Below are 142,943 nucleotides of genomic sequence, written 5' to 3'. Positions count from 1 at the left end.
CACAATGAGACTGTCTTAATTTTTTTTTTCTTTCTTCTGATCTGGCAACTGGGAACAGAGAGACAAGGCCAGCACGGCTGCACCATGGTCCTAACTGTGGCAGTGGACGCCTCTGCACACATATCTGCTAAGGTGAATTTCATCCTTGGAAACAGACTCATTCTTTGCCAGAGCACCTGCTTTATGTAATAGAACAAGTCTCTCACTCACGAGATCAAAGCCATTTAAGTTAAAAAAAAAAAAAAATGTTTTTCTTGTCCCTACCCCATTTTGTATTTGCCAAATTTTTATAAGACATGATTTAACACGTGGAAACAAGCAAACATACTGTAGCATATGGAAACAACCAGGAATGTTTGCAGTAAAAACAGAACCCTCTTCCCAGCTAACTTTCAAAGAGAAAATGTATTTATAAAGAAGTATTTTTCCCAGGATCACCTACAATATGCCAATTCAAATGTTATTAATAAAAATTAAAATATACACACAAAATAAAGAAAAGAAAAAAATTAAGATATTAGGGAAAGCCCTCCCACCATGCCTAAATTTCATATAGAGCTATCTATTTTGTCTCTGGAAAAGTCAGCCCTTTTTGAGCAGACTTAAGTTCTAGGTGGCGGGCAGGGCAATGCCAGGCTGACCTTGACCTCCACCAGTCCCCTCTGGCCCGGATCTCTCCAGCCTCCTTGGCACAGACCCTGGTTGTCTCATTACCCTCCTGCAGCTGCCCAGCCTCGCTGGCAGAGCCCTGGGGCCCCCTGTGGAGTTATTTGGACCTCTGGACAGTTTCACAGTCCTCCTAGGGGTACTTAGGCTGTTTCAAAGCTCTGTTTATCCAACAAGCATCCTGCTTGGGTTTTGATATTGTATATAGATCAGAAAAGTAATGTTTTTTTGGGGGGGAGAACCCAACTTTTTAAAGGGTTGGCGGAAGGGGGCTCACTGGTATGACTGCCATAAGATGCGCCTGTCCCTTAGCCTCTGTGTCCAGCCGTGTCCCTGGAAACCGCCCTCCGACTCTCTTGTCACCTAGGGCCTGTGGTATGTGCCCTGTCTCCTGGAATTACTTTCTGAGACTTCCCTCACCCTGGCTTCTCTTCTCCGCTGCTTCCTGGGCATGCACGCGCAAGGAGGTACAAGCTGAGTGAGGTGGGAGTGGCTGGTCCAAGCTTTCCCATACCTCCGGGGGACAGCTCCAGCCAGATCCAAATTGACCCCCAGGGTCCTTCTACTGATAGCCATCATCTTCTTTATTTCTTTATTATTTGTTTATTTATTTATTTAATGACAGGGTTTCTCTGTGTAACAATCCTGACTGTCCTGGAACTTACTCTTCAGACCAAGCTGGCCTTGAACTCACAGAGATCTGCCTCCCAAGTGCTGGGACCACCACCACCACCCAGCTGAGAACCATCTTTTTGTATGATCTGTTCTACATTCCTGGGTGCTAGGATGGGAACTTGGGCCCTCTGGCACAGCAGCTCATGCTCTTAATCATTAAACCATCTCCTCAGACTATTTTATTTTTTGAGTCTCAAGGATCTAAATTGGCCTCTGACTCACTATGTGGCTGGGGATGACTTTAAACTCTGGATCCTCATGTGTCTACCTCTCTCGTTCCAGGATTAAAGGGATGTGCTACTGTCTAGTTTAGGCTTTGCTGGAGATCAAAGCCAGGGCTTTGTGCGTGCTAGGCAAGCACTCTCCCAGTTGAGCTATATCCCCAGCTCTTTGTTTGTTTGTTTGTTTGGTTTTTGTTTTTGTTTTTTTGTTTTTTGTTTTTTGAGACAGGGTTTCTCTGTATAGCTTTGGCTGTCCTGGAACTCACTTTGTGGACAGGCTGGCCTCGAACTCACAGAGATCGGCCTGGCTCTGCCTCCCGAGTGCTGGGATTAAAGGCAGCTGTCACCACCGGCTTTTCTTTCTTTTTTTTAAGTAGAGTCTCCTGAGGCTTCCCAGGCTGGCCTCAAACTTAAGATTCCCTCCCTCAGCCTCTGAGCCCTGGGGTAGTCACACCCAACACTTTTTACCCTTTTGTTTTATAACAGGAGACAATGTTGTCCTAAGTCCAGTCTCTGACTTGCTGTCGCTGTTAGATCTTGGGGAATCTCTTTAGGCTGTTTCCTTATCTACAAAATGAGGATAATACTTGTATTTCCCATACAGGACTCCTGTGAGGAGCCAGTGTGATATTACTGGCAAAAAGCCTTGCCAACAGTCTAGTGCAACGCACGTCAATATTCCTCGATGCTGTGGTGAGTTCACTTTTCGGGGTGTCCACATTGAAGATTTATTCCTTACCAGAGGTTCCCAGAAAAGGAATTGCTGGATGAAAGGGTCCGGATTCTTTCCAGGTTCTGGCCAGAAGAGACAGAATCCTGGCTTTTGGTGTCACTGTGGTTTCTGGGGTAGGACCTTGAGTCTTGTTACTCATAGCTTCAATGGGTATGAGTTCTGGAAACTTCCTTCTTAGAACAAGACCATTATGATAAGGCCTCTTAGCATCTTCTAGGGCCTCCTGGAATAACCCCAAGGCATCAGTTTCCCTCTGTAAAACTGGAACAAGGATCTTGCCCAAGGTGTGATAAGGAGAAATCAATAGCTAATGGCTGGAGCTGACTTTTGTCCTCTTCATCATAAAAGACCTTTGAATTGCTTGGCCACTTCTGAATTTCTGAGGAAAATGATAACATGAGGCCAAAGTTTATACCGGTTGGCCAGGCTCCTTCTCTCTAGTGCCTGTGAGCTGGAGGGCGGGAGGGAGTGACCAGTCCCATGTGTATAAGAACAGGTTCACTGAAATTGGGGTGACCAGGGGAGAAGCCATTTCCCCACTGGTCTTTCCACACATCCCACCACAGAAATGCCCCATGAATTGTTTATCTGTGATTTGTTTATCTACCAATTGTTCATCTAGTGACATGGGTGAGATTTGGCACACAGTGAACAAGAAGGCCCAGGTACAGTGAGGGGATCCTTGGCCAGCTATGACGTGAAAGACAGAGATCCAAAACAGGAGTTGCCCTCAGTGGTCACTATCCAGCCTCCCAAGAGCACTTTCCCAGAATGGCTGACTCAAAATTCTTTGTCCCCGAGTCTGGATGTCTGCACTGTGTCCTCAGAAGATTGTATCATCTAGCAAATTAACTGAAGGAACACAGGGAACTACATACCAAGTATTATCTGCTCGGCTTTCTGCTGTGTTCCAAAACAGTCCCCACAGCTCTGCCCTGCAGAGGGAAGCCTGAGCTCCTAGTGTGGTGTTCAGGCCTCAGCTTACCTTCACAGACCCTGCCACCCCCACCCCGCCAGCTTTCCCCCACTTACAGCCCACAGAAGCCACTCAGGGGAGGCCCTGGTGCCTGAACAGTCTAGAGGACACTTTTAATCCCACTGTGTGGGAAGCAGAGACAGGTAGATCTCTGAGTTCGAGGCCAGCCTGGTCTACTGACTGAGTTCCACAACAGGCCAAACTACACAGAGAAGCCCTGTCGCAAAAAACAAAAGCAAAAAAAAACAACAGAGAATGTGTGTTGTGCTCTCCTTTTGTTAATTGGTACTCTGTTAATTGGTATAATTGACAGTTTTGAAGTCTCTCTAGAGCACAGCATCCTTCAAGAGTCCTGTTTCCTTGTTGCTTTTCTGTGCTCATACAACTTTACTTCTGAAACTTTACCCATGAAGTAGCAAGCAAATGCCTCCTTTGAAAGCTGATGTCACTGTCATGAAGAGGCGAGCTTTGGAGGCCTATCTACTCCGTTTGACCAGGTCACAAGTTTAATCCCTGGGTCTGTGTGTGTACAAGCACACCTATGCACATATATGGAGGGGCCAGAGGGCAACCTCAGTGCTCAGGCAATGCCCACTCCCTTCCACTTTTGGGGGCCAAAATCTCTCAGTGGCCTGCACATGTGAGTCACATGGGTTCGTTAAGAAATCAGGCTGGACAAACAAGGACAAAGCAGTGAGCAGCAGGTCCTTCACAGCCTCTGCTTCAGTCCTTGACTCCAGGTTCCTGGTTTGAGTTCCTGTCCTGACTTCCCTCAACGATGAACTATAATGATGAATGGAAATAAACCCTTCCCTCCCCCCACACCCCCGCCCTGAGATGTTCTTGGTCATGGTATTGTAGTCACAGCAACAGATGCCAAACTAGGACTTCCACGGAGCCATCTCCCCAGCCATCCAAAAAATTTTTTTTTTCCGAGACAGGGTTTCTCTGTGTAGCTTTGCGCCTATCGTGGAGCTCGCTCTGTAGACCAGGCTAGCCTCGAACTCACAGAGATGGGCCTGGCTCTGCCTCCTGAGTGCTGGGATTAAAGGTGTGCACCACCACCGCCACCACCCGGCTCAGCTGTCCAAATTTAATCCTTTTCACGTATGAATGGATGCCCCGCGCTCCTGATGGCTCCGTGCCTGCGCGTCTTGGGTACATAACTCTTTAGAGGGGTTCTGGATGAGGCAACCCCACTCCCATTCAACCAAACCAGTGTCAACCCCACCCCCATTTTTTTGGGGGGGGGCAGAGCTGCTGCTCTGTGTAGCCCAGGTTAGCCTTCAGTTGGCAGTCTCTCTGCTTCCACTGCTCAAGTGCTGGAGTTACAGGTGGCCCCCACACATTCAAGGTAATCCTCAACTTTATATTAAGTTTGAGGCCAGCCTGGTTTACATAGAGAGTGTTAGTCCAGCCGAGACAACTCAGACTGTCTCAAAAAATAAAAATAAATAAATAATAAATAATAAAAAATGTCAACCATATTCTGGTTTAAACAGAAACACACTTGCTCATTACCTCTCGGTGGTGAATGGAGGGAGTTGCCCTTCGATTATTCACACTTTATACTTCCCTTTCATCCGCATCTATTGCTTGTGAAAGGATGTGAGATGCTGGATGATGTTGAACTGAGCTTAACTAGATCTGACCAGTTGCTGAAGAGACCAAGCGAGAGCTCAAGCAACATTGTCAAGGTCAAGCCGAGCCTGAGTGGCACATTGATTTATGGCCGGTTCCATGACTTCTCCACTTGACCAGGAGAAAGCACCTCCCTGGCAGTGTGTTGAGTGCCTCTGAGAGAGCACCAGAGGTCTGCAAGGCTGGGCCCTGCTGTCAGCCCCTGTCTTCTCCCTCACTCCCTTTGGCTGTTTACACAAGACAGCTGAAGAAGAGTTCTGGCCCTCCTCTGCCATTTCAAAGGATACTCACTCATCAGGCTTCTTTTGCACCTGAGGTCCTACCATGACCCTGGGGCTGCTCTAGGCAGAGAATTTTCTCAGCAGAATGGGCAGTGAAACCTCCTGCGGATTGAGCCGGTATAATCTGTGACTCACATGTGCAGATAACAATTTTCATAAAGGTGTCTGTTGTGTGATAAGAGCACATAGAGGCGGAGACAGACACAGGAAGAGGTGTCAAATAACAACCGAGGACAGAAAGGGCCTTTAGAGATCACCTGATTGGTGCCGGATGACCTGGGAAACTGAGGCATGTGTTAGCCAGCCAGGGCTGGAAACCAGGGGGCTTTCATTTCTTAAGAATTCCTTCATTTTTTTTGCTGGGCGGTGGTGGTGCACGCCTATAATCCCAGCACTCGGGAGGCAAAGGCAGGTGGAGCTCTGTGAGTTTGAGGCCAGCCTGGTCTACAGAGTGAGTTCCAGGACAGCCTCCAAAGCTACAGAGAAACCCTGTCTTGAAAAAACCAAAAACCAAAAACCAGCCAACCAAACAAAAAGCCTTCATTCTTCTCTTTTCTGCTTCTCCTTCTTCCTGCTCAGGACCATGGGGTACCACACATCCCTAGCTGATCTTTTCAATCTATGGTGTGTTATGCCAGCCCCTTGAGGCATCCTGAGGACTCTGGACTTTAATAAGAGCCCATGAGGCCCCTGAGAGAATGTTGAGGTAGGGGCATATGGAGAAGGAGCTGGATTTCATGTGGCAACTGCAACCTTCTGGCTGCTGCATGCACAGGGAACCAGAGGCAGTTAGTGCAGCCTCAAGAAGACCACTGAGAAGACTGTCGTGTCTGTTCAAGCAGGAAGAGACAGTGGGCCTGGACAGAGACAGTAACAACAGACATGGAGGTCATCAGTGGTAGTCTCCATGACTTCCTTGAGTCACATCCATCTTCTCCTTTGCCACCTATATAATGCCTAGCTTAGGCTTGCATTTGGTAGGATTCTTTTAGGTATGCTTGTAGAGGGACCCAACTCAAACCAGCTCATGCTCAGCTCTGCTGTGTAGTGCCAGGCATGCAGCAGGTGTTCGGTGAATGAATGAATGACTCTTCATTTCTGGACCATTGTTCTTTCTACTGCACATCATACTGGCTTTATGCCTAAGTTCCATAACCCTGAATGTTTTCAAAGGCCATCTATTTTCATTTGTGCCCAATACAGGAATCTTCTATACAACATACTTGGCAAATACCCATTCAGATTGTCTTTGGAATTCTCCTGAGACAGGAGAATTGCCTCAAAGAGGAATTCAGAGCTGATGAAATGGTTCATCAGGTGAAGGTACTTGCTACCAAGACTGACAACCTGAGTTCCAGCCTTAAGATCCACGTACAGAAGGAGAGAACCAACTCCTGAAAGTTGTTTTCTGACCTCCACAAGTGTACCCAAGCCACCTATATCTGCAAAATAAATAGATGTAATAAAAAATTAAAAAGCAATTCATCTACAAAGACAAAACAGCAAACATGTACTATATGTACTTTAAACATTAGTTTCGCTGAAGTTCAATTTGCATCCAATAAGATACATCTGTTTGATTGCACTGGTGTTTGACTAGAGTGAACAGTCATTCTCCTCACACAATGCAGTTTTAGAATATTTCCATCATAGAAAGGATTCCCTGTGCTACTTTGCAGCCAATCTGCTCTTTATTTTTCATTACGAGAACGATGCTTTTTCTAAAAGTTCATTTAAATAGAATTATACACCATATAGTCCTCTGAGTGTGGCATGTTGCACTTAGTGTCCTATATTTGAGATGCATCTGTGCTGCTGCATGTGTGTTGTTGGTGTGTTATTCTGTTATTGCAGGATAGTATTTAATTGAATGGACATGCCACAGTTTGTTTACTCATTCATCCGCTGAAAAACTAGTTTCCAGTTCTTGATTATTGTTAACAGAGCAGCTGTGAAAATTCGCACACACATGTCTTTATGTAGACATTGTTTTAGTTGGCTTCCATAAATAACTAGCATGGGATTTCTGTGTCATATAGAAGATCTATATTTAATTTTATTAGAAGCTGCCAAATTATTTTCCAAAATGTTTACCGCATATTTCATTCCTACAAATGTTGCATGAGAGTTCAAGTTGCTGCATAATATCATAAACAATTGGTATTGCCGGTTTATAATTGTATTCACCACAGTACACAGCATCATACTGTGCTTTTTCAAGTGTCCTAACGATTTTCCCATGTATTTATCTGCTACTCATATGCTATGTACTGTAGTGATGCATACATGTGTGCATGTGTGTTTGGAGGTCTGGGAGTGAAAAACAGGGCCCCACCCATGCATACCAGACCAGTGTTCTGCCACTGAGTTGTACTCCCAGCCCTAAGTAGAGTTATAAAACAAAGTAGTACCTTTTTCTGTCCCAAATGTCTACACTCAGCTAGTCACAGTGTAATCCCAACACTTGGGAGGTGGGGACAGGGGTCAACCTTGGCTTCATAGTAAGTTTGAAGTCAGCCTAGGCTACCTGAGACACTTCCTCAAAACAAAGGGAGGGAGGGAGGGAGGGAGAAAATCTTCAAACTCTATCTGGGCATACAGATATGCTTACCATAATCCCAGCACTTAGAGGCCAGCCTGGGCTGCATGAGACGCTGTCTGAAAAATAAATAAATAGGCCAATGAGATGGATGGCTCAGCAAGTAGAGGTTTTGCCACTCAGGGCTTAGGACCCGAATTCCATCACTAGAAAAAATAAAAAGGGAGGGGAGAACCAGCTTCTCATGGCTGTCGTCTGGTTTCCACATGTGCAGCATGGCAATACTCCCCCCGTCTACCTCTACACTGCCACTGCTTATAATAACAATAAATAACATTCAGAGATAGGTAAGTAAACGAACAAACAACAAGAGGAAATCTCTAAGCTCTGTCTGTTGGCCTGTTTCAGCCGACCTGTGTTTACAGACTACTTCCTCTGTCCCACAGGTCCTGTACTAGATGAGAAGTTTGGATGCCAACAATGCTATTCTTGTTCTTTTCAATTCCTGGTGGGGAATGGATACTGTGTAAGTCATCTCTCAGGGGGCTGGAGCGACAGCTCAGTGGTGAAGAGCACTGACTGCTCTTCCAGAGGACCTGGGTCCAATGCTGAACACCCACGTGGTGGCTCCCAACTGTCTGTAACTCTAGTTCCAGGGGACTCAAAACCCATGGCAAAACATTAATGCACATAAAATAAAAATTACAAAAAACAAGTTTTCTCTCAGTGTCTCTGGACATAGGAAGTTAGCCCAGATGAAGAGGAAAATGGTGGCCCTCCATGATCTATACAAATATCACTACTAGAAGTGACACATTTACTTCCCTTCTTTGTGACAAATAGATTTTTGTTTTAAATTTTAAATCTACTTATTGAATTGCCAAGATTAATTAATTAAGCTCTATCTTAATTAATTAATTAAACTCTATCTTAGCTGGGTGGTGGTGGCTCATGCCTTTAATCCCAGCACTTGGGAGGCAGAGCCAGGCAGATCTCTGTGAGTTCAAGGCCAGCCTGGTCTACAGATCGAGATCCAGGAAAGGCACAAAGCTACACAGAGAAACCCTATCTCTATCTTAATTCATTAATTAAGCTTTATCTCCCCCCTCCCTCCATCCCTCCCTTGTTTTGAGGAAGTGTCTCATGTAGCCTAGGCTGGCTTCAAACTTACTATGAAGCCAAGGGGTTACACTGTGACTAGCTGAGCGTAGACAAATTCAGACAGAAAAAGGTACTACTTTTTTATAACTCTACTTAGGGCTGAGAGTACAGCTCAGTGGCAAGAATGGCCTAGATAGGTTTCTGTTGCTTGTAAATATTATATAATTTCACATAGACACTTCACTGTGGTTTTTAAATTAAATATACATTTATCCAGCTCTTTCAGAAGGTTACCTCATTTGAGCTGTATGATCGATGAGAGAGGTCAGGATTATTACCGTCCAATCTGAGAGCCAGGGAGCTAAGATCTGGCCCAAAGGCCCCAAAAGGTCTGAATCTAATCTTGGGCTTTTAAGCTCAACTACTACATTGAGTTGTCAAAGTATGACTGGTATATTTTTAGTACAATTTTAGGATTAAAGTACTAAGCCCAACCAGTTAAAATTAAGGTCCAAGGGATTATGGTTTGGATTATTACCCAGGCTTTTCTAGAAACCAACAGAATTCCTGCGCTGGCCTAGCAGTATGCCTGGGGGTTCATTCAGTGGGAAAAGCACAGCGTGAGTCAGAGCCCACGCTGAGGCTTCCTGATAGACTGGGGCTGTGAGAGAGGTGTCTCTCGGCGCATTTCAATTGTTCGATCAATCCCCGTTTATTTATTGAGTTCACAAGCTTCGGGAGCAGTGTGTACTGCTCCAGGACAACCTGTCAAGGGCACAGATCTCAGCTCTGTCACTAACAATCTCCCAAGTCTCAGTTTCCCCACCTGTCTGTCAAGTGGGGAACGGCAACCTCACCAAAGCATTGTAGAACGAAGCCACAAGCACTGACGGATGTCTGGAAAGCTGTCCCCTGGAGCTGTGCGCTTCACTATTTATGAAATTATGAAGAAATACAAGCTCTTAGTTCCCTGTTGACTCTTCAGTATCAGTGGACAAATTGCCAAAGGGCTGTTTTTTCTATTTAGTAATTTCACTAAATAGAAGAGTTTTTATAATGAAGATCAAATTAAAGGAAATTTTAGCAGAGAACATTATTTCTAAAATCTAATCTCAAATTCTCCATTCTTTTTTTTTTAATTCGAAAGTTCACCCTCACTTGGGAATCTCATTAAAATCATTTATTATTAAGAAGTTGACGGGTTGTGGATTTAGCTCAGTGGTAGAGCGCTTGCCTAGCAAGTGCAAGGCCCTGGGTTCGATCCTCAGCTCAAAAAAAGAAAAAAAAAAAAAAGTTGACAACAATAAAAGTACAATGAGGTGGTTATTTTGTTATTTTTTCTTTTTTTTTTTTTTTTTTAACAAGATCTCACTCTGTAGCTCTAGCTGTCCTGGCTGGCCTTGAACTCACAGAGATCAGCTTGCCTCTGCTTCCAGAATGCTGAGACTAGAGGGGTGTGCCACCAAGCCTGAGAGATTACATTTTATACAATCCACAAAACCAGTAAAGGTTTGCTGTGTAAACTGAATACCACCACAGTCCTATAAAGTGCTACAGTCACCTCACTTGACAGATGAAGCCCGAAACTCAGCTTCTACCAACCCCTTGCCGACATCTACACAGTCGGCGCTCCTGACGTCTATCACTTTATTTAAAATATTGCCCCCAGGAAAGCTGTTACCACAAACACACGGGAACTTGAGTTTGAATCCCCAGAACCCATGTAAACCTGGACATGGTAATCCCAGGGCTCCTACAGGTGGGAGAAAGAGACAAGAGAACTTCCAAAGGCTGGTTGGGCAGCTGGCTTGGGGGTCACAGTGGTGAACGAAGACCCTGTCTCAAATAAGGTGGGCATGCAAGGTTGTCCTCTGACTTACACCTGTACACCTTGGCAGACATGTGCTCACACTCACAATCACACACACGACACACGAATATGTGTGTACACGTATATATACAACTTGCTTCCAAATTAAGTGGCTTAAAAGCCATAAGGACGGAAAGATATAGTTTAGTGGGAAAGCTTGCTTAGCATGCCTGGGAGCCTGAGTTTGACCCCAGCACTAATAATAAATAAATGAATGAATGAATGAATAAATATTATTTTTAAAAGCCACGGTAACCACTTACTTGTTCACCTCTACTCAAGAGCTCTGTACTTTGGAGCTGGTCTCTATGGCACTGTGTAGCACGCTGACAGGGTGGCAGGCTTGTGGCTGGAGAACCCAGAATGGGCTCAAGCAGATGCCTGTGCCTCAGCAGAAGAAGCAGAAATGTGCATTTCTTGTCTTCCGAGTGGTCTTTCCATGGTGGCTGGCTGCCCAAAGAGCAAAATCACACGTAGCCCGGGAATGAACGGAACACGTCTTCTGTTGCATTCTCTTGCTCAAAGCAAGTCATAAGGCCTGCTCAGAATTATAGAGGCGAGAAACAGATTCCCACCTTCGATACCTAGAGGAACAGCACACTCTTGGCTGGGTGGGATGGTGCTGTTCCACACACCTGTTCAACCTAGGCATGCTTTGCCTGGAAAGCCTTTTCTCTCACTCACACTTTTAGGGTAGACTCCTGAGAGCAGAAACAAGGGTTCACAGGACAGCCCCCCCTCCCCCCCCCCCCACCTTTTCCTTTCTCTTTGCAAAGGAGGCTCAGGTTTAATTTCGTTCACTCTCGTTATCTCTGATGATTTAGTAGGGGAGATCTCAGCTGTGCAGGGGAGAACCTGCTCCGGACTTCTGGGTAAATAATAAAGTCAACCGAGTCACACTGGCCAGCAGCAGCAGCAGGGACACATGGAGGAAAGCAATCTGCTGCACCCAACTTTTCACAGGACTTAGATGACAAGATCTCAGTGTTGAGTGTTCCCTCTAACATGCAGCCTGTCTTTCCTTGCTTATACCTACTGTTCCATGTCCGGTCCAGCTTAGTATTGTCCAGAGCACAGATCCAAATTTGGAGCATGCTCTAAGTTTATGATCACTCTCCTTGACACTTGGGCGAGTCATTTTTCTTTGTGGCGCTTCCTCATCAGAAACAAGAGCTTTCTACTTACATTACCGACACGTGGTTCCCTGTTCATTCGGCATCCTCTTCCCCATCGCAGGCCCGGGCTGCACCCCGAGAGAGACTATGGGGAACACAGCAAGTGACACCTGCTCCCACTACGTGGCTTGTCACATGAATAAACCAACAAGACCGTTTCAGAGACTGAATTTCTATCAGACAGTCAGGGCAGGTATCTGAGGGGATGAGCTGTGAGCAGAGGAGGAAGGATATCAACAGGCTACGAGGGAAGAACATTCCAGGCCAAGGAAACATGGAGCACAAAGGCTACAAGACAGGAGACAGTTTAATGCTGGACACTGAATGGTGCCCATGGGTAAGGCCGTATTCTACGCTGTAGAATCTACAGACTGAAGAGTCTTTATAATAAGTACCCTACAAGTGGTCATGAAAATATTCTCATATCCTTTATCATAAATGATCCTCAAAATAACTGCAGAAAGGTTGGGGACATGTTATATGTATAATATTAATCTTGTTTTATGAACCAGAAATCTTATGAACTGTCTTTGCATATTTTCCCAAATGGTCACACTCTTCCTTCAATGCTTAAATTCAGGTGGGTGTATCTCCATTATCCTTTATTGTTTTTGGTGACTGAAATCTTTTGGGAATCAATGACATCTTTATACATATCTTTCTATAGTGATATTTAGTTCCTGTTAATTTTTCAGGTGTACTGATTTTCATATAGACATTGGTTTAGACTTATCTTGTTATGTCTTTGTCTTGTTTTGATAGCAGAGTAAGGTGGCCTCAGAATGAGACAGGAAGTGTCTTGCTTCTCTGGAGGAGGTCATGAAGAATTGCTGCTAATACTTTACACAATTGATAGAGTTCACCAGTGAAGCTATGTGGATCCGGGCTTTTTTCATTGCATAGATTTTTTTATTTTGAGGGGATCAGAAGGCTGTGTGCATGCTACAAGTGTTATACGATAAGCTACACCCCAGTCCTTGTGTTTTGAGTGTGGGGGAGTTGGCTTTTTTTTTTTTGAGACAAGGTCTGGCTGTGTAGGTCAGACTGGCCTTGAGCTTGTGACGCCCTCCCCCCTTTGTCTTCTCCTCTTGAGAGGTAGGATTACAAGGATGTCCCACCATGCCCAGAGCTTTGTGGGCCGCTTTTCTTTTCCTTTATTACCAGTTGAAGTTCTTGTTTCAGGCCTATGAGAAGGCTCCTTTCCTCTGGAGTCAGTTTCAGTGGGTTGTGCTTTTGCAGGAATTCCTCTACTTTATTTGTTTCTCATTGCTATGATCTTCTTAATCTCAGTTAAATGCGTGGTCATGTCCCCGTCACACTTCTTGTTCAGTAACAGGAGTCACTTTATTTTTCTTGATCAATCGAAAGCAGTGGTTCTCAGCCTGTGGGTCCTAACCCCTTTGGGGATCACATATCAGATATCCTGCCTAGCAGATATTTACATTATAATTCACAACAGTAGAAAAACTATAATTGTGAAGTAGAAATGAAATGATTTTATGGCTGGGGGTCCCCATAACATGAGGGGCTATTAAAGAGTTGCAGCATTCGGAAGGTCGAGAAGCACTGGTCTAAAGTTCTGTTAATTTTTTTGGTCCTTTCAAAGCATCGGTATTTGATTTTGGTGAACTTGTTCCCTCTGTCCTCATTTTCACTAATGTCTGCTCAATTTTCAATTATCTCTACCCCTCTCTTCTAATTTGTGCTTCTTTTTCTATTGTCTTAAGGTAGCCAGATCATCAATTGGGACATCATTTCCCTTTTTTTCTGTTTTTAATTAATTTTTTTCATACAATGTATTTTGATCTTTTTATCCCTCCTTCCCACCCCAACTCTTCCGAGATTCTCTTCATATCTCTATCCGGGCAATGATAGAAATTATGTTTCTCTATCTAATTAGTAGTCTGTCTTAGTCTTAATTGGGTTTTCTAATTGCTGTGAAGAAACACTATGACCACGGCAACTGTTACAAAGGAAAACATTTAATTGTGGTGCCTCGCTTACAGTTCAGAGGTTTAGTCCATTATTGCCATGGCGGGAAGCAAGGCGGCATGCACGCAGACATGGTCCTGGAGATGGAGCTGAGAGTTCTTACATAGTGGTCTATGACACTGGGTGTGGCTTGAATATATATATATCCTCAAAGCCCACCTCCACTCCCTTGGGGGGTGCATTTTCTTTCAAAGAACCACATAGTTTTTGTTCACAAACCCTGGTTTGGGTAATTTGTATAAACCCTCTCAACTCCGGGATTAAGAAGGCATGTAACTTAATTCTGGCCAATCAGAGCAGGGATTGGCTAAGCAATGGGCTTTTGCCCCAGACTGACATAATCAGTGAACTTGGATTTGTTGGAGGACAGCCCAGAGTAGGGGGACAGCCCAGAGTGGGGGGAACAGCCCAGAGTAGGGGGATAGCACAGAGGGCTCAGGATTGGACCTAGACCAAAGCACCTGGACATCCACAATAGAGACCACAGAGGAGAACAGAGCTGAGGAGTAAGCATCCACTCTCCCTGTTTTGCCTTTGGTGTGCTGGTTATGCTGGCCTGTAAGTTATCCATGGATGCCTGTTTGCAAAGGGTTTTCTGCTCTCTGCCACGGAAGCAGTTATGGCTAATATTGTCCCACTAAACGTAGCAGAGTGCCCAGCGTAAAGTAGGCTGTTTACAACGGGATGATTATGGTGATATATTGTATCCCCCAATATATTGTGCACACTAATAAAGCTAATTTGAGGATCAGAGGAAAAAGCCAGCCACTATAGTAAACATAGAAGTCAGGCAATGGTAGCACATGCCTTTAATGCCAGCATTCGGGAGGCACAGAATCATCTGGATCTCTGTGAGTTCAAGGCCACACTGGGGAAGAGAGCCAGGCATGGTGACACACACCTTTAATTCCAGCACTAACCATAGAGATCTGGAGGTCTGTACAGACAGACAGGAAGTGATGTAGGCAGAGAGAGGAAGTGAGATGCAGAACAGAAAGGCATATAGGTGTGGGTATACAGAAAATAGGTCTCTTTGGCTGAGAATTGGTAAGAATGTGGCTGTCTTCTTTCTGTTTTTCTGATCTCTCAGTTTTTACCCCAATATCTCTGGGTTTTGGGTTTTTTTTTTTTTAATTAATAAGACCATTTAGCAATTTGTCTTACAGATAACGAATGAATCCCAAATAATCCAACATGGCTAATTCTCACTAGACTCCTCTATGCAGATCTGGCTTGAGTGTATCAGAAGACAGAGGTTCAGTGCAAGTGTCTCCCAGGCCTTCGAAGGTTTAACAAGTAAAGGAACTCATCCGCTCTCACTATTTTCTTAACCAACTTTATATAGTCTTTAGTACTATGGCTGGGACTAAATTGCCATGCAGAGAAAACGAATCTAGTATCACAAGGGACCCAGGGTTACAAAGCAAGTTGATGACACATTAACATGGAGCATGTGAGTGTCACAGCCCTGCTGTGTAGGTCACAGGAAAACTTGCGGAAGTGAGTTCTCTCTTTCCACCATGTAGGTTCTGGGGATTAGGTGTAATTTAAAATAGTTTACAATTTAAAAGTAAAGCAATGAGGGGTTGGGGATTTACCTCAGTGGTAGAGCGCTTGCCTAGCAAGCACAAAGCCCTGGGTTCGATCCTCAGCTCAAAAAAAGAAAAGAAAAGAAAAAGAAAAAGAAAAAGAAAAAAAGAAGTAAAGCAATGAAATAATGGTGGATGCCCCCTTTCAACTTGTCCCCCCTCCCTCACCACCCCAAATTGTCTGTGGGATTCTTCTTGAGGAAGCTGGAGAGAGATGCCAGTATTCAAGATACTCTGCTGCACTGAGGATCTACTATGCTTTGTTCCTCATGAAGGTGTGTCTTGCCTGGAGGCTATGATCTCCCTCTGGATCCTGTAGTCCTCTTGGCTGCTCTAGAGCTAAGGAGATTCCTTTGCATATAAAACACTCCTGGCGTGACCTACTGACCTGGATTCTCCTCTCAGCATCCTGACCCCAGCTGCCTTTGCTGGCAAACTATGCACGGCCCAAACGACTTCTTCCACAAACAGGAGTTAGAACGTCTCACTGGGGCTGAGGCCTTGGAGAGATGCCTGAGGCTGACCCAGTTCAAGACCATCCTTGTGCAGAGTGAGAACTGAGTCTCCAAGGAGAAAAGAGATTTCTCTTAAGTGGTCCTCAGCCCTTCCAGCTTTCAGAGAAGAATCCATTATTTTTCCTGACTTGTCTGGCGACTCCTCACCCCTGCAAACTGTGGAACCCAGAGATACCTGACAGCAAGAGCTGAGTGTGGCCACCATTTGTGGGCCTACAGTGTGGTGCTGAGCACCTAGCAGGATATACAAATGTCGTTGAATCAAAGTATATATAAACATCTTGCTGTAGTTTTCCCATCTTTTGAATCAAACTTAAATTCTCCTAAAGGAGCATTGTTAATTAGTTAGAGCCATAAGTATTGAGTTTAAAATCTTCTCTAACATGAACTCGATCCACACAAAACTCTAGGACAAGTTGGAGACATAATCTTCGAGGAGTGGTTTCCCCAAGACCCCCAAGTCAGCAAATGACAGAGCATTCTGATATCCTTTTGGTCTGGTACTTATATACACATATTAAACTGAATGTAAGCTCTGTTGCCTTTTAATGATTTATTTATTTTTATTTAATTATTTATTTTTATGTGCCTTGGTGTTTTGCTTACGTGTATTTATGTGTGAGGGTGTCAGGTCCCCTGGAGCTGGGGTTTTAGATAGTTGTGAGCTGCCACATGGGTGCTGGGAATTGAACCCGGGTCCTCTGGAAGAGCAACCAGTGCTCTTAACCACTGAACCATCTCTCCAGCCCCACTATGTTACCTGTTGATTGAGTCCTATCTCTTTAAATGTTACTATTCTGATATATACATATATCATTTTAATATTTATATAAATATAGATATTATATATGTATGTATTTGGGTTTTTTGTTTATTTGTTGTTGTTTGGTTTTTTGATATAGGTTTTCTCTATGTAACAGTCTTGGCTGTCCTGGAACTCACTTTATAGGCCAGGCTGGCCTCAAACTCACAGAGATCCATTTGCCTTTGCCTCCCAAGTGCTGGGATCAAAGGTGTGTGCCAACATGCCTGGCTGTTTTTTGTTTTTTTTTTTTTGTTTTTTGAAACAAGGTCTCTCTATGTAGCCCTGCCTATTCTGGAGTCTGCTATTTAGACTAGGTTAGCCTTTAACTCAAAGAGATCTTCCTGTCTCTGCCTCCTGAGTGCTGGGATTAAAGGTGTGTGCCACCATGCCCTGCTGGTATAGAGTACATCCTGAATAATAACCTAGGAAAGGCACAACATTTTTTGGGCCTCTGTTTCTTCACCTATGAAATGGTTATGAGAAAAATCCCCTTCAAGCCTTTTGTTCTGTAAACAGAAAAGAGAAAGCAAGTTTCTACCTCTTCCAAATTTCTCTACCCCCATGTTTTGTTTTATTTGTTTGTTTGTTTGTTTGTTTGTTAATGGAGGGCAGCCCTTGCAAAGCCAAGAAGCAGTAAGAAGCACAAGAGCGGCTCAGCGCGGCTCACCTGCTGATTCTGAGGCCCTTTAGTCATTTGTAGCACATGAAAGGACATGAACTGATGATATTCCTTCAAATGCACCCATGAAGCCACGGAGTACCACTGCCGGGAGACAAGGGTATCATCAAACACAAGATGTGCCTTGTTCACCTTGGGCCTTCAAGTAAGTGGCAGACGCTCCCATCCTCAACCCTAAGACCTTCAAATGAAATCATCTAGGTGATTTCTAGAACCCTGGCTTCTAGTCCTGTATCTGCCACAAAGGGCTTGGTGATCCAGGTGACATCCTTGACCCAGCTACAGTTCTGAAGTTCTTCTTCACTCAGTGGAAGACAGAGGTGACAGTTCCTGTCCTGGCGTCTTTAAATGAGGGACTATAATGTACAAGTGTAAGAGAATAAACCCTCTCCTCTCCTACTTGCTTTTGATCATGGAAGTGATACAAACCCTAACTAAAACAGAAATTGGTACCAGGAGTGGGGTACTTTTGTGCTAGATCTGACCATGTTTTTGGGAGGATTGTGGAAGGATTTTGGAACTTTGGGCTAGAAAAGCCATTGAGTGTTTGGTGAGAGCTCAGTGAGCTGTTTTGTTGGAGCTTTGAAGATAAGAATGTTGAAGGTTGGCCAGGTGTCGGTGGCACGCGTCTTTAATCCCAGCACTCGGGAGGCAGAGCCAGGCAGAACTCTGAGTTTGGAGGCTAGCCTGGTCTATAGAGCAAGATCCAGGACAGGCACCAAAACTACACAGAGAAACCCTGTCTTGAAAAATCTAAAAAAAAAAAAAAAAAGAATGTTGAAGACAGTACAGAGATTGCAGGCCTGGCTTGTGAGGTTTCAGAGGGAAGTCTGGGATTCTCTTAATGACTCTTTCAGGACTTTTTGCTATTTTGAGTTAATAATCTGTGGTTCTGGTTATCTGGGGCTGAAGAATCTGCTGTGATTAACAAGATACCAGAACCACTGAAGTAAAACTTTTGCTTTACTGGGACAATTGATGCTGGTCAGCTGGAGCTGAGAAATCAGTGGTGATTAAGAAGAGACTGGCAACATTGAGGTAAAATCATCTGGGAAGTGTTTCCTCAGAGTCTGCACACACACAGTGTTCAAAGGTGGCCAAGGCTGTACCTTGTGTTGGCAGCCAAATCTGGTCATGTGTACGAGCCTCCCAGGTGGTACTGGTGTTGGAGGCATGAAAGGGTCATCAAGAACAGCTGAGGCCGGCCCAGTGAGAGGCCAGGAGAGACCATTGGTGAAGGCGTAGCTAGAGTAGTAGAATTGAGGGGGTTATGGAGAAAAGAGAAAACCATGGGTGCAGCAGGAATCTTAAAAGGTCTTATTAATAAAAACAACCCCGGAGCCAGGCATTGGGGTGAACACTGAAAGATCAGAGAAACAGAACAAGCCACAGCTTCCTCCCCACCTAGCCAGTTCCTCAGCTGATCCCGTTTCTTCAGACTGGAAGCCTCTGAGTCCTCATCCAGAATGAATCTCAGCTGAACTGCTGCTAGAAGCCTAAAAGCTTAACCAGGCTCTAGCTCCTGGTCCTCAGTGCCTTATAAACCGTTCTGCTTTCTGCTGTCACTTCCTGGGACTAAAGGCGTGTGTCACCATGCCTGGCTATTTCCATTGTGGCCTTGAACTCATAGAGATCCGGATGGATCTCTGCCTCCAGAAGGCTAGGATTAAAGGTGTGTGTGCCACCATTTTCTGGCCTCTATGTCTAGTGGCTGTTCTGTTCTCCAACCCCAGATAAGTTTATTAGGGTGCGTGCACTATATTTTGGGAACACAATATCACCACAATGGGTGCTATCTTCACGGGCACTATGAAGAGAACCCAGGAGAGGTTATTGGTGAAAGTGTAGCCCAGTTGTTGTAGGAGCCCTCCATGACCTCTGCTCCTGCCTCTAGCTTCCTGACCTTTTTGAGTTCTTGTCCTGGAGTTCTTTAATGATGAACTACAATGTGGAAGTATAAGCCAAATAAACCCTTTCCTGCCCATCTTGCTTATAGTCATTGTGTTTCGAAACCCTAACTAAGACAGGGACTTTTAGGATGAGCTGTACAAAGGTTCTGTTTTTAAAAAGTTCCTGCCTGAGTTCCTGCCTTGGGGACAGAAGCTGGGAAACAGAGCAGCATGTGGCTATGTGGCACCCTAGATTCTGTCACAGGCTTACAGAGTTGTGGTGGCTGGCAGGAAACCTCCCTGCCTGTGAAGACCTATGTCCTCCCACCCTCCCTGAACAGTAGCTTAACAGTTGTGTGGGCCAGTATGTGGGCAGGGATGGCAGATGTTCTATGTGCACTAGCTTATGTGTACACCAACTGCAGTAGCTGGTACCTAGCAGGTGCTCCTTAAACATCTGTTGAATGATGGGCAGCAGAATCACCTCGGGGAAACTGTTCAACCTGGGCCCATTTCAGATCTCCTGAATGGAAATCTCTGGTGACAGAGCCCAGGTGACTGTCATGTCCTCAAGAGTCTGGGAAGCACAGCTGCAGTGTCTGAAGAGATCTTTCTCCTATTATCAGAAGAAGAAATCTGATGTTTCCACTTTGAGCATTGGCGGGTAGAGACTAAAATATTCAAGTCCAATCCTGTAGGTTTCTTTTACTCAAGTCATTTCCAAAGAGCCTGGAGTGCTCTTGACTTTGGGCTGGGCTAGACGTGCACCACACTAACTTTCACTACTTTCAAGGAAGGCAAGGCCAATCAAAGGGCAGAGGAGGTAGAAGTGGGGCTGCGTGAAATCCAACTCTGGCAGTATTATTGCCCTTCCCTTGAAAGTCATAAACTAAGAAATGTGCTACCATTCTGGCTTCCTCCAGGTGGCCAGCTACTGGGAGCTGTTGCTTATTCTCTTCTAGGAGGTTGTAGCTGGTACCTACCTAGGCTTGGCCTCAGCTGAACCTTTAGCTGCTGGATCTGGAGCTAATCGCCCCTTTTGCAGTGAATACTGTGGATTCAGCCTAGGACCTGGAGTGTGCTAGGCAAACGGTCCACCACTGAGCGAGAGCCCCAGCTTTAACATCTTTTAAGCTTTCATTTCCCTGGGGATATAATGGATAAATTCATTTCATTGAAGGTTGTGGGCAGGATTAGAGATGACACAGCTCAGATGCACAGGAAAGCTGGGAGGTTTGGCCTGAGACCTAGAAGCTAACAGTACATTTGGGTCAGGGACTCTGCACAGCTTCATCCAGTGGCTCTTTCCTCAGCCAGGGAGAAGACCAGCAAACAACATGAGATGTTCTGCTGCCTTGGGTTTCTTGAGGACTTTTCTTTCCTTCTCTTTTTTGAGCAGTCTCACTATGCAACCCAGGGTGGCCCCAGATTTCCTCTGGAGTCCTCCGGCTTCCGCCTCCTGAGTGCCCGGGTTACAGGTGTGAATTGTTGTTACACAGTATGCTTGATAGCTTTCTCAAGGAAGAACTCCACACCCCTGCAAGGAGGCAAGAGGGTGATGGGGCCGAGACTGTGAGTTGCCTCTGAGGAAAGAACTCCTGAAAAGCAAGCTAAGCTTCTCAGGTGAAGGCTCACCCTAAATGTCTTGGCAGCCACAACCTAATCAGAGGATGCATAGATCAGTGATAAAGTCTTTAAGGCTGGGCAAATGGTAGTATTTCTAACAACAATGCCAGAGTTTTAAAAACAAACAAAGCTTCTGAATGAATTAGTCTCTAGCAAGGCACTGAACAGTGTGTGGTCAAGCTGCACGGCCATGGCCGGAGATGGCTGGCTGGGGAGGGGATCCAATGTATTCCTCGGGCTATAAAAGGCACAGCACTAAAGGGTCAGGCTGAACGGGGACAGTTCTGGAAACCATTTCATAGGACTCCTACTTGGTCCAGCTGCCGCAGCAGCAGCCCTAGGAGCATTCACGTTGTCGTAGTGATAACGAGGATGATAATGACAGTGGTGGGTACTTCCTATCTGCCAGACCAGGGCCAGGCAATTTATTTTACCCACATTGTCTCACTTGACCCTTCCAAGGGCCTATGTGGAATAGCACCATTGCTGTCCCAATTTGTAGACGAGGGAACTGAGGCTCAGAGAGGTCAAACCTGTGACTCATTTATTTATTTATTTATTTATTTATTTATTTATCTATCTATCTATCTATTTATTTATTGTTTTGATTTTGTAAGACAGGGTTTCATATAGCCCAGGCTGGCCTCAAACTTGCCATGCAGTCAAAGATGACATGAATATCTGATCCTTCTGTATCTATCTCCCCAGTGCTGGGATTATAATATATTCCACAATACCCAGTTTTATCTGGTTCTATTGGACCCGGAACTTCATGAGTGATAGGCAAAACGTTCTATCAAGTGAATTTGTTCCCAGCCCTTGTTTCATTTATTTTGAGGCTGCATCTCCTGTAGTCCAGGTTGGCCTTGAACTCCTGAACACGCCCCCCCCCCCCACTCTCCCCCTCCACTTCCCACAGTTAGGATTATAGGCATGCATCACCATGCCTGACTCTCCTTTTACTTTTAGGGAACAGTAGCACAGATAGTTAGTTGGCACCAGGATCCAGACCTGAATGGAGTACGGGGTCTGTTTAAGTGTTGGAGGGAAGGTAAGTCATAATGGCCAGTGCCTGTAAGGGTATTTTCTCCCAGCCAGCTTAGCACTCCCCCTGAGGTCAGGCCCTGTGCCAAGCGCTTTACATATTTTATCTCTTTATCTTCATAACATCACTATGAGTAAGTGATTTTACTATCCCCATTTGTATAGATGAGAGACCAAGGCCTGAGATCAGATGACTTTGCTGGGGTTCAAAACCAGGCAGCGACACTGACTGAGTGGCCCAGCACTGGAACAAGAGACCGTATGGGCTGAACCAGGACCCAGGACTCCTCTGAGGCTAGCTGTACGTTCTTCTTGGCAGCACCGTTCCTTAAAAGCGTGCTGGCCGTGAGCCCAAAGAGTGAAATCACACCCTGCGGTTCTGGGAACCTCAGACTGGAGAAGGAAGCTGTTGCTGTGTGGCTCAAGTCTGAGCAGGTGTGCAGGGCTCCTTCCTCCTCCTGCTGGAAGGAGCCTGCTGGCCCTGCAGGGTGGGGCAGCCCTTGTCAGTACCTCGTGGAAGCAGGGCGGGAGGAAGCAGGGCGGGAGGCAGGTGTGCCCAATAAACAGCTCCGAGTCTTCCTGCCTTCCAGCCTTTATTCAGTCCCAGCACACACACACCCACACACCCACACCCCTCCCTCGCGCACACACCTAGATGCCTGCTTGCCAAGCATGGAAGCATTGAGAGTTCAAGGTTGAAGTCAGAAGGTTTGCTTCCTGGCTCTGGTTCAGAACTCTCCTGGTGTGCAGTCCTGGCCTACAGTTCCCTCTGTGGTGATGGCGGTGGGGCAGGGGAGGCAAAGCCCTCCAGCCTTTTCTTTCCTTTTTTTTTTTTTTTAAATTTTATTTTTTTTAGGTTTTTCCAGACGGTGTTTCTCTGTGTAAACACTGTGGCTGTCCTGGAACTCGAACTCACCAGGCTGGCCTCGAACTCACGGAGATCCACCTGCCTCTGCCTCTCAAGAGCTGGGATTAAAGGAATGCGCCACCACTGCCTGATAAGCCTTTTCAATTATCACTTTATTTATTAAATACCTTGGCTACCCAGAGTAATAACCAAAGCAAGATTTAAGCCTGGTTTCATGTGTCTTAGACTCTAGCAAGGGCAGATTGACTCAGATCAACTCTTCACCGGAGCCAAGGTACAAAGGCCGCTGAGATACCTCCAAGGGAAAGGGTCACATAGGCTTCGGGTTGGAAAGCAATGCCGTAAAGATGCCATTATTCGGTGAATGGCAGATCCGCATAGAGGCTCCTTTCCAGAAGGTTCATACTAAGAAGGGAGAAGGCCAATGGGCCTGGGAGACTGGCAGAAGCCTAGTCAGTTCAAGACTCTGTGGGCTGTGGTAAAAGACATGACTGAATTTTTTTTTTTTTTTTTTTAAACAAGGGAGGTTGTTGGGTGGCGCTGGGGGAGAAAGATGGTTAGGCTTAACAGGAAATGGGTTTTTAAAAAAATTCCTCAAAGAAAACATACGAATGCCACCCTCTCCGAGAAGCCTTCTCTGATTTCTCCGCCTTTGACCTGTCTGTGCCTGCCTCCCTCCCTCTCTGGCCTTGCACTCTGGATAGAGAACTAAGGCCCCCGAAGCTTTCTCTTTTGCTGTCGAAACACACTGCGGCTTCAAACGCGCTTCTGAACCTCCCTCCCGGAGCCTCAGTTTCCCCAGCTGTGCAGAAGCAGGTTGTCAGGCAAGGGCCCGCCCAGCGCTAACGCAACGTGATTCGCTCTAGCAGTAAGGAGGGGGTGCCCGCATTGCTGCGCAGGCACCGGGCGGCTGGCTCGGGCACCGCCACCTGGCTACTGGCGCGTTTTTCCCCGCGGGGGGCTGCGAGACCTGGTCGCCGCGACAGACTCTGAGCAGGGAAAGTGGGGGTGCGACCCCAGGCTCACGCGGCCCCGCCCCCGCAGCCGGCCGGCCTGCCGCAGCCGGGGGCCCGAGCTCCGCCCTCCACCCGCCCGCCCGGCTGCCTCCTCCCTCCTCCTCGCTCGCTCCCTCCCCCGGGCGGGCTCGGCGCTGACTCCGCCGCACGCTGCAGCCGCGGCTGGAAGATGGCGGGGAACGACTGCAGCGCGCTGCTGGATGAAGAGCTCTCGTCCTTCTTCCTCAACTATCTCTCCGACACGCAGGTACGGCCAGCTGGGAGCGCAGGCCGGGGACCCCGGTGCAGAGGCGCGGGGCTGCAGCCGCAGCTGCGGAGGCAGGAGCGCAGCGGTGGGCGCACCGGGGCGATCGGGGGGTTCAGGCTGCAGAGCCCCCCTTCCACGTGCCTTGCGCTGCGCTCCGTTACAGGCGTAGCGAGCTGCAGGTCGCCGGCGCGTGCTGTAGCATTGGGGGGGACACAGTCATCCGGGAGGGTCTGGCCAGGGCTACCTGGAGTCTACGGTTCCCCCACCGGCAAAGTTGAGGGGGTACGGCGATTCCTTGGGCAGGTAGAATCTAGCCAGGGTCGGAGGGACCCCTAAGACTGGCTCTGGGTGCTGTAGGCGCGTCCTCGGCGCCCAGCACTTGCTGCCGTACTTTCACGTGCACTTGTGGCGGGGGTTAGGGAGGCGGCCCGCAGCCCTGGAGTCCCCTCGTTCTCCAGCATCGGGTACCCCAAGTGCTGCCGCTGGTTTTCCCGCAGCCCCCCACCTGCTCCCACAGCGCAGAGTTTCCTGTCACTTGCCGGTTAGGGGAACTAGGGGGTCTGCGGGGCACGTGGACATGCGGGCGGAGATAGTGTCTGTCAGCTTTCGTTATCCGGAGGAGACCCTCTAGGGCAGAGCAAGGCTGGATCCGGGCGGAAGGACTATCTCGGGGGTGCCTGGGTCCCCCTGCGGCGCGCGGCCCCGGCGCGCGCTCCACGATGCAGGGGGAAGGGAAGGTGAGGCGGCGTCCCGGGCTTCTGGCTGAGCCTGGGAGCCTCACCGGCTACACCCGCGTGACAGGAGTGTGTTTTGGTGTTCAGGAGGGAGGACGAGAGATCTGCTGGCTTGGAGACCAAGATGGGGTTTGCTGCTGGGACAAACAGTTGCGGGGGGAAATGTGTGCACGCCGCGCGCGCGCCCCCACCTCCTCCGTTTGCCCCCGGCCCATGCCTGTTGCAAACCTAAAGTTTGGTTCCCGAGTTCGGGCTTTTGCTCCCGGCTCCTCGCTGCGTGTCCCCGAGAGGTTGGGGATGCGGCGGAGCCTAGGAGGAGACCCCGGATGCGGGGACACGCCTGGGTACGGAGCGGGGCTGTCGTACGGAAACCCGCGGGACTGGCGGGGACAGACTGAGTACCTGGAGTGGAAGCGTTTGTACCGGCCGGTTTTGCATAACACTGGGAGGGAGGGGAAGGCGGAGAGGGGGGGGGCCCGGGAGGTGGGAGGAGAGAGGGAAACTTTGCTTCTGGTTAGAATCTACCAGTCTTTGGGCGGTAGCAGCTGTCATGGGACCGGGTGGGCGGGGAGAGGCTTGCAAGCTGACTCCTTGCGGTGAGACGCGACTCCGAGGGGACGCAGCGGCCGAGATGTTCTGCTCCGGGAAGATTCCCGGTGGCGACTTCAGGCTGGCGACTAGGACGGGCGGCGAGGCGAGGTGTCGCCTAGAGGAAGCCCGCCACGCGCGGGAGACGGCGGGCGGTAGCCCTCTGCAAACGCCGCGGCGTCCCGGAGCTGCGGGGCCGCGTGGTGTGTGTGGCTGGCGCGCTCGGGTGGGTTTGCAGCAGAGGCCCAGGGGGTCGGTGGCGAGGGATGGCTCTACCTCAGGTCGGGAGGGGGTGTTAATGAGCGGGCTGTGCGCGGGTGTGTGTGTATGTGTGTCTGTGTCCCCTGTGCGTGTGCACACGCCGCGCGCGCCGGGCGCGTACCTTTACCTCTGACGAAACTGCGGTGGAGCTCCCGGCAGCGTCGCCGGGCTCGGTCACACGCCCGGTGTTTGTGTCTGCCGAAGTCGGGCCCTAGTCTCAGCACCCTAGGAGTGGATAGCCTGGGACCAGGACTGGAGGTGGTGGGGGTTTGGTGGCCCCCCCAAAAGACCTGCACCCCAGATCCCTATTGCCAGGAGTCGTCTCCTTATCTCTACACTTAAGAACCTAGTAGAAGAGACCAGAAATAGCCAGTGAGACTCCTTCACCCATACCAAGGTTGTCCACTCTGAACATGACTCTAGCCTTTAACTCTGTCTAGCTTTGGTGTTTGGCTCGCCAATAATTAATTGTTTTTGCCCATTTAGCCGCCAACCTAGCTTACTTAGTAGGGCTGCTTCACCAAGGAAGAAACTAGGGAAAAAAAAAATGAGTAATCAGGTGTCAGCAGAAGCAGTGCAGTGAAAGTTAATTTGGGATGTGTGTCCCCCCCCCCCTCCTTTAACTTAACCACGTGACAGGCCGAAGATCTCCCGGTGATCTTTGCCGGGCCAACTTGGGAAATGTAATTGATACCAGGAGCTTTGCAGCCGCCCCTAGAAGGCTCAGAACTGAGCGGGAATGGGCGGGGCAGCCCGCCGCCTCATTTTACAGTTGGGGAAGAGGCTGTGAGGGGTGAGCCGCTTGTCCACGACCACTCAGCCAGGGGGTGACAGAGCCACCCAGGGCTCCTGACTCCAGGTCCTGTGTGTTACCTCGAAATAGCACTGGACTTGGAGTCAGAAGGCCTGAGTGGAGTCGCCTTCCCCGCTCTCTGGCTGGGTGATCCTGGAGCAAGCCATTTTAACTCTCCAGCCGGGTTCCTCCATCTGTCCAATGGGGCCGGTGGTGCTGCCGGAGAAGCCAGAGGCCTGCTGGTGGGGTGAGCCTTGTTTGCATGTGAGATGTCTGGCTGGCTGTCCCTGCTGCTGCTTCCCCAAGGCCCTTTCTGGACCCTCCCCTCCCCTCAGCTCTCCTAGGGAGGGTTGGGGAAAGTGGATCGTCTTTGTCCCCAAAAGATTTCTTGTTGTCTTTGGTGGCTAGCCTAGGCTTAGATTAAAGAGAACTTGTGTTTCAGAGACTTAACTTTTATCCGTTGTTGCCAAAGTAGACGTTTATCAGAACCAGGATGGTGGAAGCCTCTTGGAAATGTTTGAAGAATGGGTCCCAAAGAACTCTGGGCTGGTTTTAACTTTGCTTACTTAGCCTGTACCCTTTGCCTGGTGTGCCCTTGCCCACTACCCCGCACGGCTTTCTCCCTTAGTGGGCCTTCCTGCCAGCTTGCCCTGCTCTCTCTCCTGTCTTCAATAGTTATAAAACCAAGCACTTCGTGTTTGGGCCTATCCAGTAGGCTCTAGGTTGTGCCTTTTATCTCTTTGTGCCCTCATGGCACCTGCCAGCATGCTGAGCAATGTCCCTTTGCCCAGTTCTTGATGAGGTTCATGGATTACAAATAGGGGTACAGTTGAGCCTTGCCAAACAGAAGCTCCTGAGCTGACAGGGGGAGACAGCTGGGCAGTGAATATGGGAGAGAGGAATGTCCAGGGTCACAGCTGCTAGCAAAAGCCTTGACTCCAAAGGCCACAGGAAAGCTCAGTAAATAAAGGGGTTATGTGAAATCACTTGAGTGCTTGGAGTAACAGTCATAGTGTTAGAGATGAAAGGACATTATAAATCATCTAGTCCAACCCTTATTTAACAGTGTTGGAAAACACCGCCAAGGTTCATGAAAAAAAGGAGACAGATCTAATATTTCAAAAGTGTTTAATTTTTTTTTTTTTTTTGTGTGTGTGTGTGTGTTTGCATGTGTGTGCTATGGCATGTGTGTGGAGGTCAGAGGACAACATTGCAGAAATTCTCCACCACCAAGTGGGACTTGGAGATTGAACCCAGGTCATCAGCCTTTATTTACCTGCTGAACCATCTCACCAGTCCAGAAACATGTAATATTATCCAAAGGTAGCTACTCTAAAGTCATATGTATATCTCAAGATGTTTTTCTTTCCTATTCATATAGCTCACTTATTTGGAAAAAAAAAAAAAACCCAAGAAAACAAATGGAGTTATTCTGTTACACTAATTTGTAAACTGGAAGAGCGCTGTTTTGTAACTTGCTTTCTTCTCCTCCTCTCAATATGCTGTGAACATCTTTCCTCATCAATAAATATTGTGCTTCATATCTTGATGGTTGTATAGTATTTCATGGTGGGTTGAGCCAACATGCATCAGTCAGTCCTTTGTGGTGTCTCAGCTGTTTGCATGTAGCCTGTTGTAAGCGTGCTGAAACGAGTGTCTTTGTGTGCGCGTGTTCTTTCCTTCATTTAAATTCCTAGAAGTAAAATTGCTCCATCAAAGGAACCATGCAGGCATTTGGTAAACACATATCTAAATTGTCTTCTAGAGAGATTGTATTCATTTACACACTCGTCAGCATCGTGTGGGAATGCCTGATTGGCCACACCCCAGTTATTCATACTATTTTCATTTTTACCAGTTCGGTCAATAATACATTGTTACTCTTGCTGTTTACTGTGCATTTCTTTGGTAACTTGTGATGTTCAGCTGCTCCCCCCTTGCATGGCTCTAGGGACTCGACCTCACTAGGGCAGTGAGGGAGTAAAGACAAGACGGACGGAAACACAGAAATCACTGGGATGGGGTGGACTGGGCTCTCTGATGGAGAAACCCTCAGATGCTCAGAATGTTTATTCTACACAGTTGAACAGGGAGGCGGGGTTATTGCCTACAGCTGAATCAAGGAGACAGGGTTATTCCATACAGACAAAGGATTTAGGTACTGCTGGACAAGGAGTTAAGTTTAGCTAACTTAGGTAGGAGCCGTCTCATAGGGGAATAGTCTTCAGACTGTAATCATCCAGGGGAAGAAAACTATGGTGGACATTTTCTGCACTCATTGTTAACATTGTGACACATGGACGCCAGGAAGGCTTTGCTATCCCTCTGAGCCTCATTTTGGTGGTGGGAGTGGGGTAGGACTCTTTGCCATGTTCCTATAGGTCTAAAGCCATGCCCATGCCAACAATGCCCACTCACTGCGAACTTCATTCCCTCAGAGCTTTCTCTGCTCCCCATGCTCAACCACTTCCCGTAGAGAATCACTTGCAGCTGGTTCCGTATGGCACCATGGTTGTGGACTTGTCCCATTTTACAGTTGGACCTTTGTTTCCTTGTCACCATTAAGCTGGAACTGAGCACACAGAAGGGGCCCTGGGCACACGGAGAACTGGAGAAATGTAGTCTTAGTGCCCCTTGAGAGGTCTGGGATGGTGCTGTGCCCTTGAAGCCAGGGCCAGCTGCTAGCCAAGTCAGAATTGCAGCTCTGTCCAGCAGGTGCTTTGGCCCACCTTTGGCCTGCATGAGACTGCGGGCAGCGTCACTCTTTCATATGAGTACATCTGGGGACATAGTCCCCAGAGGCCTGAGCTCCACTTTCTCTGGCCTCTCTGGCTGATGCTGCTGGTGAGCGTGGCTATGATGCCCAGGAAAGGCACCAGCCTAGCAGTTGGGCCCCTGGGGCTCATGTTTCCCCCTGGCCTGGGGGGGCCTCCGCTCCCCGACTGGTGCAGATGAGCCAGGAACTATGCTGTACTCTGAGTCACCCTTTTCCTTCCCTCTCATTTAGAAGCAGCGCTGGCTTGAGTCAAATGGGGCCTCGGGCTTGGAAGTGAGGTCATGACAAGAGCATTGCCGAGCTAACAGCTGCCTTCCCTTCCCAGGCAGCAGCGGCAGCGGTGGCGGCAGTGGCGGCATTTATAGCACATCCCCAGGTCACATGTTCTTTGCTGAGCCTCTGTTGGCACGGTTCCATTTCTTCCTCCCAAAGATCTGTACAATCTAGGTAGTGTTTTACAGTTTTAAAGATTCCGTGGTCCCTAAGAACTCACTGACTCGCTACTCCACTTACACCGCCTTGGAGCAAGGGAAGAGGTGAGGGACAGTAGTAGTGACGTTGCCCATACAACCCGACTCTTAATGCTGCCTGGAGATGGACCGAGCACTCTCTACTCATGGTTTGTTTCTCTGGCACCTCACACAAATGATGACACACGGAGAGAGAGAGGACAGAGTCTAAAGTTCTTCCGTTGGTGTTGGGCCTCAGTTTCTCAACCTGTGAAATGGGGATAACAAGCCCTGTCAGGAATGAAATATTGGACTGTAAAGTGAGCATTGACCTGCTGCCTAGACAAACTTGGACAGTTTTCTCACTGAAGCGCTTTTATGGGGCAGGATTAAATTTAGAGCTAGTTCTCTGCACGCAATCTTTTGTTTGGTTTGCAGTACTAAGGACTGCACTCAGGACCTCGTGAAGGCTAGACAAGCATTCTACCACCGAGCTCCACCCCAGCCCTCTTTTTATTTTCTCATTTTTCAAGACAAGGTCTCTCTGTGTAGCCCTGGCTGTGCTCTGTAGCCCAGGCTGGCCTTGAACTCACAGAGATCCGCCTGCCTCTGCCTCCTGAGTGCTGGAATCAAATTCGTGTGCCACCACTGCCTGGCTTACTTTTTTTTTTTTTTTTTTTTTTGTGGAGCTGAGGATCGAACTCAGGGCCTTGCGCTTGCTAGGCAAGCATGCTACTACCACTGAGCTAAATCCCCAATCCCATGGCTTACTTTTTATTTTGAAATGGGATCTCATCAAGTTATTCCAGCTGGCCTTGAGTTGTGATCCTCCTGCCTCAGCCTCCAGAGTAGCCAGGATTATAGGCCTGGCTTGCAATCATTCTGTTTTTGGTTTGTTTTTTTTTTTAATTTATTTTTTTATTTTTGGTTTTTCAAGACAGGGTTTCTCTGTGTAGCCCTGGCTGTCCTAGAACTCATTCTGTAGACCAGGCTGGCCTTGAATTCACAGAGATTTGCCTGCCTCTGGCTCCTGAGGGCTGGGATTAAAGGTGTGTGCCTCCACCAGCCATCTGTGAACATGTTAAAAAAGAAGAATCATTTGAACTCTGTGAAAGGGACAAGATTGTGCACACCCAGTTTCCCCCAGTCCCTTCCAAGGCTGTGGAGCAGCACATTCCCACCTCTAGGATGCAGAGTTCTTTGTGCTGGGTTGACTGTTGTGTTCTCTCTCCCCTCTTGCCAAGGTCCTTGTCCCATCCTCATCTAGATTTTCATAACTGCTGCCAGTCTTCGCCACACTAGACATGGCCTTCTCTTGTTTGTCCTTGGTCAAAAGATTGAGAGGAAGGTACGGACATTTTCCCATATAAGCCTGCCCCCCCATCCCCCATGCACAGCCTCCCTGATTATCAGTGCTCCTTGGCAGAAATCCACTATGACAGCTGAGGACACCCCCCCACACACACACACACACTCCTCAGGATTGCCCAGAGGCCACCCCTCCATCCCTGGTTCATAGCATGGCTCACTCCTAGAACTGAGCATTCTGGGACAAGTATGGAGTAACAGTGTGTTATAGCATTGCATGGACTGTCCCGTGGCCTAAGAGCTCTCTGCTCTGTCTTTCCATCTTTTCCCTCTTGCTGCTGTCAATCACTGGCATTTTTACTGTGTTCATAGGTTTGCCTTGTTCTGAGTATCATGGAGCTACGATCATGTAGTATGTAGCACGTGTGGATGGGCTTACTTCAGGTAGTAAGGAGACTTAAGATTTCTTCATGTCTTTTCATAGTTTGATGGCTCAGCTCCCTACTACTTTTAACCCTCAAAGTTTGATGTGCGAGGGCATCGGGGTGCTTGAAGTTGGAGTATAGACCCCAGGATTTATCCTGAGTCGCTTACTTTTCCCAAGTTTTAAATCGGGTTTTACAAGATCCATGACCTTGGGTAAATGTCTTAATGTCCCCTGACCTCAGTTGGTTCCTTTATAAAATTGAGGATAACAGTGTATTCTTCTGAGGCTCATCCCAGAATGAGCTATGAAGTCCCCCCCATCCCCCACCTAGGTTCATGCCACCTGGTGCTGTCTCCTCATGGCTGTTCTTACCTTCCTGTTTCCCACAGCTCTCCTAGCTGGGCTGTGCCTGGACTTTCCCATCTCTAGACCCAGTGGCTCCAGCCAGGCTTCACAGAGTGCTGGGCCTGCAGAGCTCTGGAATTACCGCCACTGGATTTGAATCCTGGTCTGCAGTTCGTCTGCTGGGAAACCTCCCCCAACCACTGGAGGTCCCAGCCACACAAAGCTTCCTTCCATTCCTTTTTATTACTTTTCTTTTTCATACAATATATTTTGATTGTGTTTTTCTCCCTCCCTATCTCCTCCCAGATTACCTCCCTACCTGCCCACTTTTGTTCTCTCTCTCTCAAAAAAGCGTCCACCCCCATAAAAAATCAAAACAAAAACCAACCAAGACAAAAAAAAAATGCCAAAACAAAACAAAAATGAAACAAAAACCCCACATATGCGCCGGGTGGTGGTGGTGGTGGCGGCGGCGGCGGCGGCGGCGGCGGCGGCGGCGGCGCACACCTGTAATCCCAGCACTTGGGAGGCAGAGGCGGGTGGATCTCTGTGAGTTCGAGGCCAGCCTGGTCTATAAAGCGAGTTCCAGGAAAGGTGCAAAGCTACAAAGAAACCCTGTCTTGAAAAACCAAAAAAAACAAACAAAAAAACCCCACATATGCAGAAAAGAAAATGGAATTCGTTTTGTGCTGGACAACTACTCCTGGCCATGGGTCCTCCTCTGGAGTGTGGACACTCTATTGGAGAGAATTGATTTGTCCCTTTGCTAGCAGGTATTGATTGTGAATAGCTTCTTGTTTAGGGGTGAGAGTGTCGTTCTCCCTGTCTGTACTGGGACCCCATCTAGCTTGTGTGTGCGACCACAACCTCTGTGAGCTCATATGTTCATCAATCCTGTGTGTCCGGAAGACACTGTTTCCTTGGCGTCATCCGTCACTTCTGGCCCTGTTTACACTCCATCTCCTCTTCCACGTAGACCCCTGAACTTTGAAGGGAGGAGTTTGATGAAAACATCCCGTTTAGGACTGAGAGCTCCAATGTCTCTCCTGCTCAGCACATTTGTCCAGGGATGGCTCTCTGTGTTAATTCACTATGTCATTATTGAATACAGAGAAGGTGATCTGGTGCCCAACTAGAAGCTTCAGCACTACTGACCAGTCAGTATTCATGGTGCTGGAATGTACACTACACACTACTGGAGGAGAAAGGTAATCATCAATATCACGCAGCTGCAGACCCTGCAGCCTACAACAGCAATCTGCCCAAAAGATATACTGGTGCAGTAGTGGCCCAGATGTCATGGGAGTAACCAACCACTTTCTGATTGGATTTAAGGCCCACTGCCTGACATAGAATCTGTACTGGACACTGCCAAAGTGTCCAAGAACCCGAGTCTAGGTAATTCATAGGCCTTGTGGAGGGGGAAATCTACTACTATTATTCCTTTTAACAAAACAAAATATAGACGTACGATGGCTCCTAATGACATATATTATGCCATACCTTTAGAGCAGTGTCCTCATCAGACAGCTTCCATTTTTGTAAAGAGTAGATACAAATCGCATGACAGCATGATGAGTTTCTAGCACTTGCTTGTCTGGGGGACCAGTGCTAAAACATCCCCTAGAGACGTCACAGGCACTGTTCTTTGGAAATTGCTCCTGGATCATCAGTGCCTAGGATAGAACTTTGTTGCTGACACCCTTTTCTTCCTGAGAGAAGGGGCAAAGGTTAGTGCCCCTGTGAGTGTATATGCTCTCCCGGAGCAGAGCACTACTGGTTTTCACTGTGTCTTAGAGTTCCCAAGAAAGGCTGCTGTTCTTGCTGTTATCTTAATGTCTTTATAGCCAGCCTGAGATTTAAGCCCCTGTTTGGGAAGCCATTGAAGCCTCTTCCACTCAGGCAGAATTTGCCTCCGAATTCCTCCTTGCTGCTTCACTGAGGGTTCTGGGAGGGTAGGAAAGAAATAACTCCCAGGTCACCAATGTGGTTGTCCATGATGATGGCTCATTGAGGCAGTACCTATAAAGTATTTAGTGGTCCCACCCCCCCAACCCCTCAGCCCACGCTTGCTCCGTTATCAGCAATATCAGGGTATCCTTTCATACCCTGCATACCACGTCTTTTATTCCAGTGTTTCCGTATCTGAACAGATGGTCATGACCATGGATGGGCTTCCTGTAGTGATGCTGGAGGTTGGTCGTGTATTCTCCATTTGGTGAATTCTGAAATGGAGGCATAGAAAGGTTGGGTCAGTCTTACAGCTAGCCCAGGTGCTGGCCCACAATTTGAACTTTGAGCCGCTTTCTTTCCTCCGGGCTCTGAGAGGGCCCTAAGAGAGCATCATATCTAGCCTGCATTTCACAGAAGAGGAGGGCCTGGGGTGCCTAGAGGTTCAGACTCTTCCTCTCCAGCTGGGTCTTGCCCAGCTCTAGGACTTGGTTGGGGGGAGGGGGTATCTTGGCTCAGAGGGAGCTCAGGGCAGGAAGTTTTCTCAGGAATACTACTGCCTGGACTGCTGGCCATAGGGTGTCTGTTCTTCCTGTCCTCACATTCCTAAATCCCCAGGATCACACATGTGCACTGTTTGCAGTTGACCCCCATAGGTCCTCTCACCAGCTACTCCCTTTAGTGAGGGAGATGGAGAGGGCATGAAGAGGTGTCGTTGTCAGCAGCCTGGTTCACAGAGCTCCCAGAGATGGGTCCGGTCTTAAGGTCTGGTCTACAGGCTATAGGTGGCAGCTGGGCTCCTGGAATCCAGCTCTGCTCTTTCCTAGGGCACAGAGTGGCCACCTGATCTAGAGAGACTTACAAATGGGAAGGTACAGTCCACTGGCTAGTTAGCTCCATAATCCCTCCATTGGTGCAGTATTTAAAACAGGGCAGCCAGGGGCTGGATAGATGGCTCAGTGGTTAAGAGCACTAACTGCTCTTCCAGGACCCAGGTTCAATTCCCAGTACCCACATGGCAGCTCACAACTCCAAGATCTGACACCCTCACATAGATATACACCAATGCAAATCAAATAAAATTATAAAAAACAAACAAAAACAACAGGCCAGTAAATTTTTGCCCTGATTGTTCTAGAAGTGATGGGGTTATAGTTCTGGGATTGGACTCTGTGGAGACTAGGCCCTATGGCCTGGGCAATGGATTTCTCTGTGTCTTAGTATTTTCATCTACAAAATGGGGATGGTTGTAGCATACTGTCATGCACTTAAGGTCTTGGTGCAAACAGCCTGAAGAGCAGTGTCTGTGAGGTGTGTAGAGATGTTTGATATATAGCCTCCTATGAAGAGACAGAACTTGGGGACTGCGCCCCAACACACACACACACACACACACACACACACACACACACACACACAGACACACACACACACTCTGTCCTTGGTGAGGTTATCCCATGGTGCCTTAGCAACTGTTACCATGCTGGCTTGCATATCTTTTAATCCCAGCACTCAGGAGGCAGAGGCAGGTGAATCTGAGTTCGAGGCCAGCTTGGTCTACAGAGTGAGTTCCAGGACAGCCAAGGCTACACAGAGAAACTCTGTCTCAAAAAACTAAAAGGAAAAACAAAGGGAGGGAGGGAGGGAGAGAGAGAGAGAGAGAGAGAGAGAGAGAGAGAGAGAGAGAGAGAGAGAGAGAGAGAAGAAAAGAGAAGAGAAGAGAAGGAGAAGGAGAAGAGAGAGGAAAAAACCCCCACTAAATCCAGTTAGATATCACTTGAAGAGAGATGAATGAAGGAACATTTGGTAATGGCTGAGAACTCTGGGCTTTGGAGTTTAACTGCATACATTTTAAGTCAGGGCTTTTCCACTTCTTAGCTTTGTGACCTCACGCCAGTGTTCCGATCTCTCTCAGCCTCATTGCTTCAGATGAGTGTCAGGGGATAATTGTTTGGCCTTCTTAGGAAAACATGACATAACTGCGTTGGACCCAGAAAGCTTGCCTCACTGACATAGTAAGTGCTTGATAAACAGTCGCCCCATCAATGATGGAGATGTGAATTATACAAATGTCATCTTGAGCTCTGGGGGGAGTCCGGAGTGCCTCGGGGATCACCTTGCTTAATTTTATTACCTCAGAGTGAGGGAACAGTCTCAGGACAGATGAGATGCCTCCGGGTCACACAGCAGGGACAGGATGGAACCCTGAACTGCTTGTCTTGCCATGGCTGGCTCTGATAACAGGGATTCCACTTTTTGGGACCCACTGCCTGGACACTTAGCTGGGTAAGCCCTCCTGCCTGGCTGAGATGGATGCTGCCAGACAGCCCTGCAGCCATGTTTTTTTTCCTTGTGCTTGCCTGGCAGAACATAGCCATTTAGAACCAGGCCCTGAGCAGTTGCAGCAGCCGGCCCACCAGTCTCTCCCTGATGTTGCCATGGCAAACAGCCTTGGCAACGTGGCTGCTGGAGCCTTTATTTCTGGTCTCAGGATCCTTGTGGGGGAATGTGGTACCCAGAACGGTGAGAAGGGCTCCTTGGCACTGAAGGTGACCCAGCCTTCATCCTGCTGGTGATCTCAGGTCATAGTATCTTCTGGTCAAAAACCTCTGCAGCTCTGTTATGTTTCTGTATGGCCTGTAGAAACAAGCCTCTGGATAGGACCTTCAAGGTCTCAAAGGCCCATCAACCTCCTCTCCACCTGTCAGTCAGCCTCTGCTTGTGTGACCTGCCATGATAAGCAGGAAAAGATGGTATTTGGAATGTGATCTCTGGCATTAGATACGTCTAGACTGGCGTCTTCAACCCTATCCTTCAACAGTAATGAGGAAGAGGGCAGGTAATGACTGCTGTCTGGCCCCTCCAAGAGACTGTTTGGCCATTGCTGGGTTTTACCCAATTAACCTCCAAGGAACCCCATTGGGTAGACTGAGGCAGACATAGAGTTGCCCTGGTGGTCTCTAATTCCCCCCTCAGGTTGCTTCTGAGAGAGTCTCAGGAGGGGTCTGATCCTCCTCACTGCCCTCTCTCCTCTTACACTCTCTAGCACCCGGCGCAGATGCTACCTGCTCTGGCCCCCACTCTCAGAAGTGTTCTTTCTGCTATGACCCCACAGTCTGTTAGACTTACATTCCTCGGGGTTTGCATAGTGTCCTGTCACCCTGAGGAGTTTTGGGGTTGTGTTTTGGTGCTAGAGATGGAACCCGGGGCCTCCTGCATGCTAAGTAGACACTAACATTGAGTTCCATCCCACCCCCACCTTCCACCTCAAACATCCCACATGAGAAGGCTGACTCACTAGGGAAGCTTTGACTGTCTGATCCATGTGAGAGGTCTAGCTGGGTGGGCCTTAAGAGTCAGCAAAGAGGTTCACTAGCATCGTTGTTATTATTATTAATATTAATAGCAGCCATGTAGACTGCTCGATATGCAGGAGTCCAAGCTGGGATCTTCAGGGGCATTATCTTTTCAATCCTCCAACAGTCAGTGAGATTGGCACTCTAATGTCTGAGAACGGAACTTAGGGAATTGTAACCACTTTCCCCAGATCACCTGGTCCCCGGCTCAGGTTGGCGGGGCTGGGAGAGGAAACTAGATGTGTCTGCTCCCAAACACTTGTTCCTGACAATTGCAGCGGGGCTAATGCAACTGGACACAGAAAGCATTAGAATGGGGTGGCTGGAGGCATCCGAGGAGGCAGTGGTGGGGCCGGGAAAATAGGCAAGAGGGGATTTGGCTTGAAGTGATTTGTATAGGAAGGAAGTTCTTCAGGGCCCACTGTGTACCGGGCTGTCTCCATCCACTCTTGACCTTGCCCAGAGCCTGGTTAAATGCAAAAAGGTGGCCACCACCAGCTACAGCCTTTACACTTGGAATTGTGCGGTGATAAATGGGTGAGACCTTCAGAGATATTGCAATAGCCCTTGCAAGGGGCTACTGCCCTTGTCACCCAAGATTTGCCTTGCACACAGAGGACTCAAAGACAAGCTCTGTGGAGCCCCTGGAACCATATCAGAACACACCTTCAGAGGGCAGGTCCTTGTGGAATGTTAAGGTCCGAGTAGGCATTCTTCCAGTTACAGGGCATGGCTGGGGTCCACCTGGGGACAAGCCCTGGGAACTCCCTGATCTTCATAACTCAGGGAAGTGTTCACACTCTCCAGACAACACTGTAAGTTTGAGGTCAGACTGGGCCTACAGGAGCCCCTGTCTCTCCCCGCAAATCCCCAGTGTATTATCCCCAAGGAAGGTGTATTTTGTCAGAGAAGCAAAGATGTGTAGTTCAATTTGATAAGGTCTTTGAAAATGGGAAGTCCAGCTGGGTAGTGTTGGCCATGCACGCCTTTAATCACGTTCAAGGCAGGCCTGGTCTACAGAGTGAGTTCCAGGACAGCTAGGGCTACACGGAGAAAACCCTGCCATAAAAAGACAGAGAGAGAAAATAGTCTATCCACACCAATCGAAAGTTTCAGGCTTCTTATTTGTAACTTCTCTTTTGTACACACCTGTAATTCTTCAGTGCTGCAGATGAGTAAGGACTGGATCAACTTATAGACCTTTTTTTGAGAATTCATGTAGTCTGAAAATGAGGTATTGTCTTGCAGCTTTCCAAGCCATCCCAAGGCTTCTGGGGATAGTACAAAGAACTGGGTGACAGGCAAACACTGACTGCCCTCAAGACGTGGTGTAAGTTTAGGGACTAAATGGGCCTGGGTTAGCCTTAGCTTTGTGCCTTTCAGTGGTGTAATCTAAAGCAGGTAGACAGCCACTCTGTGCTCCAGTTAGCAAGCTCCCACGTGAGGCTATAGATAGGACTTACCTTACAGGCTCGGGAGTCCATCATGGCTGTCAGCCAGTTACACACACACACACACACACACACACACACACACACACACACACACACGAACGAGCTATGCAGTGAAAACATCCTAATTACACATTGGCTACTGTGTGTGCCGGCCCCAAGCTTCTGTGTCTTTCATCCTTCCTGTGTGCTTATGTTTCTCTCTGTGTCTCTCCCCCTTTCTCTCTTCTGTGTCTTAAGAAGCTTCCACTGAGCCGGGTGGTGGTGGCGGTGGTGGCGGCGGCGGCGCACGCCTTTAATCCCAGCACCCGGAGGCAGAGCCAGGTGGATCTCTGTGAGTTCGAGGCCAGCCTGGGCTACAGAGAGAGATCCAGGAAAGGCGCAAAGCTACACAGAGAAACCCTGTCTCGAAAAACAAAAACAAAAAAACAAACAAGAAGAAGAAGCTTCCTCTGATGATATCCTTACTCTGGTCGTAAAAAGTCAGCTACTAATTGAAGAGTGTCTGGCCCTGACTTGGTGGGCTTTCTCTGGGCTCTGTCTTTCTTTTTCTGCTTGGAGCACAGGGTACCCAGCACTTCATTTACAAATGACTAAGGATTGATGGAGGACCCATTGCAGTATCTAGCTTAACTGGGTTGGTTTACCTGGTAGGATTTCTCCTTACTTTTCACACACATTCTGTTTTATGGATAGGGGAAATAGAGGCTGGGTGCCGGAAGACGGCTTGATGGAATGCTGCAGTTTAACAGGTTTCAACACTTGCCTTCTGGGGCTAGAGAGGTGGCTCAGTGGTTAAGAGCACTGCCTGCTCTTCCAGAGGTGCTAGGTTCAGTTCCCAGCACCCACACTATTCATAATTCCAGTTCCAGGAGATTGGAAACACTTAGGACCCCCACGGGCACCAGACACAAACAGTGTGTAGGTACATAGATATACATGTAGGTAAAATACACACATAAAATAAGTCTAAAAGAAAGTTGAACCCCAAATACCCCACATCTGCTTTCCTCCATCCTCAGGCACACACCCACATATGGGGCAACTCATAGAAGGTAGGGTTATTTTAAGAGGTGAGTGGGTTGGAAAGGAAGAAGCCAGAGGAAATGCATGCTGCCTGCAGACCCTCTGCCTGGGGCTTCCATGGTCAAAACCCTTAAAGATTAGAGGATGCTGGTCATGGTCCCAGCTGTACAGGAGTTGAGGGGAACAAGGGACCAGAGTCCACATCTGATGCCCAGTGCACAATCTTCCCAGCTCCCATATGCCGCTTTTGCCATTGGGCATGATGGGGCCCAAGTTAGGGCTGAGTTGTGGGGCCTTTGTGCCCACTGTTCCCTCTCCCTGAATGGTCTTCCCTCAAGTCTTCCTTGTCCCCAGGCCCCCAGATACCTTCTCAGACTCAACTCTTATCCCCATTATTTTACCTTAGGACCCAGCCTTTCCTTTCTTTTTCTTTCTTTCTTTCTTTCTTTCTTTCTTTCTTTCTTTCTTTCTTTCTTTCTTTCTTTCTTTCTCTCTCTCTCTCTCTCTCTCTCTCTCTCTCTCTCTTTCTCTTGTGTTTGTATTTGTTTTGTCGAGACAGGTTTTCTCTGTCTTTGCGCTTTTCCTGGAACTCACTTGGTAGCCCAGGCTGGCCTCGAACTCACAGAGATCCGCCTGGCTCTGCCTCCCGAGTGCTGGGATTAAATGCGTGCACCACCACCGCCTGGCTCATTCTGGCTTATTAATGTGTATTTTTTTAAAAAAACATTTTTTTTTCCTAATTGAGGACCGAACCCAGGGCCTTGTGCTTGCTAGGCAAGCGCTCTACCACTGAGCTAAATTCCCAACTTTTAAAAACAATTTTTTTAATCTCGGGTATATGGGTGTTTTGTTAGCATGTTTGGCTGTATGCCACAGGTGTGCCTGGTGCCCACAGAGTCCAGAAGAGGGTGTTGGGTCCCCTGGAACTGGAATTAGAAGGTGGTTATTTGTCACCATGTGGGCGCTGGGAATGCTGTTGTATTTTTTAGAATGGTGGGAAGGAGTCACACCATACAGCAGGGCCCATTTGGAGGTTTATTGAAGGGAGGGGAGAGAAGGGGGCAGAGACTGATCCCTGGGGACGAGGAAGAGAAAGAGAAAGGAGACAAGAGGTATACAAGGCCCTGCCTTTTGAAACCTAGCGAATGTGCACAGGGGCTGCTCTTCGTGGCTGCGACTAAGGTGTATCCTGTCAGGACCCTAAGGGCAGGCCAGTACAGATGCCTGAATGCTGACAAATACAACTTGGATCCTCTAGAAGAGCATCCAGTGCTCTTAACCACTGAGCCATTTCTCCAGCTCCAGGGTGTACTTTCCCACTTGCCTGATGATTCCCACCACTCTGGGCAATAGAAGGTACAGGGCTGATGTTGCCAGAGCTGTGCCTGTGGCATCCCTTGGACCTAGGCAAGAACGGTTTCTGTTCCCTCCCTCCCTCCGTCCCTCCCTCCCTTCCTTCTTTCTCTTTCTCTCCTCTTTATTCTTTATTTTTACTGTAGCAAAATACAGATACAATTTACTGTCTTAGCTACTTGTTCAGTGACATTAAACACGTTCATCATTTTTGTGCAACCAGTCTGTCCACCTCTGTAATTGTTTTCATCATGTGAAACTGAAACTTTGTACCCGCTAAGCAGCAAGCTGCCCTCCACTGCTCTTTCCTTCTCTGTCTCTAGGATTTGGTTACTGTAGGTTCATCAATGAAGCCGGTCAGATAGTATGGGTCCTTGGCGTTGGACCGATTGTTTCACTTGATACAATATCCTACTCTCAAAGTTTACCCACAGGTGTCTGAATTTATACTTTTTTTGAGCTGAGGATGGAACCCAGGGCCTTGCGCTTGCTAGGCAAGCGCTCTACCACTGAGCTAAATCCCCAACCCTGAATTTATCCTTTTTAAGGCAGAATACTACTCCGCTGTCTGCATGTGCCCACACTTTGCTCTCCATTCATCTGTCATGGATCTGTGGATTGCTTCCCTGCCGTGGCTGTGGGGCCCTGAGCAAGGCTACGAAGATAGCTACTTTGAGAATGTGCTTTCGGTTCTTTTGGGTATACACAGAAATGGAACTGCTGGATCCTGTGTCAATTCTATTTTTACGTTTTGAGTAACTGCCACACTTTTCCCAGCAGCTGCACCGTGTTCCATTCCCACTGACAGTGAGCAAGGGCTCCAGTTTTTTCACATGCTACCCCACCGGCTGTTTCTTAGGTTTCCATAGCAGTAGCCGTTCTAGATAGTATGCATCTCCTGGTGGTTTCCACTGTAATTCCCTCCTGATTCAGCATCTTTTCGTGTGCTGATTGGCTATTTGAATATCTTCTTTGGAGAAATAGTAGTATTCAGGTCTTCCTTTGTGGTTTATTTTTATTTTTATTCATCCATTTATCTATTTATCTATCCATCTATTTATTCATCCATTTATTTATTTGTTTGTTTGTTTATTTATTTATTTTGTGGAGCTGAGGATCGAACCCAGGGCCTTGTATTTGCTAGGCAAGCGCTCTACCACTGAGCTAAATCCCCCAACCCCCCTTTGTGTTTTTGAAGCAAGATCTCTTGTAGCCCAGGCTGGACTCAAACTCTCTACATAGCCATGGTTGACCTAGAACTTGGTTTGATCCTCCTGTTTCTCCCTCCCAGGCGTTATGATGATGAGTGCACATCCCAACACCCAGCTCTTTTCAGGTCCTTTGCAGGAGAGGGGTGGCGGGGGGTGGGGGTGGGGGGGGGTGGGGTGGGGGTGGGGGTGGTGGCGGCGGCGGCGGCGGCGGCGGCGGCGGCGGCGGCACTGTGTTTTAAGTTTATCGCTTTCATTTCAAAGTATTAATCCTGAGCTGGCCCTGATGGTGCAAGGCCTTAATCTCAACAGGATCTAGGAGTTCCAAGTCAGCCTGGTATTTATAGTGAGAACATCTCAAACCAGAACCCAAACCAAAACAAGACATCAGTCCCTTATCAGGTATACAGTTTGCAAATGTCTTCCTTTTTGCTCGATTGGAATTTTTATGAGATGCAGTTTGTCAGCCTCTTTTCTGCCTGTGGCACTGTGAAGAAGAAATCATGGTTACTCTAAATCCAGTGCCACAATGCTTTTGCCGTCTTTTCTCCTAAGCATTTTGAAGTATTAAGCCTTACCTTGAGGAAACTGATGCATCTTGAGTTAACGTCTTTATGCATGGGATTTGTTTGGGGGAATTCCTTCATCTTGTGAATGAGGGAAACCAAATGAATGAATCCTTCAAGCCACAATGGCCCCTGTGGCTCCAGACCTCATTCATTTCTTCCCAGAAGGCCTGGCAATAAATTCCTCAACTGTTTTTTTTCCCCCCCCCCCCCCCAGGAGGGCCTGAGCCTGAGGGTGAGTATCTCACTGAGATATATAGCTCCTTTGTTGATCAAGCCCTTGGGGCTCAGTGAGCAAGGGTGGCCAGCACTGTGCCCCAGTGCCCCAGTGACCTCAGGCCACCTTTTCCCTGGGGTTAGGCCACACCTCCCCCTAGCCTATGGGCGTGGCCCCTGTACCTGCCTTGGGCTTTTAGCCTTCTTTAGCTTTGCTCTTTGTCCCAGTGGCTGAAAGCTAGGCCACCTGGCTCCTGCTTCCTGGTCTATCCCTCAGCAGGAATGTGGCAATGCCCCCCTAGAGCTTGAGGCTCTGCCTCCTTGGGGTGTGTATGTGTGTGTGAGGTGATTGTGGGCCAGAGGTCCCTCCTCATAGAGTCAGAGAGTAGATTCCATATAGGCCTGTTCCACGCTCAGACTGGCCTCTGAAGCCTGGGGGTGGGGTGGGGGGTTGTCACTGTGGGTGTGCTGTTGTATAGGGTGAAGAGATAGTCAGGAGAAGGGGGTAGGGTAGAGAGGTGTCCATGACGGAAGACAGTTCTGCTAAGCTCAGGTGATCTGTTGGTGATTTTTTTTCAGTTTATTTATTTATTTATTTATTTATTAATTATTATTATTATTATTTTGAGACAGGGTTTCTCTGTGTAGTTTTGGTGCCTGTCCTGGATCTCACTCTGTAGAGCAGGCTGGCCTTGAACTCATAGAGATCCACCTGGCTGGGACTAAAGGCGGATCTGTTGGTAATTTTAACTGTGTAGGTTACCAGGTAGTCAGTCTAGCAAAGAACCAGTATAGGCAGGTTCCTGGGGAGGAACCCAGCCTGAAAGGCAGCCTGGAACTGATTAAAAGCAGGCCTGAGCCGGGTGAGTCCAGGATCTGCCACTTAGCAGACAATTCCCTTGGAGCATATTGCTGCTTCCGCCTGGGTTTCCTCACCTGTGGGATGTGGTAACATTATATATCTTCCCTGAATTGCTTCGCATGGTGTTCGAGTGTTGTTACTCACGAGGACATTTGCCAGTGACAGTTAGGTGAAAGGAACTAATAGAACTGTTGTGAAACTGTAGGCGATTATTTATTATCTCTTTCTCTGTCCGTGAGCTGTCATTCTCTTTGTATACTGCATGCAAACTGGGGTTACAGATTTGAGCAAGCAGTGCTCCTCCTTTGCTCTGGAAACAGGTACACCTACAGAAGGCTTCGAGAGCGCGGTTCATGGAGCTTTGGAAGTAGAGGGTTGAGGAAGGAGAAGGAGTTGACTGACATGGTGGGAGAGGCCTCTTAGGGCGGGAGCCTCCTGCACCAGTGTGACAGATACATGCATGCCCAGTGCAGAGGATGGCTCTGCAAATTCACCGCAGGCAGGACGAATGCCATGTCTACCCGAATCAGAAGTATCTGGAGGAAATGGCAAGATTTCCAGCAAGGACAACTAGCCTGCTCTGGAATAGAAAAGCCTTGGGAAGGTGATTTTGGATGACTCGGTTTTCCCAGGGCCACACAGCAGGCTGGAATGAGTGTTGCCCTCTGTGGTCTGCACAGCTCATCCCCAGGCCTGAGGCGTGGAGGAAGTACACAGATTTGCCGACAGGAAAGGCTGGGGTACAGTTCTCATCTTAATCCTGACTGGAGTGGAGGAGTAACCTCTCTCATGGTCTGGACCCACAAGCTACCTTCCCGATGAACAGGGAAGGTAGTTGCTTTGTGGAGGAAGCCCGCAATAAATTTAACAAGGATAATAGTTATTGCCATGATAGTTATTACCCCTCTTTTACTGTTAGGTCCTGTAGCATATTGCTGTGATAGTCCATCTCACATCCAGAATTCACATCCTTGTGAGCATCTTCATCACCACGTACAGGGGAGCCCGAGGTCTGGGGAGGTGGAACTGAATTGCCCAGTAAGGACACTGGTACGTGAGCTTGGCAGAAATATGTGACTTGGGACTCCCACCCCCAAATCTGCCTAATGAGAAAGGATGATGTCTGAAAGGGGCGGTTTCGTGTCTGGGCTTTGTCTAGACTGAGTTCCTGGATTGTCTTGAGTTCTCTTCTCCGGGATGGTTCCCGGTCTTTTTGAAGTTGCAACATCTACCTATTGTGTGATTTTGCAACGGTTGCAATGGAGAGCCTCCCCCAGAAAAGCCTAACCTCCATTGTTTTCTCTTCAGTTGGGAGACAGGCGAGGGGAAAACAAAGTTTTAGTGATTGTTGTTCCTGCTTGGCAGTTGGAGTGCTGTGGAGGGAACTGGTCTCTTGAGAGTCCGGAGGGGGGCCCCTTGGCTGTGTTAGTTTGACTCAATCTTGGCTCCTCTTGGGGCTGGTGTGCCCCAGTCTCTTTTTTCTCTACCAGCCTGTCTTATTATAGACTATCAATTGTGAGGGGTTTTCTTCTCTGGTGTATATATTAAATTCAGCTGGACCACCAAAATATTGGACAGAACCAGGGAAGGTCTTGGACACAGGTGGAGCTGGGGCACAGTCTTTTTTCAGGTGGGTGGTTTGTTTGTGTGTGTGTGTGTGTGTGTGTGTGTGTGTGTGTGTGTGTGTGTGCACATTCACTGGCAGAGCCATTTGCAGGTGCTTAAACCCCCCTCCCCCAGATTGTCTCCCTTCCCTGGGGACAGGGGCTGACTTCTCTTTGAATTGTAAGTTGGAAGAAATGTGTCACGGGATCGGGTGCCTTAAATGAGTGGGTTGGAAGGAGGAGAAGGAGGAGGAGGAACTTGAAGCTAGAGAATGCCTGTTCCCAACCTCCCCAGCGAATCATGGAACATTGGATAAGTCATTAATGGGGGTGGCAAGATTGGGTGAAAATTGGGAACTTTGGGTCAGATTGTTTTTTAAAAGAACAAATCATTAAAATCCTTTACTGACAGATGTGTTCTCTCTCTCTCTCTCTCTCTCTCTCTCTCTCTCTCTCTCTCTCACACACACACACACACACACACACACACACACACACTATTTTATCTATCTTGAATCATGGTTTGTTTTTTTTTCAAACCCACAAACAAATCACTTATAGCTTTGGTAATCGGTTTAACTAAAACGTGTTTTAATAAGAGAGGTAATGCAGGAGCGCTCCTGGATATCCTGGGGTCAGGAGACCTGATTCTGGGTGGTCTCTGCGTCTCAGCATAGTCATTCTTGGGTGTTGGCTTCTGGTGCCTCTCACAGAGTTGCAGCTGTTAACATGAGGTCTGTAATTATTTAAAGAAAGCTCACATCAAGTGGAAAAAGAGAGGCCAGAGCTACCACACCGCGGGGCCAGTAGGCAATTCAACACCAGAGTCACCCCGCTCCCCCTGAACCTCTTCAGCTGCCCGATCGGATAGTGCAGCCAGTGGATTAAGTGACCAAGGATGACAGACAGGACCAAGTGTGCACAGTGGGGGCAGCCCTTCAGCAGGGAAGACTGCATTTGCCTATGCCTAGGGAGACTCAGTCAATGCAAAGCCATCTTGTCAAGTAACAAGGGAGCTAAAGATCACAAAGTTCAGTGGAGAGCGTTATATTGCAGAAACTCAGACATTAGTTTAATGGGGCTGTGTGGTGTATCATTGGTTCTAAGATGTTTCGGAGAAGTCATGTCTTCCCTTAGATTTCCCCTAATTAATTAATTAATTAATTAATTAATTAGTTAGTTAAGAGATGGTCCTACAGTGTTACCTAGACTTGTGACACCATACTGCACTCCTTCTAAAATTTTATATTTTGATCGTCTTGCTTAACAAGTACTATATATATTTGAATTGCCATTTAAAGACATTTTAAAAGTTGTATTTAAAAGTTGTCAGCATTAAAGACTAAGCTGTCAGGAAAAAAAAAAAGAGGCTGGCTGTTGGTTCCCACGGCTTCTTCTCCTTGGTAGGGAGCTAGCTACTCTTAGTGGTTTGGTGTTTAAATGCCTCTCAGATGAATATGTGATTATCCTGTTTTTGTGTTAGGTTTGGTGTGTGTGTGTGTGTGTGTGTATACAAGGAATTGTACACTTGAAGCAAGTCTTTACCCTCTCCCACTAAGTTTTATATATATATATATATAAATATAATATAAATATAAAATATATATATATTATATATATATAAATAATTTTTGTTTTTGTTTTTGGTTTTTGAGACAGGGTTTCTCTGTGTAGCTTTGCGCCTTTCCTAGAACTCACTTGGTAGCCCAGGCTGGCCTCAAACTCACAGAGATCCGCCTGCCTCTGCCTCCTGAGTGCTGGGATTAAAAGTATGCACCACCACCACCCGGCGTTTTATATATATATATATATTGTTGTTGTTAAAAACGTAATAGGTGTGTGAGCTGTGTAATCCCGTACATGGGAGATAGAGGCAAGAGAATTGTGAGTTTGAGGCCAGCTTTGGAAAACACAGTGAGACTCAGCCTTGAAAATGCATGCATGCATGCATGCATACATACATACATACATACATAAAATAAAAGATGACATTTGTTAATTTATTGAGATGAAAATAGGCAAAAAGAGAATGACTCGTCACCTGCAGTACTTAAAGCATCCACATACTTAAAAACCCCATTGTTGGTTCCATGTTGGCCGAGCTTCCCTCCTTGGGCACACACACTTGACCTCACCTTCTAGGCTGCGTTTATGGGCTGACTTCTGCCTATGACCTTGAGAGGGAAAGTCATAGTTTTAACTGTAGCTTACCATGTGACTGCCTGAGCCTCTGTCTCCTCCTTTAATAAAGTGGGAACAGCTCTTCCCTGGCTAGGAACGTCTGTAGTGGGTTGAGAGCTCAGTCTTGGTCACCCTCTCACGGAGAAGTGAGCTGGACATGAGGCTCTGAGGCCAGTACACTTCACTGGCCTGCACACCCCTGTGCAGCTCCTGGAACCCCCTCCCCACATATTTTAACTCAGTGCTTGATCATCTCCAAGTATTTCTCAGGACCTCCAGCATTCTGTCAGGTTTTAGTCACCCCTAAGCTTTTGTTAATGTGTACAGAGCAGGGTAAACACCTTTGGCAGGAAAGACATTTACACCCAAGCTTCCTGACTTAGAATCTATTACTCAGTCAGGCTGTTGGAAGTGCTAAGTGATCCGTCTTGTGATTCAGGCTGCAACTGGAGCAGCCTCAAGGGGAAGCTGCTGGGAGGGTCAAGAGAAGCACCCCCCCTCCCCACTCCCACCTCACCCCACCCTACCCCATCCTCGCCCCATCCAGCTGCCTGGTGAGCTGAATTCCACACAGCTTTCATGATACATTGTGGTTCCATGAGGAAGAAACAAATGGACTTCCTGTGTGTGTGTGTGTGTGTGTGTGTGTGTGTGTGTGTGTGTGTGTGTGTGTTTAATGCAATAAAGGCCGTGGTTTAAAAATTATCAAAGTTATAAATGGAAGCTATTCTTTGTTCCTATTCTTGTGTTTGCGTCCCCGGAGCAATTCTGACCAATTTCTAATGTCCTTTTAGAAGGGAACAGACAGCAGCAGTAGATGGCCTGACTTCCTGCCTCTTGTTTCCCCTCTTCTTAGCATGAACAGTGCCAAGCTAAGAACACTGTTGTGCAACTTGCTCCCCCCACCCTCCTTAATAGTTTTTGAAAATCCTTTCATGTCAGTGTGCAAGGATCGACTTCATGTTTTGGCTTGACCAGAGCTTTAGATGTCTGTTGAGTATTTAGGGTATTCTTGATGTATGGTGGCTGGTTTGAATGTCTCTGCACAGCTGTCCATTCTGCACACGTGTGAGTATATGCACAGCGGAAATAACTTCTTTGAAGGGGAATTGCCCAGGATCAAGGGGTGTGCCCTTTAAGTTTGGGGGAATATTGACACTTTCATCTTCACTAAATTCTATCAGTTTGTCTGTACAGCAATGAATGAAAAGTCTTTTGTTTCCTCATACTTAACACCAATATGTGATGCTATTAAATTTTAAAAAATATTTATTTTTAATAACATTGTAATAGAATAATGTGTTTAGAATTAAGTAATCACATTTTATTTGGGGGTGTTTGTATGATATGTGAGCGTGAGCATGTGTACTTTGGCACACACTTAGAGGTCAGAGGTCAACTTGGGAGTCAGTTCTCTCCTTCTACTCTTACATAGGTTCTGGGCTAGGTCCTCAGGCTTTTGGGTAAGTAAGTGCCTTTATGCTGCACCACCATCTCACTGGCCCAACCCTGGTATCTCTTAGGGATTTGAGGCCACGGTCCTTCTCATGATTGAGGCTCACCTGTCTCCTTTTTGGGGAACTGCCTGTCAGGTTGATGGTTCTTATTGTTCAGTGTGGGTGAGCTTGTTCCCCACATTTCCCATGTAGGATCTGGGGGCCTTCTTGTGCTCCCCCTTCCTCTGGCAGCTTGGATTGAAGGAGAAAGACCCCTCTGCTAGCTATCAGGTGCCCACCCTGCTTCTGCCGGCTGGCTGCTGTGTGAGTGTGCCTAAGTCTTTTGACTTCCCTTAGTTACTGCTGTTTCCTGCTGTGTCTGTGAGTGTGTCTGTTGGGTTACAAGAGGTCATCAATGTGAAAGTATTTTTATAAACTTCGGGAATGGTCACTCATCACATCATACACGGGGTTACTTGGTTTCAAATGAGTGGTAAGATTTTAGACCCCAGAGCCCAGTGATCTGGTTAAATAGGTAATCTAGGGCCTTCTGCAGCTGTCTGTGAAGGTTGGGTCTGGCAGGTGGCCACTTGGCCTGGCCTGCACCTAGGAGCCCTAGTGATGTGTAGCTTCTTAGGAGCTCCCCTAGTTACATCAGAAAGGACTCACCTCCACGATGGCATTTCCCTTTGGGCTGAGCCCTCATAGCTGAAAATGTCACTTTTGGAATTCCTTCTCTGATGTCAGCTGTGGACCTTAGACAGAGGATGACTCGCACATGACCTTCCTTGTTGGAGCACACAGGGCTATAGAGAAGGCCAGAGGGCAGAGCCCTGGCTTTATGTGGGCTCTTGGTGAGGCAATCTAGGTTCAAGTGCTCACATCTCCCTTGCTACTTGGGTATCCTTGGGCACACTTCCTGCCCTCAAGGATAAGAACGGGAGTCTTGCCTGTTTAAAGATGCATTCCTGGGTATCGTGGCTCATGACCATGATCCCAGCACTTGGGGTGGGAGTGGGGCCTGAGATGTGTCCCAGCTTGGGCGACATAGTTCTAGTGCGGTCTGGGATATAGTATAGACTATTGCGAACAAACACAAAGTTGGTGGGCTTTGAATAAGGAGGCTTTGAGTGTAGACTTAGGAGGTACATATGGATATGTTATTTAAATAATCCTCACTGAAATGCTAGTTAATAGAGAGGCGGATCCCTGGCCTTGGGAACCAGTGTCCATCCTGACGTGGATTCTGTTGTCCACGCCTATCAGCTATAGGACACATCCTGAGGAAGTTTGGGGTGTTTTCCTCCTCCACAGGCTCTGCAGATTCCTTCCTGTGAGCTGTTCTTTTTCTATAACCCTAGGAAACCCCACATCCGGCTTTCTTCCCTCCGGGGTGGGGGGTGGGGTGGGCTACCTGGCTGGACAGAGCAGAAGTCACTTCCTGGAATAGGCTGTCTGGTGGCTTGTTCCATGCTCCATGGAGGAAAGATCTGGCTTCTGGAACACTGGTCTTGAGTTCCTCTAGCTTATGAATCGTTCTGCCAAAAGGATTCCCCTTCTCCACCAATGTAGCCCATGTTTAATGCCTTTTTTCCATGTGCCAACCACTGGGCTTGGGCCTGGGGAGCCAGCAGGGAACTTGACCCTGGACTGTCCAGGAAGGCAGAAGGTCAAAAGAGGATTTCAGAGCGTGAGAAGCCTGAGAAAAACAATCAGTCTGCAAGGGTATATGAAGGGGTGGTGGCTGCAGGGGCGAGGGTGATCCAGGCTACTCTTAGATGTTCGTCCTAGAGGGCCTGAGAAGTCAAAAGGTGTTTGGAGAAAGTGTCCCAGGAGAGGCTTTGAGCTGCAGTTCTTGTCATTCTTCTCTAAGTATACGCATGCACACACACGCGCGCGCGCGCGCACACACACACACACACACACACACACACACACACGCGCGCACACCAGGAGACCACACACACACACACACACACACACACACTCATTACATACTCTCCCCCAAAACAGGAGACCACACAAAGACACACACACACACACACACACACACACACACACACACACACACACAAGTGCAAGCACACACTCAGGATAAAAGACCATTCAAAGACACACATATACACACTCACTACTTATTCTCCTTCAAAACAGGAGACTACACAAAGACACACATAACATACATACATACATACATACATACATACACACACACACATGCACAGAAACACACACACATGCACAGAAACACACATACACGCCAGGAGACCACACAGACACACATACACACACTCATTAAATACTCTCCCCCAAAACAGGAGACCACAAAAAGACACACACACACACACACACACACACACACACACACACACCCTCAGGACAGAAGACCATTCAAAGACACACATATACATACTCACTACTTACTCTCCTTCAAAACAGGAGACTACACAAAGACACACACAAAAGTGCATGCACGCACTCAGGACAGAAGACCATGCAAAGACCCATACATACACTCACACACACACACTACACTTACCCCCCCCCCCCCCCCCACATACACAACAGGAGACCACACAAAGACAGATCCCTGGCTAGAGCTGCATGGGCTGTAGTTACTACAAGGTCTCACTGAGAGGATGGCAGCCATAGTGAGGTCTGTAGATCAATGCACTTTAGGCCACGGCTGGAGTTACAGATTCTACTAAAGTAAGGACATTTTACATCCTCTCTTAAGTTGCAGAATAGTGGTTTTCTGAATTTAGAAACCCTGGCAGACTGGCCTGATGGACGAAGTCTTCCTTACTGGCCCTCCATCTGATGGTGTCAGCATCCACAGCCACCGCTGACATAAAGTCAATCTCCACTCTTGGATCTCCTATTTAACGCCCGGCTGCTTGTAGAACGGCTGCAGAGAATGGAGGTCATAGGGGCTAATTGGGTTGCTTAATAAACGGGCAGCTTCTACACTGGAATAGCCAGGTCCCAGGCAGGTTCAAGGGGCTAGACTTGGGGGTGGGGGGGGGGCGGGCAGGGCCTGGTTTGGAGTCCTGATCAAAGGAAGTCACCACCACCACCACCACAGAGGTGGAGAGGTGGGGACCAAGAGCCAGACCATTCTTCCTGCACACTTAGGGTTTCGCTCCCTCTGGGAGGAGGACAGCAGAGTCTTGTGAGTGATGCACTTGCTAGTATTAGGATTTCATTTGTCACCTGCACCATGCAGAGCAGCAGTCCCTGTTGGGGACATGGCCTTACAAAGGTGTTCTGGAGGCAAGCTGTGGTCAGGGAGCTCATGGACCTGCCAAGTGGCCCTCTTTGGGAAACAACATTTAGATTCCCAAAGCTAGAAGCTAATTACCAAGGGGTTGAAGATGGGTCAGGCTTCTGTACCCACATTCTAGAACCTTTCATCCCGGCTTGTAGTATGCTGTATTTCTACTCTTTGGTTGTATCTTGCTTTATAGTCACTCCAATAAATACCTGTATGTGTATATATATATATATATATATATATATATATATATATATATATATATATATATTTCCGAAGCAGGGTTTCTCTGTGTAATTTTTGGTGCCTGTCCTGGATCTCACTCTATAGACCAGGCTGGCCCCTTTATCTGTTTATTATTTATCTCTAGGCTGGCCTCAAACTTACTCAGTAGCTTAGGGTGACCTTGAACTCCTGACCCTCCTGTCTCTGGCTTCCAAGTGCCCTGATTTGTTTTCTTTTGAATTAAAACAATACCTGGCTTAAAATTTTCTTGCAGTCTTTATTGAAGAAAGTTACGGAAGCTCAGATAAAGTCTTTTCCAAAGGAAGCCTGCCCACCTCTGCCATCATTTCGCTATTGAGAAACATCACCCTGAACACTTTCTCCTTCCCACATCCAGTTTCCCTCCGGAAGACTCTCTGCTCCTATTGTCTTCGTGAGTTTGCCACTTAACTGTGGATGGTGACAGGCAGCTTCGTGACCTACTTGCCTCGAGATTTGCTTGGTGGTTTGCTCTTCTTGCAAGCTGCCTGTGTCTCCTCCTGATTTCAGGTGAGGGACTGGTTCTCATTGTCTCCTTAGCCCAGAACACGGGGAGACAGCTGTCCTTGTGTTGAGTGGAGTGAGCCAATAATGGACCTGCTGTGGTTGTCACCAAGGAACAGGAGCCAGGCGGGAATGCAGAAATACTGTCATTTCCTATTCAGAGACAATGGAACAACACACAAAAGAAGATTGGGCTGAGCCCTGGGCAGGCCGGGTTATGCACACTACAGAGGCATCCTCCTTGTTCTTACCAACAAGAGAGGGGGTCAGGGTTTTGTTAAGAATGGCCCCCATTCACTGGGCGTTTTCTAGCCACGCCTTAGAGCTGGGGGGAGGGGAGCCTGGCTGCCTTTAGCCCTCAGACTGGGGTTCCCCCCCATACCTGGTTGTTAAGGCTCAGTGAGGTCAGATAGGTCCAGAGTGGCAGTGCTGGATATGGAGTGAGGCTTTCCCACAACCATTCTCCATGATAATGCTTGCACGAGTGGCGAGAGTGTGCATTGTGTGCAAGGAGCTCTGAGGTAGGTGTGATCGGGGAAAGGGAGGGAAATAAAAGCATGCAGTGTGGAGATGCTTCAAGGGCCCCGGCAGGAGTAAGGCTGTCCACATACTCACCTCTTCAGCACACATCATGAAGGCCTGCGCTTTCTCGGCACCTTGAGTTAGCAGACCATACTGGTGGAAGTTCGAGACTGTCCGGTCCAGTGGGTCCAGTAGAGTGTAAGTGCTACCGAAACTTGGCACCCCATTGTTCTACAAACAGTTTCATGCGCCTGCCACACAAGTAAGATATGTGTAAGGTCCCTTGGAAGAAGAGGAGGGAGTTTTCCTGCAGGGCGTTGCAGAATCCCATTTGAACTGAACCTCTGTGCATTCAAGTAAAAAGGAAAGATTTTGTGGTATAGAAGACAGACTATTTGGGGTTTAATCTGCCTCTAGTTTTATTTTTCCAGATTTTTTAGGCATTTGTGTGTGCATGTGTGTGTGCGCACGCACATATGTGCATACCATGATGTGCTTATGGAGGTCCGAGGACATTTTATGAGAGCTGTTCCTTTTCTACTCTGTGGGTTCCAGGGATTGAACTTAGGTCATCAGACTGGGTGCTAAGGACCTTTATATACTGAACCATCTTGTTCATTCTACTAACAAATCAAACTATAGAAACGTAAGGTCTATGTAATGACTTGGTACATGTACATACTTTGAGATGATTATGATCAAGATAATTAATATATCCTTATCACACAGCTTTGTGTGTGTGTGTGTGTGTGTGTGTGTGTGTGTGTGTGTGTGTGTGTGTGTAATAAGAACATTTAGGTCTCTCCTTGAAGAATATAATATCATGTTTATTAAAATCACATTGTTTACTTTATAACTCTAGAACTTAGTTCTCCTGTGTCCTCTGGCCAGTACCTCTCTATTTCTTCATCCTTGGACCCTGCTTCTCCCACTTCTGGATGTATAGCTAATAGGAATGAAAGCAGGCCCTTGAAGAGGTAGCGCACTCGGGTGGTATTGCACCATCATTTACAGTAGCTATGTTACATAAGGCACCTGCAAAATAGATGAATAAAGAAAGTACGGTACACACCAAGAAGGAGTACTCTTCAGCCATAAAGACTGGCATCCTGACATTTGCAACAAAATGTGGTGTTGCTAGAGGTCACAGTCACATAAGCCAGCTGCATGCACAAACTGCATGATCTCACTTATACACAGACTCTTGAAGAACTGCCCCTGACATTGAATCGACAGACTGTGGGTCCCCACTGTCGTGTAAGTCTCCCCATCTGTAAACTAGAAGTCTGTGAGACACCGTGTGGCTAAGGGATTCTCAGATCTTCATGTGGATTTTCTGCCAGATTAGTGCTGGCCCTGCTGTCTGGAAGCCCTGGGGTGCCGCCTGGCCTCCTCTCTGACTGGATGATCTTCCTTGCAGGTGTGTGTGTGTGTGTGTGTGTGTGTGTGTGTGTGTGTGTGTGTGTGTATGAGAGAAGGGGCGTGAGGCACGAGGGAGCGACATCCGAGAGGCAGGGCAGAAGGCTTGTAGAACCCATGTGTTGGTTCTGGGTGGACTGGCCGCCACTCTCCCAGCCCTAGCCTTCTCTTTGACTGAGGGGTAATTCCAAGGCGCTCTAGAGTGGAAAAGAGGACCTGTTACCTGACATTCTTTTGGGTGGGCTTGGATTATCCACCTGCTGACTGCTGAGTGGGCCGGCCCTCTCTGGAAGTAGGTCATTTGGCAGCTGAGTGGCAGTCTGTGTGGGGAACTAAATCTGGCTCCCATCTTTTGCTGCTCCGTGTGGTAATGAAGTACTCTGGAGAGACCCTGCTGTCCTCTGTACACTGCCCTGGCCCTGCAGGTCCCACGGTGGAATCTGCATGAAAGTCCCTGGGTAAACTCAATCTCTTAGAAGGTCCAGCTCATATTGACTCTTCCACTGAAGGAAAGGCACAGGCCAATGGTGTGACTGTCCTCTCCTTGCTGTCAGGATGTTGGTGAGGCAGGGTGCGGTCCAGAAAAAGGAAGGTGTACCACCTTCTTGGTGATCTGAGTTGCTCTCTCTGGTCGTGGCTGAGTGGAATGCGTGAAATGGGATTGCCAGAAGGGTCTTCAGAGGTGTTGCTCTACCTCAGTTATGAACCCCTGAAGGGAGGTTCTGAGATACTGTGGACCCCACATGGAGGGATGTCAGCTTGAGACAGGTTGCGTGTACTTTCACAGACCCTAAAAGCCAGGCACAGGCCTAAAGTAAGGACCGCTGTTCCTTTCTTCCTCAGATGGAGAAATAGCCGTAGAAAAAACCCTGTGCACACAGTCATTAAAGGAAGGGCATCCAGGGCCTGAGGGAGGCTTGAGCAGAGAAAGACTCACGGCCCTGGGCCAGGCTTGGTGTTCTCCTGCCCTGCACAGGAGCATCAGGTGGTCGGGGAGATGCTAACGACAGGAATTAATGGTGGACTGATGATGCATTCTTGTGTAGGATTGCAGGAGCTTTGGCCAGCTAAGTTCTGAGACCTAGGGATGCCAGTTATTGGGTTGAATGACCTCAGATATGCTACTGCTTTAGTATGTGACAGAGGAGGAAACTGAGGCCCAGCTTGGACAGGTGACTGGAATCGGGCCAGTACATGTGAATGGCGTAGTAATGAAAGCCTCCGTGTGTGGCCTGAGGAGTATGCTTGGTATTTGGGGTGGAAGTGACTTAGTTTGTTTTGATACTAAATGTTTATTTTTATGCTCGTGGGAGAATATACTGCTAGAAATATCTAACTTATTGCTAAGGAGAAGTTTAAGAGGAAGAACTGAGTAAAAGTCCTTAAAAAAAAAAAAGTTAGTTAGCTGGGTGGTGGTGGCGCATGCCTGTAATCCCAGCCCTCGGGAGGTAGAGGCAGGTGGATCTCTGTGAGTTCGAGGTCAGCCTGGTCTACAGAGCTAGTCCAGGATAAGCACCAAAACTACAGAGAGATCCTGTCTCGAAACAAAAACAAAAACAAAAACAAAAACCAAAAAAGTTAGTTAATTAGTTAGTTAGTTGATTAGTTAGTTAGGTAATTAGTTAATGTACTAAAGCACGTGTGGAGGTCAGAGGTCAACATGCAAGAATTGGCTCTTTTTACCATGTCATGAGGTTGGTAGCTGGCACCTTTACCCTTTACACCAATAAATAAATAATTTTTTGAAAAGGCCCATCCGGATTCATGATAAATTTGACCCTGGCTGGTCCCTGAGTCCCCATGGTGGCTTTTCTTTTTCTTTTTTTTGGTTTTTTGAGATAGGGTTTCTCTGTGTAGCTTTGCACCTTTCCTGGATCTTGTTCTGTAGACCAGGCTGGCCTTGAACTCACAAAGATCTGCCTGGCTCTGTCTCCCGAGTGCTGGGATTAAAGGCGTGTGCCACCACCGCCCGGCTATCATGGCTTTTCTTAGGGTTGAGGTACAACCCAGACAATCTTGTTCCCTGCACCCTACTAGAGTGCCCCCCCTCCTGCCCGGGACAGGGCAGAATGGGAGGAGCCCGGGAAGTGATGTCACATTCCAGAGATGGCTGTCCTTGGGGACTTGGTTCAGACTCCAGTGTGAGTAGAGCAGCATCTTCAACCTAAAAACACGTGGGGCTGGTCTCAACTCTAGGCTGCTTCTAGCTATGTGACTGAGAAAATGGAGTGGAGCAGACTGTGCTATGTCCCCTGCTGATCTGTAACAGATGGCAGCTGTGTGGAGCTTACCATGTGACGGGCCAGGGCTCAGGGGGTCTGAGGGTGTCTCTGTCCATCTTCCTGAGCCTTCAGATCTTTCTTTCCAAAACGAGGGAAATACAGCCCAAGCCTTTGAGAATAGCTTTAAAATTGAGTTTAAATGTGTCAATGTATTTAAAGCCCTTGACAGTACCTTGCACATACTCAGTTTATTTAAGGCTACTATTTTAATAGTGTGAGTGTGTGTGTGTGTGTGTGTGTGTGTGTGTGTGTGTGTGTGTGTGTGTCTCCTTCTAGAGGTTCTAAGTTCTGTGTGGCACAGCACAGATGGTATATATCTGAATCTGCAAAACTTAACTTTGACCTGCCACCAAGCAATCTGCCACCTGGTGGCAATTTATCCAAATTGCAAGCTCAGTGGTTTTTGTTTTTTGTTCATTTCCAGACAGGGCCTCACTATGTACACCAGGCTGGCCTTGAACTGAACTGACAGCGATCTGCCTCCCAAGCTGGGATTAAAGTCTGGCTAGTTGCTGGCGCCCCTCCCCCCAAATCTGGTCTCACTAGGATGAGGATGATGAGATGGTGCTCATTATTCTTTGCTAGGATGAAGTAGTCTGAAAGAAGGAATCAATCAGAAAATTTAAAAATTATGTGGTTGTGGAGTAATGTTAGGGAGTAAAAGGCAGGCTGAGTGTCTCTCCAGGTTACAGAATACCAGGCCTGGTGGAGCTTTAATGAATAACTATCCATATATCCGAAGTTATCACCTATTAGGCATGTTCTGTAAGCCAGACAATCTGATTAACATGTTGAATCTGTTCTTTGTAAGCCAATTTGCATGGCATAAACATGTTACTAGTGCTGGATTTCAAAAAGAGAAATTCATCGGGGTTGTTGTTGTTGTTGTTGTTGTTGGTGGTGGTGGTGGTGGTGGTGGTGGTGGTGTGTGTGCCTTTAATCCCAGCACTCAGGAGACAGAGACGGGTGGATCTCTGTGAGTTCAAGGCCAGCCAGGGCTACACAGAGAAACCCTGTGTAAATCAAAATAATAATACTAACAAGAAGAAATTGTGGCTTAGAAATAACTAAACAACTTTCCTAGCCTTTTAGTAAATAAGTAAGTAAGTAACCTTTCTCCAAGTAACCTTTCTCCAAGACTCTGTCCTGCCCCAGAGCCTCAAAGGTTCAATGGGTTATGCTCTTGGACTCTGCTATAGGGGCCGGGTTGTGCCCTGAGAGCCCTGCCTGTGTCTGTTACTGAGCACAGTGGCGTCCACAAGATTTCTTGCATCCCACCAAAACCTTGCGATGATTGACTTGCCTCTCCCCATCCAAAAATCATTGTCTTGAGCGTGTTTTGAGGAAAGCAGGGGCCTGCCTGGCTTGTGCTTCGAGTACCAGAGTCTGCAAACATCCCAGAGGGAGGGAAGGAAAGGAGGAGCAGGGAACAGAACCAGCTAGTTCCTTTCAAGTCCTTTTGGCCCAGTGGGACTTGCCTGATTGGCTATCATGAGATGAAGACCAGGTCCCCTCGGTGAGGACAGTGCTGTCTTGCCCCTGGCAAGACTGTCCCCTGATGCAAGGGGAGGAAGTTTGTCTGGTTCTGGAGGACAAACAGCCCTCTCTCTGAAAAGCTGGCCAGCCTGGCCCACTTCTCACACTGGCTCTGTTGGAGGGATGGGTGTGGGGTGAGCTCTGGGATCTGGGTTAGGGATGTCATGGTACAGTGGGGTACCACTTCCCCACACAGGTGTTCCTCTGCCCCTAGTCTTTTTCCCAGCTCTAGAGGATGTGGTGAGGTGAGGCAGGCTAAAAGACCGACCCCATGTTATCAAATCATTGTTTAGGAATGGTGGATTGTTTGCTGCCCCCCCCACCCCCCCCACCCCAGGAAAGTCTTCCTGGTGTTTCTTCTGGGTCTAAGGAGACACCAGAGGGCTCTGAGAAGGAGTAGCAGGATGTTCTGTGCTCACAGGCATGGGTCTAGTCATGATGGTGTCATGTTTCAAATTAAAGAGGAAGCGAGAGCCTTGTTCCAAGTGTGATTGAATTCTTCACAGATCATGCGTTTTCAGCCTTCTCTTGGCTTGTCTTTGCTCCCTATACTTGAAAGTCCCTGGCCCCCGCCCCCCTCCCCCCAATACACACCAGGCCTTTCTGGATGCTGCTGTGACTCTAAGCATGGCAGCTCCAGGAAGGTTGTTACCACATCACAGCTTCCACTTTAGGGAGCTGGAATGACTCTTGTCTCTCTTTGGCCTTTCTCCCCTTGGCCATATCCTCCTGCCTGCTGGGACTTCATATTGTCATTTGTCCAATGAGCTGGGGTTGTGTGAGCTTTCTGGGGTTGCTGTAATAATAAGCCATCACAAACTTAGTGGCTTTAGGTTGGTGATGTCCGGTCAGTGGTGAAGCCTTTCCTTGCCTAGCATGTTTGGGGCCCTGGGGGGTAGGAGGTGGGGAGTAGCTTTTTGTTTTTTAACTCCCAGGCAGCGACTTGAGTGGCCTTGAACAGATAACGTCACGTCTCAGACTCAGTTTCTTCATTTGTTAAGTGAGAACGTTAAGACTCTTGTGTTGCTGGGTGGCGGCGGCGGCGGCGGCGGTGGCGGCGCACGCCTTTAATTCCAGCACTTGGGAGGCAGAGGCAGGAGGATCTCTGTGAGTTTGAGGCCAGCCTGGGCTCCAGAGTGAGTTCCAGGACAGGCTCCAAAGCTACACAGAGAAACCCTGTCTTGAAAAGACAAACAAACAAACAAAAAGACTCTAGTGTTGAGAGGAGTCAGAGAGTATTATGAGGACGTAAAGGTTTATTGGGGCAGTATGGGACTTTCTGAGAGACCCAAAAGTTGGGTCTTGGGTGGTTTGGTATGATATACAGCTGTTTCAGGCTCTCTGAGGGTCCGCAGAAGGGGCTGGAAGCGAGCAGGTCCTGCAGTTTGAAGGCCACCATCTCCATCTCCAAAGTTTATGTTCTTGAACCCTGAAGGCATTGGGTAGTGCCTTTGTGGAGCCAAGGGCAACGGTCCTGTGGCCTCTAGCCTCTGTATGTGCCTCATTGAACACACCATGCCGTAGATAATCCCAGCAGCAATTTCTGCCAGTTTCTGACATAATTTGCTCAGCACCTTGACTGCACAGTCTCATTACAGACTCACAGTCCTATACATTAAGTTCTATATTGCAGAGTCACACACAAGGCCATGATCAAGCCAGCCATCTGCTAAGGCCATTGTGTGGAAAGGATGGGCCTTATATGGCACAACAGGGTGTGGAGAGGACAGCCCGACTAGGCAGCTCATACAGCGTGCTCACTATACTTTGGGGGAGGAGAGGTCCCAAGGGACATGCCAACCTCCAATAAGCAACCCACTAGGTATGGGGCCATGCTTGGTTTTTAACAGCTTCGGTGGTGAAAGCCTCCACTGTGAACTCCCTGGGCTGACACAGATGACATGTTGCCACGAGGTGTTTGGCAGAGACATGCTAGGGACATGTCAAAGGTGGGTGGGTTGGGTGTGATGGCGTTGGTGGTGGCCCGGCTGTTGTGGGATATGGTTTGTGTGAACCATGCAGCCAGGCTTGCTGGGTAGAAGTCATTATTTTGGTTGTGATGGTGGCACTGTGGTACTGTGGTACTCGTGACTTGAGCAACAGAAATCTTCTCACTCAACCCTCTCTAGAGGCTAGGCAGCCATCAGGACTGGTTTCCCCTGAGGTCTCTCTCATTGGCTGTCGGTGGCATCTTATCTCTGTGAACTCCTGTCTTGTGTGTGTTCTCCAGTGGCTACCACTCACACAGGCCACTGTTGTGGGAATGTCACCTGGGGAGATAACAGACACCTATTCACATTAGAAAGGCGACTGACAACAGACCTAGGCTCCCTCTGTCTAGCTTGGCGGACCAGTGGTTTTAATTCAGCTACTTACAAGCAGCCACGTCACTGAAGACAATGTCTCGCTCTCCCTCAAAGGCCCGCAAATCCGCAGAGAGGGGCAGGGCTTGTGGGAGTCTCTCCCAATTCATGATAAATGAGTGGGCCCAGTTGTGTGCTGGTCACCTATAAGTGATCACTGTTGCTGACAGTTCAAAGGGGACACCAGTGTGTCACACCCAGGGACAGCCTAACTTTAACAACCCTCCTCGAAGACCCTCTCCAAATACACCCGAGGAAGAGTTTAGCTCTTTAGTGTGAGCTTGGCGTGGATTAGGGATGGCCTTGTGGACTCTGTTTTCTGTAACTATAACTACTGTGGTGGTGGTGGTGGTGGTGGTGGTGGTGGTGGTGGTGGTGGTGGTGGTAAAGTGCCCAGTGATCTTGTGGAGCAGTTAGCATGTTCAATGTGGTGGCTTCCCATGGCCACACTTAGCCGTAAGTATGACCGACTCATGGGGTGATGACTGCCTGGGCCGAACTGGACAGTTGGTTTGGGTGCAGTGGTCTTTTCTTCAAAAGACTATACTACCATGTGTTGGTGAGGCCCACCCTTGGTATTTCTGGCTTATACCTTCTTGGTGCTTGGGATGATGACACGAGTTAACTGTGTGGCTTGGCCATACTTGCCATAGGTGAAAACACACCTTCGGCTCTTGCAGGCCAGAGGGCAGGCAGGGTTAGGAGAGGGCACCATTCAGTCCACAAGGTTGCATACTAGTCTGGCCCTTGCCTGGTTACTGCCTGTTTGGGCACTGTGGCAGCCTTCAGGCACAATGGAGGTGTTGGTCAGCACGTTCAGTGTTCCAGCTTGTGCTTGGTCACTTGGCCAGTTTAACCCCGATAGGAGGCACTTGTCTGGTGTTGTCTGCTCAGTGGTGGCCTGAATGTTCTTTTGAGAGAGGTCATGGTGATATGGGCATCCGAATGCTAATAGGAAGTCTACAGGGAGTGCAATGAGGTCAGGAGTATGGTAGAGCCCTGTACCCGTCTTGTGAGGGACACCATAGTAAAGCCCTTCAAAGCCAGGACACAGGGCTTGCTAGTTCTGCTTTAACTGTGCATAGACCTCATTCTGTTACCTGGGAAACAGGGCCATCGATAACGGGTGTGCCCAGGGGCTGTGAAATGGAAGTGAGCTGGGACAGGCCACACTTCAGCTGGAGTCCTGGTCTACGGTCAGGGCCCCCCAGAAAAAGGCTTGCTATTTGCAGTATCTTGCTTGGTTCGGGTTCTGTGTCTATCACCTGGACAGAATTATCACATCCCAAGTGTCAGGATGGGGGAAGTTAGGAAAAAAACCCAGTTTGACGTTCATTCATTCAGCACGTAGACCACACCTCTTAAAGGGCAGGTCTTCTTGGGGGTTCCAGTCCTTCAGGGTTTCCTGCCCCTATGTGTGATCTTGCTGCTGGGCTGGGTCTGAGTTTTTTCTCTCCCGTCTCTGCCCCTGTGCTGACCACAGACATTCCATTTGCAGCCAGGTCCCGTTGGGCCAGAGTGACTGGGATTCTCCAGGACCTGCTGTGGGAGTCATGGAGACCAGATGAAGCTGCTGGTTTGGAGTTGAATACTTAGTGGCTGGGCTCTTTCCAAGATTAAGCTGCCTTCATCTGGGACATGTCCCTGCAGTCAGAGAGCAGGCTATCTAGGGTGGGTGCTGGCAGGTGCAGATGGTAGGGACTGTTCTCGGCTCCGCCCAGAGTCACCTCCCTGCCTTTGGTGGATGTGTACCAGGCTCCCGGGGTGTGTGGAAGGGGTGTGTAGGGCGGGTCAGGACACAGCCCAGTGGTGAACTCTTACCTCTTTGGGTTTACTGCGTAGGCCCTATCTAGAGTTTGGAAAATGCGCTTCTGAGTTATGGGAGGAGTAAGGGAACCTGGTGCTTGCCCCGCTCTGCGGCATGCACTCTCTTGCCTTCTTTCCTTCCTTCAAGGAGACTCATTCACCTGGCTCCTTCAGAGGACACAGCATGGCATGGCCAGTGGTGGCTCCGTGGGCCCTCGCCCATAAAGGTGGGGCTGAGGCGCCCCAAGGACCCATGGCAGGCAGCTTATCAGCTACTTCACTTTCACCCCTGAACTTGGACAGGCCTCAAGCTCTCTTACAAGAAGCTCTGACATTGCTTATAGGTGGATTAGCTGGCACTCGAGAGCACATGTTCTAGGTCTAGAAAGGCATCTGGGTATGGATGCCCTGTTGTGATGGCTACTTCCCTTCCTCTGGCCCGGAAGTACCCGGGACTTTGGATCTCAGAGGATGTGTGTGTGTGTGTGTGTGTGTGTGTGTGTGTGTGTGTGTGTTTCACGTAATCCAGGCTGGCCTCTAACTCACTATGTAGCCGAGAAAGACTTTGAATTCCCAACCTGCCTCCATCTTCCAAGTGCTGGGATTATAGGCATGTGCCGTAACGCCTTCTCCATTTCACCCTCTCTCCCAGGCAACCCTGGAGGTGCCCTGGGCTGTCTGTAAGGAAAGTAAATCAAGAGAGACAGAAATCAATATTCAATACAGTCCTTCCATTTCTGCGTCTCCTCGCTGGCGTTCTTTTGGCCTTGTTCCAGCATTTACCAAGCTGTCTGAGGCTAGCACTGCCCCCTGGTGGTTAGCTGCCAAGGGCCAAGCTGCATAGTTCTTGTCTGCTGCTGCTCTTGGCCACCCGCTCCCATTAGCTTCCTTAAACAGTTACATTTCTTTTGGATCCCTTCTGCACTCATTGCCTGAATGAGGTGTTTTCCAAAAGGAAACAAAAATGTTTCCTAACTGGAAGGTTTTCTGTGGTGTGGGGACTGTCCTACGCATTTGAGACATGTTGCGCTGGACAAGATCTCATACCCAATGCTTACTGGCCATGCTACTGCCTGTGGTTGGCAGCCCTGGGGTTCCTGAGATTGTGGATGAGGTGGATGCTGGCTGGGAGAGAGCTGGGTGGGCTGTTGGTGCCAGCTGTTTTGAGGATGAGATAACAGACCACCAGTGACATGACTCACCCAGAAGCCCCACAGTACAGTAATGGAAGAGCCCTTGTGTTCAAGTCTCTGCCTTGCCCCCCGGCTAAATCTGGACTTCAGACAGTTGGAACACGATGGCGTATGTGGCTCTCTGCTAGTGGTAGCCCAGGGACCTTTTCCCTTTGGCAGCCTCTTCAGGTTGGGTGAGGCCGGGCAGGCCTCTGAACTCCGCACGGAGGCACACACATGTGCACGTACCCTTCCGTTTCCCCACCTGCTTCCTTAGAGGCCTGCCCCGACCCCTCAGCTCTTCCATAATAGTAGCAGACATTCCCTGGCTGGCAGGACGTTTTAGTTTACCAGAGGGAGACTGTAATTTTCATTTTGCAAATGGGGCGGGGGCATGGCTTATGTAGAGCACCAAGACCAAGACTGGAGTCGGTGTGAATGTGTGTGCCCTGCGTCTTGTTGCAGAGGCAGCTGTGGTTTGTGTTTCATCTACTATTCATCAAGTACTTAGTATGTGCCCTGGACACACACACACACACACACACACACACACACACACGCGCGCGCGCACACACACACACACACACACACACACACACACACACACACACACACACACACACACAGAGCCCGATTTACAGATGTGGAAACTGCATGTCCGAGAGAAATCCAGAAACAGATAGCCTGGTCGCCAGTGCTTCCTGTCTGGAGTCTGTACCCCACCTACCTCTAAGCCCTTTCAAATGCCGCCACCCCCTGGGCCCTTAGCTGCCCCTGTGCAGTAGGGTGGGGCCTGAGTAGTGCTGACAGCCAGCAGTAGGAGGGGGCCTGCCTGGCTTCCAGCCCAGGAATGTGTTGGGAAATTCCTTCATCCTCCCACACTTGGATGCTGGGCCGGAAGAGTTAAGTGGCTGCCTTGTGCCCGTGGATCACAGAGGCCTCTTCACTCCTTTTACAGCCTGACTTTTCTCAGGAAACTGCTGGGCAGTGTCCCCTCCCCCGCATCTGGACTTATTGCCTTCTTTGGTCCTCTTTTCCCCCGTGAGAGCCACAGAGCCCCATCTCCATCCTCCTCCCAGGGCCTCCAGCTTCCCAGGAGGGGACACCTCGAAGCAGACATTTCCAAGCTCTCTGCCCAAAACATGCGCGTGTTACCCAGCCGCCCACACGCCTGAACCAGCATTAGGTCGATGCCTGCAGGTGACCTGTGTTTGTAACAGTGCTGAGGACCAGATTGCTGGCCTGTTTATCTGTTTCCCCCAGCCTGTAGCTTGGCAAGAGGGCCAGGTGGATGAGTTTCCCTGACTTGGTCTAGATCTCCGGTGATCAGAAATACCCTAGAGAATGTGAGGAGACGCTCAGAGCAGAAGCCAGGCTCTTGGGCTTGATAGGGCTAGGGGAGCTTTTTTTTTTTGAGACAGGGTTTCTCTGTGTAGCTTTGCTCCTTTCCTGGAACTCGCTTTGTAAACCAGGCTGGCTTCGAACTCAGAGGTCTGCCTGCCTCTGCCTCCCAAGTGCTGGGATTAAAGGCCTGTGCCACTGCCGCCCAGGGGGATAGGGGAACTTAAAGGCTATGTTGGCCCACCAGAAAAAGCCTGTGTTTGCACACGTCCCATCACAGAGCTACCCAGGCTACCTGTGACCACCTTTGGGAAGTTCTCACTGTCACCCCAGCTCCTACCCATGGCCCTGGCCTCAGTTTTATGGACCTTCACAGACCAAGGCTCCCCTTCCTGTCACGGCCCTTTGATGCCTTCCCTGTTCTGGGTTACCTCAGGAGCTCTCAGGACTGTCTGGCCTCAGTTTCTGTGTTGTTGAAAAGGATGAAGCTTGGCAGACAGTCCCATCATGAACCATCCCTTCTGCTCCCAGTATTCAAGGAAGGAGATCTTCCAGAAAGTTTTGGAATTATCTCATGGGGCCATGGCTTGGGCAGTGTGAGCGTTGGCCAGGGGCTTTATTTTCAGCCATTCTTTCAGAGAAAAGATGCCCCTCAGAGCCATTACTCCCAGCAGTGCTGTTTTTTTAAAATTGATTTATTTTTATTTTATGTGCATTGATGTTTTGCCTGTGTTTATGTTTGTGTGAGGGTCCCCTGGAACTGGAGTTACAGACAGTTGTGAGCCTCCATATGGATGCTGGGAATTGAACCTGGGTCCTCTGGAAGAGCAGTCAGTGCTCTCAACCACTAAGCCATCTCTCCAGTCCCCAGTACTGGGTTTTTGAGCATTACAAGTATGAAAACCTCCGTCAGTCCCTCAGGGGTCTTCTTGGAGTTTCTTTTTCTTTTCTTTCTTTCTTTCTTTCTTTCTTTCTTTCTTTCTTTCTTTCTTTTTTTTTTTAAAGATTTATTTACTTATTATGGCTACAGAAGAAGGCGCCAGATCTTATTACAGATGGTTGTGAGCCACCATGTGGGTGCTGGGAATTGAACTCAGGACCTCTGGAAGAGCAGTCAGTGCTCTTAACCTCTGAGCCATCTCTCCAGCTCTTTCTTGGAGTTTCTATGGGAGACCAGGCCAGATCCAGAGCCCTCAAGGCCAGTGTCCTCTACCCAGGTTACTTACTGCCCGCTCAAGTCTCATGCAGCCCATGGGGGCAGCTTGGCAACCCAGTTCGGACAGATCCCTGACAAAGCCTTTCTGAATGGGTCTTCTCCATTCAGATAAAAGGGCTGGCATGTGGCTCTGTGGCAGAGCATTTGCTTACATGCCTGAGGTCCTGGCTTCCTATCCGAGTATCTGGAAAAACAACAAACAACCAACCCTTTAGGGATGGTGAGTGTATATAACTGACAAGTTCAACTGTAAGTAAGCTTTTTTGTGTGTGTGGGTGTGCCTCTCCTGGCCTAAAGGTCACGTTTCAGTACATCTCACACTCCCCAGCACCCCTGGCCAGCCACAGGCACCTTTGTGTCTTCAGGAGGTTTTCATTGAGCATCTATTGTATACCAGACCTTGGGTCTACTGAAGACCCGCGAGATGCTCTATCCATAGAGCTCTGGCGGCGGGGACACAGACATCAGTAGACGGCAGCAGGCTGTGGAGAGGGCAGGAAGGGACAGCGGCAGGAGGTGCCTCAGAACACTTGCTCCAGCAGTGACTCTTGAGACTGGTTGGCAAGAGAGAACTTTGAAGAAGCCCGGGGGGATTTGAGAGAGGCTGGTGTGCTGGAGGACTGTGAAGCTGTGGAGGACAGAGACAGTGGGGCCACAGCACCGCAGCAGGTACTGGCTGTGGCTAGGATGGGGTGCCAGTGCTCGGTGATACTTGATAAAGGAGCAGAAGGAAGCCTTTTCCAGCCCCTCCATGCAGGCTGGCCCAGGCAGATTGTTCCCACGGCACAGTGGTGTTTCTTAACACCCTCTGCCTGGCAGGAGCCACTGCCCTCAACCGGACCAGCTGAAAGGAGATCTGGGTGAAAGGGTGCCCATCCCAGGCTGAGTGGAGGGGTGAGAACCTGAGATGAACTCCCAGGCTCCTTGCAAACTGCTCTCACTGCAGAGTTTGGGGGCCGCTGGAGTGGAGAAGCAGAACTCTTTCACGAGGAGCAGTGTGAGTCTGCATACCCAAAGCTGGTGCCGCTCCCATTACAGGAGCTACTTATGGCCAAGGCCTGGCCCCAGGCTGCAGGGTTCATATTCTTCTCTTCCTCGATGGTCACCAAGACTCACATGACCCCACTTAGCCCTCCTGACCTTATATTGGTGCAAGACATATAGGTCAGGCATCATCTGGTGTTTGATGGGTAAAGGCAAACCAAGTAGGGAAGAGGTTGCTGGGGGTCTGATCATCTGTGTGTGGGCCATGACTGTAGAGGTGTGCAGCCCAGAGGACACAAGCTTGAGGGGGCATGAAAGCCATTTGAAAATCCCTGGCACGGAAAGGAGGGAATGGAGATCTTGGGTAGAGATTCCAGTGTGGGCCTGAAGGATTTTTCCACAGAGCTGGCTCTGGGTGGAATGAGCTGCCTGTCTGGGTTGGTAGGGAGTTTCTCTCCAAGGAAGTTATGAGAAGGCACATGGATGGACACCTGACAGCTGTTCTTGGTCCTCTGAAGCTCTGGACTGGGTGATCTCTGCTGGTTCTGGATGTGTGCTGTTCTGTGCGTTGACCTGTGGGATCCAGTGCAGGCCTGGCAAATAACATTGGGACAATCGCGACTCAGTTTCCTCCTGAGAAAAGAGACAGAATGCCTGTCTGTCTGTATGGCTTCTTGAGGGGATGGGGGTAGAGTCCTCATCCAAGGGAATGCTCCAAGGGAAGTGGTTGTCTGCATGCCATCATGCTGGCTCTTAGGTGGTGGGCAGAAAGAGGGGAAATCCGTCTTTTCTGAGCTTACAGCCTCTGGTCTAGCTAGCCAAATCACTGCTTTCAGAACTGCAGTTTTGAAAGGGTAAATACTAAAGCAGGCCTGCCCTTAGCGATGCATGGCCTGTAATACAGGGGCTGGGGAGGCTGAGGCAGGAAGAGCAGGAGTTCAAGATCCATCTGGGATGATATGTAGTCAGTTCTAGGCCAACCTGGGGTACAGAGCAACTTAAGGCAAGCCTGAGGTATGTAGTGAAATTCTATCTCAAAACAAAACAAACCAAAACCAAAACCAAGGGCTGAGGATATAACTCGTTGGTAGAGCACCTGCTTAGTATATGCAAGACCCTGGGTTTGATTACCAGCACCATAAACACACACACACACACACACACACACACACACACACACACACACACACACACAAGAGCAAGCAGGGATAATCAAACTGGACATGAGTGGGCAGCTGAGGTATGCCATTAGTCCCTGACTGTCCTTTCCTCCTAGCTATCTGGCCGCATACTCTTCACCTAAGACAGCTACTTCTTACAGATAAGCTTGACCTATGAGGTAGACTCCATTTGCCACTGCTGAATAAAGGGGAATTAGCATGAATGTCAATCTTTGTCAGCACTAAGCAAGTGACTCACCAGTGCCTCCAGGAGAGTGTTCGTGTGTTGGCAGGGAGCGAGTGGGGCTCGGGACAGATGTGAGCTGAATTCAATTAGTCTGGGGTGGCCTCTTGGTGGAGGTGGTCATGGGACAGACCTGAGGAGGGAGGAAAGATGGAGGTTCGCATTTCTTGATGTTGGTTTTGCAGAGACCGCCCGCTGCAGCCATGCTTGTGTATGTGTGTGCCTTCCCCTCTCTCAAGCACTGGGATAATGACTGCTGTGGAGGTGGCATTCTGTGAGAACGGGACCCAAATGGCTCAGAAATGAGGGGGCTGGAGACAGGAACTCCACTAGCATGGTTACTGCAGAAAGAAGCAAAGATGTGGGCTGACGGGGCCTGCATGGCTGGCTGATAGATGCCTGCATTTCTAGAGTAGAGTCACCCCCACCCCCAGGACAAGAGAGAGTTTGAGCCTAGAGCACAGGAGCTGGTATCCAGGCCTCTGGGCCACCACAAGGCACCTTGCATTCCCGCAAGAGGGAGGGGAGCTGGTATGGGCAGGGACTGACAGGTTCTCATATATTTATAGCTGGAATTTGGGGTCATGTGGCCCTGGGTCCTGGCATGGCTGAGTGCCTCATCTTGCAGCCTGCTCTGACCTCAGGGTCCTGCAGGTTTAGCAGGTGCTTTGATGGGAGCCCACGGTGCAGGGCTGGATTCCCACCAAGCGCTCCCAACCCCAAGGGGTCAAGAGGCCTTCTGGGACCAAGGAGGGGAATAGATAGGGAAGGAAGGGGGAAAGGAGCCAGCATGTAGCAGCTAGTGATCCTGAGCCTACAGGGCAGAGTCCCTGGGGTGCACACTGACACACCCGGGTTCTGAAGCCACACCGGGCTAAAAGAAAGAGAAACTGTTGGCTCCTTCAGGATGTCCTCATTTTAGTGCACACTCGGCCCTTCGTGCCGTACTCAGCACCCCACAGGCCGGATTGTTACTTTCCTGAGACATGCAGCCACCAGTGAGACTGTGCCTTGACCTGCTAGCTAGCGCACTTGACCTCAGCTAAGGCTGTACGAGTTTTATTTCCTCTTCCTTCCTCCTTTTCTTTCTTTTCCTCCCACCTGGAAGCGGGGTCACATGATGTAGCCCAGGCTAGCCATAGACTCATGATCTTCCTGCCTCGGCCTTCTGAGTGTTGAGATGACAGGCGTGCCTTCAGGCCCACCTGTGTGGGATTTTTCATGAAGCAAGTGTCAGGCAAAAGGGATCAGGCAAACCATGACTACCAGGGTCTAGAGAGACCAAATGGGCTGAAGTCATGACCTTGGTGGGTAACTCTTTGGGTCTCGGGCTCCTTATCTGTGAAGTGGTCTCACAGGGGTGTTTTGTGGTTCTGAGAGACAGAGTGTGTGTCTATCCTGTTATTTAACTGGGGCATGGCCAAGGCCAGATTCACGTACCATGCCTTCCTGTCCACACACATATGCCTGCAGGGCAGCTTAGCCCAAGGTGAGTGTCAGATCTCCTGGTGTGACCGCCAAGGTTCTGCTCACCCGTGTCTAGATACTTCTGCCTCCACCAGTCCAAAATGGGGCTCCTCAGGGCACCCCCCGACCCAGGTTGCTGCAGGCCTAAACCAGGGAGCTCTCCTGCTCACAGCTAGATAGATCATCAGGAGGCTTCACCGTGTCTCTTCATTTTACCCCTTCCCCCGGGCCCCATTGTCATACATAGAAAAGCCACCCGATGGTTTTGTTCCCCATTCTGTGTGCAGGCCAGGTTGTAACCTTCCTGTCCCCGACCCATCTCTGTCCTGCATACCCTCCTCAGTAGACTCACAACATTAGGGCAGCAGCCGGCCTCACCATGGCCTGAGCAGTCAGTCCATCAGGATACAGTCCTTAGTGCTTGACCCTCCTCCCCCCAGGCCCCTGCTGTCCACTCTAGCCAGGTGAGTTCCTCTCAGTTCCTTCCCATGGGTTCTAATTTCTTGGTCTGGTGGCTTCCTGCTCAGACTGGAGAGCAGGGGCATCATTCACCTACCGCTCTTCTTTTCATTCAGCCCCAGATAGGACCTGGCATGGCTTAGCCTGGAAGTGACGCTTCTCATATAGAAGAGCTCAGGTGACCTTGGCCTCTAATGACAAGGAATCATCCCACTGATATTCAGGATTGAGGCCATGGGAATAGAAGTCTTCCCAAGGGCAGTGGGAGCCCTGAGTCCCAGGTGGGCTTTTTTTTGCCTGAGCTTAGCTCCTCTCTGATCTTCATGTTTGTTTAATGTACCAGAGACTGGGCCGTCTGCGCTCACCTAAGTTCTAAAGGTAGCCCAGGAGAGAGGCAGAGGCTGGGTTATCTTGGGGCTCTCTGGACCCCTCATTTTCTCATCTGTGGACAGGGATGGGATAGTTTCTTTTTCAAGGTGCTAGGACGATCAAATGAGACAATCCATCCTGATACTTAGTAAGCACAAGAAGATAGATAGTACCCCTTTCTGACCCGGTGAAGGACCAGGAGGCTCAAATGGTTCCTATGTCTTCATGAGCATGGCCTTTTTTGCTCTCCTCCTCTATCTTGTTATGGTGCCAGATGCTCATAAAAGCCAGCCATGCCATTTTTCTGGCTCCTGGGACTCCAGTCTCCTATGAAGTCTTCTAGGCAGAGGCAAGACCCTTTTTGAAGGTGCCGCATGAGTATTCCAGGTATGTCTGGGGGCCAGAGCTGGCACCAGTGGTACTCCGACTCAGGACGGCACTACTGGGGACCAAGAATGGAATGGCTTGCTTATCCTTCCCCACATCTATATGGTTAGTTGCCCGAGGCTTACACCATGCTTGATTTAGAGCAAAGGCAACCCAAAGGTGTAAGCCAGTACCCTTCTTCGTAGGAAGATGCCTGAGGCAGGAGCCACTGTGCAAAGGCAGTTTTTACACACTTGCTTACACCCTTGGCTTACACCCTCGTCGAGCATGCGTCAGACTATCTGCAGAACTGAAGGTTGAGGGGTTGACAGGAGTGTCCTTGGTGGGGACAAAGGTGGGGGATAAGTGTGGAGACCATCAGAGAGCGGCAAACATGGCGAATGAATACCTCATAGAAGCAGAAATCTCTCCTATGCCTGAGAGCAGAGCGCTGACCAATTTTATTAGGTGTCCAGGGTGACTATAGAAATGCATCAGAAGTGAACTGGTGGGTTAAGGTCATGGATTCCCACGGCTCTTCTTGTTCTACCACAACGTATATGTTAAGGTGCCAGACTTGGGGGCCAGGTGGCAAGATGGTTCAGTAGGTAAAGGCTCTTACCACCAAGCCTGACGACCTGAGTACAATTTCTGGAAGCCACACGGCGGGATGAGAGAACCAACGCTTGCATGCTGACACACACACACATAAATGTAGGAGAAAAAAAATAGATTAAAAAAGCCAGGCTTGCTGGCCTGGGTGCCCATGGTGGGTGTGGGAGGAGAAGCCACGGGGGCAGGGCCCATACTGAGTTTCTTTCCCTACCCTCATTACAATATATTTAGCTGTCAGGTCTGCTTTGGTTCTAAGTGGCGGGGCTGATTCATAGCCACCTCCTTCCTAAAGAAATCGACTGATTCCTATAATTGAAAATGTGTTTCCGCTAGTTTGGCTATTTGTCCCTGTGCTTTTTCCAATCATGGTCTCAACAGTTCTCGCTCATACATTCCCTCCTCTTTCTCGCCGATTGGACTCCTGGAGCTCTACCCGGGGCCTGGCTGTGGATCTCTGCATCCGTTTCCATCAGTCATTGGATGAGAGTTCCAGCACGACCATTAGGGTGTGTGGCCAAAAACACATGAACTATGAACCAAAAGCTGAGGAGCCCCCAACTAGATCAGGCCCTCTGGATAAGTGAGACTGTTGATTAGCTTGAACTGTTTGGGAGGCCCCCAGGCAGTGGGACCGGGACCTGTCCTTAGTGCATGAGCTGGCTGTTTGGAACCTGGGGCCTATGCAGGGACACTTTGCTCAGCCTGGAAGGAGGGGACTGGAGCTGCCTGAACTGAATCTACCAGGTTGAGCTGAATCCCCAGGGGAGTCTTGGCCCTGGAGGAGATGGGAATGGGGGGTGGGCTGGGGAGATGGTGGTGGGGCGGGAGGAGGGAGGACAGGGGAATCCGTGGCTGATATATAAAATTAAATTATAAAAAAAAAGAAAAAGAAAATGTGGGTCCATTGGATGCGGGAACACTGTCCCTCAATCCTGTTTTCCTTTATGACACCTTTGTTTTCTCTCTGGCTTCCCCCCCGAGTCAAAGGGGGAAATGGCAAAGTGTTTTTCTTTTTTCACGCCTGCTACTGGGGGACTGAACCAACCTAGGTCCTCACACGTACCAAGCCAGCACTCTGTCACGGAGATCTCCCCAGACCCCCTTTCAATATTTATGTGGAAACAGGGTTTCACTTTTTCACATGTGATTTAGCTCAGGCTAGACCTGAACTCTGAAGCCCAGGCATGTCTTGAACTTGCTCTCTTCCTGTTACAGCTCTTTGCTACCAGTGCTTTGCTCCCATGAGGTTTCTTGTGGGTCAGCTTGGTGGTGGTGAGGAGAGTAATCTTTTTCCAATAACATCAGCCTTCGCTCCTGGGCTAACTCTCACTGTCTAATAGGACACGTGGTAAGTCCCGAGCCCATGACAGTAGCTGAGAAAGACGGCTGATTGCTCAGGACGGGGTTCTGAGCCAACCACTAAGGCAAGAATGTGTCTATGGCACAGCCTCTCTTGACACAGCAGACTTCAGATGAAGAAGACCCTGATGCCCACAGACACACCCCAGCTTTAAACATAGCAGTCACCTTCCCAGTTAGGACTTAACTGTGGCTAGTAACAAATTACTCAGCACACACACACGCTCTGCTAGTGTCCATAACCATGAGAGAAGTCTTGCTGATGCAGGATGTTGAGAGCATCTGCTGCCGTCAGGAAGGTGAGGATGTCTGTGTCGAGTAGTTGGAATGTAGAAGATGGATGCCGCTGTGATAATATTCACCACACAGGGCACTGTGATTTATCATGGACTCCATAGGAAAGGTTAATGTATATAGGAATATGGGTAGGGCTATGTGACCATCTCCTGTCATGACTAGATATAGAAGTATCCCGAGTTTGGAAAAAAAGATTCTCTTTATAGAGTAGAAAGATTGGGTTTGATCATCTTCCATTTGTGCTTGATTGAGAAACAACCATTGGAAAATTCAATGCTGTGCTCTGGCTCAGCAGGAAAGAGGCCTGGATTGATTAGTAATGTCTGCAATGGGCAAAGACACTAAACATGGTGGGTCTGCTCATTGTGTAGGAGCCATTCATGTACTTGCTTCCAGATCTTCTACTTTAGACATGAATCAACAGAGCAAAACTAAGTATTGCCTTAGGGCTCAAAAGAGAGACAAAGGTAAGATAGGCTTTCTTGGGAGGTGACTTGAGAATTTCAAGTTACACTAACTGGGCGTGTGACTTTATGGAAGGCATGTTCCTTGATAAGTTGCATTTCCTTGTCTGCAGAATGAAGGAAACCATTCCTTCTTGAGAACTAAGCAGTCATTAAGGAGGATGAAATGAACTCATAAATGTGAAGTCATTTTGTCCTACTTAAAATAGCAGCGAGCAGTTTTATGTGCTAGCCACGGTTCCAAGTGTTTTGTTTATATCCTCATTTAATCCTCAAAATAACCCTATGAAGTATTTACTATTGTTTTCTTTGGTTTATAGAAAATGGCACCTGGGCATAAATGCCAAGTCACATGCCCCAGATCAGCCCAGGTAGCCTGGCTGTGGAGTTGATGTCCTGAACTCCTTTATCATGGTGCTTTTCACTACAGAACCTATGGCCATGCTCCTGGAAGGGCCATCCATGCCCTTTCTTGCTCAGGAAATGGCATTATGAATTCAATCATTCATTGACACCCATGAAATTGAAAATGGGTTTGCTTTTATCTGTACCTACCTTGCAGGGCTTGATGACGCTGTTCCTAGACTTCATGGATGGTAAGAGAAGGGACACAGAACAAATTTAAGGATCTGCCTGATTACCAGTCACGCTGCCTGGGTTTACCTGCAGGCTCTCTGCCTTCCTAGCTCAGTGACCTTGTACATGTTACTTACTGTTTTTAAGCATTAGTTTACTGTCTGAGCATGAATGGCAATCATATGTACTATCCAGGGACCAGGACCTTGCTGCAGTATCATTTATAGCTTGCTCTAGTCAGCTGTGAGCAGATTTCTCCTTTGCTGGGGATAGGCAGAAACTGCCACTCTCCCAGCCACAGCTTTTGTTTTGTTTTTTTGTTTTTGTTTTTTGTTTTGTTTTTCAAGACAGGGTTTCTCTGTAGCTTTGGAGCCTGTCCTGGACTAGCCCTGTAGACCAGGCTGGTTTCGAACTCTCAGAACCACCACCGCCAGGCCCACCCACAGCTCTTGGGAAAGCTGACCCCTTGGGGTGGGTTGACTCCTTGGTTTAACCTTAGGGCCTGCTCCCTTTACCTGCTCTCTCTGGTCAGACTTCCCTGCAGTCAGCAGCTGGTATCTGGATCCTTGTCTCATTTCTGCAGCCCCAAACCAGTCCAATCCAGAATGAGCTTGTGTGCGGCCTACACTTGTTTTCTGGAGGCCTCTCCTTCTTAAAAGATGATAATGGCGAGGGGTATGTTGAAAGGGCCTGTTCCTGCCTCTAGTGTGAGGAGCGTGCAAAGTGCTTGTGATTTAGCAAAGACAGGAGATAGCACCCGATGGATCCCTCTCCTGCTGCTGATGCTGAGTGCATTCTTTCTGTTGGAGATCACAGGGAGCCTGGCTGTGTATTGGGGTCTGGCAGTTGTGGGTGTGTGTGTGTGTGTGTGTGTGTGTGTGTGTGTGTGTGTGTGTGTGTGTGTGTGTACTCACACAGTTATGATAATGGTTGCTTCACTGCTTGGGGCTTGGATAAAGTACAGATTCTTGGACCCCCTTGATGGATTCAGCACCTCTAGGGTCCATGGAATCCGTGATTCTGGATCTTTGCTCCCCAGGAAAACTCTGCAGTGAGTGGCTAGAGACCAAACTTGGAGGAATACTGACAGAGCCCAACCTTGTAGAGCAAGACTGCTGAGGCAGAAAGATAGGTAAGTTCAAAGCCTGCCTGGCCTGTGGAGCAGGTTCAAGTCCTGCTTGGGAAATTTAGTGAGATCTTTTCTCAAAATGAAAAATACAAAAAGGGTTGGGGATATAGCTCAGCGGGAGTGTGCTTGTCTAACAGGGTGGGGTCCTGAATTCAAATCCCAGTAACACACACACACACACACACACACACACACACACACACACACACACACAGGGCTGGGTGTGATGATTTCCCTGTTCTCTAATAATCCTAGCACTCAGGAGGCAGAGTGGGAGGGTCACAATTTCAAGGCCAGCCTAGCCCTGAGAGCAAAGGAGACAATGTCCACCAGTCCCCTCCAGCCTTCTTGTAGTGGTTTATAGATGAAGATATTGAGGGCCATAGCCCAGTGCTGCATGCTTTTCATAAAGGCTTTGCTCACTGAGTAAATACAGGACTAATGAGCCCTTCCTCAGTCTAGGGCACATATTGTAAATCCCTGCCTTGAGTCCAGAGCTCCCTCGCGCGGAGAAATCACGGGAGGGGCCACCAGCGGGGCACAGGTGGCCCTTAGGCAAGTCAAAGAGACAGGATGTAGAGGAAGTGCTGAGGGCCATCACCTAGGGGGGAGGGGAAGATGGAGCCTGCTGCTCTTTGGAGTCAAGGGTGGGGATGCTGTAAACCAGGAATGGCCAGTAGACTTTGTATTGGGAGTCCTTGGGTGCTCCCACAGGAGAGCTGTGATCCTTTGGAAGCAAGTGGGGGGTGAGAGAGTAGAGTCTCTACCCTGCCTCTACAGAACATCTTCTCAGAGGCCAAAGGAGCCAAGTAACCGCAAAGACCTTTTCCCTGAGCCAGTTTATTCCATGTTGGGGCCTGGCCCAGGCGAGGTGGCATAGAGAGAACCGGACTCCTGGTTTTGTTTAAGGAGCGGGGGGGGGGGGTGGGGGGTGGGTTCTATTTATAACCATCTATGAATGGCAGGATCTCATGTAGCCCAGACTGACCTTGAACTGTGTAGTTGAGGATGACCTGAACTTTTCTGGTCCTTCTTCATCTACCTCCCAAGTTCTAGATTACTGATGCACACCACCACACCAGTTTGTGTGGTGCTCGGGATGAAACCCAAGGCTTCAAGCAAGCTAGGCAAGCACTCTGTTAACTGAGCTATATTCCTAGCCTCCGGAATGGGTTCTATGCAGACGCTGGTGCTGGAGAGCTCAGATTCTGATTCTGTCCCCAAGGGAGTACAGTGGTTGTCTGTTGTACCCTTTGGGTTTGGGCATCTGTAAGGTGGGCTCGTGCTGGCTCTCACCTTGTGAGACTGTGATGAACCAGAGCAGACGCAGAAGTGTGCCTACGCAGAGTTCTCCTTTCTCATTAGATCGGCCCGTGATGCTCTAGCCACCTTCACAGTTGGCAACCATCACCCTCTGGATAAATCACAGCAAAAAGGAAAATGATCAGCTTAATTTAACATCCTCCCTTGTGAGGGGAAAAAAAAATGGGCCGGTCATCCACTGGTGTCCTGCATCCACCCCTAAGACCCCACAGCAGAAGTTTTCCTCTTCTTGAGCTGTGCAGATGAAATGACAGGCCAGACATTCTCAGTTGCCCTCTCCAGCTCATCTCCCCATGGATCTCTATGTCTACCCTAGGTGGGTCCCTCCTTCTCTCTGACCTCTGGGTTGTTCCTTCCTTCTGGCCTTCCTGGGAACAGGTGAGGCAGCTGTGCTCTGTGTAGGTTGGAGTGTTACTGCCCGCCAGAAGAGTCCCTGACTCAGAGGAGAGGTTTCTTGCCAGCAGGGAGAGGTAGTTAGATCATCAAGTCCTACGGGAAAACCAGAAGAATGCTAGTTCATTAGGACAGCCTCTGTCTCCAGAAAGATCCAGCATGCTGCTTAAAGAAGTACCCAGCATCACCCTGCTTGGTGATCAGGCCACAAGTATTTGTGGGAAGGCAAGGCGCACCCCAACTTCCCCCACAAGTCCTACGCAGCAGCCTTGTCTTCCTGAATCTAGTGAGCCATTTTGTTGGGACCATCACAGAGGCCTTAAATTGCTGTCCCCAAAGCGATTTTCCTTCAGAGTCCCGAGACTCTCATTTTTAGATATAGTCTGTGCTTGCAGGGGTGATGGGCCAGTCACTGCAGACCAGGGACATCGCCTAAGCAGGGAGCTGTGGCATTTTGAAGACAGTGATCTCATTTCAAAGAGGTATGTTTGCTGGAAAAATGGTGGCTAGAAGCTCTACCAGAGTGGAAATAGCCCCTCTAAAGACCCCAGTGCCCAGAGGGCAGTGCAGGGCAAAGAGCGGACCTGTGTTGAGAGGTTGGTACGATGGTTATTCCAGGGGTTAGCAGACTTCCTTACAGCTCCGTAGACTAACTCCTGTCAGCAGCCTGGTTTTTTAAATAAAATTTTAAAAAATTTTATTTATTCATGTGTTTGATGTACATGAGTGTTCCATTTTCATGCACACCAGAAGAGGACACCAGATCCCATTGTATATGATTGTGAGCCACTATGAGGTTGCTGGGAATTGAACTCAAGACCTCTGAAAGAGCAGCCAGAGCTCTTAACCACTGAGCCATCTCTCCAGCCCTGTAAATAAAGTTTTATTAGAAGCTGCCACACACATTTCTTTATGTGGAATCTGGGATTGCTTTTACAGCACAATGTGGAATAGTTGTAAAGAGACCTTCTGGATTAGCAGTCTAAACAGTAAAACATGCCAGCACCTTTTGATATAAACTATCAAAGGAAGGTTAACAGTCAACTTTGGATAAAGAAGGCCAAGTGAAGTCTCTTGGAACTTTCCCAGTGTGACAAATGTTGTCAGCCATATGTTGAGACCTCAGTGAATGGGAAGCTTGTCTGGTTCCATGGAATCAATAAACGTTAAGGTCAGAAGGATGATGGGCAGTGCCTAGTTTGACTCTTGAATATCCATGTGGAGAAACCGAGGCCCATTAAGGCAATAGGACTCGCCTGGAGCAGGTCTAGCAGAGCTAAGTCCCAGAGAACCCAGTTCAGAGCACTTTGTTCTGAATGGCTGTTTTATTATATCCATGCATGCATGGATGCACAGGTGAGGACAAGAGAGATACAATGGTAGAGATGTGTCCGCCTCTAAAGGGCGGTTGCTTGTTTCCGCTTCCCCTATGCTTATTGCCTTTGAGCTAGAAGAGTGGGCCTGGATTCCCACTTTGTCCTATATAAAGAGGCTGTTGTCCTGGCCAGGGCTGCCCCATGGCAACATGGCTAAAATGGTCACAGGCAATTCTGCTTGAGGCCAACTCCTGCATAGCAGCTGCCCCCTCGGCTGCTGGTGGCACGCTGTCTGCCCGGCACCTGCCCTCCCTGATGTCACCAGGTTGGAATGCAAGCCCTACCCACTGGGGCTGCTTTCCTGGAGTGTGTCCATCGTGGGGCCCATTGCCCCAGGGATCTATGACCCCTGTATACCTTGACTTGTGTCCAGGGCCATGGGGACACACAAGGTAGCATTATGCAGCTCAAAGAAATGCCAGATACTCCATCAAAGACTTTCTCAGCCAAGCAGAATGGCATAGATCTTTAATTCTAGCTATTCCAAGAGAGTGAGGCAGGAGGACCACTGGTTCAAGGCCAACTTTGGCTACCTAGTGAAAGCTCCTAAATGCTGTTTCAAACCAAAAACTACAAAGAGGCTGAGGATGGGAATGAATTGGTTGTAGAGCACTTGACTAGCATGCGTGATGTGCTAAGTTCGATCCCAATTACAAAACAAAACTCACCATACACCACTAGGCCTCAGTTACTTCCTACCCTCTGAGTCAGACCTGTTGAGGCAAAGGTTCCCTCTCACTCACGATTCTGTAATTCTGCCTCCTGGGCATCCCTGGGAACAGCTCTGAAACAAGAAGGCTTTTGTTTTTATTACAGAAGAGAGGTTAAATGTCATGGTGTAGGGTGTTAGGTTTCCTGGTTTCCTAACTGAGTTCAACCACCTCCCTAGCTGGGCATTTCCCAAGGAAGTTAGTGGCCCTCCCTGGGACTCAAGAACCCTCACCTGTGCAGCAAACAGAAATGGGTCCTCCCATCAACACCTGCCACCATGGTGGTTAAAGCATTAGGTAGAGGCTGAACCAAAGGTTGTTCCTACTGGTACTCTGCAAGTGTGCACCCAGACCCCTAGGCTCAGGCAGCCTTAGCTGGGCAGCTTCCCAGGCTGAGGACACTCCAGAGCTCTGGAAACCTGACCTGAAGATTAGAGGCATAGAATTCAAAACAAAACAAAACAAAAAAACAGCCAAGGAGCAGGGAGCTGTAGGAAATTCCCACGGCTGTACATGCAAATGTGAATCCAAGTGTGGGTACCATAGCCCTGCCAGCTCCTTTGGGTACTGGGTTCAGAAGGCAGTGGTATCTGAGCAGGATGAGTTTGTAAGCCACGAGACCTGGGATGGTGTCACTTTGGTCCCATCCTTCTGTAGTTTTTTTGTATGTTCCCCCTTCCTTATCTTCTTTTTAGGATTGATGTTGAGTGCTGAAAGAAGAAGAATACAGTGACTAAGAACCTGTTTTTGAAGTCAGACAGGAGAAACTCAGTTTCCTCCTATATAAAATGGGAATGATGCCAGCCAAGGAATTAAGTGACATCATACAAGTAAGGACTTAGCTCACTTTCTCACACACAGTCAGCCCACTCAGTACAATCTGAAGAGTGCCAACTATGTGTTGAATAAGAATCTGTGGGAAGCGAGACAACATTTAGGGGCTTCCATTCCAGTGAGCTTGGAAAAATCGTAACAGTGAACACAATGGTCTGTCTCTGGAAGAGAGTAAAACTCGGGGTCATAAAGTGTGACAGCCGGGGGACAACTGTCAGGGAAGGCTTCTTAAAAAAGAGTGTCATTTGATGTGATGATCAAGGAGGTGGCGGTGGCGAGGCAGAGGCAGGCGGATCTCTGTGAGTTCAAGACCAGCCTGGGCTACAGAGCGAGATATCCAGGACAGGGTCCAAAGCTACACAGAGAAACTCTGCCTTGAAAAACAAGGGGGGGAAAAAAGGAGCCAGCCACATAAAAGAGGCTGGCACGAAGGCTGTGGGGCAGTGACCAGCTGTTGGGTTTGATTGTAAAGAGCTGGCACTGTTGACAAGGGCCTCATGAGCCTTAGATGTTTGGGTTCCTAAGTGCAGTAGGAATCTTCAGACAGTTCTGAGCTGCATGTGAGGGGACATCATCTAATTTGCATGTTTTAGAGATGAATTCAGTGGCTGTGGTGGAGACCATGCTGGGTGGGAGGATGGTGGGCAAATGGTAGACAAGTTAGGAGTCTTTCCCCCAACTCTGTAGGAGACAAGGGTAGCGCCAGACCAGTGTAGTGTGATGGGAAGAGATGGAGAGCACAGGATGGCTGGTGTCCTGGGGGCAGGATGCAAAAGGGTCTGTTTCTTCTTTGCAGGTCTAGGCACGGACATGACTGCTGTGTCAAAGGGTGGAAGCTGTTCTTTTAAAAAATATTTTATGAGCTGGGCGGGTGGTGTACCCCTTTAATCTCAGCACTCGGGAGGCAGAGGCAGGCAGAATTTGAGGCCAGCCTGGTCTATATAGAGAGTTCTAGGGAAGCCAGGGCTACACAGAGAGACTCTGCCTCAAAACAACACAAAATGATTGTATTTATTTATTTTGGTTTTTCAAGGCAGGGTTTCTCTGTGTAACAGCTCTGGCTGTTCTGGAAATCACTCTGTGTAGACCAGGCTGGCCTGGAACTCAGAGAACCACCTTTCTCTGCCTCCTGAGTGCTGGGATCAGAGGCACCATACATGATACTCTTTTCTTCTTCTTCTTCTTCTTCTTCTTCTTCTTCTTCTTCTTCTTCTTCTTCTTCTTCTTCTTCTTCTTCTTCTTCTTCTATTGTGACAAGGTTTTCTGTAGCCTATCCTGGCTTATAGCCCGATATATAGCCAAGAATAACCTTGAGTTTCTAACCTTCTTGACTTCATCTTCCAAGTGTTGAGATTCTAGGCATGTGTGACCATGCCCAGTTTATGTAGCATTAGGATCAAACCCGGGGCTTCATACACACGAGGCAAGCACTCTCCCATCTGAGTTACACCCCAGGGCAAGAATGCAATGTATTTTTTTTTCTGTGCTCGGACAGCTGTGCCTATGTTTGATGGAAGCTCAACCCTCTTCAGGCCCAAGCTTCTGGATTAGCTTTGAGGCCCACAGCCCTTACCCAGCCACTTCATATAACCCACATCCTACCTTGAGCTCCTAGGACCCAGAACCACGTAGAGCATTTCTCTGTAATACCCTCACTCCCTTCGGAAGACCTCTGTTGACATGAAGGTGGAGCCTTAAGTCCTGTTAGGGTGAGGAGAGTGCCTGCCTTTTTGTAAAAAGCTGGACAACCTCATGCTTCCAAGGTATGGGAGTTTGGATGAGCAAAACTATCTTTGTTTAACGTTTCCTTTAAATATGAATGGAGGCGGCAGAAATAGCATTGGTGGTGCCTGTGAGTTTTGTCACCAGTGGAAATCACAGATATTTTCATATCACTTTACAGTTGTCACCGTGCTCTAGAAATATTTGGGTTTATTGCTAATTAGAAGTTGTAGATAATTACTAGACTTGCCACTAGCTGTTACTACTGGTATGAAAAATACCAGTTGAGCAGTGGTGGCACCTGCCTTTAATCCCAGCAATCTGGAGGCAGAGGCAGATGGAACTCTGTGAGTTCGAGGCCAGTCTGGTCTATAAAGTGAGTTCCAGGACAGCCAGGACTGTTACACAGAGAAACCCTGTCTTGAAAAACCAAAAAAAAAAAGAAAAGAAAAGAAAAGAAAAAATTTAAATTATGTGTAGGTGTGTGCATGTGAATGCAGATGTTTGTAGAGGTCAGAAGAAAGCATTGGATCCCCTGGAGCTGGAGTTACAGGCAATTGTGTACCGCCTGACAGACTCTTCAAGAACAATATGTACTCTTAACCACAAATGGCTCCCAAGGGGAGTGGCAGTATTAGGAAGCGTGGCCTTGTTAGGGTGGGTGTGGTCTTGGAGGAAGTGTGTCACTGTGCAGGTGGGCTTTGAGGTCATATATGTGTGTGTGTGTGTGTGTGTGTGTGTGTGTGTGTGTGTGTGTGTTTGTGTGTACACATAATATATATGCACATGCTCAAGCCATGCCCAGTGAGACAGTTCACTTCCTGTTGCCTTTGGATTGAGATATGAGGACTTTCAGCTCTACCACCATGTCTGCCTGCATGCTGCCTTGCTTCCTGCCGTGACAATAAAAGCCTCTGAACTGTAAGCAAGCTACCCCAATTAAATGTTTTCCTTTATAGGAGTTACCATGGCCATGGTATTTCTTCACAGCAATAGAAACCCTAACTAAGACAATAGATTTTGATATTAAGTACTTCTCTTCATAATCCTGTATTTTAGTTTTACTTTATGCATTCACAGACATTCTGAGGAGCTTATAACCTTCACTGTATTGTGGAGGGGCCCGTGGCTCAGTAAAGGTCAAGGCCTCTTCCCTTATAGCCCTGATCTTCTCATTCCCAAGAAAAGCCCGAGGTACAGAGATGTTGAGGATCTTATCTTGGTCACATTCACAGAGCTGGGTGATTTTTTTTTTTTTTTAAGCTGAGGATCAAACCCAGGGCCTTGCACTTGCTAGGTAAACACTCTACCACTGAGCTCAATCCCCAACCCCAGAGCTGGGTGATTATACTCAAACCTCTGCAGCTCTTTCTGATTCCAAAGTGCTCTCCTCTGTCTGTCTGTCTGTCTGTCTGTCTCTCTTTCGGTGTGCTTGCAGGAATGTACACCATAGCACACAGATGGAGGTCAAGGACAAGCAGTGGGAGTTGGTTCTCTCCACCTTGTTGTGGCAAACGCCTTTACCCACTGAGTGAGCCATTTCGTGGGCCTCAAAACTAGTATTCTTCACAGTCTGTCAGTGCCTCTAAGGAGCCCATCAGCTAAACCTACAGGGACTATGAGCAGAGTCCACCCTTATTGCTCCTCAACTTTTTTGGCTAAGATCAGTTACAGAGTATGTACCAAAAAGGAGGATGGGAGGCCAGAAGACACGTTTTTAAAATCCCAGTCCTGGGTGGTTGGGGATTTAGCTCAGTGGTAGAGCACTTGCCTAGCAAGCACAAGGCCCTGGGTTCGGTCCTCGGCTCTGGAAAAAAGAAGGGGCAAAAAATCCCAGTGCTGGGGAGGTGGAGACAAGACAATCTAATTGGTGAGCTCCTGGCCAATAAGAGACCTTGTCTCAATCAAAAGAGGTAGGCAAGATTCCTGAGGATGATGTCTAACATTGTCCCTTTGTATATGCATATAAGTGCTTGCACATGTATGCCATTGTATATACACACACACACACACACACACACACACATACACATACACACACACACAAAATGCACACATGCATGCATGCACTCCATCATGGTGCATGACTTCAAGCCTCATACTTGGGGGTAGAGGCAGAAGGATCATGAATTCAAGGCCATCTTTAGCTACGTAGTGAGTTCACAGCAGCCTGAGCTACATGAGACCCTGCTTCGAAGCAATGGTAATAAAAAAATAATTTGAACAATGAGGAAAGAAAAAAGGCAGCCTTCTTCGAGTCTGACTCCATCGTACCCTTGTTCCCTGTAACAAAGAAATGCTTTCCTTATCAGGGCAAGGATCTGTCTCTGCTGGGCATGGTGGCGCATGCCTTTTTCCCAGAGCTCGGGAGGCAAAGACAGGTGGATCTTTATTAATTCAAGGCCAGCCTGCTCTACATAGTGAGTTTCAGTCCAGCCAGAGCTACACAAGAAACCCCATCTCAAAAAGACAAAAGAAGGAGAAGGAGGAGAAAGAAGAAGAAGAAGGAAAAAAACAAACTAACAAAAAAAGCCGGGTGGTGGTGGCGCACGCCTTTAATCCCAGCACTTGGGAGGCAGAGGCAGCCGGATCTCTGTGAGTTCGAGGCCAGCCTGGGCTACAAAGCTAGTTCCAGGAAAGGTGCACAGAGAAACCCTGTCTCGAAAAACAAAAAGAAGAAGAAGAAGAAGAAGAAGAAGAAGAAGAAGAAGAAGAAGAAGAAGAAGAAGAAGAAGAACATCTGCCATTAACAACAACAACATCTGGTAGATCTCAGAGGGGAAGGAGATAGAGTATTTCATGACCCTATTTCATGCCCCTTTTGAGTTCGTGACCAGAGACAGAGAAAGTAGCCTGGGCTGGCTCTGTGCAAGTAAATAAGTAGAGTGGAGCTGGGGTTAGGGGCCCAGCTTAGAGTCCCACAGCTCTAGGCAGCAAGCCCCAGTTCAGACCCTTGGCTGCTTTGGTCCAGTCCTAAACCTGGTAGCACTGCAATCATGAGCACATTTCTTCCTATCTCAACTCAGTTTCCCAAGAAGCTCAGATACTCTTATCTGCTTTTACTTGGCTGTCAGACAGCAAAGTAAGGTGCCTTGTAAGGCACTTGGTACCAAGGGGTCTTACAAGGACTGTAGTTATTATGATGAGATGGTCCCCAACTCTCCCAGATCTCAGGGAAGGGACAGAGAGATGCCTCCTGGCTATATGAGATGACATCATCGTTAAGCCCCTGGTGAGCCTAGGAGCATCAGAGATGAGCCATCTGGAAGAACGGTCCTTCATCCCTGTCTCCGTCCCTGTCCCTGTATGAGTAGTGGTGGCTTTATTTTACGCATTCTCTACTTAATAAGCAGGGCCATGATGAGTCGTGGTGACTTAGGGCCTAGATGGACTGTCTGTTGGCAGAAGCTACACTTTGAGTCATTGCTCGGGGAAGGGCTCTGGGCTGGCTGCCAGCAGTGGAATTTACCTCACATTCTCTGCCTTCTGCCTCCCCTTCTCTCCCCAGGCTCCATTTTAGTACTTCTGACTTACTTGGCTTTGCTAGACTGTAGGCCTAGACGGAAAGCCAGACGCCTGCCTCATGTCCCACCCCTAGCAGAGGTGGAGGGGGGCACTGGGGAGGAGGCAAGTCCTGACCCAACCTCTGGGTCTCTGACTCCCAGTGGGGAGGATCCTAAGACATGGACATACAGAGGAGAGGCTTGGCAGCCTCGATGACCAGAGGAAGTCTAGGAGGGGACAAGCTGGGACCGTCAGGGTGGCTATGTGTGGAGCATAGGAAATTGGGTTTTAAAGGATAGACTGAAACATATATATGATTAAAAATGAAAGCCTTCCAACTGCAAGGGACATTGAATAGGAGGGCTATTTTTGTTTTTTTATTAATTAAAAAAATGAACTGTATTTTAAAATTACATATTATTTTTATGTGTATGGTTGTTTTTGCTGCATGAATGTCACTGCAAATGTGCTTGGTGCCCCAGGAGGCTAGAGGAGGGTGGTGGATCTCTTGGGGCTGGAGTTCCAGATGTTGTGAGCCACCACATAGGTGCTAAGAACAGAACCCGGGTTCTCTTCAGGAGAAGCAAGTGCTCTTAGCCCCTATCTGTCCAGCCCCGAAGAGGGAATGTGTTTTGATCAGTAGTACAAGAATGATGGGGAGCCGGGCGGTGGTGGCGCACACCTTTAATCCCAGCACTTGGGAGGCAGAGGCAGCCGGATCTCTGTGAGTTCGAGGACAGCCTGGTCTCCGGAGTGAGATCCAGGAAAGGCGCAAAGCTACACAGAGAAACCCTGTCTTGAAAAAGAACAAAAACAAAAAGAATGATGGGAATCTTTGCATATGGCTAGAAGGGTGTATTCAGGCATTCAGAGATATGAGAAACCTCACAGTGTGCAGAGGCACTTGGCTGGAGCTAGGAAGGGGCACCTTGCGAAGCGGTGAGGACCTGGTTTTTGGCATTGGAAGATTTAGCGTCAAATCCCAGCTCCATTTTCCTTCAGCATTTCCCAGCTGTGTGACTCAGAACAACTTTCCATCTTTCATCTTTTTCTTTTTCTCATTTTTCAATTTTAGTTATTTTAGGTGTGTGGGTATTTTATTTGCGTGTATGTCTGTGCACCAGTATGCCTGGTGCCCTCGGAGGCCAGAATTGGGCAATGGGTCCCTTGGGACTGAAGTCACGGACAGTTGTGAGACACCGTGTGGGTGCTAGGAATAGAACCTGGGTCCTCTGCAAGAGCAACAAATACTTTCAAGCCCTGAGCCATCTCTCCATCTCTAGACAAGTCTCTTTGCCTGCCTTAGCCCATTTCTGTACTGCTACAGCAATTCTCCCTTTGAGGTTGCTGGGGATGTGTCAGTGAAGCCCACCGCTCCCCCAGGGACACCTGGTCCTCAAGAATAGCCATCTTATATCTGCTGTTGTCATCCAGTGCTGATGGGTGGGGCTGGGGAGCTGACCCCTGGACAGGTAGGCCAGGTGAATTCTGGGAGTTTCGGGAGTAATATTTGGAAGGAGGAGAGCCAGCCGATCGATCTGCAGCTCAAAATAGCCTGGAAGTGCAAGAGCAACAATAAATAATGGGTTCCGGATGCTTTTAAATCTTGGCATTTCCTGATCTTGGCTCAGCTGGGCCAGACAGCTTCATCAGCGTTCGAGGCCAGCAACACACGCCTCCCCTGGCCATGATCCAGGCCGCCGGCTCCTTTCAAGAAAATCAGATCTAGAAATGTTTGGACCTCTGGCACAAGGCCTTTGGGTCCTGGATGTAGACTAAGGACCAGGCAGCATCTGGGCTTGTGTCGTGGGTGGGACTCGAGGAGAAGGTGAGAAAGGAGGCCCAATTCTGTGGAACAAGCTCCTGATTACTCCGTTTATTGAACACTTAGTGTGTATTAGGTACCAGGGATACCAGGCAGATATATGTTTGATTTCTCATTATAAGTTCTAGAAGGTTCTGGGTCTGGGTCTAAAAAGCTATGAGAGGATACAGTTGGTTTTGTTTGTTTGTTTGCTTTTTAATTTTTCGAGACAGGGTTTCTCTGAGTAGCCTTGGCTATCCTGGAACTCACTCTATAGACCAGGCTGGCCTCGAACTCACAGAGATCCACCTGCCTCTGCCTCCCAAGTGCTGGGATTAAAGGTGTGCGTCACCCCACCCCACCCCCCACCCCCGGCATTGTTGTGTTTCCAGTGTTGTCTGTAGGTTTGAGGAAAGCTTCCCTATGGAAGGAAAGAGTGACAGGTGGATAGGAATTACCTGGGTAAAATGTCCATGTTGTATTTCACGGAGAGAGGACGGAGTGTGCAAAATGTTGTGAGGGAAGTTCCTGAGGTCAGGGACAGAAAACAGTTGGCCAAGGCCAAGATCTGAGTGAGAGGAATTCTACAGCAAAATGACCCAGGAAAGGAATTCAGGAGCCAGACCCTCCAAGGTCTACAGACAAGAAAGAGAGGGTTTGATCTTCCCCAGAGAGGACCTTGCAGGGGGAGTTGCTGGTCTCAGATCTGCATCTTAGGGTGATGGCGGCAGCTGCTTTACCCAGCAGCCTGGGATTGCCTTGAACTGCTGGGAGGAGCCCAAGTGGAGGCGAGAGGTTGCTCTGAGGTGTGAGGGGAATCTCCTGCAGACCAGGCCAGCCTCAGACCCGAAGGTCACCACCATGTCCTCCTCCATCAGCTGCAGCTGCAGCTGTCCCCGAGGTTGCTGCAGGACCGTGTAGCCATCTCACTAATGACCATTGCTGTTTTTGTCTGTTTGTTGTTTTGGTTTTTCAAGACAGGGTTTCTCTGTGTAGTTTTGCGCCTTTCTTGGATCTCTCTCTGTAGACCAGGTTGGCCTTGAACTCACAAAGATCCGCTTGCCTCTGCCTCCCGAGTGCTGGAAATAAAGGCCTGCGCCACCACCACCCAGTGCTGTTTTTATTTCCCCCAAAGCTTTAAAAGAATTGAATTATGTGTTTGTGTGTGAGTATGTGCGCACGAGTACTGGCCCACAGAGGCCAAAGATGTTGGACCTCGTAGAGCTGGAGTTCCAGGTGGTGGTTGTTATTTTTAAAACAGTGGGAAGGAGTCACGCCATACAACAGGGCCCACATGGGAGGTTTATTGAGGGGAGGGGAGAGAAGGGGCAGAGAAGGGGGCAAGGGAGTGAAAGTGAAGGAAAGGAGACAGGAGGTGGGCAAGGCCCCCCTTTTATAAGGAGACATAGCGAATGCACACAGGGGGTGCTCTTAGTGGCTGCTGCTGAGGATATATCCTGTCAGGACCCTAAGGGCAGGCCAATACAGATGCCTGAATGCTAACTGTTGTGATCCAAGTCCTCAGGTCCTCTGCAAGAGCCGTACACATTCTTAACATCTGTCCATCTCATCTACCCCTCCAGCCCAGCCATTGTCTTTTGAGCACTGACTCTGCAGCAGATACCATGCCAAGTCCTCCTCATTAAATCCTCCCAAGAATCTGAGGGCGCCACACAGGACTGTTGATGCCCCTTTATCTGGAACATAAGAGAGATTAAATCACGTGGCCAGAATTACACAGTGCAGGACCTCTTATCCCATCGGACAACCTAGATATGTTAGACCCTGCTCAGGGCGTGGCCCATAGCCTGGGCGTCAGTCTGGTTGCTCTACTGACCCTCAGTGTTGTGTCTGCTCTAGCCACAAGAACCGGTTCAGAGAGCTGAGCCTAGAAAGGCATTGTCGTGTATGGCCTGAGGGGACACAGCCCCGTGGTTCTTGATCCTTGCTCAGGCCTGCTGGCTTCTGGCCAGGCCTGCTTTAGCACGTGAGCTGAGCAGCGAGCGGTGTCTCTGGGGATTGGATGGTCTTTGCTGCTTGTTTTTCTTGCTGACTTCCTGTCCTCTTTCCTCTCTGCTCCCACCCTATCCCCATCTGTTGCTGCCCATGGGGTCTCAGCCTCGCCTCCCAGATGTGCAGGCAGGACTTGGAATTGAAGCAGAAGCCGCCTTCCTTCTGGCCCCCGAGGAAGGAAAAAGAAAACTAACAGTCTGAGCAGCTGTTACCTGCCAGGCTCCTGGTGTGGTGGTTGGTCTCTGTGGTTTCACCAAGCCTCGGGCAGTACCTAGAATGGTACTGGGCATTATCCGTTCTCACTAGATGGGGATTGCCAGCCGGGAGAATGTAGACGTTGCACTCAGTCATTGGCTAGGGTCTCATCCCGAGTTTAATACTCTTGCTTCCCAAACTTGAATGTGCATGTGTGTGTATTACCAGGGGAGCTTATTAAAGGCAGGGTCTGAGGCCTGAGGTCTAGATCAGCATGAGAGGTGTGTGTTCCAGGTGAGGATGTTGCTTCTGGGACCCCACAGGGAGGAACAGGTGAACAGGTACCAGATCTCTTACCCTTACCCATGATTCACCCCATGACACTTGGTCCCCCAGTACTCATGCCCTTCATGTCTTCTTCCTCACGAGGAGTTGCTTATGGAGCGTCTGCGGCTTCCTGTTGTGCCCAGGGTGTCTCTTGGTGACCCTGCATGTACCAAGGCCCCGGTGACTTCTCCTGGTCTCTGAGGCTAGCCAGTGGTGGGATATGGGAAACAGGCTCAGAGAAATAACCAGTCCAAGGTCCATGCCACTGCCCAGAGAATGCGTTTCCAGGCTTCAGACTTGGTGTTCTCTGTTACTGCTTCAGCTGGAGGTCCAGAGGCCGGAGTCCTCTTCCTTTCTTTGACTTGCTAGGTAGCTTTATAGCTGGCACTTCCTCTCCTGGCACGCCAGCATCACTATTGGAAAAATGGCTTCTGCCTTGTTGGGAGGATGCCGGCTTTAGAACTAAAGAATTCTTATAAGCTCTGTGATCCCAAGCCCTGGCAAGGAGAGAGGAGGGATTTGCTCTCAGTGTTGTATAGTGTGGACGTGGGCTGCCAGCCTCCTTTTTCAGGCTTGAGTGACCCCTGGACATCGTGTGCTCCCTTTGAATGCCTCTGTGGGCAATACCACTCCTACCCTGGGTCAGCTGCTTCTTCAGAAGTCACTGGGTACTCGTGATTGAGTGGCAGATCTCTTGGTCTGTCCAGTTCTTCCCCCTGGACGTTCTGCAGAAGGCAGCCCCCACTGTGACTGAAAACCCATCATCAGTGGTGCCTCCCGGGCAGAGCAGCCTGCCTGGCCTCTGGCTGTCCCTAACCACATGACCAAGGAAAGCCTATGGGACCAAAGAGAGTCTCCTTTTCCCACCAGCTTTATCTGGGAGTCTGTGTGTCTGGATTTCTCATCTGACCCACTGAAAAGGAAAGAAGTTTCCATAGGGAATAAATGGATACAGAAGCCCCCTTCCTAGGGGGAGAGTGTGAAGGAGCTGATGGGTGTCATAGGAATGTGAGGCAGTTACCAAAATTGGCCAGAGGAGGGGGGGGCTCTTTCCTCAGCTCCCCTACCACCGTTCCCACAAAGGTTGAGTCCCATACTAGATGCTGAGAATCGGCCCAGAGAAGATGCAGTCAGGCCCGTGTTTCTGCACAGTAGAGGCAACCAGGCCCTGGGTTGGTGCTATGGCCAAAGTACAGTGTTGTAAGCCTCAGAGAATGTGTAACTTCGGGTGTCAGGGATCTGCCTGAGATTGAATGGTAGGACAGTGGCCAGGACATGGCAGGGGTCATGAGTCCAAACTTCAAGAGCTGTGTTCCAGGGGAATGAAGATCACTGTTCTGAAGTCAGGGAGAGGTGGTCAAGAGAGGGCTCCTGGGCAAGCTAGGTTGGAAATCCTATGAAGCTGTGGTCCAGAGTCAGGTTTTCAGCCACATTGTGTGCTCATCCTGGCTTGCTGGAGTGCTGGCGGGTCCTGAACTCCCTGCCCTGGGTACTTCTGCAAGGTGTTGCCTGGGTTCAGAATCAGAAAGACTCAAAGGAGTCAATGGGCATTGAGATCATGCCCCCTTACCAGAGCTTCAGAATCTAGTAGCCCAGAGTCAAGAAGGCCTGTCTCTGCTTTGTCAATCACAGTGTGGGTCGGCTCTAATAGGGCAACACAGAATTCAGGCTTAAATCTAGGCTCACATTCCTGCTCAGCAAAACTACATTATCCTTAAGCCTCAAATTCTCTGTTCTCAAACAGAGAATACTCACTTGACTAGGCTTTCAGGGGCCACTCAGACCCTGTGATGGAGAGAGTCCTTCAGGAGTGACTGCTTAATCTGCAGTCTGGGTCAAATTAGCCTCAAAGCCTTGAAGTCACCATCCAAGTGTGCTTGTGGGTAGTGTGTGTATGTGTATATACAGTCATACTCCAGATGCAAATATGTACCTCATTTTTCAAATATAGAAACTAGAAACATGGATATTTTATTTTATTTTGGAGCCAGGCATCTTGTGTTGAATTCACTAAGGTTAAGTAGTGAGATGGCTTGCCACTGTATGGCTCTTGTCTAATAAAAATGGAAAATCTAATTAACTCCCTCGGAATTCCTCTCTCTTCAAAGCCCAATGCCTAACTGGGGCTGTGGGGGAGGAAAAGAACAGTCTGGAGGTTCCCCAGGGAGCCCAGCTTAGGAACCATGGGACCAGATGGGCCATGTGGCCCTCCAGCTCCCACACTGTGTGGCAGCAGGGCCACTGGTGGGCTGAGCGCTGACTGAGTCATGCTCCCTGGGTGGGTTGAGTGGAAGGCTAGCCAAGAAGCCTGGGCTGGTTGGTGTAAGGACCTGGCTGGCTCAGAGTCTGCCAGGGCCCCAGCCTGCTAGGAAAAGGTGACTCCTCAAGGGTCCAGTCCCAGCTAGGAGACCCAAGGAGCCGGTCACCTCAGGGCTGTTTGTCCTGGGCAGGTGGGCTGAAGATGTGAGCGTGCACCTTGCTGGCTTGTCGAGTATGACATTTCCTCAGATGCTGCATGGGGCTGCCTGACCTTCACTCCTCTGCCAGAGCCCCTTTCTGGTTATTTATAACAGTGCTAACAGGCAAAGGGCTTTTCAGATGAGCTCTGGCCAGGTGCTGCCGTCTTTACTGCCCGCTGGGGCAGGAGACAACGTGAACAGAACCAGAGAAAATGGACTTCCAGGACTCCAAGGAGCCTTTAAATGGGGTGTATGGCTCCCCCCCTTCTTACTCTTTTTACGTCTCTGGAATTTTGAGACATTCATTTTGCTTTTATTGTACTAAAACAAAACACTATAGAGTATACAAAATGTACACTAGTGCATACAAAAAGTAGCATCACCATGCTGTACAATTGCCCCAGTTTCCATCTCCAAAATCGTGTGCATTTCTAATGCTGATCTTCAAGAGGCTGAGGCTGGAGGCCAAGAGTCTGAGTCCAGCCTGGGTATATATTGAGAACCTGTCTCAGAAAAAACTCAAGCCCCCAACCGAACGGTGCTTACTACTCACGTTAGTCCTTTGTTACTGGAGAAGAATTTAATAGCATTTCCTACAGAAAGCATTTTATAGTTTCCCCAAATACTTTCCCACCCCAAATCCTTCACCAAACAGGCTAGGACAAGGCCATAGCCAGGGAAGGCTTAGTGGTCCCTTTGCAGAGAGGTAGAGGTGGAGCTCCCAAGGCTCAACTAATGACATGGCTTAGGGCATAATTCCATCTTCGTCTCCTACACATGGAGTAACTTCCTTCACTGCATTCCGCCAAGAAGGCACTTGGCTCCTGCACAAATAATTCAGTAATCAAAATAAGCTGGATTTCAATTCATTGTTCAAAAAAATAATAATCTGTATAAAGATACCAATTTTAAAAATAAAGGCAGGAACCTGGGAGTGCCAGGGTGGCTATACCAGAGCCTGTGGCAAAAGGATAACTCAGTACGGCCCACCCCACCTTGAGAGTCCTGACATTTTGTTAGTCATGGGTGGATCTTCTTTTTTTTTTTTTTTAACTTCGGAGCTGAGGATAGAACCCAGGGCCTTGTGCTTGCTAGGCAAGTGCTCTACCACTGAGCTAAATCCCCAACCCCCACCATGGGTGGCTCCTCTGTCTCCACTTCCTCCTGCCCCTTCTTGAATGTGGCTTTTAGAATAGGATGGCCTTGGCTGCCTGGCTTTTTGATGCCCAAGTTACCATCTTCTCAGCTATGGTTCTGCCTTCCAGTTCCTGCACATTACTGTGACAGATTCCCCACCCCCCTAACCCCATCACCCAGCCTCCCAAGGCCTTTTAGCCACTCTGAGTATCAGCAGAGCAGCTCCGAGTGGCATTTGATCCTAGTGGTTTATTTTTGGGCCTGCCCTTCAGCAACTGATAGATGTCGCGTTGGGCAGAGGTAATGGTTCTGAAATGTAAGTGTTGATGTCAGCCGGCTAGTATGATCACATATCTTAATTCTTGACCTCACAAAGGGGCCTGGAACCAGGAAAGAAAAGGAACACAGGGCCGTTTTGTCCCTGACAGGGTTTGGCAGAGGTGAAATTATTATGTGGTTAACTGAGGCTGTAAAAGCCATTGAGCTTTGTTCGGGAGTTGTCTGGGAAAGAAAAAAAAAAATTCACACATGCTCTTTGACTTGCTCACTGCCGCACTTCACAGTTCCCAAGGCACCTTGTTCTGTTTATTGCATGCCATCTTCGCTGAGCAACTACTGCATGCCAGACACTCTGCTGTGTGCTGCGGGCAGGGCCCTGCGGCTGCCTAGTGAAGGAGTAGGTACATTTAAAACAGGAGAAAGTTCAGGAAGTGGGTGGTTGGTGATGGTCGCACACAAGTGTGCATGTGGTTAATGCCACTAAATTGCATGCCTGAAAGTAGTTAAAATTATTCCGGGAAGCGAAGCGCTTCTTGAGAGAATCTCAGTGGGGTACTGGCAAAGCCAGAGTCGGGGTGGCCTGGACAAGTGGCCATGGGTTGGAGACCATGAGGGAAGCAGACACTGGCCGGTGAGGGGTGCCGGTGCCGAAGGCCCCAGGTGGGTGCCCACATGCCCACATGCATGCAGCAGGGACTCTGGAGATGCCCAGAGGCACAATGGCTGCCTACGAAGAAGACGACACAGGCCAGGGCTAGCTCTGCCTCTGGATGTTCATGCAGGCATCACTTGGCAATTGAGTAAGTGAGTGTCTCTCCTGCCACTCTTGTGGGAATTCAAGAGGCCCTTGAGTTCAAGTGCATACAATCAGCTGCAAGGCCAGGCAAACACAAAGTGCATAGCCCAAGTCACAACATACACTAAGCTCATATTGTTTAAAAACAAACAGTGCCTTCCTGGGCCTGGGCATCAGTGTGCCTGCTGAGAGGCCCTAATGTCACCACCATCCAGTATCCATGCTGCGGTAGGTAGAGAAAAGAGTACCTGCCCCCCCCAACCCCAACCCCCAAGTCCCAGATGCCAGACAAAGGGAGACTGGACTCCAAAGGCCTGCAACCAGGCCTTGCAAGAGCTCCCAACCCACAGGTAATCCCACCCTGCCCAGCAACCCGAGCTCACAGATCTCAGAGAGATAAGGGACTGCTTGGAAGCCACAGGGAGTTGGGAAGGGATGTCTAAGCAAGATAGCACCTGCCCTGTGGACCTCTGTTCTCTTTCCCGAATTTCCTTCCTTCCTTCCTTCCTTCCTTCCTTCCTTCCTTCCTTCCTCCCTTCCTCCTTCCTCCCTCCCTCCTTCCTTCCTTCCTTTAAAGATTGATTTATTTACCACATATATCGTATGCCTGTACACCAGAAGAAGGCACCAGATCTCATTACAGATGGTTGTGAGCCATCATGTGGGTGCTGGGAATTGAACTCAGGACCTCTGGAAGAGCAGCCAGTGCTCTTAACCCCTGAACCATCTCTCCAGCCCCTCTCGCCCCTTTTCATGGCAGGAGGGAATCTTACCCAGAATTTGGGTACATGGACCACAGCTGTGGAGGAAGTGACCTGTCATTTTGAAAAGAGCTCATACAGGGAGATCCTAGTCTGATCTTGCTAGGAGCTGGCTGGGTAGACCTTGGGTGACCTTCCCCTGTTCCCTTTTCTGTGAGTCTCGGAATTCTTCGCCTGCAAGATGACAGAATCATTGGGGGAAGTGTGGCAAGGGACCATTCCTGCACCCTGCTTCTTATGGTGCCCCCCAACTGATGCAAGGCTGTTTCTGGTGCAGTGAAGGTAGGTGTTCAGCCATCACCGCTTATCTGATGGCGGAGAGAGGGGCTGTGTAGGGGATGGGGATTCCTAGGAAAAGGTCAGAGCACCGAGTCCTGGAATGCCACATTTATCCTCTTAACAAAGCCATGTGTTCTACGCCTTCATCGTGCTTCTTTGGCTAGAGGACTGTGGAACTGAGAGCCCCAGTAACTCCACCCCAGGGCTGGAGCCCCCGATGTCCTGCTGGGGGAGCCACACAGTTGGGTCTCAGATGCTTTCGGAGGCCTCTCGTCACTGTCTCCTCATCTCTGATCCGGATCTCCTTCCTCGTCAGTGTCTCACCTTGGATTTGGATCTCATCCACATAAAGTTGGACAGCAGATTTTTTTGTTCGTCTGTTTTAGTAACTCAAGCGTCTTGGACCCTTCCACAGCCCACATCTTAGTTTTTCACAGAGCTCTCTTCTTATCTACTCACATTTTCTAGTTAAAAACTATGTAAAATTGGTAGTAACAGAGGAGTTGTGGGGAAGCAGCGTCTGGCAGATCACCAGCTCTAGAAAGCAGGTAGCTGAGCGATGAGGGTACTTGGGATGGGAGCATACCAGCTAACCTGGTTGGCCGGGCAGCTGGAGACTGCAGATCAGGGGAGCAAAGGCCTGATAGGTTGGGTTTGCCTACAACCAATGGAAACATTAGCCTGGTAAGAAGTTCTGCGTAGAGCTGGGCTACTCCCCAAAGGTTGCTGTTCTGATGCCCTGACCCTGGGACAGAGCTGTTGTCCCAAGCACACTGCTACCTTGGGGTGGGGGGTGTGTGTGAGCTCATGGCCGGGTGTGAGTACTGGACCCTGTCTTGCTTTCTCAGCTGGAGGGTCCATTCTTACCAGACCTAGAGTCTTTCCATTAGGGTCCCTGACCACTCGCTTGGCTAGAGCTTGGGGCCTGGCCGTAAAAGGCTGAGCGTCGTGTTGTGTTCAGCTGGCCCAAGGCCAGATACTTCCATGGTTGCCTGGCCCAAGGGTCTAACCTTGAATGTTTAGGAGAAGGATCACTGATTTCAGGCAGATTGGTACTTTTTAGGCTGGGCTTAGAGCACCTCCATTTTATCTGTTGTTCCTTGTATTTGTGCTTTGTGTGTGTGTTATTTCTGATGATGCTGTAAGTATTTGCAGGAGGGAAAGCTTGCCTCCACTTTTTTTTCTTCTAGACTCTTTTAGGGGTTTTGTATTAATTTGGAAGACAACAAGAAGATTGGATTTTTTTTTTTAATGTAAGAGAGATGAAATTAGCTATCACTTTGTCATTGATAAGTGATACAAGCTCCAGCTTGCATGCAGTTTAGAAGGGCTTTATTTACTTGCACACTTGCACAGCTGTACAGCGCAGGGAGTCACTGCCTTCAGACCCAGGTGGAGCCAGTGTGTAAATGATTTTGTTAGAATCCACCTCTCCTGCTTGGCTCTGCATTGCCCTAGCTTGCGGCAGTCTAGGCTGCTGTTCCTAGGCGCTGGCAAAGATGGCTGCCAGCCTGTCTGGAAGGCTGTCCCAGCCTTCTTAACCAAACGCTACACAAAGCCTGTATCCAATCTTGCTCACTCGGGCCGACATGCTTGCTTTGACCACCTGGCTTTAGGGGAGGAGCTGTTCCCAAGGATAGTCAGTGGACTCCTCCCACTTGGGAGGGAACGGGTGAGAGGCAGACCAAACAAGGACATCAGAAAAGAAGGGAATAACTTGTGTGCATTTCCTTTCCTCCTTTCTTAGAAAGTAATGGAGGCTCAGGGTCATGGTCTAGACTAGGCTAGTTATAATGGATTAGTAATGGCTGCTAAGGGTTCCTATTCCAAAGACACTAATCTCACTCACAAGAGCTCTGCCCTATGACCCAGTCCTCTCCCAAGTGCTCTATCTCCTAACATTGTTATCATTCTTCAGCTTGGGGACCAGGATTTCAGCATATGAATTTGTGGGGTCACTCATGGAGGGCCTAGCATAGCCAGGCTTGGCTTATTTTCCTTTCTTCCTCTTCCTCCTCCTCCTCCTCCTCCTCCTCCTCCTCCTCCTCCTCCTCCTCCTACTCCTACTACTACTACTACTACTGTGTTCTGCCTGCACGTATGCCTGTGCACCAGAAGAGGGCGCCAGGTCTCACTGTAGATGGTTGTGAGCCACCATGTGGTTGCTGGGAATCGAACTCAGGACCTCTGGAAGAGCAGCCAATGGCCAATGCTCTTAACCTCTGAGCCATCTCTGCAGCCCTCTTCCTTACTTTTTAAGAGGCCTGGGAGGTAGGACTCTCCTTACTGTCAGTGTTTGTAAAACTAAGCGAAAATCACTGTCTTGATCTCAGAGGCGAGATCAGCAGCAAGGCCGGGGCTTGCTCACTGCCCACCGGGCCTGACTGCTTTGCACCTCAATACAAATACTTGTGTTTCCACTCTGGAAGTTCATTCACGAACTCACTTACTGATTTTGTTCATTTCCTGCTGGGTACAGCCTAAATATTGCCCCAAAACTTATGTGGCTCTGAGACATTTGATAAATTCAAGGATCATAGGAGAGATTTGGGCAAGAGGGGCCAAGTCTTTCTGCAGTCTCTCCAGTGTCAAGTTCTTAGAACCCACTGAAAGACATAAGCTGTCCCTGCTTCTACCTGCCACCCCTCCTCCCTTCCACTCATGAATTCTGGGAATTTGCTCTGTGGAATAAGCTAGATTTGCTGATTGCAGGCTAGAAAACTGGACTGGACATTTTTTTTTTCCCTCCTGAAGATGCATTCTTTCTGAAGCAGGGGATCGATTTCCAACAAGATACACAAGCTTCCAATGAAGCCACTTATGTGAGTCTGGAGTGAAGCCTTGCAAATCCTCTGCCAGGGTCATTTATATCCCTGGCTTGAGGAAGCCATAACCTTTTCAGATGAGGGGTGTGGTGCTGCCAGAGGAAGGGCCATATGGCAGAGCCACTCTATAGGAGAGCCAATACGGGGAACAAGTTGTACACAGGAAGCTAGGGGCATGGTGCAGTGTTGCTGCCGTACCCAGACCTGTCCTTGCTTAACCACATGACTTGGACCGTTCTCAACCCCCATCCTAAGCCACACGTCCCCTCTGTAAGTGGGAATGAATGGTTTTCAGTGTTCTTTCATACTCACCAACAGTCAGAGATGGTCGCACTGGCTTTTTAGAGGAAAGCCTCGGGTTTGATTCAGCCTCACCTCTCGGGGTCCTCAGGGGCTATTTGGAGATAAGGTCATGCTCCATTGAGGTCCGTTAGGTGGGCCTTGATCTGGTGCAGCTAGTGGCCTTATCAAAAGGGGAAATGTGTGTAGACAGGGAAGGTGGTTACCTCGAAGGCAAAGAGAGGGGACTGAGACAGAGCAGTTCCTTCTCTTGAAAGCCTTGGAGGGGCCCAGATGGTCTCCTTCTAGCCTCTGGGCCTATGGATCCTGATTTTTCTGTTGTTGACGTACCATACACAGGTAGTATGCTGTTATTGCAAGAAATTCAGGTGACCTCTGTGCCCTGGTCTCCTGCCCAGTAGCATCTAGGGTTGTTCTAGGACTCTGATGAGAAGGTGTATATGAGGCACTTAGCATGGCTTTTGGCTTATAGTGAGCACGCAATAATAGCAGTGGTTATTAGTCCTGTGCTGTGTGACCTCTTGCTTTATCAGCAGAAGAAGGCAGGTGGCTGGGACAGGGCCAGAAAGCCCCAATTGAGACCTTTCCCAGGGAACTGGGTCACCTTAGGCACCCCTTCAAAAGCCGTTAAATGTAGAGAAGGCCAAGAATGCCCCATTAGCAGAGCGCCTAATGGTTTTTAGCTGGAGCATGGTCTCGGGCCTAATTGACAAGGGTACAAGGCTGCGGCTCTTTATTTTTATATGCTGGCTCTGCCCTGAGTATGTTGAGCTGCTGTGGGGATCAATATGTGCAGCCATCATGGGCATTGATGGGCATTTTGCGAAGGAGGTGGTGTCGTTGCCAAGGAGGGACATTCCCCGGATGACCCTGAGCGGATCCATTATCCTCCATGGGCCTCAGTTTCCACATCTGCCGAGCAAAGGAGGCAGTGAAGACCTCAAAGTTGTGTGTGAATTCTGTGTGCACACATGTATGTGCATACGTGTGGCTTGGGGAAGAATTTCCATTGTGTTTCTCTTTCCTTTTGGCAGTTCTGGGGACTGAACCTAGAACGTTGTACATGCTAAAAAAGCAGGCCCTTGACCACTATGCCGTACCCTCCGGTCTTTTGATCCGGTTCTGCAAGGAGTTTCTACTCCCCAGCTCTTCCCCCACCTGGGCCGCCTTTCAGGACTGCTGACTCCTGGCTGAACTGGGGTTCTGAGACTTCCGTTCTAAGGCTGTTTCTAAAATGTGGGTGCGGTGGCGGTAGCCGCTCTGAGTGACTGGGGTAAGAAACCAAGGACATGACAGCAGAGCTGACTGCTGAAGGCCCCGCTGGTCAGCAGGCCCCTGCCGTCTCACACTCTCTGTCTCAGCTTCAGGGCCTCCTTCCCATTCTACAGGCCCTAGGTGAAGGCTCTGTAGCTTGCCGCTCACTTCCTGTCTCCTGGATGCCGCCAACAGCCTCATATTGTTGCTGTGCTGACCCTACCCCCCATCACACTCGAGTAAAACCCAAATCTCCTACAATCCCACCTGATCCGGCTGCCACCTGCCTCTCCATGCGCTGCCACCCTGCACAGCTCCAGGCAATGAGCTGCAGCCTGCTGACCTCAGCACCTCAGGCGCCTCCACGTTAGCATGTCCTAGGCTCGCCCTCCCTGAGGTCTTCGCCCTGTCTAATGCCTCTCCTGTCTCCTCCGTCACCTGGCTTCTGTCTGCTCCATTCAGGAAGCCTTACCTGCCCCCACCTCACCCCCTCCATCTAAAGCAGTCAGCTCCCGTGCTCCAAATGACCCAGCAAACCCAGACCTACTATATACCCCCAGAGAAATAAAGGCACGGAAAGACATTTACACAACTATTCCAGACTTAAAATGGCCCAGACGTGGAAGCAAAGCCAACTGATCCGTCCGCAAAAAGCCAAAGCCATCATCTGCATTGTCATAGACTGGGTACAGAGGGCACAGAAGTGCCAAGAGGTAGCCGAGAGAACCCACCTTTAGTGGCAGCAGCTGTGGAGCGTGGGTGACTCAGAGCTGGTGTGGCTGGCTTACCGCAGGGATTCAGAGTTACAGCAGCATGTCCCCTGTCACCTTCAGACTCCCAGCTAGGCCCAGAAGCATCTAGCTGGCCTCATCACACTTCGTGCAGTGGTCCTTCTTACTCTTGAAGATTGTGTTCCAGGTCCCAAGTAGATGCCTGAAGCCACAGATAACACCAGACCCTGAATACTGTAGGCTTTTTTTTTTTCTATGCATGTGCACAAAATGTGAAGCCCTTTCCACCTTTACTCAGCCTTCACTCCGTTCTGCGACCTTAACTGTAAACATTGGAGGTGCATGCGATAGCAAAACCAGCATGGAATTCTGCTCCCCGACCCCTTCCCAAATTCTTAGATTGCGTCTTAGACCTCAACCCACCCTGTCATAAGACTCTTCTCTTTCCTGATTAGAGCACTAACTTGCCTTTTTCCCTACGGGAAGTGCTTCATGGCTCCACGTTAGCATCTTGCCACGGCAGCATCCCTGCTCTTGAACTTTGGGGGCATTCACTGTGAGATCATCGGTAACTGGAAACAGCACCGCCGTGCCACAACGGAATGTCACGTAATGAGGATGACTCCGGAGACCCTAATGGGCAGGCAGTGTACACCCTGTGGATACGCTGGACAAATGGAGGACTCAGAGACAGGGCCAGACTACTTAAGATTTTATACCATGCTAATCAGAGTGGTGCATAATTTATAACTTATGAATTGCTTACTTGTGGAATGTTCTGTACAGGTTAGAAGAGATGGATCTAATCATATCTTTTGTGTGGGTTGCCTAGCACCCTCTCTTCCTCAGCCCCAGGGGTCCACCTCTGAGAGGACAGTAGTGGTCAGTTTTGTCTGTTCTATTCCTGGCTGTTGTGTATTCTCTAGTACATGGTTCTGAGTAACTCCGCAGCTCAATACTTAGGGCTCCTGGATATATGTGTGTTGGAGAATATGGAGAGCGGGGATGGTAGGGACATGCCTCTGGAGCACATTTGCTGGCAGAGTGCTGCTTGGCCTAAGACTCAGCTGGGAATGGCCACGGGCAGAGAGGCCTGGTTCCCATGCTGCCCATATAGGCAGGATTCTTGCAAAATGCCAATTAAGATATTTGACCCAAATTTGGGTAAAAGCCCTTTTCCTGTTTCAAGTTGAGCTAATTATATACATTTATCCATAATTTATGAGGCCTAGTAAGTGGGAACAATTAGGAAAAGGCCAGGGAAATGCCTATTTCTCCTGAGTGTCATGTTCGCCTTTCCCCGCCCTGAGACCAGTCCCACCCATCTACCATAGAGCACTGCTGCTTTTATTATGACCATTGTCTTTTTCTGAGGTCACTACCCTTAGCTGACATTTATTGAGTACTTACTGGGCCAGACTGTAACTCTGCCTCAATTGCTTTTGAGCCTGTAAGGCACTAGTGCTGTGCCCATTTTATAGTGAGACAGTTAGGTTTCAGAGGGCCACGTGAATGGCCTTCCCTATCAAGCTTATGGCTGATGAGTAGAAATTTAGACTCTGGATAGCCAGGCCTGGGCTACCTCCCTCACATCTGTGGTGTCCCACTACAGTGCCATCCTCCTGCCTCAAGGGTTTCTGAATCTTCAGGGCAGTTCCATAATTGGTGATGGATGACCTTGAGTACCAGGGGAACGTTGGCAGCTTGTGACTTAGCAGAGGTGGGCTGGCCCGAGGGTCTGCATTGATAGAAAATCCCCAGAAATGGGACTGGAGAGATGGCTCAGCAGTTAAGAGCACTGGCTGCTCTTCCAGAGGGCCCGGGTTCAATACCTAGCACCCACATGGCACCTCACAACCGTCTGTAACTCCTGTTCCAGGGAATCTGATGCCCTCATACAGACACACCTGTAGGCAAAACACCAATGTATATAAATTAAAATAAATAAGTTATTTAAAAAGAAAGAAACGAGGATGCAGCTGGCCCTGGTCCTTTGAGAGCCCCCGGTCAGGATGGTGCTGCTACCAGAGTCCCCTCTAAGTTCCTCCCACGCTCTCTCCCCTTGCTGCAGGTGAGTGGGGGCTCTGTAGACCTCTTCCTGTAAGGTTAAGTCTTCGTCGATGTTATTCTACGTGGGGAAGCTTGCAACTTGGTGGCCATTTCCTTCCCTACGCATGTGGGTTGTCTTCTGCATGAGGCTCTTCCGTAATTTAGGTTTTTCCTTTGGCACATTTTCAAGGCACATCCATAGATCTGCCACATTCTTTTCAATAGAACTGTGCTATTCTGTAATAGAGGTGTGTTATGGTTTTATTTCCAACCTATCCTCTGGGTGGTCTTCCACACTTCAGACATTATAAATAGTTATAACATGCCTGTGGACTTAGGTGTTTCCTGAGAGCTCGGGAATCACTCAGTGTCAGACGTTATTATCTCCTTGTTCTGTTGTGTGACTAATAAAATAAAGGACATTAGCAATGAGGCATCGCCTTCCAGGTGAGGGGGACTTTTATAAAATGGTAACTGTTTAGAGGTGCTAATAAAGTGTTCAATGAAGCAGTCCTGGTAAGAAGAAAGACCTACTGTGTGGGCAGGGTTTTGAGGGATGTGTAGGAGTACAAAGAGAAAGGAGAGACCAAGGGGCCTTGTGCTGCAGGGCCCACCTTATCTTCCAGTAGGCTCAACAGTGTTAAGGATTGGGGCAGATCTTTACATTTCTTGGTTATTTGGCAAACTTGGGTCTTGGTAGAGAGTCCCGATCCACAGCTTTATGAACAAGCAGGTTCCTGGCTGGGTGTGACTACACTCAGCTCTGATCACCTCTTTTCCTTCCTGTCTCCTCAGGGTGGGGAATCCGGGGAGGAACAGCTGTGTGCTGACTTTCCAGAGCTCGACCTCTCCCAGCTGGACACCAGTGACTTTGACTCAGCCGCGTGCTTTGGGGAGCTGCAGTGGTGCCCCGAGACTTCAGAGACAGAGCCCAGCCAGTACAGCCCTGATGACGCCGAGCTCTTCCAGGTGGGCCCCGACTCTCACCAGTCCTATGCTCTGTTCCCCACTTTCTGTGCTTGTTCAAGCCAACGTGCACCCACTCACGCAAGATCTTGGGGTCCCCTTTCCCTCTCTGGATCTACACCTGGCTTAGGATAGCTCTAGCACCCTTGCTTGGCCTGTTTTGCCACCTCCAGAAAGTAGGGTCTGGAATGAGCTGCCCCCTCTGTGCTTCGTAGGCAGAAGCAAGCACCTTTGGGGGTCAAGAGGTTCTGAGTGGGTCCTTTGTACCCACATCATCTCATTAAATCCTCAGTTCCTTTTCTACAAGGTAGATGCTGTTACTTCTTGACTTTATAAATGGGGAAACCGAGGCTTTGAGAAGTTGGGCAAGTCACTTCCTCAGTAACTGAACTAGACTCAGACTCTGAGCCGGGCATCCCAATTCATGCTTGTAAATCCAAGCACTGGGGAAACTGAGACGGGAGAATGGCCATGGGCTTCTTTCCGTGAGCGAATTCTTAACTTGAAAAAACAAAAACCAGGAAGGGGGCGGGGATGGGCCGGCAGTCAAGACTACTTGCTGCCCCTCCAGAGGACTCAAGTTCGGTTCTCAGCACTTAACAACCACTTGTAACTCTAGCTCCAGGGGAAGCGACACCCTCTCTGGCTTCTGCAGGCACCGCACATAGGTGCACAGACATATACACATAATAAATGAAAAAAACAACAAATCTTCCAGCACTCAGGAGGCAGAGGCAGGTGGATCTTTGTGAATTTGAGGCCATCCTGGTCTACAGAGCAAGTTCAAGGACAGCCAAGGCTACACAGAGAAACCCTGTCTCAAAAAAAAAAAAAAAAAAAAAAAAGTAAATGGATAAACAAATCTTAACAATGACATCAGCAATATAAATCCAACCTGTTCCTGAGCCAGGACTTTGCAATCAGGACTCTGAGATGGGGCTTGTGGTACTGAGTATCTCTGCAGTACTGTTTCTGCCTGTGTGTATTGCCTCACTCTGTTCTCTCATTGACTCTTACCAGGAAGAGCACCCAGAGGTTCAACAAAACCAGCCATTCTGCAAAGTACTTTTAGTCAGTGGCTTGGGCATCCAGCCCAGGCACATGATTGTGGTGATATATTGTGTGCCCCAATAAAGCTTACCTGGGGACCAGAAGACAGAGTTAGCCACTAAATTAGACATAGAGACCAGGCAGTGGTGGCACACACCTTTAATCCTGTCACTGGGGAGGCAGAGATCCGTCTGGATCTCTGTGAGTTCAAGGCCACACTGGGCTGCATGAGAGAAACAGAACCAGGCAGTGGTGACGCATACCTTTAATCCCAGGAAGTGATATGGCAGGACACAGAAAGATACATAAGGCGTGAGGAAACAGGAAGTCGCTCTCTTGAGGCTGAGGATTTCGTAGAGATAAGAACTAGTGGTTGGCTGTTCTGCTTCTCTGATCTTTCAGCTTTCACCCCCATACCTGGCTCTGGGTTCTTTATTATAAGACCTTTTAAGATTCGCATTGCACATGATGACTAGCAGTCCCTTTAAGAAGGCCTCTTCAAATAGACTAATAGCATGAGATGTCTGGGTGGTTCTTCAGGATAAAGCAAGTTCTACAGACACTTGCTTGTATGTGCTGGGGCAAGGGGGTGCCCCGCATGAACGGCCACAGATGAAATAAGACTCGCCATGAAGCTGGGTGATGGAGCCTGCAGATTTACTGATCTTTCCCCCAAGTCATCTTTCCCATAGAGGCAGGTGCCTAGGCTCAGTGTGCCTCTGTGGTGGCTAGGCAGCATTGTACTGTGCCCACATGGGGCTTATATGTCATCGTGCATCTCAGATAGTCCTAGAGATGGAGCTTGTCTGTCCTTCCAGAGCAGCCTGTCAAGCTCCCTGTGTGTCAGGAGCTGAGGTCATCAGTAGATGCAAAGTCTGGAGGGGGAGACGTCCCTAGATTAGTAAACGCGTAAGCCAGCAGCAGGGATTACCAGGGTATAGGACAGAGAATGGCTGGAGGCTGGTGTCAGGAAAAGGCCTCTAGTAGTTAGCCAGGGGAATGGAAGGGCAGGAACAGTGATCCCAGAGCAGCCACTGGGAGCTTGCAGTGCTGGGGAGGAAGTGCATGTAGTCGGGGCCTCACCGCAGAGTCTTGTGCATAGTATGGATTTTCCTTGAGACTATTCTAACCTCAAAGTTACATATTATTAGTCACTCATTTTATAGGCGAGGAAAATAAAGCTCAGAGAGCTGAAGTGACTGGCTCTAGTGACTGGCACACAGCTCAGAAGGATCAGGGCAAAGGTTCCATCTTAGGAACCCACAACATGCGCTACTATGTGGAACCCCTTTGCCAGTCCTGTGAGAGCTGGGCTCTGGCCCTGTCTGGATCCATCTGGGTTCTCTCTGTCTCTGTCTCTGTCTCTGTGTCTCTCTGTGTCTCTCTGTGTGTCTGTGTGTGTGTGTGTGTGTGTGTGTGTGTGTGTGTGTGTATGTGTGTATGTGTGTATGTGTGTGTATGCATGTGGAGGCCAGAGGACAACCTCTGTGTCATTTCTCAGGTACCATATACCTTGCCTTTTGTCTGTGTTTGTTTTTGAGACAGGGTCTCACCATGTATGTATTCCTGGTATAGATTTATCTGCCTCTGCCTTCTGAGTGTTATCATTTTAAAGACACACATTATTACGCTCGACACATCTTGCTTTTTGAGACAGATTCTGTCACTGGTCTAGAATTCACCTGTCTCCACTTCCCTGACCCTGGAATGACAAGTGTATGCTGCCACTCTTGTTGTTGTTTGTTTGTTTTTAACATGGGTTCTGAGCCTTGAACTCGGTCCTCTTGCTCACCAGGCAAATGCTCTACCATCTGTCTTGCTAGCCCTCTCCATTAAATATGTTTAAAAAAGCAAAACCAAGGTGGGCAGTGGTGGCGCACGCCTTTAATCCCAGCATTCAGGAGGCAGAGACAGGCGGATCTCTGTGAGTTTGAGGCCTGCCTGGTCTACAGAGCGAGTTCCAGGAAAGGCGCAAAGCTACACAGAGAAACCTTGTCTCAAAAAACAAACAAACAAACAAAAAGCAAAACTTAGACACGGTGCCAAAACAGCATCGCTCCCTCTCTCTTCCGGGACAGTTTTTCAAAACTGCTTTCAGACTGCAGAGAACTAATGTACAAGTCGGGGCAGAGTGCTGCTGGAGACCTTCCCTGGGAGACTGCACAGGCCCTAACCTACTCTTCCTAGCCAGAGCCTCAGCAGGCCTCCCAAGAAGTCATCCTGGGTGAAATGGGCTCCGAGCTGAAGGAGCCTGCTGAGGCTCCCAGCCCAGTGAGCCGTCAGCCTTCATGGTGGTCTGAGCCCTTACACCGGTACCTCTCCTGCTCATGGCCACTCCCCCAGACCAGGCCATTGTACACAGCTGAGCCTGCTGTCTGCGTGATGGTGTGACTGCAGTCTGTGGCCATCATGATCTGTCTGGCATCCCTCTACCCCTTCATCAACTCCAGGGCTGGGTCCTCAGTTTGCGTATTGTACCCCAGGACTTCACCCTGCCTGTGTCTAGCCTTGTGTCCAGCCCTAACAAATAGCCATCACATAAACAGAGCCATGGGTCACGCTTCCTGAGGCATTTGGTCACTTCTGCCCATGGACACTCATCTTCTGTCTATGCTCTCCCTGAATGGTTTACTCATTTCTGAAGCCTTTGCCCATGGTAAGGGTTCAGTTAGTAGGTGTTTTGACCTCTTCCAAAGCTGAGACCCAGGGTCCACTGTTCTGATCCTCTTTCTGCCATTAACTTAGACAGTTTCCTCCCACTGCGGGGAGGGGAGAGGGGAGGGAAGGGGTATCGGAGGGAGCATGATACAGTGTCAGTGTCCTGTTCTGACAATCTAATGGCACCATTGCTACAGGGACAAACTAAGAGAAAGGGGGCAAGCTCTAGTTCTAAGGGCTGACAAGATTTGGGGACATGGGCATTGCTTTCCATTTTCTGTGTGTCTCAAAGTCTTGGGGCCAGGGTATGACAGGCACTTAGTGAATGTTCTAGAAGAGTAGGCAGATGTTTGGCTACTTCATGCAATTTGGCCTTGGCAAGCTCCCTTTCCCGGGATCTCAGCTTCCCCGTGTGAGGAATGAAGAAGGAACATGGAATGTGTCGCAGTTTCTTGGTGTGTTATGGATGGAGGATGCTGGGAATTCATGGACCTTCTTAGAAGAAGGGCATGTTGGGCTGTGAGTGACTTTCTCTGTGTATTCTTCTGGCTCTGTACCATTCCTTCATACCACTCCAGTCCCCAAATGGAGTATTTCACTAAGGCTTCTCCAAGACTCCTTTTCCTCCCGCCTGAGATGAGCGGGGAAGGTTGGGGGTGGGGCAAGTCTATTAATATCCCTTCTCAGCTGATTAACTCTCCATTAATTTTCGCTCTGTTTCTAAGCCGAGCAGGGGGAGCAAGCTAATGGGCCCAGGCAGGATGAGGTGGCCAGCTCCAGTGATATCTAAAGGTGCCTACAGGGCAGCCAGGAGGCCTGGAAGGAGCCAGGGCAGTGTGGGTAAGGGGCTTCTCCGAGCCCCACCCAGCCATTCCAGAGCTAGGCAGCTCAGGAAGAGGGGCCGAGAAACAGGTCTTTTGTTAGTCACTGTGGCTTACATCCAGCCTCATCATGGTCTCTGCCATTTCGTGTTCATCTCCACCCCGTGCCTATACTCTATAAGTTAGGGTTCTCTCATCCTTGGTTTGCTATGTAGCTCTGGCAGGTCTTTGTTCTGGGGTTTCAGCCCACCTGCGGAAAGAATGATGGGTAGGCTTCCCAAGGAGCACCAGCTGTGACTGGTTGAGGTTGTTGCCTAGAGCCCTCCTATGTCACCGGGACTCTGGCATGACGTCATCCATGGCACAGATGAGCTGGAACACACACATCACTTGTTTGACACCCCTGGCCACTGGGTGATCCCGAAAGCGCTTCCAGTTCTGTTATGTCTGATAATTTATGGCACCCTGGGAATTCTCATTCCACCCAGCACTGGTGATGTGACATCATTATGAGTGGCTTCTCTAGAAGCTGGGAAACTGAAGTCAGGCAGTGTCCCCATTGCTCCCCGTCTGTTTCCTTCATCCAGCAATTTTGCTGCTTCCCACACCCCAGGCTTGCAGTTAGGAGAGGTGTTGGGGTTACGTTCCCCACTTGTGCAGGTTCGGTGGAGGGGGGATGCATCGTGTTCAGGGCCATCCTGGTAGCAGAGCCCCGTGAGGTCATCCCCCAAATATCACTGGGTCCAAGTTCCAGGTTCTTAATTCCCCATCACGCTAGCAAAGTATTCTGGGAATAGAGCATAGAGAGTCTTGCCTGAGGATTCGGGGAGTCTTGCAGGTGGGGGCAGCTACTGAGTCTTCATAGCTTTCTAGATCCAGAGTCCACAAAGCCCTGGCTCAGACCCACTAAGAACTTCTTTTGACTTTTTTTTTTTTTATTCTTAGCTCTGTTCTAAAAATTACGAATGCGTTTATTCTCCTCTCCCTGAGTCCCCGTTTGAGTTACTCAGCTGCAGCTCTGACTGTAAGGTTACAGCCTGGAACAGATTTAGTGCAGCCAAAAGGCCATCACGAGATGTGTATTTCAGATGAACTTCCTGAAGAAAGGATGAACAGCTGGACCCGGGATGGGAAAGCTTGCCTCAGAAGGGAGCACGTGACAGTGTGTACTTCTGCCAGCACAGACCCAGGGAATCGGGCCTTCTGACTGGGACACTTGGCCTAATCTAGAAGCAGTGTGGTCTGTGTCCCCAACCTCAAGCTTAGGACCTGGGGCTAGGCACCTCGGGGGTTGCAGACAGCAGGGAAGATGGGATTCCCATCCGTTTGTGCACAGGCGCGTGGCTCAAGCTCTGACATTGCCTGATGCTTGCCGGGTGGCTGCTTTTCTCTACACAATGGAGATTAGAAGCATGGCCCCCTCACATGGGGTGTTGTGTGAGCGCCTAGGTGCTATTGACAGCGTTTTCCAGTCCCCCTCATGCCTGGGCCTTCACCCTGGGTCTCCCCCTAGCCTGAGCCTTGTTTTCTCAGCCTTTTGCTCACCTACTAAAGTTTTAAGTGTCAGCTGCTCAGAGAAGGCTCCTGGCCACTCGAGGCAGCCTGCAAATCTTCTTGGGTTTTGTTTGTTTTTGTTTGGGGGCTTTTGTTTGTTTGTTTTTGTTTTGTTTTGTTTTGTTCTTTGCTATCCCAGCCACCTCTGGCTTCCTCCAGCCTCTCTCCAGCTCTAAAATGTATTCTCTTGTTCTCTTATCTAGCTCCATTCATCAAAAGCCAAGCTCTAGGAGGGCAGGGGCATGGTGGTCTTGGTGTGCCGATGACTTAAGTCCAACACAAAGCCGGATGCAGAACCGCATGTGGTGGGCGGGGGGGGGGGGGGACAGGAAGTGAGGTGGGGGCTGGCTTCCGTCCTTATTGATGAAATGATAGCGGTATAGTTAACGAGTCTAGCGTAGCAAGGAATCAGTGCTTGCTCTGTGTCGGGCACTGCTTTCTAAGCACCTCACCTGCAACGTCCCCACCCCCACCCCATCCTCAACGGGAACTCCTTGGAGTAAGTCCTGTCTGGTATCCATCTGGCAGGTGAGGAATAACTGGAGGGAATGTGGTCTCTGTGAGTCAGCAGCTCCAAAGACCAGCATCCACTGCCTCTCCCTGAGTGCGCACAAGCCCTAGGATCCCATCAAGAGTCCAAGCTGGTTTCTACTGTTCTAGTTATGCCTGCCACAGTTGAGCTCTGGGGTATCCAGTCTCTACCCTGTCTGGGCCTCAAGGTTCAAGGGGCTGGGACCCTGCTACCAATGATGGAGAGGAGCTTGAGACTCTGATAGTAGAGGCGGGTGTTTCCAAGAAGGCTGCCTTCTGCCCAGGTCACAGCTCAATGAGCAGCAGAGTCAGGACTGGGACTCCAGGTGAGGCCCTTCCCATAGCCTGCTTATCAAATTCTATGGTTCTTGAAGCTAACACCTGTTTATTGACCATGTGCTATTCCAGGAATATGGAACAGATTTGTCGGGTTAAGGGGCAGGCATGGAGATGGCGAGAAGGTAGTGGTGGTTCCTCGGGGTAGGCGATAGGTTTCCTTCCTGCAGACTGCTGGGTCTCCCACAGTGTCTTACCCTCTCCCCTCCCTATTTTCTCACTTCCATGCAGATTGACAGTGAAAATGAAGCTCTCTTGGCTGAGCTCACCAAGACCCTGGATGACATCCCCGAAGATGATGTGGGGCTGGCTGCCTTCCCGGGACTGGATGAAGGAGACCCACCATCCTGTGTCCCAGCTTCACCTGCCCCTTTATCGGAGCCCCCCAGCCCCGCCCTGGAGAGGCTTCTGTCCCCAGTGTCTGAAGTGGATGATGAGCTTTCACTGGTGAGGACTGTGGCCTGGGGCTGCTATCAGAGTGTGGAATGGTGAGGGCTGAGCGGTCAGATCCAGTGCAGTCAGGGTCCCTGAGCACCAGGATGGACATGGTTTCTGCAGAGAGCCTGGGGTGTGAGGCCTTGCTGGGCCTTTACCCTTCCTGCCTGGACAGTGGCATTAGACTTGGTTCTATTTCTGTTTTAAACCTTAAAATTGCACACAAACGTTTTTCACGAAGATAACACACATAGGATAAAAGCCCAAGCAGGAAACAGAAACGTGGACAGTTAAAAGCAAAACCTTCCAAGCACTCCCACAATTGCCTGTTCCTTCCCCAGAGGTAACCATGGTTACTGGTCTGTTACATGACTTTCCTCTTCACCTTTTTTTTTTTTTTTTTTTTTCAAACTACAAAACCCAACAGAGCCTGTGTGATGATAGACTGTTCTGTACCTTGCTTCCTCACTCAGAGCAGTGTGTCCTGGAAACCCTTCAGATAAGCTTGTGGAGTTTTGCCTCCCCCTTGTTGGCTGTGTAGTATTCCAGGCAAGGATGTGCCACCATTTAACCGTTCCCCTGCTGATGGACATCCGTCGTCGACCGCTCCACTGTGAAACACAGTGTCACAGCCATTGGTTGCCGCATGTAGGTAGATAAATTCCAGAGATGCACATTCTGGGTCCGTGGATACATGGTTTTTCAGTTCCAATAGATCCTTATAGACTATGCTTCAAAGAGATTGAGCCAGTTTTCACACTGAGTACAAGTTAAAAGCTTTCTGTATGAGGGTGTGTAGAGGGTGTGTGGAAATGTGGGGCGTAGATACTGCCTCTGACTGGCCTGTCAAGGGTCTGGACCTCCTAAGTTACCGAGGACACTTGCCCTGGACTCTGGCTGAGGACGTCAAAGCCCAGGTACATGGTCAGCTTTGTGCGGGTGCAGGGGGTTTCTTCCTTCCCTTGGAGCTGCAACTTCTGGGGTTGCTGAGACTCCGCTGGAGCGGAAGTTAAAGCCTGTCAGAGCTGGGAGGGCTCTTAGATCCTGGAAAGGCCCTCCATGAGCATCTGCTCTGGGGAACAACCAGAAGACCTAGAGGAGGAGTCTCATGGTAAGTTGGTATGCCAATCAAGTTAGACCCATGTGTACTGACTTGAGTGCTAGGGCCCTGTGCCTTCTCTTCTGTTGCTTTTGAGAGCCCAGAGCACTGGGGAGACATTTGCCAAGGTCTGCTGTGTTCCAGCACAGATTGTGCTCTGTCTCACATTATGGCTCCCTCTCGTGGGGTCCTGCATCCTTCCAGACTGGAGGAGGCCACTTAGATTTGAATTTCAGCCCTGCCAATGAGAGCTTGTGGTCCTTAGGCACACACCCTCTCTTAGCCTCTCCATGACTCAGCTTTCTGATCCATGGGAGTAGATAACAGGGCCTGGGTCAAAGGCTGTCAGGAGGATTACAGTGGGTAGTACCTGGGGAACATTTAAAGCAGTGCCTAGCGTACAGGCCCACCTACGACTCACTGGCTGACTCAGATCCCTGACAAGGCCATTTGTAGTAAGAATTCTCAGTGTTATTTCTGTACCAGGCCACTGCAGGAAACCTTATCAAGGGAAAGAGCAACCCCTGCTGGTCCAAGATTGTCCTCATCCTGAGCTGAGCCTTGGATTCTGCCTACACTGCATACCGGTTGCCTGAGTGATTCTGTTACCCCCACATTGTGTTAGCCTTATGGAAAGTAGACTAAATGTCAAATCTGTTGGCATACTGATAGTTCTGGAGGGGCCCAGGGAAGTCACGCAGGTTGGGGCTTTAGCTCAGTGGTAGAGCGCTTGCCTAGCAAGCACAAGGCCCTGGGTTCGATCCTCAGCTCCAAAAAAAGAAAAGAAAAGAGAAGTCACGCAGACCCCTAGGCCTTACCTTGGATTCCAGAGAACTAGCTTGTGGACTTGGAAGACTAGCAGCCTCTTACAGATCTGTGCATATCATGAGGTCAGCAGTGTCTCTCAGGAGTGTTTAAAAAAAGTCTCAGATCCATTGATTTGTAGTGTCATGTCCTATCCCCTCCCCCCCCCCCACCTTGTGTCAGTTCAGAGAAGGAAATAGATTGCTCAGGGTATTGCCTGCAATGGGGCTGAAGTGGACTAGAACCAGATCTCTCCCCTCTCTCTAGTCCAGGATGCAGAGTGGTGTGTGTGTGTGTTTGCAGTCTAGGTAAGGTGTCAGGGATCCCCAGCTACTTGGAATGTAGGGTGTGACCTTTCTCTAACTCTTGGGTTTTTGGGGCTCTCTGCTGGGGTGCTGGGAAGGCATGCTCCCCAGGAAACACTTGGTGCTATAGTACTATCCCAGGACACTTCTCATCTTGTTCTCACCTTGGCTGCGGTGGAACCTGAAGATGTTTTTCTTCAGCCTCCTCACTCTCAGGGCGGATGAACTGTGCACCTGCCAGCAGGAGTGCTTCGACAGTCTTTATTCCTAAAGTTATCTGAGGGTTAGAGGCTAGTCCAATAGGTGGAATGTTTGCCTGGCACTTACGAAGCCCATAAAACTGGGTGCAGCGTTGTAGGCATGCCTGAAAACTCAGCACTTGAGAGGTAGGAAGCTCAGAAGTTCAAGTCACCCTTGACTACATAGTCTGAGGGTAGCCTGGGGTACATGTGATCCTGAGTTGTTTGGTTTTTTTGTTCGTTTGGTTTGGTTTGGTTTTTGTTTTTTCAAGGCAGGGTTTCTCTATGTAGTTTTGGTGCCTGTCCTGGATCTCACTCTGTAGACCAGGCTGGCCTCAAACTCACGGAGATCCGCCTGCCTCTGCCTCCTGAGTGCTGGGATTAAAGGTGTGCGTCACCACTGCCCAGCTCCTGAGTTGTTTTTAAATTAAATCCCAGTCTTATGATTTGACCAATAAAGACTTGGGAGTCAGATGCTGGGGTGAAAACCTGCTAGCTCAGAGAGGCTGAGAAGCAACCAGCTGACCTTCCTCCTTAGCCAGTGTCCCAGAAAGAGTGCTTCTCTTCCACCATCCCAAACAAAAAAAGCCACCAAACTCCAAGTTGCATGAATCCTAAATGGTTTTAATAAAAACCTGGAGCCAGACATCAGGGTGAAACCTGAAAGATCAGAGAAGCAGAGCACACCATAGCCACCACCTCTTACCTACCAACTTCTCAGCCTGAAAGAGCATGAGTTCCTGTCTCAACCTTCCTAGTGTTGGGATTAAAGGTATGTGTCACCACTGCCTGGCTCTGTTTCTCTTTTAGACTAGATTAATCTTGTGTAGCCCAGTCTGGCCTTGAACTCAGAGAAGTCCAGATGGATCTCTGCCTCTGCCTCCTGAGTGCTAGGATTAAAGGTGTGCACCACCACCGCCTGACCTCTGTGGCTAACTCTGTGGCTGGCTCTGTCCTCTGACCTTCAGGCAAGCTTTATTTCCTAGATTACAGTGTATCACCACACTCTCCCTGCTCCTTCCTGTGCATTTCTGTCTATTTCCCTGACTCTATGGATGCTGCCTATCAATGAGTTGCTGGCTCCAGCTCCTGACCTAATGTTGATTTTATTTAATTATCATAATCTTGAGGTTTGCAGTGTGATCAAATATCCCGAAACAACCCTGCCTCTCCCTTACCCCTACACACATGAAAAAAATGTGTGAAGAAAGAACAAACTAAAGGTTAGCATTCTTTTACTTGTATGGAAACAATTGAGTGTGTTGGTGTGTGTGTGTGTGTACTCTTGTATGATTTTATATTTTTGTATGATTAAAACCTCATGAAGGCTCACAAGAGAATAGTGGGAGTTGCCTCTATAGTGGGACGGAGAAAGGACCTTGAGAAAGGAGGAAACTTAACTTGCTTTTAATTGTCTACCTTTTAGTATTTTAGTCTCTCTCTCTCCCTCTTTCTGTCTCTCTCTGTCTGTCTGTCTGTCTGTCTGTCTCTCTCTCTCTCTCTCTCTCTCTCTCACACACACACACACACACACACACACACACACAGGCACACACATAGGTTAACATTTGTGAGGACTCTATATTTAATTGAAGAAATACATTGGCAAATATCATGCACAAAGGGGAAGTCAACTTTATGGAGCATCATTATGGTATGTCACCTCTCCTGCATGTCTATGTGTGCGTACATGTGTGTCTGTTACAGGCACATGCAGAGTGAGCTGACACTGTCCTTGTTTTCCTGAGTCACTGACTATGCTATCAGTGGGGTAATGGTGTTTGGGAGTTCGGTAGACAGCAATTGGTTTTCTGCGTTCACCTGGTCCCCCTGGGGTCTCTGGCCTTGGCCAGGGCGTGGTCAGCTAACATGCGGTGCCCTGTGTCTCTGAGTGTGTTGGGCCTAGTCTCTTCCCCCTCTTCCCCTCTTCCCAGCTGCAGAAGCTCCTCCTGGCCACATCCTCCCCAACAGCAAGCTCTGACGCTCTGAAGGAGGGGGCCACCTGGTCCCAGGCCAGCCTCAGGTCCAGAAGTCAGCGGCCTTGTGTCAAGGTATTTCTGCGTATGCCCAGGAGTGACCTGGGCCCCCAGGTGGCTGTCAGCGGTGGCTAGGAGTGGCAGATTCAGTCTACCTCAGTTTCTCCCTCTGTCCTCACACAGCCCTGGCTGAGCCAGAATCCTTGAAAGCAGCGTGGTTTGAGGCTCTGGAAAGAGCTCCGTACTTTCCCCTTACACTCAGCCTATGAGATATGGACACAGATCTTGACACACATTAGAGCAGGGACAGGAAGGTGTGGCCCCGGGACAGACGGGAACAGGATCCTCACTGGATGTGGAGGCCATAGTCCATGTCATACTAAGGTTTTAGGATTTCTTTTCTGAGGAGCCACTGGCCACTTTAGAGCTTTGCACACAAAAGGTGACACCCATACCTGTACTGGCCCTATTTTTTTTTTTTTTGAAGGACGTGCAGAGGCTCCAAGGCTGGGAGCCCTGTAGACATCTGGCTATCTCTTTTTTCCTCAGCAACTCAGTTTGCCAGGTACTAGCCCTGCTGGAGGCTGGGGATGAAGTGAGGGAACAGGCTATTCCCACAGTCCTGGGGAGAAACAGATGCTGGGTCTGCTGGCTATCAGAACAGGCAGAGGGAGAAGCATTGTTCTCCTCCCTGCTCACTCTGGCATATTTCCTTCTCCAGGTGGATGGCACCCAGGACAAGAAGACCCCCATGCTGCGGTCTCAGAGTCGGCCTTGCACAGAACTGCATAAACACCTTACCTCGGTGCTGCCCTGCCCCCAAATGAAAGCCTGCTCCCCAACCCCACGCCCAAGTCCTCAGCTCCTCTCCAAGGAGGATGAGGAGGTGGGGGAGGATTGCCCAAGCCCCTGGCCAGCTCCAGCCTCTCCCCACGAATCCCTAACACAGGACAGGGCCAGCCCTAACTGTGCCCAGGCTCCTCAGGAGGATGTGAGGTCCATGGTACAGCTCATTCGCTACATGCACACCTACTGCCTGCCCCAGAGGAAGCTGCCCCAACAGGCTCCAGAGCTGGTTCCCCAGCCCTGTAGCAGCCCCTCCAGGCAGATCCCACCCAGGTCCCGGCATCCTCCCAAAGCCTTCTGGACTGAGTTCTCCATCCTAAGGGAACTTCTGGCTCAAGACATCCTCTGTGATGTCAGCAAGCCCTACCGCCTGGCCACACCTGTCTATGCTTCCCTCACACCCCAGTCCAGGCCCAGGCCCCCCAAAGACAGTCAGACCTCCCCTGCCCACTCTGCCATGGCAGAAGAGGTGACAATCACTGCTTCCCCCAAGAGCTCTGGGCCTAGACCCAGCCTGCGCCCTCTGAGGCTGGAAGTGAAGCGGGATGTCAGTCAACCTGCCAGGCAAAAGCAAGAGGAAGATGAGGAAGAAGAGGAAGAGGAGGAAGAAGAAGAAGAAGAAAAAGAGGAGGAGGAAGAGGAGTGGGGCAGGAAGAGACCAGGCCGTAGCTTGCCATGGACCAAACTAGGGAGGAAGCTTGATAGCTCTGTGTGCCCGGTGCGGCGTTCCAGGAGACTGAATCCAGAGCTGGGCCCCTGGCTGACATTCACCGATGAGCCCCTAGGTGCTCTGCCCTCGATGTGCCTGGCTACAGAGACCCACAACCTGGAAGAGGAACTGGGCAGCCTCACAGACAGTCGTCAAGACCAGCAGCTCCCCCAGGGATCCCAGATCCCAACCCTGGAAAGCCCCTGTGAGAGTGGATGTGGGGACACAGATGAGGACCCTAGCTGCCCACAGCCCCCTTCCAGAGGTAGTCTGTGGTCCACACGAGAGGGTGGGGTGGGCATAGCATCCCCACTGAGTGCTGGGAGCTCTGCATTCAAGTCCACAGTTGTGTGTGTAGAATGAGTTTCCACCTGGCTGTCTACTGTCCGTTCGGTACAATGGGGTATTGGGCAGGGTGTCAGGAAAACACCTGCTCTTGGAGATTTTCATCATGCATACCAAAGCACTGCTTAATGAACAAAGAACAAGAGGCCTGCCTCCATGGAGATAGGGGAGAAGGTCAATAAAAAAAAAAAGTGAATGAAGCTGGGCATGGTGATAAACACAGTACTTAGGCAGGGGCAGGAAGATAGAGTTTGAAGCCAGCCCGGGCTGCATATGGAGATCTGTCCCAAATAAAAGAACCAGCAGAGACTTCAGGCTGGAGGCTCAGAGCTGTTTAGTGAAGGACCCCTCATCAGAACCATCTAGAATCACACACAGCTTGACCCTGGGGCCTAGGGCTCAGAAGGCCTGTCCATTGTGCTGCGCTCTGTGGCCAGCAGGGGGTTGCCTCAGGGGGACCCAGCAATGCCATGTGTATTTGAATTGTGCCTGACCGTTCCCCCAGATGACCAAGGCCACGCGTCATATTAAAGGGCAGCTGTGCACGGTGCCTCTGAAAATGTGAGGACTCCCCCAAGGGGAGAGTGTTTGTGATGATGTATATGGGGAATCTTATTTTCTTTTTTCTTTCTTTTCTTCCCTTCTTTTTTTCTCTTTTCAGAGTCCCCCAGGTGCCTCACGCTGGCCTTGTCACAAAGGTAGACTTTTCAGAAGTTATTGGTACATCATTCTGTGAGGTTAAGATTTGTGCATTTGGGTGGGAGGTCATCAGCCCCTGAGCCCCCGGCCCTGTCCTCAGGCCCTGCCCTGATTGCCATCTGGAGCCATACAGACTCCCTCCAAAGGAGGTATTTTAAAGAGGTAGCCCCTGCAAGCTGAGGGGAAAGCTGGAAGGGTCAAGCCATTTATTTCATAAGCTGTCATCTCCAGGACTCTGAAGTGTGTTCTTTGGGGTGGGGACTGGAGGCTGACAGTGCTGTGGGACTAGGAGCAAGTTCCTTCTCTCTCTGGGCCCGAGTTGCTCTACATCCATCTTTGCCCGTACCTTCCCAAACTGCGACTTGAACTTAACAGCCAGGCTGGGGCCCCTCAGCAAGCTCTCGCTAGAACCATGCAGAACCAAGGCCTATCGCAGCGCCCTGTGCTCTCCTCAAAAGTCTGGGGCCGTGGAAGCCTCTTGCTGACCAGCCTCTTCCCTTTCTGTCCTCTGCCTCTCCCAGCGATCCTCTTGGCAAGAAGAGCTTTGAGGAGTCCTTGACGGTGGAGCTTTGTGGCACAGCAGGTGAGCCAGGGGTTCAGCCGGTGGGGTGCCTGTGGGGCGCTGGCAAGGCCCTGGGCAGGAGCGCTTCTAACCACTGCCCCCATGAACTACCCTGGCATTGAGATGCCTGGGGAGCAGGCTGGGAGTTGGGCCAGCCCTTCCACGGCTGGTTCCAGCAGCTCAAGTGATAACTGAGGTCTAGAGACAGTGATACAGCTCTGGAGGAGACTGCGGTCTGGTGGAGCTAACCCCTCAGGAGCCTGGTTTGCCGTGTGCTCGTTTTAAAGTATGAGCAGAAACTCAGCTGAGACAAGAGGGTCAGTGTGGCCTGTGGAGGACCCAGCACGGCATGGGGAGCGGGGCACTGAAGGGTTGAAGGAACGACAGGCATTGGGAAGACAAAGACGAAGGGTATGCTTAGCCGAAGAATTGGTACAAGACGTGACAGAGCAGAAGTTCAGGGTACATCTGAGTTGTCCCCTGGTCTGGCCTGAAGGAACACGTGGGGGTGAAGGAAGAGCAATTCCCAAAGGACCAAAGCCCAGAGGTGCCTGGTGCTATTTTATTTTGGAAGAGAATAAGGAGTTTTAGCAAGGCCCTGCGGTGCACTGGGAAGAACAGAAGACATAGTCAGATCCAGAAGCATCAGGAACAAGGAGTGGGTGGTTGGTTGTCCCAGTGACACTTGCCTGCTCTGTGCTGGGGTACTTCTGAGGCAGGGCTCTTTAAATGATTGGCTGTAGAGCAGGAACAGATACTGATATCTCTGGCCTGGACACATCAGCTGCCGTTACCCAGTCCCAAAGGGATGGCCAGTGCATCTCAGGCCAGCTCCTAAGAACGGGAGGACTCTTGGGCTGCATACAGGCTTAGGCAGCAGTGTGGTGACCAGTTAGTTATGCCTGCCATCCACCTATAGGAATGTTGTGACATGCAGCCACTTCTTCTCTCAAATGGAACTCTTTTTTTTTTTTATGCATGTATAATTATTTACTTATTTTTTTTTACATTCCACCTTATTTTTTTAAATGAACATAATATTTGCAATTGTAACCATTTTTAAGTTCACAGTTCAGTGGCATGAATTACATTCAAGATACTACTTACATTCATGATATTCATCAATTACACTCATGATATTAATTACATTTGTGGTATTCATTGATTACATTCACAGTATATTCATTCAATAACTATATTGATGATATTCATTAATTACATTAATTGTATTTGATTTATTACATTCATGATATTATGTCCTTAATACTACTGTCTGTTTGTGGGGCTTTTCCATCACACAAAACAGAAACTCTGTACTTAGGAAATCATTGCTCTATATTCTTTCTTCTCCATCTTGAGATAACATCTAATCTTTCTGTTTCTATGAATTTGTATATTCTATGTATTTCATGTAGTACAATTCTATAATATTTGTCATTTTTAATGTAAAAACATTTTATGTACAACTGCAGGAGAAATAATACACAGATAGCTTGAATATTAAAACAGGTTGTAGCCAGGTGGTGGTGGCGCACGCTTTAATCCCAGCACTCTGGAGGCAGAGCCAGGCAGATCTCTGTGAGTTCGAGGCCAGCCTGGGCTACCGAGTGAGTTCCAGGAAAGGCACAAAGCTACACAGAGAAACCCTGTCTCAAACAAACAAACAAACAAACAAACAAACAAACAAAACAGGTTGTAATTCAAGAGTCCAGGGTTATTTGAAGCTGGAAAATGTCAAATGGAACTCTAGTGTCCTCTGAGGAGACCTGCCTTTCCCTCACTTATTTCTCCTCTTGCCTGGGTAGGACTCACTCCACCCACCACCCCTCCATATAAGCCCATGGAGGAGGACCCCTTCAAGCCGGACACCAAGCACAGCCCAGGCCATGACACAGCTCCCAGCCTCCCCTCCCCTGAGGCTCTTCAGCTCCCAGCCACCCCAGGGGCCTCCCACAAGCTGCCCAAGAGACACCCCGAGCGGAGCGAGCTCCTGACCCACCTGCAGCATGCCACAGCCCAGCCAGTGTCCCAGGCTGGGCAGAAGCGCCCCTTCTCCTGCTCCTTTGGAGACCATGACTACTGCCAGGTGCTCAGGCCAGAGGCTGCCCTGCAGAGGAAGGTGCTGCGGTCCTGGGAGCCAGTTGGGGTCCACCTTGAGGACTGGCCCCAGCAGGGTGCCTCCCTGCCAACTGAAAGGAAGGCCCCTAGGAGGGAGGCAGCCCAGAGCTGCGACTCTACCCCCAAGGACAGCATGCAGCTGAGAGACCATGAGATCCGTGCCAGCCTCACCAAGCACTTCGGGCTGCTAGAGACCGCTCTGGAGGATGAAGATCTGGCTTCGTGTAAAAGCCCAGAGTATGACACCGTGTTTGAGGACAGCAGCAGCGACGAGAACAGCTTCCTGCTGGAGGAGGAAGAGGAAGAGGAGGAGGAGGAGGAGGAAGGAGAGGACTCAGGGGTCAGCCCTCCCTGCTCTGACCACTGCCCCTACCAGAGCCCACCCAGTAAGGCCAGCCGGCCACTCTGTTCCCGCAGCCGCTCCAGTTCTGGCTCCTCATCCTGTGGCTCCTGGTCACCAGCCACCCGGAAGAACTTCAGGTAGGCTTGGCGGCCCTGGGGAGAGGGCTATCTGAGCACCCACTAGCTGCCAGAGGGAGGAGCCCTAGGGACTCGCTTTGGAACGGAGGCTGCATCTCTGCCTGGGGCTGCAGTCCTGGTCGGAACCCATGAGAGGGCCTCCTCCAGAGTTGGGCTATCTGAAGCAAAGTCAAGGCTGGCAGGGGACTGTGGGAAAGAAAGAAACCCACCTTCTGGCCACCTGCGACTATATCCGAATGAGCTTGGCCCTTGTTTTCTGCTTTGTATTTGTCAAGAGATGGATTTTTTTTTTTTTTTTTATGAAAACATGCAGGCCCACATAGTTGAAAAGGAAATGATGTTAATATGTTAAAGATCAGTGTAATTTCATTCTATGTTCTGAAAATGCCCTGATGAAAGCAAGCTTGGTTGGTCCTACGTTATTTTCTGCTGTGAGCAGACCCTTAAAGAGCCCACTGGGGGATGGTGCGTCAGGAGCCAGTTAGAGTATCCCATCTTTGGGCACTGGACCTGGAAAAGAGTTTCTCTTGCTATGATAAAACACCATGACAAGCCGGGCGGTGGTGGCGCACACCTTTAATCCCAATGCTTGGGAGGCAGAGGCAGGCAGATCTCAGTGAGTTCGAGGCCAGCCTGGTCTACAGAGCGAGTTCCAGGACAGCTAGGGCTGCTACACAGAGAAACCCTGTCTTGAAAAACCAAAACAAACAGACAAACAAGCAAACAAACAAACAAACACCACTGTAACAAAAAGTAGCTTGGAGAGGGAAGGGTGCTTTGTCCTTGGAAGACTCCAGAAAGATTTGGGAGGTTCCCAGCCCTGTACTTGAGGTTACCTGGGTGGCCACTAGATGGTACTCTTCAGCCTGGAGCAGAGCCCTGGAGTCATGGGGGATTTATTGAGATGCTGCTGGTGGGTCAGAGGTATGCTAAGCATCTGCGTCTGTGGGTGTGGATAATTGGCATTTCTAATACACTTTTATAGCACTGTACTCTGAGGTCAGAATTCAGATCTTATAGTTACCTTTTCTTAGATTCAGCTTTACATGCATGCACCTCTACCAGCTACTCTTAGCTCTTCGAGGACCCTCTCCTCATCAAACGCTACGTAAACATAAATTCTAGAAGGTTCATGAACGTCCTGCAAACCAGTGTGAAGAAGTGCTAAGTTATGTGTTATTATAAATGGCTTCCCCCGAGCTTCTGCTTACAAACCGTCTGCACGGTGCCTCACAGAACTCTCAAGACTTGCTTTCTGGTTCTTTTCTCTTTTCCCAGGAGTTTGCTGAGACACACCTCTCTGAAGGTTTGTTCCTAATGCTACTAAAGTTTCCCCAATGTTGAGCCCATCCACCAGGGCCAGCATGAGAGTTCCTGAGCACTTCCTTTCCTACCTAGCCCAGGGTTTTGAACAGGGTCTGCATTCCAGCGGCCCAAAAATTGAGACCAGACCTTCCTTGAGACTATAGATTTCCTAATTTTCTCTTCTCAGATGTAGGCTCAGTGTAAGCCTGGAGATTTCTGTTCACTGGACAGAGTGACTTGGTTATCCTTGCTCACCTGCCCACAGAGCTATGTATCTGACAAGCTTGGAAAACCACAGCCTTCTCTAGACAGACTTTCTCTCCCTTGGCCATCAACAAGGAAATGCATTGAGGCCAGTTGAACAATGCCAGCTCAATCCTGTGACTTCCAGTCTCAATCTAGAAGGGAAGGCTCGCCAACTTGAATCTCAGTGAATGATCATCCTTGACTGAATAGCACTTGAAAGTTAGCGAGTCACATTGCCTTCTGTTATCCTATTTAGTTCGGCTTCACAGATGCAGTTGGAGGACACGTATTTCTTAGCCCCATTTTATAGATGAGGAAACTGAGACCAGAGACGGTAAATAGAAAAAAAAAGAGCAGTACTAATCTAACCTTTTAAGTGCGTTTTATTTACTGCTCACAAATGGCCCAGGAGGTTGGCACAGTTGGATATATACCTGTTGTAGATGAAGAAGTAAGTTGAGAGGATTGGTAGACTGGCCCAAGGTCACCCTCCATAGGGAGGTAGAACCAGGGCTGAAGCTCAGGCTGTGTGGCCCAAAGCCTCATGTTCTTATCTTCTATTTGGGAACAGGAGGAGATGATGAGCTCTACCGTGGACATGGCTGTTCCAGGCTGGAGTAGGAACTATCAGAAAACAGTGGTTCTAGATGAGACCTGATTCTAGCTCTGGCTTCTCCCATTTCTAGTTCAGGGCAAGTCCTAGCTGGAACCTGAGCCTCGGACTCTCTTTTGGAAAATGGGAATATATAAGACCGTCTGGGATTTTTTTTTTTTCCATCCAATCAATAAGGCAAGGAAGTGAAAAGGCTTTCTAACAGTAGAGAAAGGTAAGGCCTGGAAAGTCAGGGCCAGAATTAGAACAGGGTGATTCCCAGGGCTCTCAGCCTGGGAGCCAGCAGAGGACAGCTGACCAGTGCTCAGTCCCACAGTCAGGGCTGGGAGTCTGCAAGAGGGAGACTGAGCACTGTGCCCTGTTTATTCCCTGACAGACGTGAGAGCAGAGGGCCCTGTTCAGACGGAACCCCACGCGCCCGGCATGCCAGGAAGCGGCGGGAAAAGGCCATCGTAAGTGATCTGGGGTCCCTGGGCCTGGAGTAAATGGGGATAAGCCAGGGGCGTCAGGAAATGCTAAGCCCACAAGCCTTCAGCCTCTGCCTGGGCAATAATGGACCGTAGCCTGCGTGTAGGACGCAATTATTTATCTTATTTGAAAGTAACAAGGGTAGCCAAAAGCCGTTAAAGGTAGCACCATGCAAAAGCCAGCACATGACTGGTGTGCAGTGGGTAGCCACTTAGGACTCAGCCTGAGGGATTCTGAAAGGATCAAAATAGAAGATGGTGGGGATGGTTGAGCAGAGTTAGGCTGGGTGGTCCAGGTCATAATCTGCGTCTTCTGCGTGACCTTGGACAAGTGCCCAGCTTCCTTGAGCCTCAGTTTATTCATCTATACACAAGAGAGTTGGGCCTTATGCTTTATACGGGGTCCCTCAAGTAAGCTTGTTCCATTCTCCACCCACCTGGAGGATCTTCTCAGAGGTTGTTCCTAGACGCTGGGGTTACTCATGGAGCTGTCCCCAGGAGCCTGTAGTGTGCATGGGCCAGCCAGTTATGTCATTGTCCTTGAAAGGAGGGAAGGAGGGAGAGAGGGCACAACAGAAACACAAAAGGACCCACAGCCTCACTGGTTGCCATGCTGTGGGGGGTGGGGCACACAAATCCCAGAGGTGTACCACCTCTGCAGTAGGTACTTAAAACTACAGGTAAAGCCAGGCAGTGGTAGTGTACCCCTGTAATCCCAGCACTAAAAAAGCAGAGACAGGTGGATCTCTGTGAGTTCAAGGCCAGCCTGGTCTACAGAGCCAGTTCCAGGACAGCCAGAACTGTTATACAGAGAAACCTGTCTCAAAAACAAAACAAACAAAACAACAACAACAACAAAGCTACAGGAAAGGCCGGGCATGGTGACACACACTTTTAATCCCAGCACTTGGGAGGTGGGGCTCTGTCCACAGAGGCAGGTTGATCTCTGTCTGGTTTGTAAGGGTCAGAGTACATGGAAGGAAAGAATGAGATGGACATTATGGCCGTGGGAGCCACCATTTTTATCTTTGAGTTTACCAAAGATAAATGTCAGGTCTACATAGTGGGTTCCAGGCCAGCCAGGGCTACATAGTGATACCCTATCTCAAACAAAAAAGAACAAAACCACAAGTGAACATAGTCTTCTTGGGTTCAGTGGTTTGACACCTGGCATAACCGTAGGCTTCAAGGGGCAGCAGTATAAAGACAGATTAAGTCCCTATTCCCATGGTTGAGTCAGAAAGGAGAGAAAGACAACAGACTCATAAGCAAAGAAAAATTGATGGGATTAAGAATTGGTATAGATTCCCTGAGATTGATAGAGTCCTGACTAGAATTTGGACCACTGGAGTATGTATTTACATTGGTGACTTATGAAGGGTATCCATAAGGAACTTGGGGATAAAGTGTGCAGAGTCCAAGAATTGGGGGTGGGAGGCAGAAATTCAGGAAGTTATTAGGAGTCTGGGGAGGAGGCACTTTCTCTCTGGACCTGGATGGACTCCAGTGTGTCAGAGCAGGCTCCATGACCACATATGCGGTCCTGTTGTAGAGCCTCGCTCTGGAGTTTCTTTCCTGCCATCTGTGGTTGGCGGATAGGCTGTGTGGAGAGTTGCTGGCTGTTCCTGTGCATAGAGAAAGCCTGTCTGGACCACACACTGCCTCAACCCACTAGAGCACAGGTATCCAGGCAACGGCCACAAGTCCATCACATCACAGATCTCAAAGGAGAGGCAGGAGGTTGCAGCCTGGCCTCCCTGATCATTTCCTCCACCTGTCTATTCTGCATGCCCACTAGCATCTAGCATAGAGCTGACCTCTCCTGAAGGTGACTTATGGGGCACGGTGTCTGTGTCATGGCTTCATCCAGCTTTTCCTGGTACATTCAAAGATAGAATGGTGACTCCTTTGGCTCTAATGCCCATCTCATTATCTTTCCTTCCGGTGTACTCTGACCCCTACAAGCCACCAGGTCCCCAGTGTATTCTCTGCAGCTTGCAGACTCAGCATCGTGCTGAGCAGAACATGTCTGATAGTTGCAGCTCCTCTCTGCCCAGGCTCTGCTTAGTCCCCGCATGCAGGTGCCTTCCCTGGGGCATGCTTCTCCTGCACTCAGTGGTCCCTGCTCCACCAAGGACAGGTCCTTTGGTGTAGAGGTTGTCATGGTCTTCTCTCTGTGACTCTAGCAATGTTGCTGTTGCTCAGCCAGGCCTAGACAGAGACTCCCTGAGGATAATGACGGGGTCCCTCTCTGTCCTCCTCGAGCAGGGTGAAGGCCGTGTGGTATACATCCGAAACCTCTCCAGTGACATGAGCTCTCGGGAACTAAAGAAGCGCTTCGAGGTGTTTGGCGAGATAGTAGAGTGCCAGGTGCTGACAAGAAGTAAGAGGTGAGCCGGGAGCAGCCATTACACATGGGAGGGGGCAGGGAGCTGGGAGAAGGACCGTGATGACTGTAAAACCGGTGACAGCACCAAGGGCTGCTGATGCGTGACCCGGTGCCAGGTAGTTTCCATGCTTTCTGTCCTCTGGACATTTGGCGCAACTAGACCCCAGCCATTCTGCTGCTTTCCTTTCTGGAGGAATCTCAGAGAAGTTAACAGGGAAGAGCTGGAGCCCATGTGTGCTTTCAAGGCCTTTGTTCAAACAACCACGCAGGCCAGGAGGTGCCCTTTGACACCTTGAAGATGCACTTGTTTGGGGACTCGCGGTGGCACGTCTCCATGTTACTCACAGGCCTTCCTTCCTCTGCAGCAAGTCCTGGGCCTGCAGTCTGCTAAGTAGCCCTGGCTGGTCCTCATTTACCTAGGAGAGCAGGGCTTTATCTGTAAGGGAATCTGCAGAAATCCAAGTTGCCTATCGACATTCAATATAGATGCCACATATTTTTCAAATTATCCGCCATCATAACCGCAAAGTAAGTTATTAGGACTTTTAAATTCTGATTTAACAGAAATAATCACAATAAAAAGCTTTAGCCAGAAAGTCATCTCTTGTATAACTGTCATTCCATACCTCCTATCCAGTTAGATGGTGACTGCTCTGGTTTCCTGTCCATTGCAATGACAAATACCATGACCAAAAGCAGCCTAGGGTGGAAAGGGTTTATTTCAGCTCATTCCTTAGTCCATCATGAAGGGAAGTCAGACAGGAACTCAAGGCAGGAACTGAAGCAGAGGCCGTGGATGAATGCTTCTCACTACACTTGTTCCCCATGGCTTGTTCAGCCTGTTTTCTTATACAATGCAGGACCACCAGTCCCCGGGTGGTACCACCCTCAATGGGATGAGCCCTCCCACATCAATCATTGATCAAGATAATGCCCCACAGGTTTTCCTACAGGCCAGTTTGATGGAGGCAGTTCCCACATGACTCTAGCTTGTGTCAAGTTGACAAGAACTAACCAGCATAGTACTATCAAAATAGAAATAAAGAAGAGCTGCTAAGGACGTGGAAAAATGGAGCCCAAATCAGGGTTTCTATTTGGGGCTGACTTACAGTTTCAAAGGTTTCATAGCAGGACATGGTGACAGACAGACATGGTGCTGGAGAAGTAGCTGAGAGTCCTACATCTGAATCTGTAGGCAACAGGAAGAGCAACTGAGACAACGCTGGCCTGGCTTGAGCATTTGAGACCTCAAAGCCCACCCCCAGTGACACACTTCCTCCAACAAGGCCACACCTCCTAATAGTGCCACTCCCTATGGGCCAAGCATTCAAACACATGAGCCTATGGGGGCCATACCCATTCAAACCACCACATTCCATTCTTTGGCCCCATAAGTTTGTATCCACAACATAATGATAAATGCATTTAGTCTATCAAGTGTCCCTATAATCTGTTACAGTCTCAACAATGTTTAAACATCCAAGATTTAAAATCTCTTCTGAGATTCATGTAATCTCTTAACTGTAATCCATTATAAAGTGAAAATAAAATAGAAGATCACATACTTTGAACATAATGGCATGAATATACATTATCATTCCAAAAGGGAGGAAAGGGAGCATAGTAAGGAAATACTGTGAGTAAGCAAGACCAAAAACCAGCTGGGCAAACTCCAAACTCTGTATCTCCATGTCTGATGTGAAAGCACTCTTCAGATCTCCATCTCCTTTCAGCTTTGTTGACTGCAACACACTTCTGTCTTTTGGCCTGGTTCCACTCCGTGTTTGCAGCTCTCCTTGGCAAGTATCCTATGGGTCTGGCACCTCCAACATCTTGGGATATCCAAGGCAATCCAGACTTCACCTTCACAGCTTCATACAATGGACTGCATGCAGGGACACCCCTGCCACACACCTAGCCTTGGGGTTTCCTTAGTCATGGAGGCAAATTTCATAGCCCCTTTCTTCTACCCTTGGCTCTAAAGGCAGAACCACGTGGCTGAAGCTGCCAAGTTCTGCTGCTAGCTGTGGCTGGAACATGGCCCTCTTTGATTACATCTTCACCAGCTTTCTGTTTTTTATGGTTCCCTTCACTGCCTAAGCTTGGCTGTTCTGGAACTTGATCTATAGACCAGGCTGCTCTCAAACTCAAAGATCTGCCAGCCTCTGCTGTCTGAGTACTGGGCTTGAAGGCATGAAGCATCACACCTGGACCTAAGCTTTTCTTTAATTCCTTTTCACAAGTAGGAAACTGGTGGGTGGGATCTTGCCCTGAGGTCACAACTCCCTGTATTCCATTTCTTAATCTGTTATCTCCTTGAACACAGGACTTAGCTCCATTCCCCTTTCTGGTACCTCTTTCTTCCTCAATTGTACATTTTATATTTTTCCTTGCTCAGCTTGCTCCTTTTTATTATAAATCTTTGTTAACAGTCAACACTAGTAACCACACAACAGAGTCAATACTAGGCTGTTTTGAGATTTCCTTAGCCAATGCAATTAATCCAAAACTCTTCACTTTAGCCTCAGGCAGACTCTTCAGATAAGGGCAAAAAGCAGCCACATTCTTCACCAAAATATCACAAGAATGATCTAGGCAACACACTTAAGTTATTCTCCTTTGAAACCTCTTGAGCCAGGCCCCCATGGTTCAAGTCACCCTTAGCACCACTGTCTCCATGCTCCTACTAGTCCAGCCCATTAGGCAGCACTTAAAGCATTCCACTGCTTTCCTAACCCAAAGTTCCAAAAACATAGTCAGGCCTATCATAGCAATGCCCTAGTCCCTGGTACTAACTTTTATCTTAGTTAGGGTTTCTATTGCTGTGAAGAGACACCATGACCATGGCAAAGTCTTATAAAGGAAGACATTTAATTGGGGCTAGCTTACCGTTTCAGAGGTTTCATGGCAGGACATGGCAGTGTGCAGACAGACATGGTGCTGGAGAAGGAGCTGAGAGTCCTACCTATTGATCCACAGGTAGTAGAAGTTAAAAGCTGTGTTACATTGGCCAGACTTGAGTTTATGAGACCTAAAAGCCCGCCTCCACAGTGACACACTTCCTCCAACAAGGCCACACCTCCTAGTAGTGCCACTCTCTGTGGATCAGCATTCAAACACAGGAGTCTTTGGGGGCTGTACCTATTTAAACCACCACACCAAGTAAGGTATTAGTGGACTGTAAGGTGACATCACTAATATTGGAAAACATTATAGCAGTTGCTTAAAATAATTGTATAACTACTATGTGATCTAGCAATTCTACTTATGGGTGTATAGTAAAATAGTTAAAAAGAATTGCAAGAACATATCACCCATGTTCATAACTCAAAATGGCAGAGAGGTGAGAATAATCCAAATGTGTGTGTGTGTGTGTGTGTGTGTGTGTGTGTGTGTGTATAATGTGTATGTATATATAAAAGTATGTGTATGATGTGCATGTATATATAAAGTATGTGTATAATGTATATGTATATATAAATGTATATGTATAGCGGAGTATTATGCAGTCCTAAGAAAGAAGCAAAACACGCTTCACATAAATGAATATATATGGATATCCATTAAAGACAGTATGCCAAGGAATGGCCTAGTCACGAGAAGACCAATGCTGTTATGTTTACACTTATACCATGTACCTAATAGAAACAGAAAGTAAAGTGACTGCTGCTGGAGGCCCAGGGATAAAATGGAGATACTAGTTAATGGATATAGGCTTACTGTTTAGGAGATGGGATATTTTCTGTATATCATACCAGGTATGGCAGTACACACCTGCAATCCCAGCATTTGAAAGCTAGGAGTGTGAAGACTGAGAATTTGAGGACAGTTTGGGTTACAGAGCAAGTTCAAGCCTAGCCTGGGCTACCTAGTAAGGTCTATATCTCAGAAAAACAAAGCAAACTAAACATTTTTCTAGAGACTCATTATACAACAATGTCTATCTACTTAACCCTACTCAACTATACAGTGAAAAATGGCCACTTTGATGTTATGTATTTTTACCAGTTTTTTGAGTCACTACACAAATTTTGCAAAGTTTTCTGAAGTCTTCATGATTTTGTGCAAACATAACATGGAAAAACAAAGCAATCTCCAAAGAAGAGGCTCAGTTTGTTAGGATTGTTAAGGTGTATGTATAGACTCCTCAAGGGGAGTCTGGACAGATAACTATTTTCAGACATTCATAGATGCAGAAGGGTTCAAGTTTGGCCCTGATTGAGACAAGCATCAGTACTCCTGATTCCTGTAAATGCTTGTTAGGACTCTTCCCTGCTGGCCTATCCTGAGTCGTAGGAGCTTGGGGAGGTTGGGTGTCATAGGGCTCTTGGCTTATTGGTAGAGGTGAACTACCAGAGCATTGCTGGCTGGAGGTCTCCCTAGCCTTGAGTCCTCCCTTTTGGTTGGTTCTAGAACTCTAAGCTTACCTCTTAGCAGCTAACAGATACCTGGGGAGAAGTAGTCACTCTCACTGTTCCAGTAGACATCTGGGATAGGCCTCTGGGGTTTAGCTTTGGGTGTTAGGTTCATCCTTGAATAAAATCACCATGTTCAGGGAAGTACTATCATTTGATTTGATGCTCTCTGAAGAGGTGGGGAGTGGATGCTATGCAGGCACACTAACAAATGTCATCCATGCCAGTTAAGATGGGTCTGAAACATCAGCAATCTTAGGTAAACGGAAGGACAAGTTGGTAGTCAAGGAAACAGAGGCTGCAGCTGTCTGTCTTTGAACAGGCTAGAGTAATGGCTGTCTTCCTGCAGGTCCCTACCCTTTTGAGGGCCAGCGACCTTTTTACGGGGGTTGCATATCAGATATCCCACATAGCAGATATTTACATCACGATTCATAACAGTATCAAAATTACAGTTATGGAGTAGCAATGAAAGTAATTTCATGGTTGCAGATCACTACCACATGAGGAACTGTATTAGAGGGCCACGGCATTAGGAAGGTTGGGAACCACTGGTCTAGCGGATGGCAGAGTGGGATGGATGGGGAGGAGGTGTAGCAGAAGCAGGAGAATGGTGAGGGAGATAGGGGACTATCAAGAGCATCAGCTTCATGATCAGGAGGTCTCACGAGAGTCCCTACTGAGCCACATGCCATCGGGTAGAACCCCCGTACTCCACAGAGCCTGTTTTCCCTGGGGGAGATAGACATGACAGTACCCCCTCACACAGCCATGTGAATATGATACAATGCATGGTGTCCAGCAGCTGACAACCATCAGGCAGTTAGTTCGGCTGCTCCTGTTGCCATTCACGCTGCAGAGGTTGGCCTATCCAGTGTCATTATCCCTCATCGATGAGAAGGGGGCATGTGGCATGGTTTTCTCCTCGTCCTATGGTGCGTGCTCTTATAATACCCACCCGCCTGGCCTAGAAACATCCTCCCTTACCCTAGCCTCTCCTTCCAGAGGCGAGAAGCATGGCTTCATCACCTTCCGGTGTTCGGAGCACGCTGCCCTGTCCCTGAGGAACGGCGCAACCCTGAGGAAGCGTAATGAGCCCTTCTTCCACCTGAGCTACGGAGGGCTCCGGCACTTCCGCTGGCCCAGATACACCGACTATGGTAAGAGAGCACATCCTACCTGTATTTATTCTCATGAGTCCCAGAACATGAGGCACGGTGACTTCCTTTAATAACACCTAGACTGAAGGCCCCTCTGGACATGGCCCTACATCAAGCTCCTGCCCATTGTGACTCCACGGCAGCTTTCTTTGTCTCTGGCTGCCATCTTGCTTTTGTTCCAGCCTTTGGTCCTATGAGTGACTCTAACCAGTCACCTTCCTGTCCTGACCGGAAGGTGCAGTCTGCGTGCTCAGCCTCTTAGCAGTGCCATGGCTGGCGGTCCTGCCTCTTCACATTCCTTCCGTGGTGACCCTTGAGCCGACAGCAGCTTTGCCGTTAATAGGTGGCGGTGTGTCTGCACCGTCATCATGGCCTTGAAGCCATTTATGTACAAGTTGGTGAGATCCAAAGAAATAGGACATGGAAAAGAATTGTTTGTAGAGGAGAGCCCACGGTATGGCCTTCATGATACAGCACTGAGCATCCGGGGATCTAGGTGGGCCACAGGTCAAGGTGGCACACCCCCTGGCTACAGTCCATTCTGAGACCCCATTTCCCCAGCCGTATGAGACAGGTTTATTAGCATTCTTCTGGGACTGACTAGTAACAGTGTATCGTGTCACTAGTTGGTGGGAGGGTGTTGAGGAAAGTCCATTTCTGGGATTGCTGGCTGGGAACAAGTTGTAGGGTGTTCTGCTCAGGGGCCCATTGCTCTACAACAGGACCACTGAAGCGATGAGATCTTGTCAACGTGAAGAAAGGTGGTCACTGCAGGATGACAGTTGATACTGTGGCGGTACCATTCCTGCACTGTGACACCCTGGCCATCCCAGCTCCGTGAGGCCCATCCTCAGTGGCAGATTTGCTGGTTGGGGGGCTGAGTTTCTCACTGCCTTACCTCTCACTGACCCACAGATCCCACGTCAGAAGAGGCCCTTCCCTCGTCTGGGAAAAGCAAGTATGAAGCCATGGATTTTGACAGCTTACTGAGAGAGGCCCAGCAGAGCCTGCATTGATATCAGCCTTAACCTTCGAGGAATACCTCAATACCTCAGACAAGGCCCTTCCAATATGTTTACGTTTTCAAGGAAATGAGTCTATGAGAAGGAGATCGAGCCAATGAGCGAGCGTGAGAGAACACACGTGAGAGAGAGAGAGAGAGAGAGAGAGAGAGAGAGAGAGAGAGAGAGAGAGACTTGAATCTGCTGTCGTTCCCTTTGAAAAACAAATCAATGTTTACATTGAACAAAGCTGCTTCCGTCCGTGAGTTTCCATGGTGTTGACGTTCCACTGCCACATTAGTGTCCTCGCTTCCAGCGGATCGTCCTGGGTGCACCTCAGAGTGCTGTCAGTCACCCTCTGCCCCACCCCTTCCCCTCCACCCCCCACCCCTTCCCCCCACCCCCCACCCCCAACTGACTTCCTTCTGTAGACTTGAGCTATGTTCCCCATAACATCTTCTGTCTGTAGCGTGTGATGATGAAATTGTTACTTGTGAATAGAATCAGGATTAGCAACTCATTTTTAATTGAAGAAAAAAAAAAGTATATCCTTAAAACAAATGTATTTATGGCTCAGATATCCTGTGCCTGGGATTATCGTATTGCTTCCTTGATTGTTTAACTATGCACTGTCATGAGGTGTTTGCTACTGAGCTGCGCTGCTCCCCTGGTCATGTAGTCCTGGAGGTGCTGCTGGGTGGCCACTAGGTCCCCAGGAAAGATTGGCTTGCAGTCACAAGTAGGAAGAGTGGAGAGAGATTATCCAGGTATCCTCTACCAAGCCCTGGCATCTTTTATTTTGAGTGTGTTCCACTCACGTTGTAGTGAGAATCCCTTTTCAGTGTCTGACTCACACTTGGAGTGTGCCTGTCTCTAGTGCTCAGAGCTGTGAGTGCCTGGAAGGAGGGTGGAGCAAGCTGCCTTAGAGCCATTCCAGAAGGAAAGAGGACAGTGCCCTGTGAGGTGAAGTGTCTTGCCCAAGGTCCCATGGCCAGGGAGCATGCAGAGCAGCAATCCCCACCATGCCTCCAGGCCCCAGCCTGCTGTGGTAGTTAGCATAAAATTGCAAAAGTCAGAGGCTGGAAGAGTATAGTTAGCTGAGTTGAGCAATAGGCTAGAAGCCTCATAGCTTAGCTGAGAATTAGGTCAACAGTGGGCTCACCAGCATGAAGGCCAATTCAAGCTTCCTTCAGCACAGGCTCAGGTGTCCCTCGGCTCTGATCTTCAGTGTCCTGTGACTTACCCTGCCTGTGGATATGCCTCAAGGCTTTGAGACACCTGCCTGTGGTGCACAGGTTTCACCTAGGAGCAGTCATTTCGGGCAGGGAGGACAGCTGGTAGCCCCTTCTACATTCTACTCCTGTCCTTGCTGAACATCCTCTCTAAAGGTGCAGAGTAGGGGGTGGACAGGTAGGGAGGGGGTGGACAGGTAGGGGGTGGACAAGGCACTCCCAAGGAGCGTTCACAGTGGGCTCCTCTTCAAACTATTCTTGACTACTGTCAAAGCCATATCCAGTGTGACATTCTCTGGGTTCCCAGGGGCCCTTCACGAGGGAGAACCAGTGGGCAGTGTCCACTCTAATACTTCATATAGATCAGTTCCTCCTTAGTCTTGCGACATTTTCTTTCTTTCGTTTTTCCTTTCCCACAATGTTCTGCCAAATAAGAACGTTCGAGAGCAAACGACTCATTAAACTAACCAAGAAAAATGGACCTGCTGCTAATGCCAGGCTTATTCCTTTGAGAATTGGTGGTTAATTTTCTTCTTTTTAAGATTTTCAAATACCTCAGTCAAGAAAGTGAGCCCAAGGTCTTATGCTTGGTGTTAGGAATACTCTCCACCCATAGAGGAGGCTGGAAGAGATTGGCTTTAGCAGAAATAGGGAAATAGGATCTATGTGTCAAATCCATTGGCATCCCAAAACCCCAGTTTCCTTTTCTGTGAGTTAGACTGAGGGGTACAGTTAGACAGAGTTGTCTTGGCTTTTGCTCAGACAGTGTCTAGCCACAGTCACGACTCCCACATCCTTGGTTAATGTAGACATACTTGATTGAGCATAACACTAACTTTTTTTCTGAGCCCAGTTGTACTATTAGAATCCTCCACACAGTACTCTGGGCAGGCACTACTAATTAGTTGGTGTTTAATTTATTTGCTGTCCTGATCTATTGGAAGTCTTTGAAAGACTACCATTGTAGAGCCAGATGCTGGCTGGTTTTTATGCTGATCCATCCCTGCCATGACCTGATCCCTGGGGGTGGGGGGATGCCCTTGAAGCCTTTACTTGGCAGAAAATTTCCCAATACTATATAGAGAGGGGAAGGGTAGAATAGCGAACAGGAATATAACTGGAGAAGGTGTGGCTTCTAAGGCTAGATTTGAAACGGGACTTTTCACAGCCCAGACCCCATCATTCTGAATTCCTTCATGGTTGTCCATTGCCTAGCACATGGTAGGCACATGGAAAATGGGGATAGAACAAGACCAAATTAAAGTTCTTCAGTTGCAACCACTAAAACGTGGGCTCTAATCACAGGGGAAAGTGAGTGTGTGTGTTGAAATCAGCTGATGGGAAGGGACTAGATTTAATCAGGAGAGCCATTTGAATTCTGACCCCACCAAGAACTTCTTTTGTGGCTTTTTGGGTCCCTTCCTCCTGGGCTCTTCCTATTTGCTTCTGCCGATACACTGAGCCAGATGGTGGTTGCTGGGGTAAAAGAACAAATTCTTAGCAAACAGTAAGTTTCTCTCTCCCCAGCCAGGATCAAACTGGAGCTGTTCAGTCAGTTAACTCCAAGTCACTGATATGTTGGCTCTTGAGCAAAGCAGACTTGAACCTGGCTCTGATGCCTGCGATACCAGAGGTCAGTGCTCAGAGCTCATGTCCACCAAGGATTTCTAGTATTCTCCACTTAGCCTCTCATTAAAAAAAAACAACAACAAAAACAGGCTACCAGCTCGGCAGATGACCAGTCCTAGATTATCTCTCTCTGGAAGAAACACTCGGTGCTGCATATCATTTACCAAGGAGACTGTCAGGCCCCTCCAAGACCACGAGTCCATCTTGGTCTCTTTCCCATCGAATCAAGGAGTAACCCAGAGGGAGCAGCTGCTATTGGCAACCATCTCGTTGTAGCTGTCCTAATGTGTCTCAATGATGTTTACGTGTGATTGCCAGACAGCTTCTTGTAGACTGTGTTAGCCGCCGCCGCCCAGGGAGGTCAGGCTCCCTGTCGTCTCTGTGTTGTGCTGGTCTCATTTCTAGAAATGTCCAATCCAACCACTAAGTGGAATTCTTCCATCTCCTTCCTCAGTCACTACAAGACTGAATCAGAGTCCTCTCTCGAGGGGGGGCGGGGACTCTGGTTACCGAAGGAAAATGCATCAAATAGGTAAAGAATATGAGTGGATGGAATGCAGCTAAGGTCCTTACTCCCCATCCCCCTGATGTACATTGTGGCTCCCACTAGAAAAATGCTTTGAGTCAGGAAGTGTACATCCTATGCCTGTGTCTACTTTTGATCTGGTATCCTCTGGGGGACAGGAAGACTCCAGGGGTGGGAGGTGTGCTCCGAGCCAGCCACAGACGTAGAATAAGATGTCTTTTGTGACCTCAAGCCTTACAGGTCAATCAGTGTTGGGGGGAAGATGTGATATGCCTGCCACGGCCACTGTGTAGGGAGTAAATGGGGAGAAAGTACAGGCAGCTCTTTCTGCACAGCCAGCTCTAATGGCGGTCTCTCCCAGTCCTTGAGTTCAGCTCACCTCTCAGCTGACCCTGCTGCCACAGAAGCAGGGCACCTCTCTCTCAACCCAAGTCACCCTTGGAGGGTGTGTGATGTCATTCGCTGAGGTCAAAAGAATTTTTCTAAACCTTTGACCTTCAGTGGTCGAGATCAGCTTGAGAAAGCCATATCCCAGTGTCGCATGTGACAGTGGGAAGGGATTGGGTGTGTAATAGTAAATAGAGTGAACCTGTTGGTTTCATTAGCCAAAGAAAAGGGATGCCTTCACCCTTCCCACTGGGGCAGAAGGAAGCTAACTAGTACTTATGTGCAATATGTTGACGCTACTCTCCAAGTCCCTGAGGGTTTTGCACACAGATGAGCTCCAGGGCTGTTTGAAGAGTCAGGGGATACAGGGTAAGTGCAGGGGAGAGCCTGGGATTAAAAAACGTTTATGTACAGAGATGGCCTTGGCCTAGAACAGATAGGAGTGTGGGTGGGGCGCCCCTGATACTAGCTGCGGAACACCGGAACAAACCGGAAGTAGCTAGTCAGACACTTTGCACTAGTTGATGAAAGCACTTTGAGAAACCTACACTTCAGCCTTGCTCCACATTCTCCGCTGGCACATACTTGTACCCTTTATGTGAGGTGCTGTTGTAAAGGCTGGGGTAGGGAAGGGGGCTAGTGTGAGAAAGAATACAGGCATCTTCCAAGGCAGTAGCCATGAGAGCCTGCAGCTAGCCAGTCTTTGGCTGTCCTCTCTACTAGAAGCCCACGAAACAGAATGATACGGGTTTACATCTTGGTACCCACTTTTGTAAAGACTCAAAAACAGCCTAGCCAATTGTAATGCTTTGTGGAGCATCATTTCCCTCTAAGTTTCTTACTTGCTGTCTGACCTTAGGCCCCTGTTCCCTGAGCTAGCAAATGAGGCTGTCCCACGTTAACAGCATTTTCATTCTGGAGCCAGGGGAGCCCAGAGCTCCATCCACTCTTTGGCTAGCTCAGGGTGTGTGTTGCGGGGGGGAGGAGGGGCACTTCCGGTAAGGTTGTCAGCCTCCGACAGGATGAGATCCACATAGCCATGGCTGAGGTGCCTTACATGAAGAGGCTAGCTTGCCAGGACAGACTCAAGCCATAGTTTCTTGTGGGGATGGTAAGGAATTAACCCCTCATTGGGATCGCTGACCACTTCCAGCCTTGCATTAATTAGCCTTGTCATCATCCCCACCGAACAGCTTTGAATCTGAATGTTGTGACCACTTGGCCGTCTCTTGCTTGCTTGCAGACAATACTAGCAATACACTTGTTTTCCCCCAAACAGCTGACTTAGACAGTGACTCACACATTGCTTTCAAATGATTGTAAAAAACACATGGGGCAGCAGGAGGCATGGATCACACTGCATATGTTTAGGGCAGCTTTTGTGTTTTTGAATCTTTAATGGTATAGCAGCAGTGACCAAGCCTTTGGGCATTGGGGGAGACAGATTTTCACGAAGCCATTTCATCAGAATGCCTTGCACTTTGGAAGGAGTATGGACATCCAAATACCCAAATTGAGGGGCTCGCAACATATGGTTTTGTAGATGGTCGTCTCTACTGTACGGCAGCTCCTCCAAAAGGTGTTCATGTGGCTCCGACCCCTCCGTGCCATATTATTTTTTGTCAAAGGATTCTCCAAGGAAGCCTTAGCAAGCCTCCTTGCTCCCTCTTGCTGGCCTTGGGTAGTATCCTTGTGGAGGGGATTAGCCAGCACTTTGCCTTATCAATGTGTGGTCACCAGTCTAGTGCTCAAAGACTGGTGTCCACTGGCCACCATGATGGAAGGCAAAATTAAGTTCCTTTGGTCAGTCACGATGCCGGCCAACATTAGCTTGACAGTGATATACGATGACACAAGAGAGTTATCTTATGTGTTCAGTACCAACTGGGAACATTAGCAACTACCCAGATGCCTATGCAGTCCGGGAAGTCACTAGTTAATCCTGGGGTAGAGGAGATGGGGTTGAACCCTGTATCCAGGTGTCCAGAGGGGTTTACTGTAACTGCAATACTGGCTGCCAAGCTGCCAACCTTGTTAAGTGAACCTCTGCTGGGTGTCTTACATGGGACCTTTGGGACAAGTAAAGAAGTTGAGTGTGAGGATTGGGGGAGAAGGGGCCCTGGCCATGACCTTTGATATGGTCCACTGAATAGCCAAACAGGTTTTTGTTGTTGTTGTTGTTCTTGTTTTTGTTTTAATTTGTTGTGTTTTGTATTTTGTATTTTAAAAATCTTGTCAGATGTTTTTATGTTAGGAATAATAAGTCATAAACTATTCCCACCTTGGTTTCTGAAGGGGCGTTCTGATTCCAATTGAAACAGGTTGGAAATCTCAAGGGACGCATAGTCTGGGAGTACATGGGACAGGGCAGTGGAGCACCTGGGTTTCCAGGTGGCTGCTGGGGACGATGACCATTGGAAGGCCACAGTGCAGTCGATTCCAGAGATTCACACCCGCCTCCTTGTCTCCTGAGTCCTGTTAGCACTGGCCTGGGCATGTGCTTCCCATCAGAAGCAACCATTGCGGTTGAAAGCAAGACTCCCCAGCTCCCAAGCCCTAGGTTTCAAGAGATGATGTTGGTAGCTAGCCTTAATTGACTGGGCAAGGTGGTTCCTGTGCTCCCTCCCAGCAGTTCCAAATCTTGGACTCAAAACCCTTTCTCTTAGTGTGACCACGCAGTCTAGAGAATTTTGAGCAATAGGAAGCCAGGGCTTTCCCTAGCTCTGTGACAGGGTCAAACCAGGGAATGGCTAAACTTGAGAGGTTTGGTCATACCCAGGGTACTACGGTAGGGGGCATTATGTATTAGGGAGCTCAACAAGGTAACTGTAGCCTGGGGTATGTGAATGTAAGGTTGTGTGTGTGTGTGTGTGTGTGTGTGTGTGTGTGTGTGTGTGTGTGTGACATTGATGCATTTCTTGAGAAAGGTGCAAGAATTTCACCTATACAGAGGGACACATCTGCTTTATTATTTATAATAGAAGCTAAATTTTAATTTTTTAAAGGACACGCTAATGATTGAAAATCGAGTTTTTAGTTTTGCTATTTTTTTTAATTGGTAGAAGATTTTTATATATTTTTTTCCCCATTTCGTTGGGTTGTGTCCTTATTTATATAAATACTTTATCCGTGAGCGGCGAGGAAGAAGACTCTTTGCTCTTAATTACTGTGGTTGTCATTGTCCCTATTTTATTTCCAGCGTGATTTTTCTGTCTTACCTTCTAAATGAGGAACTGTTTTCTGTATTTGTACATTGTCAGATTCTATAGTTTCGTAGATAAGTTAACCAAATTGCTCTATGTATTATTATTCTGTGGGTATAAAGTTCTATTTTAACGTCTGTAAATACTTCAGAACTGGTTTCTTTTCTCGGCTCCTGCTGGGAGCTGTTGTTTACATCACAAAAAACTGTAGAATCTATGCTCATGTACTGTAAATAGTGAAGTGATCTGCTTATAAATTACCCGAACAAATACACTATGGAAATTAAAAAATACCACCCACAGCCCTGCTCAGGGGTGTCTTTCTTTATTGGTCCTGTGAACTCATTTTGTGTGTTTTTGTAGGGGGGGGTGCGGGGGGGGGCACCACGACGAACACACACTCTATTCGCCAAATGAAGGAGAGCATCCAGATCCAATCTTGCCTCAGAAAAAGTGCTGGCTAATGTTTGGTTTGGTTATTGTTTGTTTGTATACAGAAGAGGGCGCCAGATCTCGTGACAGATGGTTGTGAGCCACCATGTGGTTGCTGGGAATTGAACTCAGGACCTCTGGAACTCTTAACCTCTGTGCCATCTCTCCAGCCCCTTGTTTGGTGCTGGGGATTGAATCCAAGGTCTCGTGTGTTGGTACCGTGGTGTTAGATCCCTGTACCTTTTTCTTTTCACCTTGAGATCGAGTCTTACTAAGTTGCCCAATCGAGTTCAGAACTATGTAGCTCAAGTTGACCTCAAACTTACAGTTCTCCTGCCTCAACCTCGTGACTAGTAGGAGGAGTATAGTAACAACCATGCTGGGCCCCAGCTAAGGGCGGCTCTCCCAGATCCTGATCAGATAGGGTGACAAAAAGCCAAGTCCAACAGAACTGACCCTGTATGCTCCATCCAGGGCAGCTTCTCTTCAGTACCGTCTTCTCTCTCCTTCTTGACGATGATGAAACAAAAGGACAAGCCTTTGCTAGAAAAGCCAGTGTCCTTAATATCGCAACAGAGCTGAAAACAGTTCAGGATTAAAATACCGGAGTCCAGGCACATCCTGCTGTAACGCAACCTGAACAGAAGGGCAGGATGTGGCCTCCCGAGGCACAGGTTGATCTGTGGTGGAAGTCACAGGCTGTGTGTACCACAGGCAGTGTTCTCTGCTCTTGGACATCTTCTGGAAGAAGGCAGGGACCTGGGCTGTAATTTGACCCAGCCTCCTCCCCTCTCTGGCCTTCAGTTTCCTGCTTTATTTAAAAAGGGGCATTAGAGTAGGCTTGTGGTCCATAAACAGCTGGAGGGAAGCTGTGCACTTCCCTCTCCTTGAGGCAGCTGGCAGCTGCTTTAATATAAGTTCTGCAGAACCAACCCCCAGTTTGGGAGGAAGACCTGTGTAAGAGATAGCCATTTATGGAAGACAGGTGGTGCTGTGTGCCACCCCAGGAGGAGAAAAAAAACAGTTAACAGAATATGGGGCAACTGACATTGTCTTAGCCACAAGACACTGGCAAAGGGAAAAGAAATGAATTCTTGCAGGTTCCCAGAGCCACACTACCTGCCTGTGCCTGCACACAGTGGCGATGGTGATTAGCCCAACTAATCTCACAGCCTCTGGGTAGAGCAAGGCATCACTCTGAGCCTTAAATGTAGCCTTCCTTAGAGCTTTTAAAAGGGGGGGGGGGGTGGATAAGAAACAATAGAAATAAAGTTGGAATTTGAGCAAGTATGGCAGGTATTTTTGACAGCCTTGTGTGTGTTAGTGTATTGACAACTTTCGGATCCTTTTGCTGGGTCAGTTGTGTGGATGCTAACTCTGCCAGGCATGGCACACTTAGATTTGGCCTGCTTTGTTGTTTTGGTTTGGTTTGGTTTTTGGTTTTTGGTTTTGTTTTTTTCTCAAGACAAGGTTTCTCTGTGTAGCTTTGGTGCCTTTCCTGGAACTCACTTGGTAGACCAGGCTGGCCTCGAACTCACAGAGATCCGCCTGCCTCTGCCTCCCGGGTACTGGGATTAAAGGCGTGTGCCACCACCGCCCCACTGATTTGGCCTGTTTTTAAGCCAAAAGAGAGAGCCCATTAGTTGAACAGAAGAAGGTCTCCAACTGACATCAGTGGAAAATTCAAGACTAAGAAGTGGATCTTAATAAAAGCAAGCAAAAAGAACAGGATGACTAAATTTGGTATGTGAGATCTGGATTAAGTTGAGGCACATCAGCACTTTATTCCCCACTATGTATGTAGTGTGTGTGCCCGTGAAGGTAGGTCCTATGACAGAACTCAGATCATCAGGCCTAGTGGGAGGAGCCTTTACTTGCTAAGTCATTGTGTTGACCCCCAAACTCTTTTATGAATTTTGTCCTTACTCTTTGGTTTTGTTTGAGACAAGGTCTCATACTGTAGCCCAGCCTGGAACTTTCTGTGTAAGCCAGGCTGTTCTTGAACTATGGCAGTCCTCCTGCCTCTGCCTCCTGAGTGCTGGGACTAAAGGCGTGTGTCACCACACCCAGCACAAATAGACTCTTGAAGAGTTTTGTGACCGTAGCGG

General features: G+C 48.9%; 1 protein-coding gene across 2 annotated transcripts; it reads left to right on the top strand.

Moving 5' to 3' along the window:
- The first annotated feature begins 23,791 nt into the window (after positions 1-23,791).
- Ppargc1b (PPARG coactivator 1 beta) lies at positions 23,792-133,611 on the top strand. 2 transcript variants are annotated; one of them, XM_036204678.1, is made up of 12 exons: positions 23,792-24,148; positions 104,093-104,266; positions 111,445-111,660; positions 116,030-116,146; positions 116,793-117,891; positions 118,633-118,669; positions 119,192-119,253; positions 121,038-121,830; positions 124,371-124,446; positions 126,730-126,851; positions 132,271-132,425; positions 133,341-133,611. In XM_036204678.1, exons 1-12 carry the CDS (start codon positions 24,071-24,073, stop codon positions 133,439-133,441), a joined length of 3,030 nt encoding a protein of 1,009 aa, XP_036060571.1. In that variant the 5' UTR covers positions 23,792-24,070; the 3' UTR covers positions 133,442-133,611. The 2 variants fall into 2 exon arrangements, with proteins under 2 accessions (XP_036060571.1, XP_036060570.1); XM_036204677.1 differs by having other exon boundaries at positions 126,727-126,851.
- Positions 133,612-142,943: the final 9,332 nt, after the last annotated feature.

Source organism: Onychomys torridus, chromosome 13 (assembly GCF_903995425.1).
Source record: "Onychomys torridus chromosome 13, mOncTor1.1, whole genome shotgun sequence".
NCBI lineage: Eukaryota > Metazoa > Chordata > Mammalia > Rodentia > Cricetidae > Onychomys > Onychomys torridus.
Note: the sequence above shows the minus strand (reverse complement) of the source record. Positions and strands in the feature narration are given on the sequence as shown.

What these genes read in the sequence shown, in the direction of transcription:
- Ppargc1b (XM_036204677.1), top strand. Translation starts at nt 24,071, where the DNA reads ATGGCGGGGAACGACTGCAGCGCGCTGCTGGATGAAGAGCTCTCGTCC. An exon ending in ACGCTGGCCTTGTCACAAAG is followed by an intron (nt 118,670 to 119,191) that starts GTAGACTTTTCA and finishes TGCCTCTCCCAG; the next exon opens with CGATCCTCTTGGCAAGAAGA. An exon ending in GGAGCTTTGTGGCACAGCAG is followed by an intron (nt 119,254 to 121,037) that starts GTGAGCCAGGGG and finishes TTGCCTGGGTAG; the next exon opens with GACTCACTCCACCCACCACC.